The 141,106-nt window shown below is 39.0% G+C and overlaps 7 protein-coding genes across 15 annotated transcripts; 5 read left to right on the top strand and 2 right to left on the bottom strand.

Annotated features, from left to right (window-relative positions):
- Positions 1–27,591: 27,591 nt before the first annotated feature.
- LOC109208373 (developmental protein SEPALLATA 1-like) lies at positions 27,592–34,124 on the top strand. 3 transcript variants are annotated; one of them, XM_019371479.1, is made up of 8 exons: positions 27,592–28,039; positions 31,604–31,682; positions 32,010–32,074; positions 32,176–32,275; positions 32,472–32,513; positions 32,607–32,633; positions 32,874–33,010; positions 33,796–34,124. In XM_019371479.1, exons 1-8 carry the CDS (start codon positions 27,855–27,857, stop codon positions 33,881–33,883), a joined length of 723 nt encoding a protein of 240 aa, XP_019227024.1. In that variant the 5' UTR covers positions 27,592–27,854; the 3' UTR covers positions 33,884–34,124. The 3 variants fall into 3 exon arrangements, with proteins under 3 accessions (XP_019227024.1, XP_019227025.1, XP_019227023.1); XM_019371478.1 differs by having other exon boundaries at positions 27,595–28,039; positions 32,607–32,648; XM_019371480.1 differs by lacking the exon at positions 32,607–32,633.
- Positions 34,125–68,940: 34,816 nt separating this feature from the next.
- LOC109208376 lies at positions 68,941–72,238 on the top strand. Its single transcript, XM_019371484.1, has 5 exons — positions 68,941–71,195; positions 71,286–71,386; positions 71,488–71,593; positions 71,673–71,740; positions 71,856–72,238. Exons 1-5 carry the CDS (start codon positions 68,941–68,943, stop codon positions 72,236–72,238), a joined length of 2,913 nt encoding a protein of 970 aa, XP_019227029.1.
- Positions 72,239–84,631: 12,393 nt separating this feature from the next.
- Positions 84,632–91,535, top strand: LOC109208375. The gene is made up of 9 exons (XM_019371483.1): positions 84,632–84,953; positions 87,965–88,690; positions 88,789–89,006; positions 89,358–89,438; positions 89,564–89,650; positions 89,738–89,870; positions 89,972–90,043; positions 90,193–90,321; positions 91,220–91,535. Exons 1-9 carry the CDS (start codon positions 84,632–84,634, stop codon positions 91,339–91,341), a joined length of 1,890 nt encoding a protein of 629 aa, XP_019227028.1. The 3' UTR covers positions 91,342–91,535.
- Positions 91,536–92,609: 1,074 nt separating this feature from the next.
- LOC109208374 lies at positions 92,610–93,572 on the bottom strand. The gene has a single exon (XM_019371482.1). It carries the CDS (start codon positions 93,570–93,572, stop codon positions 92,610–92,612), a length of 963 nt encoding a protein of 320 aa, XP_019227027.1.
- Positions 93,573–117,219: 23,647 nt separating this feature from the next.
- On the top strand, positions 117,220–122,954 carry LOC109208371 (probable serine/threonine-protein kinase WNK3). 2 transcript variants are annotated; one of them, XM_019371477.1, is made up of 9 exons: positions 117,221–117,742; positions 117,991–118,028; positions 118,145–118,372; positions 118,465–118,688; positions 118,794–118,951; positions 120,798–120,981; positions 121,054–121,191; positions 121,272–122,190; positions 122,324–122,954. In XM_019371477.1, exons 1-9 carry the CDS (start codon positions 117,650–117,652, stop codon positions 122,496–122,498), a joined length of 2,157 nt encoding a protein of 718 aa, XP_019227022.1. In that variant the 5' UTR covers positions 117,221–117,649; the 3' UTR covers positions 122,499–122,954. The 2 variants fall into 2 exon arrangements, with proteins under 2 accessions (XP_019227021.1, XP_019227022.1); XM_019371476.1 differs by having other exon boundaries at positions 117,220–117,742; positions 118,465–118,951.
- A 1,481-nt stretch (positions 122,955–124,435) lies between these two features.
- LOC109208370 (elongation factor TuA, chloroplastic) lies at positions 124,436–126,356 on the top strand. The gene has a single exon (XM_019371475.1). The coding sequence runs from the start codon at positions 124,595–124,597 to the stop codon at positions 126,029–126,031; it is 1,437 nt and encodes a 478-aa protein (XP_019227020.1). The 5' UTR covers positions 124,436–124,594; the 3' UTR covers positions 126,032–126,356.
- A 2,901-nt stretch (positions 126,357–129,257) lies between these two features.
- On the bottom strand, positions 129,258–132,599 carry LOC109208369 (protein DEHYDRATION-INDUCED 19 homolog 5-like). 6 transcript variants are annotated; one of them, XR_002065157.1, is made up of 6 exons: positions 132,263–132,599; positions 130,870–131,012; positions 130,655–130,732; positions 130,321–130,562; positions 129,912–130,069; positions 129,544–129,630 (listed from the first exon to the last, which is right to left on the bottom strand). XR_002065157.1 is itself a non-coding variant. In XM_019371473.1 (5 exons), exons 1-5 carry the CDS (start codon positions 132,342–132,344, stop codon positions 129,528–129,530), a joined length of 645 nt encoding a protein of 214 aa, XP_019227018.1. In that variant the 5' UTR covers positions 132,345–132,599; the 3' UTR covers positions 129,258–129,527. The 6 variants fall into 6 exon arrangements, 3 of the variants coding, with proteins under 3 accessions (XP_019227018.1, XP_019227017.1, XP_019227019.1); XR_002065159.1 differs by having other exon boundaries at positions 129,547–129,627; XR_002065158.1 differs by lacking the exon at positions 129,544–129,630 and adding an exon at positions 129,637–129,775.
- Between the last annotated feature and the right edge of the window lie 8,507 nt (positions 132,600–141,106).

Genomic DNA, 141,106 nt, shown 5'->3' with positions numbered 1-141,106 from the left:
TAGTGGTCGCGTACTTATAAACTAAAATACGGTCCGACCCTACCCCCTACCCCCCTCCCCCCCCCCCCCAACGCCCATCTCTCTCACCCCACCCTCATCAGAAACAATCCCCGCCGGCTTCGCCCTAGACCGCCGCCGGAAATCGCCCCACGGCGGAGGCAATCACCCAATCCCGTCCAAAATTACACCCCTGGACCTCCTTCCTCTCCTCATCCCGAATCCATGCCCCAATTCCTTCAAATATTAACCAAACCCTTTGAATATTGAAAACCCTAAATGCCGTCTCCGCCGCCCACGGCGGCGCCGCCTCCAAATAACCCCAAAAATACACCCTGAACCCCTCTCGTTCTCGTCTTTCCAAAACTCCAAACCCCGTCCCTCAAATCTTAGCCAAGCTCTTCGAATCTCAAATCAAAGATTCCGGACAAAATCCTAAGTCCTCCAAATCCAACCGAAATCATAGCCTATGGCCTCCTTGTCCTCCTCATCCCGAATCTCAAACCAAAATCCTTCAAATCCAAGTGGAATCCCACGAATTTTAGATCTAGGGTTTGAAGAATTTCATCCTGTTTTGGATTTTCAAGTGTTCGAGTGATTTTCAATTAATGTTATGTGTTTATTTTTGGCAAAATAGACAAATAACATTAGTTGAGAATCAATTTCGAGGGTCAGTCCAAGCTAGGGCTAAATCAGTAAGTTTTTCCTTCTTATTTGATTATATTTTTCATTTCGTTTGCTGATTCTGTTCTTGTGTTATTTTTGATTTTTAGTTTAGTTTTTGTTTTGTTGATTTTGTTGGATTTTTCTGTTGGTTAATCCAGTGTTTAGTTCCTGTGTTCCCTAGTTCTTTAGAAATTTTTTGTTCTGTTTCAATTTTCAGTGAGTCTTATTAATTCAATGTTTAGTTCTTTAATTTTCACTTTTTACTGATTAGTTTAGTTAGATTTGATTTTTTCTGTTTATCTTTTCAGTGTTCTTAGAATTAATGTCTATTCAGTTTGATTCATATTTTTGTGTATTTGATTTCGATTCATGATTTTTGCTGTTGATCATATGACATGAATTCTACTTTAGTTTCAATTTTTACTTGTTAGTTAATTGTTAATTCACTATTTTTAACCTTAGAAGTTTAGTGTTAGCTAAGTCCATTTTTGATTAGTTGGTTTGATTAGTTCAATTGTTAGGTTTTCTTTTGTAATTAGGATGGTTTGGATATAGCTGAATACCCCAGCCCTTGATTGACTAACCATGGTTAGTTTGGAATAAGATTAACAGGACTGGGGGTTAGTAAGTATAGGTTAGTAATTTCAGAATAAATAAAATGGTAGTTTAGGTACTTTAGTCAAGGAATCTTATAGTAAATGAAATTGAAAACCCCTAGAACTTTTTAGATGGGGTTCCAATTAGAAATTCAGGAACTTAGTAGTGTAACTTGGGCAACAAGCCAATAAATAAGGGACTAATTAGCTAAAAATTTTAAAATAAAAGAGGAACTTAGGTGTAAATGAAAATCTGAAGACTGCCCTAAGTTTTGCCTATAAAAAGGCATGCCCATTGCCTTGTTAAACAAGTTTTGAAATCTGAAAAAAAAATCCACACAAGTTTTGAGGGCTGAAATTTGAAATTCAATAATTCAAAAACAAAAAGTTCAAAAATTCTGCAGAGTTTAAGAGTCCATTTTAGATCTTAGATATTCTGAAAATCAAATAAAATAGCAGAAAATCCCACAAAAAAATACTGTTCTATTAGGTCTTCTAAGTTTTTCATCTTCAAAATAATTTCTGAGCATTCAAAGGTGTAAAAGTGAGTTGAATTTGGATTTGAAATCAAGTTTGAGGTCAATTTTCCTGCTGATAGTCAACTGGATTCAATACTGAGATTTGAATCTCATTTTACTGGTCTTCAAAACCATTTCTGTTCCATTCCTTTGCTGCTGGTTGTCGTTTGCTGCTGCTAACTTCTCCTCCTTCTTGTTGTGATTCAAATCCCAGGTACAAGTTCTGAATCCACGACAATGTATGCTTGATTTGAGATGTGAAATAGAAGCTTCAAATTGATCCCTTGTTGGCTGCTCTTGTTATTTCTTTCCTGAATATGCTCATAGATTAGTTTAATTAAAATTCGAGTAACTGAATGTTGTAATTAATCTGTACTGTTTGGACTGTAATGCTCTATTGTGGACTATTGAATTCATGAGATGCTTTCCTTCACATTCTCACTGCTCAACCTCTATTTAGAATCCTTGAAGAACAATAGTTTAGTATAATAGTACTTAGTTTGACATAGTTTGTTTCAGCATAATGATAATATGTGGGCATTGATGGACCTGTTAAAAAAAATTGGGGTATTCATAGCATTAAGTAAACACTGACAGATTGAGTATATGGATTCTTATGTAGAAATGTCTAGCCTTAAGTTTTGTTTTTCAGTATTTCGCCATCAAGAGCCTTCATAGCTACTTGCTTCGTTTCAGTACATGAATCGACTCCAAAACATGTATAAAATGAAACTGGATTTTATTTTATTTTAAAGGGTAGAATCTCAGAAGTAAATATATTGATGCATCATTACACATGTAACCTGAGTATAAGCATAAGGTCAGGATTGATTTTATTTTATTTCATTTCATTATGTTCATGTTACTGCCTGGATTGGCTGGGTTCGTGATGACTGGGCCTAACGTTAGCCCAGCTGCAATAATACATAGGCCAAATACCTTCAGCCTGGTAATTAATTTTACCCAATGAGGTCCATGGGATTTGATCTTGATTCCCATGACCTGCTGGATATCGATTTGGGCCTGCCCTAAGGCCCAGGCTTTAGACAACTTTCAAACAGCTTTAAATATGAAATCGGACAGTCTCATGGGATGGCCTTTGAGGCCCAGCACGCCAAAAAGCCCCATCTTGCTTGTTGAAGCTATTAGATTAAGGATTTTGTAAATTTGAATTATAATTTGGGCCTTCCAAGCTAAGTAGCACATTTGAATTAAGAGGTTTTCCTTTTGTTTAAGTGTGGACTTGAACTTGAGGCCCAAATTCCTTGAATGCTTTTAATAATAGTAGTTAATAATGCTAATTAATTAAAGCCCTTTTAGAGACAATATTCAATAGAAAATCATAGTTTCTTCAGGTTGGCCTTTAAAATAATTTGAGGTGCGTCGCGCCAAATAAAATTCATAACTGCATGGTCCTCTTTTAATTACTTCATTAAAAAATATTTAGAACTCGGGACGTGCCATTTAGCGAATTTTCATGGCCTCCCGCAAAGTTAATAACACGTTAGCCGCTTTAGGCGCATTCTTTTATAATTTTACCTTCATGTGACCCAAATCCAAATCCCAAAACGTTGAATAAAATGTGTCGAGGGTCCGGGTGCATTTCATGTGACGTGATCCGAAAACATGTTTAAAATGACGTTCAATTTCTTAAAAATTTAATTAAAAGCGGTAAATAATTTCAAAATTGCACTATAGGATGACATGTATAAAAATCAGATTTTTAGCCAATTATAATAGTTTAAGCGACCATGCTAGAACCACGGGATCCAGGGGTGCCTAACACCTTCCCTCGGGTGAACAGAATTCCTTACTTAGAATTTCTGGTTCGCGGACTCCATTCGGGAAGTCGAAATTTTCCTCGATTTGGGATTCAAGATAAATCTGTAACTTGGGACACCAAAAGCCAAACCTATCCCAAGTGGCGACTCTGAAATAAATAAATAATCCTATTTCGAATAATGTCACTTTAATTGGAAAAACTCCCTTATACATTACCCTTCGGGGTGGTGTGTAAAAAAGGAAGTGTGACAAATGAAATCAAAGCTAAGGCATGAAAATAAAAAACACCCAAAAATTCTCCCCAGGCTCACGTTTCGGAATCGGGTAAAATTCACAAATGATAAACGCCCATTCACTCATGAGTTCACTTGTACCAAAATTATCCAAATCCGATGCCTAAATCCCACTCAAAACTCAGAAATTCGATTGGGGAGCTTTTCCCCCATTTTTCCAACTTCCTCACTCGAATTTCTCTGTTAAATAAAGAAAACAACAATAGATTAACGAAATGTGACCGAAATAGGATTAGGTATCGTTACCAATGATTCCCACTGAAAAACTCTCGAAAAATAGCCTTCCACCGATCTCCAAATTGAATTTTGTGATATGAATTTCAAACCCTCGAAAATGCCTTTTTTTGCGCAGTGATTTTCGCTTATGCGATCCCAGGACCGCATTTGCGATCCCAGGACCGCATTTGCGGTCCCGCACCTGCGGAATTTCCAGTGCAGGTGCGGCTTTTCACTTAATGCACCTCGTCCGCTTCTGCGATCAAGAGTTCGCACCTCCGTGTGTGCACCTGCGGTTGTTCGTCCGCTTCTGCGGTCCCAGACCGCTGCTACGTTCCTTCACTCGCACCTGCGGGCATCACAGATACGGAACTCCCCTCGCACCTGTGACCCCAGACCTTCTCCCAAAATCCACTTCTGCACTTGGTCTTTTGCATATACGGCCCCGCACCTGGGTTCCCTACCGCAGGTGTGAAAACAGCAGAATCAGCACACCAGAAAATCCTCTAAGTCCATGTTTTCACCCGTTGAGCATCCGAAACACATCCGAGGCCCCCGGAATCTCAACCGAACATACCAACCAATCCTAAAACACCACACGAACTATGTCGAGCCCTTAAATCACATCAAACAACGTTAAAAATACAATTCATCCTCCAATCCAAACCTAATGAACTTGAAACTTCAAATTTCTACAACGGATGCTGAAACCAACCAACCCACGTCCGATTGACCCCAAATTTTGCACACAAGTCATATTCAACACTACGGACCTACTCCAACTTCCAGAATCGGATTCCAACCCCGATATCAAAAATTGCACTATCGGTCCGAAACTCTAAAAATTCTACTTTCGCCATTTGAAGCCTAAATGAGCTACGGAATTCCAAAATACAATCAGAACACGCCCCTAAGCTCAAAATCACCCAACGGAGCTTAAGAAATCAATGGAACTCCATTTCGGAGCCGTCTTCACAGTGTTCCGACTATGGTCCATATTCTAAGACGTACGCTCTCATTTAGGGACTAAGTGTCCCAGAACACTCCAGAACACCAAACGAATCATCCCGACAAGTAACATTAGCAGAAAAAGATACGGGGGAAGCAGTTAATAGGGGATCGGGGCGTTAATTCTCAAAACGACCGTCCGGGTCGTTACATCCTCCCCCTCTTAAAACATTCATTCGTCCTCGAACGAGTATAGAGACATACCTGAAGTGGTGAAAAAATGAGGATAACAGCTGCGCATATACTGCTCGGTCTCCCAAGTCACCTCTTCGACTGGCTGATCCCGCCACTGAACCTTTACTGATGCAATATTCTTTGACCTCTGCTTTTGAACCTACCTGTCTAATATACCCATTGGTCCTCAACATAAGATAGATCCTTGTCCAAATGGACTGAGCTGAAATCCAACACGTGAGACGGATCATCGTGATACCTCCGGAGCATTGAAACGTGAAATACCAGATGAACTCATGCTAAGCTGGGAGGTAAGGCAAGCTCATAAGCAACCTCCCCAACACGCCGCAACACCTCAAAGGGACCAATAAACCTTGGGCTCAACTTGCCCCTCTTTCCGAATCTGATAACGCCCTTCATAGGCGAAACCCGAAGCAAGACCCGCTCTCCAACCATAAATTAAACATCGTGAACTTTTTGGCATGCGTAACTCTTCTGTCTGGACTGGGCTGTGCGAAATCTATCCTGAATCACCTTAACCTTCTCCAAAGCATCTTGAACCAAGTCTGTACCCAATAATCTAGCCTCACCCGGCTCGAACCAACCCACTGGGGACCAACACAGCCTACCATACAGAGCCTCATACGGTGCCATCTGAATGCTGGACTGATAACTGTTATTGTAGGCAAACTCCGCAGGTGGCAAGAACTGATCCCAAGAAACTCCAAACTCCATCGCACACGCATAGAGCATATCCTCAAGAATCTGGATAGTGCACTCGGATTGTCCGTCCGTCTGAGGGTGAAATGTCGTGCTCAACTCCACTCGAGTACCCAACTCATGCTGTACGGCTCTCCAGAACCGTGATGTAAACTGCGTGCCTCGGTCAAAGATGATAGATACCGGCACACCATAAAGTCTGACAATCTCACGGATATAAACTCGAGCCAGCTGGTCAGAAGAATAAGTAGTCATCACAGGAAGGAAATGAGCTAACTTGGTCAGCCTATCTACAATCACTGAAACTGCATCAAACTTCCGCTGAGTCCATGGGAGTCCAACAACGAAATCCATAGTGATCCTCTCCCATTTCCACTCTGAAATCTCTAACTTCTGAAGCAATCCACCCGGTTGCTGATGCTCATACTTCACCTGCTGGAAAATTAGACACCGAGCAATATATTCCACTATGTCCTTCTTCATTCTACGCAACCAATAATGCTGCCTCAAGTCCTGATACATCTTTGCGACACCCGGATGAATAGAGTACCGCGAGATATGATCCTCCTGAAGAATCAACTCACGCAGACCATCTACATTGGGCACACATAGCCTACCCTGCATCCTCAAAGCACCATCATCCCCAATAGTAACCTCCTTAGCATCACCGTGCTAAACCGTGTCCTTAAGGACAAGCAGATGGGGGTCATCATACTGACGCTCCCTGATACGATCATAAAGAGAAGACCGAGAAACCACACAATCCAATACTCGACTAGGCTCGGAAATATCCAATCTCACAAACTGGCTGACTAAGGCCTGAACATCCATCGTCATAGGCCTCTGTACTGCTGGAAGATAAGCCAAACACCCCAAACTCTCTGCCCGGCGACTCCAAGCATCGGCCACCACATTGGCCTTCCCCGAGTGGTACAAACTAGTGATATCATAATCCTTAAGCAGCTCTAACCACCTCCTCTGACGCAAATTAAGATCCTTCTGCCTTAACAGATGCTAAAACTCCGGTGATCAATGTAGATCTCACAAGGGACACCGTAAAAGTAGTGCCTCCAAATCTTCAAGGCATGAACAATAGCAGCTAGCTAAAGGTCGTGGATAGGATAGATCTTTTCATACACCTTCAGTTGTCTGGACGTGTAGGCGATCACCCTACGGTCCTGCATCAACACCGTGCCGAAGCCACCTTGCGACGCATCACAATAGACTGTATAAGACCCCGAACCTGTAGGCAATATCAATATTGGGGCTGTACTCAAAGCTGTCTTGAGCTTCTGAAAGCTCTCCTCACACTCTTCCGTCCACCTGAATGGAGCACCCTTCTGGATCAGCCTGGTCATAGGTTCTGCAATAGATGAGAATCCCTCAACAAATCGACGGTAATAAATTGTCAAACTAAGAAAACTTCAGATCTCTGTAGCTGAGGATGGTCTGGGCCAACTCTGCACTGCCTCCACCTTCTTCGTATCCGCCTTGATCCCTTCACTCGACACTACGTGACCCAAAAATGCCACGGAATCCAACCAGAACTCACATTTTTAGAACTCTGCATATAGTTTCTTTTCTCTCAAGGTCTGAAGCACTGTCCTCAAGTGTTGCTTATGATCATCCCGACTCTGGGAATACACCAGAATGTCATCAATAAAGACAATGAAGAACAAGTCAAGATATGGCCGAAATACACTGTGCATCAAATGCATAAATGTTGCTGGGCGTTGGTCAGCCTAAATGACATAACAAGGAACTCGTAATGAGCGTACCGAGTCCTGAAAGCAGACTTTGGGATATCTGGCTCCCGAATCTTCAACTGATGATCACGTGAACGTAAATCAATGTTGGAAAACACTCGAGCACCCATTAACTGATCAAATAGGTCATCAATACGAGGCAAAGGATACCGGTTCTTCACTCTAACTTTGTTCAACTGGCGATAATCAATGCACATACGCATAGAACCATCCTTTTTCTTCACAAACAAGACAGGAGCACCCCAATGTGACACACTGGGCCGAATAAAGCCCTTATCAAGCAATTCCTGTAGTTGATCCTTCAACTCCTTCAACTCAGGAGGGGCCATATGATAAGGACAAATAGAGATGGGCTGAGTGCCCGGCAACAAATCAATACCAAAATCAATATCTCTGTCGGGCGGCATGCCCGGAAGATCAGCTGGAAACACATCAGGGAAATCCCTCACTACTGGGACTCAATCAACTGTAGCGGTATCAATATTGACATCTCTCACATAAGCTAGATACGCATCACTCCCCTTCTCAACCATTCGTTGAGCTTTAAGAAATGAAATAACTCTACGGGGAGTGTAATCCAAAGTACCCCTCCACTCTAATCACGATAAGCCTAGCATAGCCAGCGTCACGATCTTGGCGTGACAATCAAGAATAGCATAATGGGGCGACAACCAGTCTATACCCAAGATAACATCAAAATTTACCATGCGGAGCAATAATAATTCGGCTCTAGTCTCAAAACCACTCAGAGCAATCAAGCATAACCGATAAATGCGGTCCACAATAAGAGAATCTTCCATAGGAGTAGACACACAAATAGGGGAACTCAAAGAATCCCGAGATACGCCCAAATGTGGGGCAAAATAAGAGAACACATAGGAATAAGTAGAGCCTGGATCGAAGAGAACCGATGCATCTCTATGGCAGACCGGAACAATACCTATAATGGTAGAATCAGAAGTAACAACCTCTGTACGAGCAGAAAGGGCATAGTGTCCTGGCCTCCCCCTCTAGGGCGACCTCTACCATCCCGACCTCCACCTCTAGCTGGCTGAGCAGGTGGAGTGACGGCTATGCTGTAATCATAGCCTGGGAACCCTGTGGAGCACGCTATGGCTGAGAAGTCTATGGAGGCGCACCCCTCCTAATCTTGGGATAATCTCTCACCATATGGCAAGTGTCGCCACACTCAAAACAAACTCTGGGAGGGCGTGGTGGCTGTGACTGGCTCAGGCCAGGTCTGGTGGACTGACCACTGAAAGCACCCCGTGCAGGGGGCACACTAGATACTGGAGGTGCATAATAAGGCTCCTGAGGTCTAGGAGTAGCTGGAATACCACTAGCTGCTGGAAGAGCTTAATGAACGGGGTGACTCGCATAGCCCCTACCATGACAAACTGCAACTGGGGCACGGGTACCAGAATAATGGCCCGACTCTCAAGACCTTTTGGCCTCTCTCTCTCCTCCGTATCTCGAGCAAGCATACCCTCTACCCTCCTAGCAATACTCACCACTTACTGATAGGCGATATCTATCTCTAACTCCCGGGCCATGCTAGACCTGATGCTGGGAATGAGCCCCTCAATAAACCGGCGAACCCTCTCTCGAATTGTAGAAACCAAGGCCGGTACATGTCTAGCCAAGTTAGTGAAACGGACAGCATACTCTGAAACAGTCAAAGTACCCTGGCGCAACTGCTCAAACTCCGCATGCCATGCGTCCCTAAAGCTCTGAAGGACATACTCTCTCAAAAACATGTCCGAGAACTGAGTCCATGTAAGAGAAGCTGCCTCAGCAGGACTGTCCAAATCAAAAGTATGCCACCACTCATAGGCTGCCCTAGAAGCTGGAAGGCAGTGAAAGCAACCCCACTCAACTCTGCTATGCCCATAGTGCGGAGGATACGGCGGTACTCCTCCAGAAATCTCCGATCATCCTCTGATGCCAGACCACTGAATGTAGGAGTGTCGTACTTCTTATACCTCTCAAGCCTCCGCTGCTCCTCCTCTGAAATTGTTACCCTACCCTCAGGCTGAGCTGGGGCTACAGGCGATATCGGTATAACCTCCCGAATCTGATCAACCTGAACCCACTGCTCTGGGGTGCGGGCATCGGGAGTCTGTGCTCTTCCCCCAGCCTGAGATGTGGCTGCAGCAAGGGAAATCAACCCTGACTGAGCTAGAGTGATGTACATGCCCATGAACTGTGCAAGGGTCTCCTGAAGAGCTGGAGTAGTAGTAGTAGTAGGCGTATCAGGTGCCTGTGCTCCGGCTGGAGCTACTGGTGGCTCCTCTGTAGTAGCTCGCCCGGGTGCTCTGGCTGCACCACATGCGCGTCCTTGGCCTCTACCCCGGCCCCGCCTCTAGCAGCTTTAGTAGGGGGCGCGGGTGCCTGGTCATCTCCGGTAGCACGTTCCTCACCATCCGTGAGAGAATAGAAGACAGAAGTTTAGAATTTCGAAGTCAATAATCTCGTACGACAAAGAATCAAATGAAGTGGAATTTTCCTAACAGTTCCATAGCCTTCCGAAGATAAGTACAGACGTCTCTGTACCGATCCGCGAGACTCTAATAAACCGGCTTGTGACTCACAACTTCTATGAACCTAGAGCTCTGATACCAACTTGTCACAATCCTAGTTCTCCCTCCGTGAACCTGTCGTGATGGCACCTAGTCTTTATGACTAGGTAAGCCTAACGTTTGCGGATAAAGGAACAAAGCATGAAAGCTATCAACTAAAAGTAAATTTTAAACAAGGAAAAGCAATGCCGCTCGGCATATACAATAATCACTTCCGAACAGTATTTATAACCCTCCTAAAACCCGGAATGTCATAAGTCACAAGCTAAAGAAGAACACAGTACTCCCATACTCCAGAGTCTAATACAAGAAGTCTTTAACCTGAGGAAGAGTAGATAGAGATACCTAGGTCTGCGGACGCGGCAGATATACCTCGAAGTCTCTACAGTCGTGTCGCCTAACTGGTAATGTGGCTGGAAAAAAGTACCTGGATCTGCACACGAAAAACATTGCAGGAAAGAGCATGAGTACACCACAGTGATACCCAGTAAGTGTCAAGGCAAACCTCGGTCGAGTAGTGACGAGATCAGGTCACGGCCCTACTGGATATATATAACAAAATTATACAGACTGAAATATCGCAGTAAAGATAGTTACTAAAGTTGAAATCACAGAAAAATAACATCTCAGTACACAGAGATAACAACAGGGGATCTCCCAGGATACCGTCCCGTAGTCCCAAACGTAAAGGTGCAGAGGGATCTACTGGGATGCCGTCCCGTAGTCCCCAAGTAAATATGCGGAGGGATCTACCGGAATACCGTTCTGTAGTCCCAAAGTAAATATGCAGCTCAACCAACAGAAATAACAGTTACAACAAGAAAACCACAATTCAGGCTAAGTCCAAGTCAAGGAAGAACTGGAAAATTTCACTAAACATGCTACACAAAATTCAGATAGGCAGTTAAGACACGTAGGCATGCTTTTATAAACTAAACACGATAATTACATAGGCTAGTGTAGCTCAATTTAAGGAAAACGGATATTTTACTTAATAAAAATAGAATTTTTCAGCAAATAGCTCGTGTATGCACTCGTCACCTCACGTACACGGCGCTCATATATCAAACAGTACCAAATCCTAAGGGGAGTCCCTCCACACAAGGTTAGGCAAGTCACTTACCTCGAACCAAGCTCAAATCAATCCGAAATTACGCTCTTGCCAGAGTATCCAACTCCGAATGGCCCAAATCTAATCAAATCAATTGCATAATGGAAATATAGCTACAAGAAACTAATTTAGCTAATGAAATCAAAGCTAAGGCAAGAAATAGAAAAAACGCGCAAAAAGCCTCCCCGATCCCATATCTTGGAATCGGGTAAAAGTCACAAATTATGAACACCCATTCACTCACGAGTTCACTCGTACCAAAATTATACAAATCCGATGCCTAAATCCCATTGAAAACTCAAAAAATTCAATTGGGGAACTTTTTCCCCATTTTCCCAACTTTCTCACTCAAATTCCTTGATTAAATGAAGAAAACAACAATAGATTAATGAAGTGTGGTCAAAAGGAATAGGAATCATTACCCAATGATTCCATCTGAAAAAATCTCGAAAAATCACCTTCCATCGAGCTCCAAATTGATTTTTGTGATATGAATTTCAAGCCCTCGAAGATGCCCTTTTCTACCCAGCGATTTCCGCTTTTGCGATTCCAGGACCGCATCCGCGGTCCTGGACATGCGGAATTTCAATTACAGGTGCGGCTTTTCACTTAATGAACCTCGTCCGCTTCTGCAATCAAGAGGTCGCACCTGCGTGTGCGCATCTGCGGTACTTCGTCCGCTTCTGCGGTCCCAGACCGCTCATGCGTTCCTTCACTTGCAATTGCGGGCATCGCAGATGCAGAACTCCCCTCGCACCTGTGACCCCAGGACTTCTCCCAAAATCCTCTTCTGCACTTGGTCGTTCGCATTTGCGGCCCCGCACCTGCGGTTCCCTACCGCAGGTGCGAAAACACCAAAACCAGCACACTAGAAAATCCTCTAAGTCTAAGTTTTCACCCGTTGAGCATACGAAACACCCCCGAGGCCCCCGGGACTTCAACAAAACATACCAACCAATCCTAAAACACCATACAAACTTAGTCGAGCCCTCAAATCACATTAAACAACGTTAAAAATACAATTCATCCTCCAATCCAAACCCAATGAACTTGAAACTTCAAAATTTTACAACCGATGCCGAAACCAACCAAACCACGTCTGATTGACCCCAAATTTTACACACAAGTCATATTCAACACTACATACCTACTCCAACTTCCGGAATCAGATTTCGACTCTGATATCTAAAATTCCACTATCGGCCCGAAACTCCAAAAATTTGACTTTTGCCATTTCAAGCCTAAATGAGCTACGGACCTCCAAAACATAATCCGAACACGCCCCTAAGCCTAAAATCACCCAACGATGCTTACAGAATTGACGGAACTCCATTCCGTAGCCTTCTTTACACTGTTCCAACTACGGTCCACATTCTAAGACTTACGCTCTCATTTAGGGACTAATGTCCCAGAACACTCCGAAACTCCAAACGAATCATCCGACAAGTCGCATTAGCAGAAAAGATATGAAGGAAGAAGTTAATAGGGGATCGGAGCGTTAATTCTCAAAACGACCGGCCGGGTCGTTACAGATCTCTTAACCGAATTTGATTGTTTAGAATGCACTTCTCTTACCAGTCCCATAGATGTTAATCAGAAGCTCAAGGTTGTTGATGTGAAGCCTTTATCTGGTCCTACTTTGTATAGAAAATTGATCCGCAAATTGAATTTTCTTACAAATACAAGACTTGATATTGCCTACTCAGTTCAATGTTTGAGTCAAGTTTATGCATGCCTTGTGATTCACATTTATCTATTGCCTACCATGTTCTTTGATACATCAAGGGTACTTTGGGTCAAGGACTGTTTATGGGTGCAGATGATGATTTTTCCTTGCGTGCTTTTTGTGACTCTAACTGTGCAGCCTGCCAAATTCACGCAGATCGATAAGTGGTTACCTGGTTATTCTTGGGAATTCTCTTCTTATTTGAAAATCCAAGAAGCAACACACTGTGTCTCTGTGTTCAGCCGAGGTAGAGTATCGATCCATGCGACGCGTCATTGCTGAGTTAGCTTGGCTTACCAGATTATTGGCTAAACTCTCTGTCACCTCCATTGTGCTTGTTCCTTCATATTGTGAAAATCAGTCAGCTATATACATTGCAAAGAATCCGGTATTTCACGAGCACACCAAACACATCGAACTAGATTGTCATTTTGTACGTGAAAAGTTACAGGATGGGCTGATTTCTTTATCTTTTGTCCCCAGCAGGCCGTAGCTTGCTGATATGCTTACGAAGCCACTCTCTGGTGTCACTCATCGTTTTAGCTTGAGCAAGTTGGGTGTGGCTAACCACCCTCCAACTTGAGGGGGATGTTAAAATAGCTGGGTGGTTATTAGTTGGGCTGCTATTTTTGTATCTGAGCCACTAGTTTGCTGAGTTTTGATTAAAGCTATAATTTAGAAGAACACGGGTTACTGATAATCGCAAGAATGTATAAAAGAAAGTAATTTGGATAGCCTAAATATAATTGAATAAAACAAGTAAACCAAAGTATATTTAGATGATTTTTTTGTGTCCCTACAACTGTTCAGTCCTATCCTTTTATAGCTATTTCGGATGTAAGTGCCTTGCTTTGGTCATAGTAAGGTTATTATGGGCAATAAATGACATTGAATTCTACGTTACATAATCATTACATTTAAGACAGATTCTCTAACATTTTCAGCATTTAATGCTTATCAAATATTGTACTTGGACCCTCGTATGCTGTCAGATTCATTCCCTTGACTCTTCTTGATTATTGAACTTAAATTTCTTGAATAGGTACGGGCGTTGAATCCTTTAAATAACCACACGTGCCTCTTCCTTTGCTTTTGCTCGCATCTATTACTACTCGTGCATCTTGGCTAACTGTAACTCTTTGACTATTTGACCAGCCTACGTGTCATGACACGTCATCTTCACACTTTTTAAATATGTAAACTCAATTTTTCCCAATATAGATAGTCCCCCCACTTGCCATTTATTCATCAATTGAATATTTGGGAAGTGGATTTCATTAAAACGGGAATTTTTGTCACCATTAATGTTGTGACATAATTGACACTTCAATTGTCACTTCCATTTAATGTGTTTCACATGTGTCACCTTCCTATTGGTTCTGCAATTTTACAGCACTTTTCTAGGCTTTCTTTTCGGCTTTCCTGTTCACGAAGTGTCAGTTATCATTATTATGGCCCTTCATCATTGCACTTTTTCCTTTGACGGTTGATCATCAATATAAATATAACTTCTTTCTTTGTCTCTGTCTCATAAAGTTTACTGAACACTTTATTTTTCAAATCTCTGTTTGTTTCCTCCTCGTATCATCTTTTTTCATTATGTCTTCGTCGAACCCTAACCCTAGAAGGGCTTCCATTGTTGATACCTTCCCTAGTGCTCCTAGCAGGGGCAGAAAAGGAGGTAGGCACCATAGTTCGGGATCTGCACAAGGCCCTTCTGTTTTACCTCCTGGTTCTGGCCCTTCTTCCAGAACCAGAGGTTCCCTTTCTCAAAATTCTTCCTCTAGGGGTAAAGAACCCTCTGAACCATAATGTGAAACTTTAGTAGAAGAGATAGTCCCTACGAAATTGTCTTTTTATCATGACAGAGAATCTCTTAGGAATCAGGTTTCTACTTTAGATCGTGCTGATGTTTTTCCCACTCAGATTACAGAAATTTTGGCTCCTGTAGTTTGCAAAGATTGCCATTGGAGTGATGACTTTCCTATCATTATTCCTAACCCAAATCAGAGAATTACTTCTTACTTGATGGGGTTTTCTTTTGTTTATACATACCCTTTCACCTTAGGGTTCAAACCAGCTATTGACCCAGTCATTCTTGATTTTTGTCATTTCTTCGATGTTTGTTTGGGTCAAATTGGCCCAATCATATGGAGGGTTGTTGCCTGTTTAAGGCATTTAACCAATTCTGCTGGTGTTCCCTTCACTTTCCCTCACTTAATTCATCTTTACTCCCCTAGGCTTTTTCACAATGGTGTTTTCACACTAGTAGCCAGGAGTAAGAGGGTTTTGGTGAGCCCTGAGGATGACAAGGACCGTGGCTGGTATGCCCGGTTTGTTGCTGCCCCCACTGCTGGTTTAGTGGGCGAAGATAACGTTCCCTTCCCTGAGAAGTGGAACTTTGCACGTAAGTCTTTTATCCTGTTCGTGACTTTTTCCTTCAAGTTTATCAACTTTTCTAATTTTGCTTCTCTTTTTTCTTTTTTTTTTAGCAACCATGGGAGTTGTGGGAGATGTTCCCAATTTCCGTGGCTGGGTAGACAGATTACTGAAGACCGGACCAATGGATGGGAGGTCTTGGAAGACACTTTCTAATCATTTTGGTTGGAAAGTAAAGACTCATGGTAAGAGCTTCTTATTTTGTTTCATCTTTCAAACATATATTTCTCTTTATGGCTCTAATTTCAATCCATCTTTTTATCAGGATTTGCTATTTGAGGAGTTACTGCCGAGGCAGTTGCGGCTTCTCGTGCTTCTTCTGGAACCCGTATCTCTTTGGAAAGTGCTCAAGAAATAGTCTTGGGTTCTTCGAAGAGAAAAGCCGTTGAAGAAGAAGATTCCGAAGAAGAGGAGGATGACGGGGGCTCTTTAGTGAGACGGCCTAGAGCTCGAAGACGCATCATTTCTGATGACGAGGCTGAAACATCCCCCCGCCAATCTGTGTCTCTCACCGAGCCTACTGAAGCTCCGGTGGTAATTCCCGTATCTGATGATGACGTAGCTCCCCTAGATACTCGTGAATCCATTGAACAAATTTTCATCGGTGGCTTCGGTAGTGGAAGTTTAGGGCCCGTTTTAGATGAAACTCCCCTAGCCTCTTTTTCAACTCCTGTGCCTATGATTTCTTCCTTACCAACCCCAGCTGTTTCTGTTCCTTCTTCTACTATTTTTACTTCTTCTACCGCTCCTCCTTTGACAATTCCCCCTCCTATCGTTCATCATACGGAAGTGGGCTCTTCAAGTAGAAGTGCCGCCATGAGGAGGGTAACTATTGAAGTTCCTGCTGATAGCAGCCTTTTGAGAAAGTCAGGTCAGGCAGATGTATGGCTAGAGCCCTTAATTGGCCCAATTAAAAAAGCAAAGCTGGAGAGCCATAGTTCCCTGACCCTAATGAATGATATCGTGCACGCCACTTTGAAGGTATTTTCCTTCTCTCCTTTCTTACTTTGTAAAAAATTTTATCTTTGGGATTCTTGTTCCTCTTCCTTTTTCTTTAGGCCAATCTTATCGGCACAGAAATGATGAAAAGAATCCCCCTCTTGGAGAAGGTAGCACGTGATTCTCAGTTGGAGGCGATCAATTGGAAGGAACAATTTGAGAGTGCACAAATTGACATGGAAGATTTACTAGAGAGCAGGAATACCTTAGAGCAGCAGGTGCGAGCTTTAACCTCGGAATTAGCAGTGGCAAAAGCTTCCTTAAGCCAAACAGAAAAAGAAAAAGAGCATCTCGAGTCTTCCTTCTCAGAACAACTATCCAAGGCTAGTGAAGAGAACAGAGAGTTGAAGGTTCTCTTGAGTCAAAAAGAGACTTACTCTGGGGAGCTCGTGCAAAGCTTAACTCAAGCACAAGAAGACCTTCGAGTCTCTTCTGATAAGGTGCGTGCTTTGAAAAGCTCCCATGCCTCTCTTCAAATTTCTTACAACTCTGCCCTGGCTGAAAATGAAGAGCTAAAGAATGAGATTGCTGATTGGGAAAGGGATTATGAGACCCTTGAAGAGAAATCTGCTATTGAGGCAAGTTGGGCGTTTTTGAATTCACGCCGTGATACCCTGATTGAAGCTGGCCAAGAAAATTTCAACTTAGAGTCTGAATTGGCTAAGGTTAATGAAACCATTGAGAAGGCTCAACAAACTCAAGATTTTCCTTCTCCTGCGGCCGAAGCTTCCGTGAATGTTGAAGTTGATACGCGTATCGCAGCTCTTCCAAGCCCTGTCGAGCCTGTTGCTGCGAGTCAAGATCAACCCGCAACTGTTGATGCACCTGCCCCAGTTGAGCCCGTTGCCGTTGATGCACCTTCTTCAGTTCCCTCATCTTCCTAGTGATAAATTTGAACTTTTTGAATTCTTTTTTGCAGGTACCTTTTTGGAAGGTTATGTTTAAAACCCTTGGTTTCATTTGAGGGTTTATTTTGGAAACGCAAGTCCCCAAGTCTTTTTATGGGGCAATCTGTATAAACAATTCGTAGTTTTTCGACTAAGTTCTTACTTAGTCTTAAGCTTTTTAATATTTTAGAAGTTTTCTCATTACTATCTTGAACTTCTATTTAGTTTATTCTTGCCTTTATTTCTAAGGACTTATAGAATAATCTGCATTTTTATTCTTTAGAAAATGCTTTTGTTAACTTCATGAATAACTAAAGTAAACATGGGTTTTATAAAAGAGGGCCCTTTTATATTTCGACACTTAATGAAGAAGACGTCTCAACTTCATAATGGTGTTAACATACGGTAAAAGAAATAGGAACACACATATTTCTTTTGAAATAACATTGACAAGTTTTTTATTTGAACTTTGTCTAGTTTTGAATAATGCTTTACATGTGTTTGAATTACATCTATAACTTTCTCGTAACTGTTTTTCTTGTAACAGATTTTTAAGAAAAAATAATAAACAAATAATAAACACGAGGTTTTTCTTTATAACCCGTTTTAGAACAATAAACACAAGGTTTTTCTTTATAACCTGTTTTAGTACAATAAACACAAGGTTTTTCTCTATAACCTATTTTAGTACATAGCTTTTACCCTAACTACAGTAAGGTTTTCTTTAGCCTTGGCTCGTGACTTCGTGACTTTTACTCTGCACTTGACTTTTTCAGGCTTGATTTTTCTTCAATCTTTCTTGCCTTCTTTATATACATACTCATGTATATTATGTAGTCCCCCAAGTGTTTGAGTGTTGAAGTATGAAGCCCCGAGCACTTGATTGTTTCTCTCATTTGGTCCTTTTCCTGAAAAGGAAAAACATACGGGACTCGGAGGTGCGATTTTAGATGAAGACTGCTTAACCCGTTTGTATTTCTATCAGAATAATTGTAACCCTAGGCCAGTAATTTTAGTTTATTCCGTGTGCCTTACAGGTCGTGACTCATCATTTAGTACGGGTTAGCTTTTTGCCTATCATCTAAAATCGTTAGTAAAATTTTAACAATTCAAAAATAAACTTTAAAAGATGGGTACCTGACCGTGGGTATTCCTTAGAAATAGTATCTCTTCAGGTGAACAGCGTTCCAATGCGAAGGTAATATTTTGCCATCCATTGTTTCCAACTCATATGCTCCTTTGCCTGCAACGCCACAGATCCTATAGGATCCTTCCCATGTTGGACTTAATTTTCCCGTATTAGCTGTCTTTGTAGATTGAAAAACCTTTTTGAGCACAAAGTCCCCAATTTTGAAAAATATGAGGCGTGCTTTCCGGTTGTAGTACTGTTCTATAACTTGTTTTTGTGCTGCCATTCTTACTAATGCAGCTTCCCTTCTTCCTTCAAGTAAATTGAGGCTTACACGCATTTCTTCGTTATTAGACTCTTCTGTTGCATGTGCAAACCTCGTACTTGGCTCTCCTATCTCAACTGGAATTAAAGCTTCTGCTCCATAAACCAATGAAAATGGTGTTTCTCCCGTAGTTGTTTTTGTTGTTGTGCGATATGCCCATAAAACACCAGGTAGCACTTCTGGCCAATTTCCTTTTGACTCTTCTAAGCGCTTCTTTAAGTTATTGATAATAACCTTGTTCGTTGATTCTGCTTGCCCATTACCCACCGGATGATAAGGTGTAGATGTAATCCTTTTAATCTGCCAACTTTGAAAAAATTCTGTGATTTGAGTTCCTATAAATTGAGGGCCATTATCACATACGATCTCCTTTGGTACACCGAATCGGCATATGATATTTCGCCAAATAAAATCTTTGACTTCCTTTTCTCGTACCTGTTTGAGTGCTCCTGCTTCTACCCATTTAGTAAAATAATCAGTGAGTACGAGCAAAAATTTTACCTGCCCTTTTGCTTGTGGTAATGGACCCACGATATTCATTCCCCATTTCATAAACGGCCACGGTGCAATGACTGGATGTAATAACTCCACAGGTCTATGCATATTATTACCCTACCTTTGACATTTATCATATTTGGCCACGAAACTTTCTGCTTCTTCTTCCATTTTAGGCCAGTAATAACCTGCCCTAATTAAGGTTCTCACCAGTGATCTTCCTCCGGCGTGATTCCCACAATGCCCCTCGTGTATTTCCCTCATTATGTACTCCGTTTGAGAAGGTTTGAGGCATCTAGCTAAGGGACCACCGAACATTTTACGATATAGGTTGCCCTGGTTTAAGCAGTATCGAGCAGCCTTTTTTCGAAGCGCAGGAGCTTTTTTCCTAGACAAGGGATTGCAGTTCTAGGTTGGTACGTGATTTCATATTCACTTAACTCTATAGCCCACTTAGCCAACCTACCTGATAACTCATGCTTATGTAATATATTACGTAAACGGTAGGCGGTTACTACAGCAATAGGATGACATTGAAAGTAAGGTCTTAATTTCCTAGAGGCCATGATTAATGCAAGTGCAAGCTTTTCTAATTGAGGATACCTCGTCTCCGCATCTAACAAAGATTTACTAACATAATAGATAGGGGATTTCTTACCTTATTCTTCTCGAACCAAAACAGCACTTACCGCTACTTCTGAAACAGCAAAGTAAATGAGTAGTCTTTCCCCAACCTTTGGTTTTGCTAGCAAAGGTGGATTTGATAAGTATGTTTTCAAATTCCTGAGTGCCTGTTGATATTCCTCATTCCATTCAAAATGATCCTGCTTCTTAAGGGCTGAGAAGAATTTAAAGCACTTTTCTGATGATTTAGAAATGATTCTTCCTAAGGCTGCAATCCTCCCTGTTAATCTTTGGACTTCTTTCTTGCTTGAAAGTACATCAGGGATTTCTTCAATGGCCTTAATCTGTGCAGGATTCACTTCAATACCACGATTAGAAACAAGAAAACCTAAGAACTTACCTGATGCAACACCAAATGCACACTTTTCGGGATTTAACTTCATATTAAATTTCCGCAAAATTTTAAACGTTTCAGACAGATGCGATATATGGTCTCCTGAATGCTTAGTTTTAACAAGCATATCGTCTATATAGACCTCCATAGTTTTTCCCAAATGCTCTTGAAACATTTTGGTAACCAACCTCTGATACGTTGCTCCTGCATTCTTTAGACCAAAAGGCATTACTTTATAACAGTAAGTCCCCCTGTCTGTTATGAATGAAGTTTTTTCTTCATCTTCCGAATCCATTTTAATCTGATTATAACTTGAATATGCATCTAAAAAACTTAACAACTCATGCCCTGCAGTAGCATCAATTAGTTGATCTATATGAGGTAATGGAAAAGAATCTTTATGACAAGCTTTGTTAAGATCTGTATAGTCTACACAGACTCGCCATTTACCGTTCTTTTTAGGTACCACAACAGTGTTGGCTAGCCACTCAGGATACTTTACATCGCGAATGGACCCATTTCCTAACAGTTTGTGCACTTCATCCTGAATCACCTGATTTTTGAAAGTGCCCTGCTTTCTCTTCTTTTGTTTGATAAGTGGATGAGATGGGTCTTCATTCAACTTATGAGTCATTACCTCCGGTGGTATACCTGTCATATCGGAGTGGGACCAAGCAAAACAATCTGCGTTAGCTTTTAAAAATTCAATCAACTTACGTTTCATATCCAGGCTGAGATTGGCTCCTATATACACTTTTCTTTCTGGCCAATGTATAAACAAAACCACTGCCTCCAGCTCTTCTATCGTCGTTTTGATGTTTTCATTTTCTTCTGGTTCTTGAATGGTATCTGGCCTTGAATCCACATCTGTTTGCCCTTGTTCAGTTGAGGTTGATGTTATGTTGTCCTCGACTGAATTCTGTAATTGTCATTTCTCTTCACCCTTCGCACTTAAATTCGCCATGGAGTTGATGCTCCTGGATGTCTGTTGGTCTCCTCTGATTTGACATATTCCCCATGGTGCTGGAAATTTGATGACTTGATGCAAGGTTGATGGAACAGCGTCCATGTCATGGATCCATGGCCTCCCAAGAATTATGTTGTAAGCCATTTCCATTTCCACTACCTGAAATTTTGCGTCTTTGACAACGCCTTCTGCGAATGTAGTAAGCATCACCTCCTCTTTCGTTACAATACCGGAATTGTCAAATCCCGACAAAGTATGCGCTTTTGGTACCAATTTATCTTCTGCTTGCATCTCGCGTAGTACTCGTACCAAAATAATGTTCACGGAACTACCTAGATCAATTAAAACTCGTTTCACGTTAGTGTCATGTACAAGTAAAGATATTACCAGTGCGTCGTTATGTGGAGTTAATAGACCCTCGGCATCTGCATCATCGAACGTAATATTTTCTTCCTCCAAGACATGTCGTAGCCGCTTCCCGTGGGTAATTGTTACTTTGGAAATCTTTTTAGCTGCAGTATATGATACACCATTGATATCTTCACCCCCACTTATAACGTTGACAATTCTTTTGGGCGAAGGTGGTTTTGGAGGCTCCTGCCTGTTGTTCATGTAAGCTTGCTTTCCCTTCTCACTGAACAACTCAGTAAGATAACCTTGTTTTAACAAATGATCAACTTCACCCTGCAAGAACCTGCAATCTGTCGTTTTATGCCCGTGATCGTTATGAAATTCGCACCAATGATCAGGGTTTCGTTCGTTTGGATTTGATCTCATCTCCTTCGGCCATCGTACCTTATCTCATATGCTTCTTAAAACAGCCACGAGTTCAGAAGTGCTCACATTGAAATTATAACTGCCAAACCTTGCCTTTAGACCTCTATCATCATCTCGTGATTCACGTGTGCTTCGGTCATTCCCAAATCTAGATGATGAGCCTGACTCTCTATTCCTTGATCTGTGATCGTACCTTTGATTGTTTGGTTTTGACCGTGAGTCTTTTCCCGTAGGTCCCATGTATGGCTCATACCTGTTTTTACCGGACCTATTTTTGTTTTCCGCCCGTCTTGAGTTTACCTTTTCTTCTTTTTGATGTCGTGAAATAATATCTTCTTCAATCCTCAACTTTGTGCTATATCTGTTGTAAACGTCATTCCATGTTGTAGCTGGAAATTTACGAAGGCTTTCCTTGAGTCGCCTCGTAGCTTCTGAGCTTTTCTCATTCAAATTGCTTGTGAAAGCTATCGCTGCCCAGTTATCTGGTACACGTGGCAATGTCATTCTTTCACGCTGGAATCTGTCTACAAATTCCCTAAGCAATTCTGAGTCCCCTTGTTTAATTTTAAAAATATCTTCCATTCTTTTTTTGACTTTTTGAGCTCCCGAGTGTGCTTTGATGAAAGAATCTGCAAGCTCAGCAAAAGAATTTATAGAATTTTCGGGTAAAAGAGAATACCATGTTAGTGCACCTTTAGTGAGTGTTTCACCAAATTTCTTGACTAATACTGATTCAATCTCCTGCTTAGTCAAATCGTTGCCTTTTACGCCTGTTGTAAATGCAGTCACATGGTCTCGTGGGTCTGTTGTTCCATCGTATTTTGGCATATCAGGCATTTTGAATTTCTTTGGGATTGGAAGGGGAGCAGTACTTGGCTTCCAGGGTTGTTGTGAATATTTATCCATATCTACCCCTTTGATCACATGTGGCACCCCGGGTATTTGTTCTATGCGATCACTTTGCTCCTTGAGCTATTTCTGCAATGTTAGTACTAAATTTTGTAAATCAGAATTGACTAAGTTACCTGGTTCTCCCTCCTGTGACTCGCTGGGGGTTCCACCAATACCTGAATTAACGAGCCCGGAACGAGGGTTCTCTAGAGTGTTGTTATTTGGAGTGGGTGTGGGTGGTGCAGCAGGTAATTGGCTAACAAAAGCCTGAAGAGCTTTATTTACTTGTGAGGCAATAAGTTTTTGCAAAGCCTCATCCATAGTTTCAACATTTTCGAATTGAGCTTGTCCATCTGTATGAGACCCATCAGGAGTGCCTTCACGAGACCGCCGTGGAGAGCCTCGTGGAGAAGGAATCAGTACGTTATTGTTCTGTGGATCTCCCTGAAGTTGTTGGGTTGTTTGATTTTCTTGGTTTCCTTGAATGTTGTCATTGTTGTTCGACATGGTTGATGCAACAAGGAAAGTTAGGCTAAGATAAAATGGATTATCAGATTCCCGGTAACGGAACCAATTTGTTTAACCAAAAAATGGAATTTTGATTAAAGCTATAATTTAGAAGAACACAGGTTACTGATAATCGCAAGAATGTATAAAAGAAAGTAATTTGAATAGCCTAAATATAATTGAATAAAACAAGTAAACCAAAGTATATTCAGATGATTTTTTTTGTGTCCCTACAACTATTCAATCCTCTCCTTTTATAGCTATTTCGGATGTAAGTGCCTTGTTTTGGTCATAATAAGGTTATTATGGGCAATAAATGACATTGAATGCTACGTTACATAATCATTACATTTAAGACAGATTCTCTAACGTTTTCAGCATTTAATGCTTATCAAATACTGTATTTGGACCCTCGTATGCTGTCAGATTCATTCCCTTGACTCTTCTTGATTATTGAACTTAAATTTCTTGAACAGGTACGGGCGCTGAATCCTTTAAATAACCGCCCGTGCCTCTTCCTTTGCTTTTGCTCGCATCTATTACTACTCGTGCCTCTTGGCTAACTGTAACTCTTTGACTATTTGACCAGCCTACGTGTCATGACACGTCATCTTCACACTTTTTTAATATGTAAACTCAATTTTTCCCAATAAAATATATATGTGGTTACTTGCCTTAATCTTTTTTTAGGCTAAAAAATCCATAAAAAGCAGCCACAACGCTTTGTTTGATGTACACTAGATCTACAATGTTTAACATAATTTCCCAAAGAGGCACTTGAAGTTTAGACACCGAAAGTCATTGACCAAAAAGCCTATTAATCAAGTCGATTGTACTCCTAGTCTCATTATATTGTCACTTCCTTTTTTCCAAGTGCTCTGAGATGTTGTTATTTTACTAAAAGTGGTTACGTTTTATTCGTGTTAATTTAGTGCCACTTAACTGAAAATTTCAAAATAAACGAGTTTTTTTTTTTTCCAGTTTACAAAAAGCAGAAATGTCATGTCTTTTGTTCAAAAGGTGCCACGATGACATAATTACCGCTATAGAATCCAATTGGTCCACTTTTAACTTCTCATATTCTTGCTATTTATATATCATGTCCTTTTACAATTTATAACTTTTAAAAAAAGATCTTTTTAGATCTCTTATTTGTAAAAGATAGATCTTTTACGTGTAAAAGTAAAACTCTCATGCGTAAAAAAAAAATGTAGGGTTATAAAACTAAAAACAAGTTTGTAAAAAGCTACAAAACTAATTGACTCGACATCTCATTATCCCAAAAAAAAGGAGAAGAAAGAAATACTCTTTGTGTTGCAAAATCAGTAAATCTATCATCCCTTTTCTAATCCGCAAAGAAAAAAAATATCTTTGACTAAATTATGTCGTCACATTTTTTATTTAGTAAAATTCTAAGATTTATTCTGAAAAGGTAATTGAACTACATCCAATTCAATATTAAGGAAATCAACAAAATTAACTTTTGACAAATGAGTGCAGGTTAAATTTTTGGATGAAAATGTTTAGCTAAATTATCAAATAATATAGCATTTCACCTTTATCACATAGTCATATATTAGCTTATCTTTATTTAAAGTGTCAACAACAAACTCAGGGGCGGATGTAGGGTACTATTTATGGGTTTGGCCGAACCCAACAGCTTTTGGTATAGATCTTGTATTTGTATTAGAAAAATCTATTAAATTTGTATTAGTATATAATTGCGAACCCAGTAACTAAGACATGTTATGGATTCGACGTCAAGTATAGAATCCATAAACTTCAAATCTTAGCTCCGCCTCTGAACAAACTCAACCATGCATCCTGAAAATCAATATTATTGGATTTATATTTGTATTTGGGCCGTTATTCTGGGCCTTGTACTTCTCGACTTTGTAATTATTTTTAGATAGGTTAGTCTAGTTGTTTAGTGGTAGATATGTACATTTTTTTGGTCTTTTGGTTTTGACTGGTTTTGATCCAATTAGAATTGGGCTTGTATATAAACACTATTGGTTCCGGGTTTGAGACCAACGGGTCATTATGGAAGAATATTTGAAGAGCTCTTCTCTCTCGAACCTTCTTTGTCCCTGTTTAGGTTTCTGATCTCTTCTCCATTTTTGTTTGATTTCATACAATCTAACATGGTATCAGAGCATAATCATCAAAGATCCGGTGTAATCTCCGATTTTTAGTACCTCAATTTCCTTGTTTTTCATATTTCCAGAAAATTGGAAAACCTAGTTTCTTCTTTTTCATTTTTTCGAAGATTCTAGCCAAATATTCCAAATTTTATGATGAATCCAGTATTTTTCGAAGTCTATTGTGGATGAAATTTGTGATTTAGCTGCCGTCTTTCTTCAGTTTGTGGATTAAAGTTGTGGTTGCTCAGTGATACCTGATGGCGACAAGCTTGCTTTTGCCGATTTATCAGTTTTCCTTTTGATTCTGTTTTCTCGAAGGATTCTCCCGCTATTTTTGTAATTTTTCTCACTTCGGCTCATTCATTTCACTGGTTTCATTGTGCTTTTATCGTCTGAGCCCTAGTTTTTCTCTTTCTCTTGCATATTGTATCTCTTTACTCTTGGAAAATAAAAATGTTGCAACCGCCTCTGAAACCGATCCTAACTCTCCTACTTTTACTCAAACTGATTTTGTTTACCTCCTTCTCACCCATTCTATCATCATCCCTCTGACAATCCTGGTACTATTCTCGTGACCAAACAATTCAATGGGGACTGTTTTGGAGCCTGGCGAAGAGGCATTATCATTGCTTTGGGAGCAAAGAAGAAATTAGTATTCATTAATGGGAGCTATGTCCAGCCTACTCCCGATTCCCCTTTGTTTGAACACAGCGGAACAGTGCAATAACATGATCATTAGCTGGATTCTTAACACCTTAGAGTCTATGGGATGAATTGAACCAAAGGTATGGGCAAGCAAATGGTGTTAAAATGTATGAAGTCCAAAAGGACCTAAGTACTATATCTCAAGGTTCTTCTGATGTGGGAAGTTATTTCACTAGGGTAAAGAGACCCTGGGATGAAATGGAGTCACTTGATGCTGATTCCTTTTGTGGTTGTGAATGCAAATGTGGAGGTAAACACAAAATGATCAAAAAGATGGAAAATCAGAAAGTGATGCAATTTTTGATGGGTTTGAATGAGGTATTCAACAATGCTAGAGGAAATATTCTGATGATGCAGCCACTTCCTGAAGTTAGCAAATTACAACTAGCCGATATGCTGACTAAACCACTCCCAAGTGTCACTCACAGGTCTATCTTGAGCAAGTTGGGTGTGGCCAACCACCCTCCAACTTGAGAGCGCGGTGTTGGATTTATATTTGTATTTGGGCTGTTATTCTGGGCCTTGTACTTGTGGACTTTGTAATTATTTTTAGATTGGTTAGTTTAGTTGTTTAGTGGCAGATATGTAATTTTTGGTCTTTTGGTTTTGACCGGTTTGACCCAATTAGAATTGGGCTTGTATATAAACACTATTGATTCCGGGTTTGAGACCAACGGGTCATTATGGAAGAATATTTGAAGAGCTCTTCTCTCTCGAACCTTCTTTGTCCCTGTTTAGGTTTCTGATCTCTTCTCCATTTTTGTTTGATTTCATACAATCTAACAAATATTTCATGGGTTTTATATTGGTAAGTTTGGAAATTTAATTTAAAAGCGAGGAAGAGTATATCTTTTTCGAAAATTTGTAATTGAAAATTGGTGCATGATATATATGTAACAACCACTAGTCAATAGACGCGTGTTCAACTAATTCAATACACGACTTTGTTTTTTTTCTGATGGACCGCAAATGGAAAACCCAAAGCATTAACACTTAACTAGACGCGTGTCGCTCAAAGTTCGAATACTCATCCGGCGTGCTCACCACGCTTCAGAAATCGCGTGCAAGACATCCCTTTAATGCATTGGCTAAATTCATGAAACTTCAGTGGAAACAAGACCAACCCTAAAGCTTTGAGGTATCTAAATTTGGAGTGCCTAAGCAAATCCTAAGGTTAAAACAAAGAATCCTAAAACAAGAAGAAGATAAAGTGAACAACAACAACCCATGTTCACTTTTTCTTTTGTTTCTCTCTCTGCATTGAACATATAGACTTAAGAAAGATAAAGGCTCTAGCTAGGGTTTGCAGTTCCTTTTGTTCATTTCTTTCACAAATTTGGTTGACCAGTAGAACTGAAAAGAGGATCAGTTGTTACCCAAGAGAAGAAAGTGGAAAATAAAAAAATATATAAGAAGGGGATGGGTAGAGGAAGAGTGGAGCTGAAGAGGATAGAGAACAAGATAAATAGGCAGGTTACTTTTGCAAAGAGGAGAAATGGATTGCTTAAGAAAGCTTATGAACTCTCTGTGCTTTGTGAGGCTGAGGTTGCTCTCATCATTTTCTCTAATCGTGGCAAGCTTTATGAATTCTGCAGCTCCAACAAGTACTTATTATATTTCCATCTCTTAATTTCTCTTATTTGTAAGATCTGTCCTTGCTTTTGTTTTGGCTGTCATTTGCTTCTTGTTTCACCCTTATTTTGGTTTTTGTAGCTCTATATTAGCTAGCGTTTGGCCATGGATTCCAAATTTATTTTGAAAAATCTGATTTGGGTTAAGTTTGGTTTGAAGATGAAAATGTGTTTGGACATACGTTATCAAAACATATTTTCCAACTTTATTTTGGAAAAACATATATATAATTCCCAAGTTTTGAGATTTTGGCCCAAAATCAGCTATTGCCCAAAATCAGCTCAATAGCTGATTTTGAGATTTGAGATTTGGGATTTGGCCAAAATATGGGCAAAATTTATGGCCAAACACGAATTTTGAAAATAAATCCCAAATTTATTTTGGCAAAATGCCAAACGGGGCCTTAGTATGTGTTTCTCTTGGATCTTGTCCAATGCAAAATTAGGTTTTTAGTTGTACATCTAATATAGTTCCCACCAATTTTACCCTATGTTATGCAAGATCTGTTTCCTTTGATGGATTATCAGCGATCAGTACTACTTGAAGATGAGTTTTCTTTCATTCATTTTTAGGTTTAAAATAAAATAACATGAAAATCCTAGTGTGTGTATATATATATACCAAAAATCTCTTGTTTGAAGTTAAGAGAAAAGGGTAAGATGGCAGAGTAGCCGTCCCTATGGTTGTTCATTATTCGGTTTGGATCGATTTTTTCCTAAAAAGAAACCAAAATAAGTAAGTCGGTTCTTAAAAATGTTGGAAACAAACCAAACCAATTAAGTATTTTTTATCGATTCAGCGTTTGTCAGTTTTTATCGATTTTTCGATTTTTTCAGTTATTTATCGGTTTTTTTCTTAAATATGAGACATACACTACCAAACACATATTCCAGCGACTATATTTTCAACATAACACTATCAAACCAATTGCTCTTTGAGAAATCTATCATTTACCAAGATATATTAATGATAATTGAATCAAATAGTGATGAATAATTTGAGTACTCAATTTATAAAAATCAATTATTTTTAACATGAGATAAGTTCTTGTACTTAACAAAAGAAAACTACAGATCAAAACTAGAATGTAAAGGCAAAACATTAGATTATTGTAATAGCAAAGAGCTAGACTAAAAAGACAAAGAACTAATATGTACCATAACATTTAGAAACTTTATACAAAAATATACATATATATATATAGGTGTGATAATAAATTCAAATAGCTACTTCTATTGTCGGTTTGATATTGTTTGGTTTGGTTATTTTTTTATTAAAACCAAAACCAAACCAAATTTGATTGGTTTTAAAAATTCAAAACCAAAACCAAACCAAACTTAAAAAATATTGGGTTTTTTTTATTGGTTTGGTTCAGTTTTTGGTTTGGTTCGACTTTTCGGATTTTTATGAACATTCCTAGCCGTACCGGCAGATCTGGAGGAGTGTTTTATTAGTATGTAATTAATTACTACGTTGTGTACATTTTAAAAAACCTTGGAGTAACCAGATAAAACACTGTCCAGTCCTGCACCTGTTAGGTTACATGATAAATTCTTTTATCTTTTTATGATGCAAGGCAAAACTCTACCAAAGGCTTCACCTTTTAGCAAATTAGTCTAAAAGATCCATCTTTTTATCCCTTTTTTCTGTGTGATCGTACGCATTTATAATAGGTAATGCAATTGACCATCGTATATTGCTTTTTAATTAAAAGAGAAAAAGATTTAAGATGTTTATTGGGTAATTGGCTGTAGCATATGTAGTACCACGATGTAGCTGATGTAATGTAACTTGGCTCGGGAGCTAATTAAAGAAGTCTACTTGTAGTTTACATTTTGTATTGAGGCGTCAATTGTCCTCAATTAGAGTTCCAGAAGTGATTCTGGGATATGCTCAGCTTAAAGTTTGGCAACCCCTTAACCAACCCTCTTGAAGCTTATTTGGGGGCAAGTGTATATAGATAGTCATTCTCAGAAATGCTATTTAGAAATTATGCAGTATTTATTTTATCCATCTTTTTAAATTATAAATCTTAACTTCAGGACAATTCATGATATTTTTGTCCTGAAAATTGAAATTCAGGAGGTACTGGCTAATTCATAAATAGCAACCCTTTAGAGTAGCTATCTAGTGTCATTTCTATGCTTATTTGGCATGTCTAGTGCTACACTGCTACTTCTTAAAAAAGTTGTATCTAATCCAACTCGTACGAACCTCGATTAATTCATCAAATATATGTTATTTTGGCACCTCATAATCATAAGTGGAACAAATTTCCATTTAGGTGTCATTTGAAGTGCTAAGTCAAGTAAAGAGAAGTAGTGACTCCTTTAGTGAAGGCAAATACATCGAGTAGTGACGGCAAAAGTAACATTAGAGTAAAAACTTTAGTTTGTTTAGTATAATTTGTAGAAATCACATAAATACATAGCGTCATCGCGGCAAGGCAAGAGTGGAAGGAGAAAAGAAAGAAGGATCAAATCGAGTGTTGAGCGAAAATTAAACAAGGAACTACCTTCAGCCATTATCGTTCAAGTGTTGTAGAGAATCGCCCTTGGAAAACTTTGACGGAAAACCTAACAGCCTTCTAGCATGTGCCTACCGTAGGATACCAGACTGATGGAGTCATAGACGTATTTATAGGTAGGCTAGAGACTCTTAGGCAAATACTTTAGCCCTAGGGACTTCTCCATAAATTACAGTTGCCCTAGGGACTCCTAGTAAAATTGGTTTCTTACCATCAAAGAAACTATCATATATGCATAACTACAAAATATTATCTAATATATTATTTACTTGGGAGACAAGGTAAATAATTTATTTTCTAATATGTGGGCCACACTGGAAGTACGGTAAATTTCTAATATAATTATCTAAAATCATGAAAATGATTGAGTGAAATTATGTTCCTAATCGAATCTTATGACATATATATGCCATCCACTAAATGCTTGTATTGCAATTCCCAATATTTGGGTTCATAGAAGCATTTTTTATTACCTATTATTGCAAGCTAAGGGGGAAAGTTGACATCATTGTTCTTGATTAATTAACTTCTGTATGATGTCTGTGACAAAGTAAAGCAAAACAGTCCTTAAGTAACGTATCTGAAATACAAATTTTGGGTAGAATACATCTGCCAAAAGAAATAACACAGACTATCGTTCATATCTCCCAATTTTTCCAGATTTCCAGTAATAATAACCTATGATAGACAGTGACGAGGCCAAAAATTTTATCTAGTGTGTTCAAACTTGAAAGAAGTAAAAAAAAATCTTCAATAAAGGATGTTTAATATATATTATATAACTCTAATATCTAATATTTTATCTATATATACACTGTAATTTTTGGACGAAGGGTGGTCAATTGACCACCATCCATTAGGGCTATGTAGCTTCGCCCCTGATGATAGATGGGACATATTAAGGATGATTATTAGACAAATATTCCCTAAGGTTTGGACTCGTAACACATACATCTCTTGTGGTACACTAACAATTAACTTTTCCTTTTATTTTTCCTATGCATATCAGTATGCTCAAAACCCTTGATAGGTACCAAAAGTGCAGCTATGGTACATTGGAAGTCAACCGATCAATCAAAGATAATGAGGTAACAAAAGCTATTTGACTTCATTCCGCCATCCCTTAGAACAAAGGAATAAAAAATATCTATGATTTTGCCACAGTATATAACTAGTGTCATTTGATTGGTTTCTGACATGAATGCTGCTAATTTGATCAGAATTTTTCCTTCTAGTTTTTTTTGCGAAAAGAGTAAGAAAGATTTAAACTTTTTAGGAGTCGAACCCTCACCTTTTATGTGAGAAAGAAATAAAGAATGCTTGCTTGCACAATATATTTCCTTTTTTTTTTTTTTTTTTTTGTATTAAAAATAATGGTTCATCTTTGAAGTTCTTGATCATCTCGTTCATTGCAGCAAAGCAGCTATAGGGAATACTTGAAACTCAAAGCCAAATATGAGTCACTGCAGCGATATCAAAGGTAAACCATCTAGCTAACCTTAATCATGCAACCTAAATTATGTGACATATTACAGGGATGTACATCTCTTGGCAACTTATACTTGACATTTTCTTTGACAGACACCTTCTTGGAGAAGACTTGGGGCCTCTGAATATCGATGATCTTGATCATCTTGAAGTCCAACTAGATACTTCCCTCAAACACATTAGGTCCACCAGGGTAAGCTTAGTAATATAAACATATTAAAATTTCACCATTAAGAAAAATTGCGACGGCTGATCTGCCAGAATTTTAAAATATTTTTTCATTTTTTCAAGTTCAATAGCTGGGCATAGTAACATTTACAAATCATCTTATTTCACTGAATAGACTCAAGTATATATGTTTCTTATTGTACCTTCTGGATGTTTTGTAGACACAACTGATGCTTGACCAGCTTACTGATCTTCAATCTAAGGTAATTCTCATTAATTGGTTGGGAAATGTTTTCTCACCTCAACATCTCATGTATTCAATAGTAATTCACGTAAGCGTTTTATTATATGTACAGGAGAAATTGTGGGTTGAGGCTAATAAGGTACTTGAAAGAAAGGTAGGGTGGGTAGCCCATACATGTGATTGTAACTCTCTTTTGCTAGATTATCCTAGGACTTATGTTGTATTCCCAGTATCCCATATATTGATTCTTGTTTGGTGTTGTTAGAAATATATCATTCCTGATTTTATCATCAATTTTATTCACCTATGTGAATATGTGCCTTACCTTATTATTTGTCTTATGGATGTTCCAAATTGTGTTAAATTGCCTATGTTTTAGCTGGAAGAAATATATGCTGAAAACAATCTGCAGCAACCATGGGGAGGTGGTGAGCAAAGTGTCACTTATGGTCAGCAACATGCTCAATCTCAGGGTTTCTTTCAACCTCTAGACTGCAACTCTACTTTGCAAATTGGGTAAACTCTACCTACTTCTAAATTGTCATGTCATTATGTTACTTTTATTTCCATTTGCAACTGATGGTTAAATGACGAGTAAGGCTTGCTCTAGTGTGAAACACCTCAACAAACAACCGACCAGAGACGGATTTAGGATTTTAACTCGTGGGTTCAACCTTTAATGTTCTTAGTATTGAACTTATTATATTCTTAAAGTTATGGATTCTATCTGCTATTTATTACTCCCTCTGTTCCAATTTATGTGAACATGTTTGACTGAGCACGTAGTTTAAGAAAAAATGAAGACTTTTGAAATTTGTGGTCTGAAACAAGTTAAAATGGGCCCAAGAGTATTTGTGTGTGTTATAAAAGCTTCTCATTAAGGGTAGAATCGGAAGTTTAAGCTTAATTATTTTCAAATTTAGAAAGAGGTCATTCTTTTCGAAACGGATCAAAAAAGAAATAAGTTCACATAAACTGGAACGGAGGGAGTATGATTTAATAATTTTTTGCACGCATTGCTATAGGGCTACATCCGCCCCTGCAGACGGTCTGGAGGAACGAAACGTATGGGAGCAAGTGGTAGTAAAACTATTGATCCCAGTGTAATGAGGGTGATTAAAATTGAGCAATTTATTACTTATAATCTAGTAGTATTTGGTGGAAGTCCTTTCACACAATTGGTGTGGTTCAAATATTCCCACTGTCCCTTTTTCCTTCCCCTTCTCTAATTCCCCCATGTAATAGAAAAAAATTAAAAGTGCTGGGCTAAAACTAAAATTCTATATTTTCATTTATTACAGGTACGATCCAATAACTACTTCAAGCCAAATAACAGCAGTAACAAATGCTCAAAACGTCAATGGTATGGTGCCTGGTTGGATGCTGTGAATGTCCCTCAAAAGTCCAACTTTCACTTATCTTTAGCATTGAATAATAGCTTATACTATTAAGTAATAAAGGAAAACCGCAGTTATCTATCTGAGGAGTACTGTAAATTCACCTTTTTCATTTCTTTCTGATTTTTTAGCTAAACTTTATGGACAATATTAAGGTGAATGTTTTGAAATATTCTCGAGCTATGTTGCTTTGAAATGTTCTATTAATATCATAAGGTGGATGTTACTGACTATTTTGCATTAATTTATTCACATTGTTTGTGTTATGATAGTTTTCGGATGATTATCTTTTTCTGTGAAATTTTATTAATCCATAAAAGACGGTTTTATATATATAGGCAAAATGGCATCTGGACTAGCTAATTGTACTTGTTTGTCAACCCGGTAAAGTAACTTAGAACTTTCCAATATGAACACTTTAACTCAATGAAATGAACATCAATAAACACCGCTGGCCATATTGACTATGCTTATGTGGCATAGGTGCATGCAAATCAGGCTTAAAAGGCGTTGGTAAGGAAATTTTGATTAAAAAATTGCTCAAAAGAATTAATAACTAAAAGAATTTAAAAAAGCAAATATAATAAGTCAAACTCGTCTCCCCACTCCCTCTTTCTCCACAACCCCCCCCCCCCCAATTCCCTCTGCCCCCTTCCCTTTCTGCTATTCATTTCTCACCCCCCGCCCCCCCTCCTTCTTCCTGTCCCCAATCTCTTCATTTTTTTTCTCCCCTTTCTTCTTGTCGAAAAGGTGCTTTTTTTAGTTTTTAGTTTTTTAAAAGAGAATGTTGAAGGTAGAAGGGATAACAGGAGGAAATTATATGGAGGAGAGGGAGATGGGATCGACGCCGATGAAAATTTTTACTGCTCCGTTACCAAGAGACGTTTTATTTTGAATGAGACTCAAACAGACTCCTTTAGAACTTTGCCAAGTGGATTTTTGGGCCCCACTTCTTAGCAAAAGTTGGCCAACTCCAACCGTTGCTCCGTTAATTTTTCTCTTCCAAATTTCTCCAACTCCCTTGACTCAATGTGTTCATTTACCAGAATTCAATACTTCTAATTCGTTCTCTAATTTCTTCTCTCAAGCAATTAGCCATTTTTAAAAGACAGTCAAACTTCAAGCCCATAAATATTTAAAAAAAGAAGAAAGAATCATAAAGAAAAAAAAAGCACCATTAACATTGACATATAATTAAGACTGTTCAAGAAACCCAGTAAAAAGCAGATACAACCTCTATAATCTTTAGTTTTTTTTCTTTCTCCCTCTCTTTTTTTGTCCGAATTCCTCTATCCTCTTTTTCCCTATGAAAATGATAAAAAGGCATAAAAGAATACTTTCGTAAAATTTTCAATTAAGATTGGCAGAGTATCTATGGAGCAATAATTTGTTGATTTCAATTTTATGAAAAGCTAAAGTAAAAAATCAGATTTTTTTCTCAGCAAATATCTTCTTCTTTAGTACTCTCTTTCTCACTTTTGAATGTCATGGAGATTTATCTGGGTTAAGCTTTCTCAAAACTTCAAGGAGTGAGTGCGAGATACTCATAGTATCCCAATTTTAAAAAGAACACAAGTAGTCCATTGAATCTAAAGCTCAGAATCGCACACCCATCGAATAGGTCTGTTACTTAGGAGGAAGTTGAAGTGTTAAGAAAAAAGAAAAGAACTAACAGGATGTTTGTTAAGCTTATAAGTTGGTCAAGCTAGCTTATAAGTACTTTTCGGCTTATCTACACATTTGGTAAAGTTAAAAGTGCTTATAAACCAAGTGCTTATAAGTCAAAAATAAGCTAAAAGTCATAAGCTGGTCACCCCCAGCTTATGAATTTTTAGCTTATAAGCACTTTAAGTTTGACCAAAATTTTTACTATTTTATTCTTAAAATATTTCTTTTTAGAACAAAATTCATACATCAATACCCACTGCCTCAAGTATTCAACCTAAACCCCCCTCCCCTCACCCCTCACCCTTCCTCACCTCTTCAAGTCTGCAATTCTCATTGACTATTTAAGATAAGCAAATTCTCTCTTCCTTACCAAAATTATATCTGTGTGATTGTGTATTAATATTTATATCTTTGAACAGTATGTAATAAATGAGGACATATCAAAAATTTGGTGTATTGCTTTCTAAGTATTGCGGTGATGAAGACAATGTTTGTTTCTCTTCAAATAATTTGTCCTATTTAGGTTTATTTTTTACTGAGAAACTTTTGTCAATTTACTCCCTCTATTCCAATTTATGTGAACCTATTTCTTTTTTGGTCTGTTCCAAAAAGAATGACCCCTTTCTAAATTTGGTAATAATTTAGCTTAAACTTACAATTCTACTCTTAATGAGAAGATTTTATAACCACACAAATACTCTGAGCCCCTTTTTGACTTGTTTAGGACCACAAATTCCAAAAGTCTTCATTTTTTCTTAAGCTCCGTGTACAGTCAAACTGGTTCAGTACATAAATTGGGTCGGAGGGAGTATAACTTATGATTATATGCTTATCATAAAATAAATTATAGTTATCATAAAAATTATCTTATCTAAGCACAGTTGTATCTAAAATAAAATAAAAAATAGAATATTTTGTATTTGAATCGATCTGAAATCTAAAATTTTGAAGAAATTAAGCCCTTATAAGTGTAAACAGTTTTAAGGTTATTTAAGTCATTTTAATAGAAAAAGAGCTTATCAGCACTTTTTTTTTTATCAAATACTGCAGCAACTTATTATCAATTTCAGCACTTGTACCCAAACACGTAACTGCTTATTTATTAAAACAGTTTCAGCACTTAAAAGTGCTTTTCAGCAACTAATGCTTATCAGCTACTTCAAATCAGCTAATCCAAACGGGCTCTAAAACAAAAGAGAAAGAAAAGAATTGAAGAAACGAATTGAAGGAGAAAAGGTTGAACAGATGGGACCACAAATTACAGATGTCATTAAATAAGAGTCTCATGCAAGTATTACATGGCATATGACACACAAAGTAAAATTTCTCGTTACCAGGCCAAATTGCTTAGCGGCTGAAAATGATGGAGTTGGAGGGTGAAATGATGGCTTTTGTCGAGAAATCAAAGTGGATAGGTAAAATTGGTGATGATGAAGAAGGCGTAGAAGGAGTAGTTTCGGTTACATTTGGGTTTGGCCATTTAGGCTTGACTTGACGGTGTGTGATGGTGCTGGTGGTGAAGTTATGGTGGAGTAACAGTTGCGACCTGACAGTGAAGAAGAGAAAGAAAAATGATACATTAGAAATTTAGTAAATTGATAATTAAAAAGTGGAACCCACAAATTACACGTGTCGAGAAATAAAAAGCATAGAATGTGAATTGTCATTCTTGTTAGGCAATTGAAGCTTACGCTCTCATGGAGGTGTTCATTGATATTTATTTCATTCAATTCAGGTGTTCAAATGGGAAAGTTCTAATTCGTTTAACGAATTGACAAACGAGTTCAAATTTAGGTGGTCAGGAGGCTATTTTGCCATATATATATATATATATATATATATATATATACTTTCAAATTTCATACAAGCAAATCTGAACTAAAAATGTACAAATTAAATATATGTTGTTCCAGTAGTAAAAGTCACTATTTATAGAGGACACGTATATATTCCAGAATACATCGTGTCATATTGAAAACAGTGTGCCTTTGCCACGTTGTGCACCATATAAAAATGCACCACAACGGAACTGGATTTCTTGACTGGTTAGTTATCTAGCCATGTTCACCAACTGCTCTATTACATTGAACAAGTTCGTTGAAAAATTCAACAACACATATAAACGGTTAGTGGCGAAGCCAGAATTTTCGTTAAGAGGTATCAAAATATATAAAAGTAAACATACCACGAAATTAAGGAGAGTCAATACATAGTATATATACATATAAAAAAATTTACCTACCTACACAGTATATTTTTTTCGCGAAGGGGTCTTATTAGACACCCCTTCCTATAAGGTGGCTCTGTTGACAATACTGGGCCACTTGACAGCAGCTAAAAGAATTAACTATTGGGCCTCATTGTTTCATACTTAGTTTGGGCTTTTATGTATACCCGACCCATTTTCATTTAGTGATTTATTTTGTATATACACGAACATTCTGGACATAACACAATAATAAGAAATTCATTTTCTCTTCTCAAATATTTTGCTCTTCTCTTTCTCTTTCTCTTTTTCTTCTCATTATTAGGGTTTTCAATTTCAAATCAAATCTTTCGATTACACTAAGATAGATAAATTAATATGGTATCAAAGCCTATAGTCAATCGTTGATGGCTCCACATGTCCACTGACGGTGTTTGTTTCTCAAGTTCCTTTCTTATTGAAGTTTTTCATTGCCGGAAAATCTCTAGATTTTTCTTTGATTTTGATCGATTTGGTCATAACTGATGAATGTTACAGGATTTCAGAGATTGTGAGCTATTTTTCTAGTAAATTTGTGGCTCGATTCTTCAGAGTATGTTCATCCCCAATTTCTGATTCTACCGGTGATATCAAAAGTCGCGGTGTTTTTTTTTTGTGGTAAATGGAAGGCCTTTCTTCTTTAGGTTGCAAAGAAGGACGGTAATATCCTTTCATTACTCAATTTTGGGTTGAAGTGTCGGTAGATACCAATTTTATATTTTTCGGCACAAAATTGACCTAACTAGGGTTTAGAAATGAGTAGTCCTGAAGTGAGTTCGTCAACTACAGCTGATGGTTTTGATGATTTTACTATACCTCCCTCACATCTTTTCTACATACATCCCTCGGATAGTCCAGGTGCTCGCCTGGTTTCCCCCCCCCCTCCCCCTCCCCCCTCCCCCCTTTGATGATAATGGTTTTGTCATTTGGCGCAAAAATATGCTTACTGCCCTCTCTACTAAAAACAAGTTAGGTCTCATCACTGGTAGGATATCTAAACCACAATTTAACTCTCATTATTATCATTTTTGGAAAATGTGCAATGACATGATCATTGCATGGATAACAAACTCTTTCTCTAGGGATATAGCCAACAACGTAATGTGTTTTGGCACTGCTAAGGATATATGGACTGACATTAATGAGAGATTTGGTACTTCCAATGGTTCTAAGTACATTCAACTTCAAAGGGAAATTAGTCAGGTCATTTAGATATTGCTACCTATTTTACCAAGCTAAGAGGTCTTTGGGATGAGCTTAGTACCGCTTATGTTGGTCATGTTTTTTCCTGTGGTGCTCTCTCCAAATTCATTTAAGAGCAGAAAATCTATCAATTCCTCAGTGGTCTGAATGAGTCTTATTCTACCTGCAAAAGCAACATCCTTATGATGCCTTCCCTTCCTTCCCTGAGTAAGGCATATTCCATACTACAACATGATGAGAAACATAAAGAGACTTCTGCTCCTATCCCTGGTTTCTCCCATGATTCTGCTTCCTTCATTGCTTCAGCTGGTCATATGAATACTTCTAGGGGTTTTCATCAGAGGGTCCAATTTGATGCAAAGAGAGGTTCTAGTTCATCTTCCAACCTTTCATGTAGATATTGTAAGAAGCTTGGGCACACCATTGATAAGTGCTATAAGTTACATGGTTTCCCCTCAGATTTTATAATTTACCAAGAATAGGAGGTCTGCTGCTTGTGTTCAGTCTGATGGATATCTTTTGGACTCTGCCTTTACCAAACCAAGCTCCTATGATGACAATGGACATGGATTCAGTAAAGAACAATATCAACATCTCATGACATCGCTTCAACAAGTCCAAACATCTCCTACTCCTCATTCTGAAAATGTTGTCACTGAAAATGCATGATTTGCCAAACTTGCAGGTGTGTACAATCACCCTGCGGTGCATTCAGCTTCTTTTCATGCATGTGCAGTTTCACACTTAGGTTTATACCCTTGGATCATAGATTCTGATGCCACCAACCACATGACACCATATAAACACTTACTTCACAATCTTAAGCCTTTAGTAACACCTTTTCTAATTACTCTACCTAATGGATATAAAGTAAAGGTCATATCTACTGGTTCTTTGACCCTTAGGGCATATATGATTTTACATAATGTCTTATTAGTTCCCTCATTCCATTCAATTTGGTCTCTGTACATAAGTTACTTCTTCAGTTCAAACGTTTTGCAATCTTCACCATTTATAACTGTATTTTACAGGGCCTTTCTCTGAGGAGGCCTCTGGAAATTGGTAAGGCTACAAATGGACTATACTTCTTGCATTCAGCTGATTCTCATTTTCCTTTGTTTGTTGCTAGTTCTGTTTCCTCTTCTGCCCAGTCTAATGTTTCTGTTTCTGTTCCTAACACTAATGTTGTTTCAAATTCTGTTGCTTATTCTGTATCTCATAGTTCATCTTGTAATCCATCTGTTACTGGTAATAAAGATGATTTGTTTTGGCATCAAAGATTAGGTCACATTTCATTTGCCAGGATGAGTTCTATTTCATTTCTGTCAAATAAAGTGTCATCTAAACAACCATTTTATGTAATGTATGTCCAATGGCTAGACAACATAGACTTCCATTTCCTGATAGTACTATACATTTTTCTCTTCCTTTTCAACTTGTTCACTGATCTCGCCCAACTATGCCTTATAAAAAGGACAAAGCGGTCCCTGCAAATATAATCCGAGTATTTAGCCCAGAGTCGAATCCACAGGGAATTAACCTACCAATTACTCTTGTTAAATTCACTAAATTTTTCGTAATAAACTTTCCAGATATTTTGAATAACAATTGGAGATGTTTTTACTAACTATAACTAAATGAAAGCAAGTAACTAAAAGTTAACTATGACTAGGTTGTATGCAAGTAAGAGAAGGATATAAGGTTATGATTTCCCCTATTGATGGAATCCCTTCCTGTTATGTTTCATATAGATTTGCTTAATCGTCTCTATCAATCATGAGCACTCTTACTACCGTAAATCTCTCCCGAGTAATTACGACAATTTACTAGACGCACTCTCCCGAGTTACGCTAGCTGGCTTTTATTACAGCTCACTTTAGATCACACCCAAGGCTTTGTTACCCATAATCCCGCCTTTAAACCCTCGGTTATTGATCCCTCATATACTTTGGGAGTGGTGTTGTTCAACAATCATCTAAATATGCACTCTCTCCCGAGTAATACATACTAAATAGGCACAGCTAAATGAGGATCCTATCAATTAACTACAACAAGAACGTAGCTGAACAAATAGAGATTAAACCGGGCAAACTATATTAACATAACACGAAGTTCATCCTTCAATAGGTTCCATCAAAAACCCTAGACAAAGTATTTAGCTACTCATAGCAAAGCAAGATGAAACTACAAATGTATTCATAATGTGCAATTGAAATAACAAAGAGAAGATCGAAAAACTCTAATGGTTGATTGCTCTTCTCACACTTGTTCTTGCCTCCAATTCAGTCTAAAAACAAGCCTAAACTTCGCTTGGGCGAGTTTGTTGAGTTTATAAAGGGTTAGGATAAGTTTTCCCCGATTTACACTTTAGTCCCGAAAAATTCTGGGCAGTTACACAGTCGACCGCGGCCGCGGCAGAACGCGGCGCGACCGCAGCGAAACGCAACTATTCTGCCCCACTTGCTTGGCCTACCGCGGTCCAGCCGCGGTCGACCGCGGTCGTGGTGGCTTCTTGCCCAGTCCTCCTTTGCCTCTTTCTTGCTTATTTTCGTTTGGGTTCTTCTTGATTGGCCTTATATCAATATTATTGACTCCAAAATACTCCATAGTCTCTTCCTAACTTGGATTAGTCCCTGCAAAGCAAAAGAATACCAATTAGAGTATTTTGTTATCATTTTGCCTTTAAAACAACAATAAAGTATGGTACATTTGGAGTGTAAATAGCGTCTATATAGCCTATTATCAACACCCCACACTTAAACCGTTGCTAGTCTTCTAGCAACAAACCACACTCTATAGGCCTAATCGTCATTGGGTCACTTCCCTACTCCCTATACCAAGAATAGTTCACATGGATAGACTACTTCAGTGCAACCTCCTCGTCTCAAGAGTGGACTCCTTTCTAGCCACGCAATACCCCTAAACAACTCTCCTACAGAGGTCCAGACATACCTTCCCTTCATGAACCATGTGCCTACTCACTACAAAAGAGAATTATATCGTTTACAAACCACAGACTGAGGAATTCGAATACAATCTTTCACTCACCCTCAGAACAAATTCTTATGCCACAAACAACAAACCATAGGCTTGCCCATAGTGTAATACTCAACTAATCGAGCTCATTCGGTCTAGAATCAAATAGGACTTTATTTGGTTGTAATGTTGGCTGCGGGACGGGTAGGATACATCTGGGCATAGTGACTACACCTCCCTAAGTACTTCACTACATTGTGTACTTTTAAGCTCTTAACCTTGTCACACCTTCCTGCTACCATTACATTATTGTGTTAACCCCTTCTTCTTCTTCTTTTTTTCTTTAAGCACACTTTTTCTTTTAATAGCTCCCACCACTTTGAGGCTTCTTTTTTTTTTCTTTTTTTTCTTTTGTCCCCTTAATTCCACTTAACAGCCCAACCAATCACCCCACACTTATATTTTTCCATATCCGTTACACTTTGAGTGCTTCTAAGAGGTGATTGGCAACAAGATAGGCTATTTAAACTCGGGTTAGGCTTGTAATGTAGTTGCCAAGAAAACATGCTTACAGGCTCAACGGGGTTGACTAGGGTATACACAGTTAGGTGGGAACAAGCATACATAGAAGGGTTCAGCAAAGAAATGCCTATATCACTTTCCAGACCACACAAGGCTACCATTTCGCTTTGCACACACACAGGGCAAGTTATTGGCATCGAATGTTAACACAAAATACAGAAAGCCACACTCACACACGGCACATGACTCAATCCAGTTAGGATCGACACTCTGTTCTAAGTACTTGAGCCATTCAAGAACACACAATTTAAGGCCTTCTTTGAGTCAACTAAAGAGCCTAAGTGTCACACTAAAGCAGTCTTATTCAAGGTACCATAGAGTTAAGGGTCCCTATTTCCTTTTTTTGTTTCTCGCCCAAGACTTTCTAAACTAAAAAGAAAAACTAACTACACCCGGTTAAAATAGAAACCCTTGGAAAAGAACTGTGGTTTAAAGAAAAACCAAGGGGGAGTTGATACACTACCTAATCAAACAAATTTCTTTTAATAAGGAAGTTACAAAAGAAAAGAAAAATAACAACATTCATGGGTTGCCTCCCACGCAGCGCCTGATTTAGCGTCGCGGCACGACGCAGATAAGCGCATTTAAGGCTCACTCGACCTCTAAGGTTCAGTCAGGTGGATCTCTAAACACTTCCTTTGGTTCATTCATGCCCACATATAGTTTCAATCTCTGCCCATTGACTCTAAATGTATGAGAGTCTTTCTCTGAGGCAATCTCTACAGCCCTTGAAGGGAATACTTCGACCACTCGAAATAGTCCAGACTATCGTGACTTGAGCTTACCCGGAAATAGCCTTAATCTTGAGTTATAGAGCAATACCATGTCCCCGGGGTTGAAATTTCGCTCCACAATGTTCTTGTCGTGCAACCTCTTCATTCTTTCTGTGACGACCCGACCCGTCATCTCATGTGTCACTGCTCCGTTCCCCCCCCCCCCATTGCATGCTTCTTCATGTTTCGTTATCGGTATGTGGTGTGTTAGAGTTGATTTGGATTGGTTTGGATAAGAAATGAGACACTTAGTCTCTTTAAGGAAGGCTTAAGTTGGAAAAGTCAACCGGACGTTGACTTATGAGTTATAGGGCTCGGATGTGATTTTCGGTGATTCGGTTAGCTTCGGGGGATGATTTGTGACTTAGGAGTGCGATCGGAATTGATTTTGGAGGTCCGGTGTAGAATTAGGCTTGAATTGGCGAAATTAGTATTTTGGCGAATTCCGGTTGATAGGTGAGATTTTTGATCCGAGGGTCGGAATGGAATTCCGAGAGTTGCTGTAGCTTCGATATGTGATTTGTGATGTGTGTGTAAAATTTCAGGTCATTCGGACGTCGTTTGGTTGGGTTTTTAAACGAATGCGTGTTTCGGAAGTTTTGAAGAAAATTAGGCTTGAATCCGATGTGATTTAATGGTTTTAGCGTTGTTTGATGTGTTTTGACGATTGGAGCAAGTTTGGATAACGTTTTAGGATGGGTTGGTGCTTTTGGTTGAGGTCCCGAGGGCCTCCGGGTGTGTTCGGATGGTTAATCGGGGAGTTTTGGGAGTTTGCATACTGCTGTAGGTTGCTGCATCTGGTATTCTCGCTTCTGCGGATTTTGGACCGCAGAAGCGGAGGTGCTTAAGCGGAGTAATTCATCGCAGAAGCGGTCCAGGGGTTGGTAATGTAGATTCGCAGAAGCGGACCTTTCTTCGCATCAGCGGGTCCGCAGAAGCGTAAAGTTAGCCGCAGAAGCGGTTTTGGCAATTTAAGTGAATATCCGCAAAAGCGGGATTTTGGCCGCAGAAGCGGTCCCGCATAAGCGGAAGCGGGACCGCAGAAGCGAAAACTGGACTGTTTAGAAGGGGTTTTATTTAGTATTTCATCCGCGAGCTTGGGATATTTTTCACCATTGTTGGGCGACCTTGAGAGCCTTTGGCGAGAATTTAAGGGAGTTTTGACTGGGAATTGATTGGAGGTAAGTCCCCTGGCTTAAATACATGAGATTATGATAGATTTAACATGGGGATTGGTTGAAATTCACCAAAAAGGGGTGAAGCTAGGGCTTGTGTTTTTGATATTTCAAATTGGAATTTGATAGGTCATTTGAGCTCGGATTTGGGAGTTCTTGGTATGTATGGACTCGTGGCGAGATGAGGAATCTGGTAAAGTAAGTTTTGTGATTTTTTGAGAAGTGGGCCCGGGGCTCGGGTTTTGCTAGTTTCGAGATTTTTGCTATTTCTCGATTGTTTTCGATTGGGCATTGTTCCCTTAGCATATTGTGATGTATTCGCTCTGATTTTAGTTAGATACGACGCGCGTGGAGGCCGATTTGAGGGGCAAAGGCGTCGCGAGCTAGAGATTTCGCCGGTTCGAGGTGAGTAGTATTTGTAAATGATATCCTGAGGGTTTGAAACCCCGGATTTGCACATCATAGTGTTGTATTGAGGTGACTTGCACGCCTGATATGAGCGTGGGGTAGAGCATCGTTGGGGATTGTGACTTGGTCCGTCCCGGTTGTTGATTTTTACAGCGTATTTGACTGAAACTACTTGTTATCATCATAATTTGGGCTGATTGCCATGTTTGGGCTTCGTGCCAACTATGTGAATCCTTCAGGGATTGATATCACTATTTTCGCATTATTTTGCCAGGGTTTTAATACTGATTTGCAAACTCAGCCATTTTTCTAAGATTTGAAAACTTAAACAACATTTTATTGACGTTTTGAGCTGAGAACTGTTATATTAATATTGCCTAAGTGGCTTATGTGCATTTCTGGACTGAGCATGGATCGGGCTGCGCGCCGCAGCGGTGTTATAGTGATTTCTGGACATATTGTTGGCTCGGGCTGCACGCCGCAGCGGTACTGTAGTGATATTGAGGCCGAGGGCCTGGTTGATGCCACGAGATGGCTTGATTATTGCGCTTGGGCTGTAGGAGCCCCTCCGGAGTCTGTGCACACCCCCAGTGAGCGCCGTCGACGTTAAATACATGGTTGGCTCGTACAGCACGCCGCAGTGGGTACTACGTGTCATGACATTCAGCACTCTCATTTCATTGGCATCCATACTACTTCTTGCACTGTTTACCAGATACCCTGGTGTTAATTGTTAATGAAGTGCTGTGCCCGAGGGGCTGACTTACGTGCTGACTTGCACTATCCGTTTCGCATTCATTTGCTTAACTATTGAAAAAGATATTTTCAAAAGAGGTTTTAACTGAGCCCAGATATTTTGTAAGGGATTTTCCTGGTTTTACTGTTTTCTCAACGGGTTGTACTGTTCTATATAGCATAATGGAGTGCTTTACGTGATTTCTTGCTGCTCAGTTATTATTTACTTTTATTACTCACTGAGTTGGAGTACTTACTTTACTCCCTGCACCTCGCGTGCAGTTGGTATTTGTTACCCGGTAGCGGGTTTGAGCTGATTGAGGATTTTGTTATCGTAGCTGAGCAAGGTGACCGCCAGCGTTCGCGGCACCGGACTTCGTCTTTTGACTCTAAATTTTATTTTGTATATTATCGGCCTTGTAGTTGTGTTCAAATTTTTTTAGATGCTCGTGACTTGTGACACCCCGGTCGGGCTGTGTAGGGTTGTAAATTATCTGTTATAAATGCCATTTAGTCGTATTTATCCATTCATTTATGTTTGATAATTTTTAAAGAGACGAATTTGGTTAGTTGGCTGGCCTTGTCTTCATGAGAGGCGCCATCACGACCGTGTTTGGAAATTGGGTCGTGACAAGTTGGTATCAGAGCCTAGGTTACTAGGTCTCACGAGTCATGAGTAGGTTTAGTAGAGTCTCGCGGATCGGTACGGAGACGTCTGTATTTATCCTCGAGAGGCTGCAGAACCTTTAGGAAAACTTCCCATTCTTGGAATTCTTATCGTGCGTACTTGATTCAGCTTGGAATATAACTCTTGAAATTCCTTCCACACGTCTGTATGCGCACATGAGCGCTCAGTATTGTATGTGCCTTGATGGCTTGTGATTCCCCGATCGAAGGGCGAGATGTAATCTTCGTGAGTATGTTGGGCTAGTCTGGAGGACTTGAGGCCGGATCTTTGCCTATGGCTCGAGCACCGAGGTGCTGATTGTGCGAGCAAGTGTTCTTAACTTATATGTTCGGTATTGTCCCTATTAGCCGGAATGACAGTTGGATATCCATGTGATGAGTATGTTAGTGATGCGAGGTGTGTTTATAAGACTTGGTAGTGACGAAGAAGTCTGCTGGGTAATAAATGAACTGTTAAGTGTTCGATTCCTATTGTGACTTGATGTGTAGCCCAAATTATGGGCGGGTGAAGAATATTATCGTGTCTCCTAGTTGGAAAGTAAAGTGCAATACACGAGGCGGTATGATTTCAGACTCAAGAAGACTAAATTGACTGTGTGACGTATATGATGGTGGAAGGTGTGCTGAAATACTAAATTGCGGCGAATCAGGTGGGTTATCTCCTGCGGAGTGTTCTTAAGTGGTATGCTCCTTATTTGTACGTTAGAAGATCTCATGTGTAATTGAAAGGTACGTGTTATAATTTAAAAATCTGGGTCGCTTAAGAGAGTGGACTCGGCTGATGTGGGGATGAATGCGAGGTTTGTAGAGGATTTCAGTACTAGATGATCTGTGTTTTCATAGACTTGTAAGTGATTTGAGTTTAATCTCACTATGGTATTGTGGCATCATTAGAGTAAAAAAGTTATGAGTTGTTGAGTGTGTCTTGATACATGGCTTCGAGCCAAGTTGGGGAGGTTGCTGTGATTAGCTGATTGCACGGTTATGTGCTACGTTGGTTCCGTTTCGAGGTATGCTGGCGGATCAGTTCGGGTTGCAGAAAATTGAGCCGAGGATGGCACGAGTGAAGCAAAATTTTGACAAAGGTTATATGGTGCTTCGTAGATGTGTGAAAATAATAGGATGTCTTGAGCTATTGTTGATAAAGAATGCTCAGTGTATAGAGAAGGAAAATGTTTGTTTGTATTGGAATTAGATCATACCCTGCGGTGTCAGAGTGCTAATAAGGCACGAGTGGTTCTGTTCGTTAAGTCAGGTAATTTGCAGTTTGAATAAGAGTAAATGACTCTCGAGAATGGTTTTATTGTGTTCACGATTCTACATGTAATAATCAGGTGTCTTAAGGTTGTGTATGTGGCTAGAGACTGTGTTTTCATTAGAAAAGGTCAAGACTTGTGGTATTTTTTTAATGTTGATTATGGGAATCCTATGTATCGGTATCTGGAAGGTAATGGTAACGAATTCAGATTCGCAGGAAGTTCTGCAAGTAAAGTATTCTGGAATGTGGTATTTCTGGGAACATTTGAGAGGGTATTCAGCGGCTTATGGGTCTTAGGCAGGGTGGTCTTGTGCTTGGGTCTTGGGTAGTGAGCCTGGGTTGAGGAACTGTGGTGCTACGGCAAGAGGAAATATCAAGTTGATGATGAATCAGAAGGGAAATTAAATAGATGGAATAGCTTGATAGCAGACCAAATCGGTATGGTAAGGATATGATTAATTCATCGTATGTGTTCGAGGTAATGAGCCCTTACAGGTATTGTGCAGCAAAGCTCTTGAGTTTTGACAGCTTGCTCAGCTGGGTTTGGATAGAAGTATTCTGTCCTGGCAGTTTAGCTTGTGCGAATGGAATTGGCAGAGATGTTCTTGTTGGGTTTTACCGTGGTTTGGAGATGTATATATCTTTCTACGGGCATGCGAAACGTGGGATGTGTGATTATTTTCTTCTAAATGGGATTAGCGGGAGTTCTTGATTAGATGAGTTACAGTTCAGTTCTGAAAAGGAGTTCATAAGATTCTTAGGCAACGAGTAGCCTCAGGTAATCAAGGAAATGGTACTGCTAATCGGAAGTAGTTCGATGAGAGTAGATGTCTCGGAAAAAGGGTGATGTGATCAGACTGATGATACTACGTTAGTATTGTGGTGTTTTCTTGCTAGATCGACTGCTGATATCTGAATTTGTTTGATGGCACATGGGAATTTTAGAATATCCTTCGTGGAATGATTGGGTACTTGAGGTGTAATACGTATTCATGCTGCGGAATTTGGGACCAGGTACAGTGATTCGTGTGCTATATGGAGTTGGAGACTGGGAGTTCTCAGGTACAGACTATGTAGTGGTTGTGGATCGTGTGTATTGGTACCGTTAACGGCTATTGGGATTTGGAGGCCCGAGTGGATCTTTCTTTGCTTGGTATATTAGACTTTGGATATGACATTGGGGTGTAGGGTGGTTGTCTCAGTGTTGGGTTATTCTAGGCTATTGTGTTATGGGCTATATCGGAAAATGCCACAGGTGGCGTGGCGAGGTGCATCGGATTATGTTCTAGCAGAGTGGTTTGTATTCCAAAGACCAGCGGACGTCTAGGAAGTATTGCTTAATTGGGCCTTCGTGGCGGATGTCAGTGCAGAGGTTTCTACCATTGATTCAGTTCCGGTATTGAGGGACTTTTCGGATGCGTTTCTTGTGGCCGGGCATGTCACCGGGTGAGATTGCTGATTTCGACATTTATTTGGTGCTGGGCACTATATCGTACGGCTCTGGCATGAGTTATAGTAGTGGAAGGAGCAGCTTCAGGCTTCTTGGTATTGAGTTCGTTGGCAGGCCAATGTGGCTACGTATTTAGCTTGAGTTAGCTTGGTTAGTCCCGAGTTGTATTGCTGAGGGATAGGTTGATTCGATCGTTCTTGAACTTGTTAGTGATCTGGGGAGATCTATGAGTTGCTTTTTCTGTGCTGTGAGACGTTATGATTTGTTGGATATGGGCACATGTGGTGCGGTTCTATTGGGGATTCATAGAGGAAGTCGAGCAGGAAGAGTAATTGAGAGTTGCTTGGTAAATGGAGTATTGGTTGTTACCTATCGGTTGCGTGTCGTATGTTATTTGTTTCACCACGAGTGCAATGAATTGCTTTGGTTTTAGACATCACATTGAGTGTGGTTGTCGATTTTGAGCATAGCAACTTGAGGTGCTTCATGTGTAACAGTGTTTAGGATCGTGCATTGTAGCGAGGCTACGTGGAGTTATGACCCTTCGGGGTAGATTCAAGTATTCTATTTCTATGATGTGAGACGGGGTCCCAGCCTTGTGTTGTGATGGTACTGAGGAATTTGAGTTACAACTCTTTCGTTTGAGTCATTTGTCATGATTTGAATATGTCCAGACCGTTTCTCATTGTTGTGTGTATTATGCAAGTTGTGGCTTAGGCCTATGTTGAGGTGTCATATCACCAGAGTGGTGTGTTGGATTCGAGGTGATCGTTGGAGTCATTAATGAATACGAACAGATTTGGTCTCAGCTTGTTAGAAGGATAATATCGAGGTTTGGCCCGTAAATCTGTTGTGATATTAGTCAAAGGAAGTGGCTTCATGAATGGTTGATCTGAGAAATTGTTACGGTTTATTGCGTGTTTCATTTATCGTTGGCTATGGAAGTGTTGGAATAAGACCTTAGATGACAAGGGGTTTCTATCGGTATTTGGTTATTGTGGGCAACTGCTGTGAATAGAGGCTACCGTTTCGAGTGTTTGGGTTATGCGGTATATCATATGATTTCACCTGAGGTTGCAGGTATGGGTTATTACAGCCGGTTCGGGCTTATTCTGAGTATAGATGTGAGGATCTGATCTTGTGTATGATTTTGGAAAGTGCAATGTGGTTCTACGGTTTATGGTTTAGATAGACTGTGAAATTTCAGCTATATTGTGTTATCGGACCTATGCGAGGTAGGGTGACGAGGGATCCCCCGGGTATGTGCTTGGTAAGGTCATTCAGCTATTGGATTGCTTCTAGTACAACTCTGAGTACGCTCGAGGACGAGCGTTGGTTTAAGTTGGGGAGGATGTGACGACCCGACCCGTCGTCTCATGTGTCACTGCTCTGTTTCCCCCCATTGCATGCTTCTTCATGTTTCGTTATCGGTATGTGGTGTGTTAGAGTTGATTTGGATTGGTTTGGATAAGAAATGAGACACTTAGTCTCTTTAAGGAAGGCTTAAGTTGGAAAAGTCAACCGGACGTTGACTTATGAGTTATAGGGCTCGGATGTGATTTCCGGTGATTCGGTTAGCTTCGGGGGATGATTTGAGACTTAGGAGTGCGATCGGAATTGATTTTGGAGGCCCGGTGTAGAATTAGACTTGAATTGGCGAAATTAGTATTTTGGCGAATTCCGGTTGATAGGCGAGATTTTTGATCCGAGGGTCGGAATGGAATTCCGAGAGTTGTTGTAGCTTCGATATGTGATTTGTGATGTGTGTGCAAAATTTCAGGTCATTCGGACATCGTTTGGTTGGGTTTTTGAATGAATGCGTGTTTCAGAAGTTTTGAAGAAAATTAGGCTTGAATCCGATGTGATTTAATGGTTTTAGCGTTGTTTGATGTGTTTTGACGATTGGAGCAAGTTTGGATAACGTTTTAGGATGGGTTGGTGCTTTTGGTTGAGGTCCCAGGGGTCTCGGGGTGTGTTCGGATGGTTAATCGGGGAGTTTTGGGAGTTTGCATACTGCTGTAGGTTGCTGCATCTGGTATTCTCACTTCTGCGGGTTTTGGACCGCAGAAGCGGAGGCGCTTATGCGGAGTAATTCATCGCAGGAGCGGACCGGGGGTTGGTAATGTAGATCCGCAGAAGCGGGTCCGCAGAAGCGTAAAGTTAGCCGCAGAAGCAGTTTTGGCAATTTAAGTGAATATCCGCAAAAGCGGGATTTTGGCCTCGGAAGCGGTCCCGCATAAGCGGAAGCGGGACCGCAGAAGCGAAAACTGGACTGTTTAGAAGGGGTTTTATTTAATATTTCATCCGCGAGCTTGGGATATTTTCCACCATTGTTGGGCGACCTTGAGAGCCTTTGGCGAGAATTTAAGGGAGTTTTGACTGGGAATCGATTGGAGGTAAGTCCCCTGGCTTAAATACATGAGATTATGATAGATTTAACATGGGGATTGGTTGAAATTCACCAAAAAGGGGTGAAGCTAGGGCTTGAGTTTTTGATATTTCAAATTGGAATTTGATAGGTCATTTGAGCTCGGATTTGGGAGTTCTTGGTATGTATGGACTCGTGGCGAGACGAGGAATCCGGTAAAGTAAGTTTTGTGATTTTTCGAGAAGTGGGCCCGGGGCTCGGGTTTTGCTAGTTTCGAGATTTTTTCTATTTCTCGATTGTTTTCGATTGGGTATTGTTCCCTTAGCATATTGTGATGTATTCACTCTGATTTTGGTTAGATACGACGCGCGTGGAGGCCGATTTGAGGGGCAAAGGCGTCGCGAGCCAGAGATTTCGCCGGTTCGAGGTGAGTAATACCTGTAAATGATATCCTGAGGGTTTGAAACCCCGGATTTGCACATCATAGTGTTGTATTGAGGTGACTTGCACGCCGGATATGAGCGTGGGGTAGAGCACCGTTGGGGATTATGACTTGGTCCGTCCCGGTTGTTGATTTTTACCGCGTATTTGACTGAAACTACTTGTTATCATCATAATTTGGGCTGATTGCCATGTTTGGGCTTCGTGCCAACTATGTGAATCCTTCAGTGAATGATATCACTATTTTCGCATTATTTTGCATACTATTTGATCTCGATCCAGGGTTTTAATCTGATTTGCAAACTCAACCATTTTTCTAAGATTTGAAAACTTAAACAACATTTTATTGACGTTTTGAGCTGAGAACTGTTATTTTATTATTGCCCAAGTGGCTTATGTGCATTTCTGGACTGAGCATGGATCGGGCTGCGTGCCGCAGCGGTGTTATAGTGATTTCTGGACATATGGTTGGCTCGGGCTGCACGCCGCAGCGGTACTGTATTGATATTAAGGCCGAGGGCCTGGTTGATGCCACGAGATGGCTTGATTATTGCGCTTGGGATGTAGGAGCCCCTCCGGAGTCTGTACACACCCCCAGTGAGCGCCGTCGACGTTAAATACATGGTTGGCTCAGACTGCACGCCGCAGTGGGTACCTGAGTGTACCGATCATATGCATTGCATTGCACCCATGCATTGGTTCCTGTTTGTACTACGTGTCATGACATTCAACACTCTCATTTCATTGGCATCCATACTACTTCTTCCACTGTTTACCAGATACCCTGGTGTTAATTGTTAATGAAGTGCTGTGCCCGAGGGGCTGACTTACGTGCTGACTTGCACTATCCGTTTCGCATTCATTTGCTTAACTGTTGAAAAAGATATTTTCAAAAGAGGTTTTAACTGAGCCCAGATATTTTGTAAGGGATTTTCCTGGTTTTACTGTTTTCTCAACGGGTTGTACTGTTCTATATAGCATAATGGAGTGCTTTACGTGATTTCTTGCTGCTCAGTTATTATTTACTTTTATTACTCACTGAGTTGGAGTACTTACTTTACTCCCTGCACCTCGCGTGCAGTTGGTATTTGTTACCCGGTAGCGGGTTTGAGCTGATTGAGGATTTTGTTATCGTAGCTGAGCAAGGTGACCGCCGGCGTTCGCGGCACCGGACTTCGTCTTTTGACTCTAAATTTTATTTTGTATATTATCGGCCTTGTAGTTGTGTTCAGATTTCTTTAGATGCTCGTGACTTGTGACACCCTGGTCGGGCTGTGTAGGGTTGTAAATTATCTGTTATAAATGCCATTTAGTCGTATTTATCCATTCATTTATGTTTGATAATTGTTAAAGAGACGAATTGGGTTAGTTGGCTGGCCTTGTCTTCACGAGAGGCGCCATCACGACCGGGTTTGGAAATTGGGTCGTGACACTTTCCTTGTACAACCTTGTGCTCTCAAAAGCAAGATATCGGAACTCGTCGAGCCCATGCAATTCGGTGATTCTCGTTGTGCCTGCAGCCTCAATGTCTAGATTCAGCTGTTTCATTGCCCACCAAGCTCTATGTTCAAGTTCCACTGGCAAGTGCCAGGCCTTACCGAACACCAACTTATATGCTGACATACCAATTGGTGTTTTAAAAGCAGTTCTGTAGGCCCAGAGTGCATCATCTAGCTTTTTCGCCCAATCTGTTCTTGTGGCATTTACAGTCTTGGTCAATACACTCTTTATCTCTCTATTAGACACTTCGACATGCCCACTGGTCTGAGGATGATATGGTGTTGCCACCTTGTGGCGCACATCGTACTTTGCTAGCAACTTCTCGAAGGCTCGATTGCAGCAGTGAGTGCCTCCGTCACTGATAATAGCTCTCGGGATCCGAAAACGGGTGAATATATTCTTCTTCAAAAATCCCACCACCACTTTTGCATCATTGGTAGGAAGTGCTGCAGCTTCCACCCATTTGGATACGTAATCTACAGCAACAAGAATGTACTTATTGCCAAAAGAGCTGACGAAGGGGCCCATGAAGTCAATCCCCCAGACATCGAACACTTCAACCTCTTGAATTGGGTTTATGGGCATCTCATGGCGACGGGAAATGTTCTCGGTTCAGAGACATTCATTACAGCCCTGCACCCATTGATGTGCATCCTTAAACATTATTGGCCAGTAGAACCCGGCCTCTAGCACTTTCGCAGCCGTCCTGACTCCTCCAAAATGCCCTCCATATGCCGATGCGTGACATGCCTGCAAAACAGAAGATTGTTCTATCTCGGGGACACACCTTTGGATCATATTGTCAACACATATTCGAAACAGATAAGGTTCATCCCAATAATACATGCGGCAGTCACGATAAAAAATTTTCTTTTGCACAGAGGAAAGGTCATAGGGAACTATACCGCTTGCCAGGTAATTTGCAAAGTCTGCATACCATAGCACTTCCTTAAGGCTTGTAGCGAGTAGCTGCTCGTCTGGAAAGGTTTCCAGAATATCTTCAACCTCAATTGAGTTTTCAGCTCCTTCAAGTCGTGATAGATGATCAGCGACTAGATTTTCTGCCCTTACGGTCACGAATTTTGAGGTAGAACTCTTGCAGTAACAGCACCCAACGAATCAGGCGCGGTTTGGACTCCTTCTTCTCAATCAAGTACCTGAGAGCTGCATGATCAGTATATACAATTACCTTAGATCCAATCAGGTATGATCTGAACTTGTCGAATGCAAACACCACAGCCAGCATCTCCTTTTCAGTCACAGTGTAGTTCAGTTGGGCTCCACTCAGCGTTCTACTGGCATAGTAGATTGGGTGCATTAGCTTGTCTTTCCGCTGTCCCAGCACTGCCCCCACTGCATAGTCACTAGCGTCACACATGAGTTCGAATGGTTGCTCCAGTCAGGGGCGACAATGATGGGTGCTGTGACTAGCCTCTTTTTCAACTCCTCGAATGCTACCCTACAATCATCAGAAAACAAGAAAGGGTGATCTTTTTCTAACAACTTACAGAGAGGGTTGGCAATTTTTGAGAAGTCTCTTATGAATCTCTGGTAAAAACCGGCATACCCGAGGAAGCTCCTGATTGCCTTGACTGAAGTGGGGGGGTGTCAGCTTTTCTATCACGTCAACTTTAGCACAATCCACCTCGATTCCCTTGCTTGATACCCGGTGTCCCAAGACTATGCCCTATTGTACCATGAAATGGCACTTTTCCCAATTAAGAACCAGGTTAGTCTCAATACATCGTTTCAACACTCAGGTCAAATTTATAAGGCACTCGTCGAATGATTTTCCCACCACTGAGAAATCATCCATGAACACCTCCATTATGTCTTCGACCATGTCAGTGAATATGGCCATCATGCACCTTTGGAATGTGGCGGGTGCATTGCATAGGCAAAAGGGCATCCTCCGAAAAGCATAAATGCCATATGGGCAAGTGAAGGAGGTCTTCTCTCTGTCCTCTGGTGCAATGGAGATTTGATTTTACCCTGAGTACCCATCCAGAAAACAAAAGTGAGACCTCCCTGCCAATCTGTCAAGCATCTGATCAATGAAGGGAAGTGGGAAGTGGTCTTTCCGGGTGGCCAGATTTAACTTTCTGTAGTCCATGCAAATTCTCCAGCCTGTGACGGTTCTTGTAGAGATCAGCTCATTGTTATCATTTTTTACCACCGTCATGCCACCCTTCTTAGGAACACAGTGCACCGGGCTAACCCAGCTGCTGTCAGAGATTTGGAAAATGATTCCCGCATCCAACCACTTAATCACTTCTTTCTTTACCACTTCCTTCATGTTGGGGTTCAGCTTTCTTTGGTGCTCCCTGGAAGGTTTGTGTCCTTCTTCCAGCAGAATTTTATGCATACAGTATGCCGGACTGATCCCCTTAATGTCTGCCATGGTCCACCCAATGGCAGTCTTGCACTCCTTAAGTACCTGCAAAAGTTGTTGTGCCTGCACATCTAACAAACTAGATGAGATAATAACAGGTAATATGGAGTTAGGTCCTAGGAACTCACACCTGAGATGGGCGGGCAGTGGCTTCAATTCCAGCGTTGGTGGTTCTTCTATGGATGGCTTGGCTGGAGGAGTTTCTCTGTTTTCTAAGTGCAGGGGCTCGAATTCAAGAGTTCTATCCCAAAACCCTCTGCCCTCTAAAGCCAACACCCATTCTGCCAATTCTTCCCCATTCACCTCATCTAAATTTACCAGACATGCAGCAAGAGGGTCCTCAAATGTTAACGTCTCATCATCAGCTTCTACAATTACATCCACGGCATCAATAAGAGAATAATTGGCGAATTCACTTGATCGCCTCATAGATTTCTGCACATTGGATGTTATCTCCTCATCGTTCAACCTCATCTTGAGCTCCCCAGTATCACAATCAATGAGAGCTCTCCCTGTGGCCAAGAACTGCCTTCCCAGAGTTATGGAAATTTCTTCATCCACCTTGCAATCTAAAATCACAAAATCTGCAGGGAACACAAATTTCCCTACCTGAATCAGCACGTCATCCAAGATACCAGAAGGTCTTTTCACGGTCCTGTCAGCTAGCTGCAACAACATAGAAGTGGGCCTAGCTCTTCCGATCCCCAAGCTCTTATAAATAGCCAGGGGCATAAGATTTATGCTAGCCCCCAAATCACAAAGTGCCTTGGCAAAAGCAAAGTTACCAATGGTGCAGGGAATTGTGAAACTCCCTGGGTCAGACAGCTTCTCAACAACTGGTCTAGTCACCACAGCACTGTAGGTCTGAGTAAGAGTCACTCTGGCCAAGTCTTGGAAATCGAATTTTCGGGACATCAAGTCCTTCATCATTTTTTCATAACCAGGCATCTCCTTCAACGCATCAATCAATGGGATATTTACCTGGATTTGTTTCAGCATCTCCAAGAATTTCTTGTATTGTTCCTCTTTCTAGTACTTGGCCAGCCTCTGTGGGAATGGTGCTGAGGGTCTCTTCTTCCTAATGATTTTGGTATTTTCTTTGTCAGACACCACCTCAACTACCGGTTCCTTGGTAGTCTCAGCTTCTTTCTCAGCCTCAATCTGTGAGTTATGTTCTTCCTGGGCAGGCTGCACTGTCACCTCTGTCAGTTTCGTTGAATCATCTAGCTCAATGGGCACTGGTACAAGTATCTCAGCCTGTCTGCTTTCTCGGGCCCTCTCTTGCTCCAAGTCTAAGTCTCTGCCATTACGTAGACTCACTGTCATCAGCTGCTTCGGGCCTTGATCTTTTGGATTTACCTGCGTATCTGCAGGCAATGTCCCAAGCGGACGATTATTCAAAGACCTCGAAATCTGGCCCATATGCACTTCAATATTCTTAATAGCTGACTCATGTGCATCTACTCTTTCACTCATTTTTGCCTTTGACCCAATAACCTGCTGCATCATTGCCTCGAGTCTAGCAAACCCATCTTCATGTCTTCCACCATGCTGATGCTAAGGAGGATGATAACCCTGCTGCTGATTTTGATTATTATATCCCTGTGGCCTTTGGTAAGGCGCCATATTATTGTGAGGTCTCATACCTCCCATGTTTCCATTGTTGAGCTGTGGTTGAACTGGCCTGTATGGCTGATTTTGTTGGCCCCAATTCTGACCACCTTGTCTCTGGCCCCCATAATTAAATACATAATTCATGTCTTCAGGGTAATGATGATGATCACTTTCTGCATTCCATTGGTTACCAATTAGCTGGTTAATGCAAGATGTGCATAGGCCCCCATTGGTAGTATCAATAATGTGTACCTGCTGCTTCTGCCCTAACTCTTCCACCTTTTTGGTGAGTAGACTCATCTGTGTCATTAATGTGGCCATATTTTCAGCAAGAGTGTTGGATGGATCTAAGGGCACTGAGTGAACTACTGGAGTGATAGGTGCTTCCTGGTTGTCCACCCCGAATTTTGTGCCATCTTGTCAAGAAAACTCTGGCTTTCTCTCCATGTTTTTCTCAAAAATGCTCCACCAGCTGAAGCATCAACATTACCTTTCATGCTATCTGCCAAACCCATGTAAAACCGCTGCCCCAACATCTGATCTGGAATACCGTGGTGCGGTCATATAACCAACATCCCTTTGAATCGTTCCCATGTTTCTTGTAGTGTCTCCATTGATTTCTGTTTGAAACTCAAAATTTCATCAATTTGTTGAGCAGTCTTGTTGGGTGGATGAAACTTGTTCACAAATTTCTTGACTAACTCCTCCCAAGTCGTTATGGAATTAATGGGGAGTGAGTTTAGCCAAGTCTGGGCAGCTCCTGTCACCGAGAATGGAAACAACAATAGCTTTATTGCTTCCTGAGTTATGTTAGGCTGCCTTTGAGTTTTGCAGATTGACATGAAATTCTTCAAGTCCTGTTGAGGATCTTCGATTTGTGACCCCGAAAATAGTCCCTTGTTTTGCAACAAGTGCATCATGTTGTTTGTGATTTGAAATGATTCAGCTTGTATCTGCGGGACTAAAATTGCTGTGGCCAAATTCTCTGCTGTGGGTTGTGCCCAGTCATATAGAGCAGCCTCTGGCACAAGAGGTGCCACTGGCACCACTGGTGCTACTGGCGTAGCTAGGTCTACCACGTTGTCCCCCATGTCTGGTTCGAATTGTTCAGTTGTTTGTTGTTGTTTGTTTTTCCGGTTGGCCCGATTCAAGGCCTTCAAAACTTTCTCGGGATCTGATAATTCTTCAAATATTTCACCAGTTCTCGATGAGTTTCTAGACATGCACCTATACAACCAAGTCAACAAACGTTAAAATTTCAATGTATAGATTGGAAGTAAAGAAAACTGACTACACTAAGAATTTTTGTATTTCTTTTAATTGTAATTGATAACACCGTTAACTCCCCGGCAACGACACCAAAATTTGATCTCGCCCAACTATGCCTTATAAAAAGGACAAAGCGATCGCTGCAAATATAATCCGAGTATTTAGCCCAGAGTCGAATCCACAGGGAATTAACCTACCAATTACTCTTGTTAGATTCACTAAATTCTTCGTAATCAACTTTCCAGATATTTTGAATAACAATAGGAGATTTTTTTACTAACTATAACTGAATGAAAGCAAGTAACTAAAAGCTAACTATGACTAGGTTGTATGCAAGTAAGAGAAGGATCTAAGGTTATGATTTCTCCTATTTATGGAATCCCTTCCTGTTATGTTTCATATAGATTTGCTTAATCGTCTTTATCAATCATCAGCACTCTTACTACCGTAAATCTCTTCCGAGTAATTACAACAATTTACTAGACGCACTCTCCCGAGTTACGCTAGCTGGCTTTTATTACAGCTCACTTTAGATCACACCCAAGGCTTCGTTATCCCTAATCCCGCCTTTAAACCCTCGGTTATTAATCCCTCATATACTTTGGGAGTGGTGTCGTTCAACAATTATCTAAATATGCACTCTCTCCTGAGTAATACATACTAAATAGGCACAGCTAATTGAGGATCCTATCAATTAACTACAACAAGAACGTAGTTGAACAAATAGAGATTAAACCGGGCAAACTATATTAACATAACACGAAGTTCATCCTTCAATAGGTTCCATCAAAACCCTAGACAAAGTATTTAGCTACTCATAGCAAAGCAAGATGAAACTACAAAAGTATTCATAATGTGCTATTGAAATAATAAAGAGAAGATTGAAAAACTCTAATGGTTGATTGCTCTTCTCACACTTGTTCTTGCCTCATTTTCAGTCTAAAAACAAGCTTAACCTTCGCTTGGGCGAGTTTTTTGAGTTTATAAAGGGTTAGGATAAGTTTCCCCCGTTTTACACTTTAGTCCCCAAAATTTCTGGGCAGTTACACAGTCGACCGCGGTGAAACGCAACTATTCTGTCTCACTTGCTTGGCCTACCGCGGTCGACCGCGGTCGCGGTCGCGGTGGCTTCTTGCCCAATCCTCCTTTGCCTCTTTCTTGCTTATTTTCGGTTGGGTCTTCTTGATTGGCCTTATATCCACATTATTGACTCCAAAATACTCCATAATCTCTTCCTAACTTGGATTAGTCCCTGCAAAGCAAAAGAACACCAATTAGAGTATTTTGTTATCATTTAGCCTTTAAAACAACAATAAAGTATGGTACATTTGGAGTGTAAATAGCATCTATATAGCCTATTATCATTCACATTGATATTTGGGCCCTTACAACACTCGAACTTACAATGGTTTTAGGTATTTTCTCACTCTAGTTGATGACTTTACTAGAGTAACATGGACACATCTCCTCTCTTGCAAGAGCAATGCTATTTCAGTTCTTAAAGCTTTCATTCAACTGGTGAAAGTTCAATTTCATTCTTCTGTTAAAAATGATTTAGGTCTGATAATGCCTATGAACTGGGGGTAGTTCTCAACTCCAACAATTCTTTGCTAATAATGGCATACTTCACCAGACTATTATCCCTCACACTCCCCAACAAAATGGCATTGTTGAAAGAAAACATAAACATCTCTTAGAAGTCTCTAGGGCACTTTTATTCCAATCCAAACTCCCTCTCAAGTACTGGGGTGACTGTGTTCTCACTGCTACATATATCATTAATAGAATTCCCTCCATAGTCCTACACAACATCCCACCTTTTGAGAAACTACATGGTCATGCTCCCTCTTATGATTACTTGAAATCCTTTGGCTGTCTCTATCATGCAGCCAGTCCTAAGCCTGGCAGGGATAAGTTTCAACCTAGATCAATATCTGCTATCTTCTTGGGGTACCCTTGTGGGAAAAAGGGGTACAAATTACTTAACTTGTCATCTTTTTCTATTTTTTTCTCTAGAAATATTGTCTTTTATGAACACATTTTTCCTTATCACTCCCCTTCTCCTTCTCCTTCTCCTCCTCCTACTTTCCCTCCTCCTTCTGATTATGTTGAGGTTTCCCCTTCTGTTCCCGTTGAGGTTTCTCCTTCTGCTACACCTTCTACTTCCCCTGATTCTGTTTCCATCCCTCTTCCTCCTCCTGTTCTAGTTCCTGAACTTAGGAGGTCTGGCAGGCCTGTTCAGGTTCCTAAATACCTTAAAGATTTTATTTGTTCTTCAATTGTTCCTTCTTCTTTTTTCTGCTTTTGTGTCCCTTCAGGTTTCTAGTGGTGAACTACACATGCATTGGCCTCAATTTTACCAACAGGATGTCTCTAATCCTGCTTGGCAAGAGGCCATGCTAAAGGAATTTCAAGAAGTTGAAGCTAACCACACTTGGGACATTGTTCCCGTTCCTCCTCATAAGAAGGCTATTCCCCGCAATGGGTGTATAAGATCTAACAGAAATCTGATGGTTCTATTGAGAGTTATAAGGCCAGACTTGTCATAAGAGGCGACACACAAAGGGAAGGTGTTGATTACACTCACACTTTTTCCCCTGTTGTTAAACTCACTACCATCAGATGTCTTCTCACTCTAGCTTTGAAGAGAGGTTGGACTGTTTTCCAATTGGATGTCAACAATACTTTTTTGCATGGTGATCTCCATGAAGAGGTCTACATGAAGGTTCCTCCTGGTTTTGAAGTCTCCCTCTCTTCTTCTACCTCTCCTCCCTTGGTGTGCAAACTTCAGAAATCACTTTATAGCCTCAACCAAGCATCTCGACAGTGGTTTGCCAAGCTGTCTGAATCCTTGCAATCTAGGGGCTACATGTCCAGCAAAAATGACTACTCTTTGTTTATCAGGTCTTCTGGTTCTTCTTTGGTGGTTCTGGCCGTCTATGTAGATGACATTTTATTAGCTGGTGATTACCTTGATGAGTTGAATGCTTTGAAAGCTTTCTTGGATGCTCAATTCAAGATTAAGGACTTGGGGTATGTCCATTACTTCTTAGGTTTGGAAGTTACCCCTCATGACCATGGTTATCTTATGACTCAACACAAATATACTTCTGACTTACTTTCTGAATTTCATTGTGACCACTTCACACCTGTTACCACTCCTTTAGATCCTAGTGTGAAGCTGGTTCCTGACATGCATGATCCCATGCCTGATCCTACCACCTTCAGGAGGATAGTTGGCAAACTCAACTTCCTGCAGCACACCAAGCCTGATATATCTTTTTCAGTACAACACCTCAACTAGTTTTTACAAGACCCACATATTCCCCATATGCTGGCAGCTCTACATGTCCTTAGATACCTCATGAATGCCCCTGCTCAGGGTATTCTACTCTCAGCCAGCTCTGATCATTCACTTCTAGCATATTCAGATTCTGACTGGGCCGTATGTGTTGTTTCAAGGAGATCTGTGACTAGGTTTTACATCACTCTTGGGGGCAATCCAATTTCTTGCAAGAGTAAGAAGCGATCCATTGTCTCTCTTTCTTCAGCTGAGGCTGAATATAGAGCATTGAGAATGGTTGTGGCTGAGGTTTCTTGGCTGACTCGTTTACTTGGTGATTTGGGCCTTCATATTTCTGCCCCTGTTTCTATATTTTGTGACAGTCAGGCAGCTTTGCACATTGCCAAGAACCTAGTGTTTCATGAACGCACCAAACATATTGATTGCCACTATGTTCGAGACAACCTGCACTCTGGGTTGATATCCCTTCAGTTTGTTCCCAGCTCTACTCAGCTTGTTGGCATGTTGACCAAGCCTCTGCGTGGTCCTCTACATCATTAATGTTTGGTCAAGCTTGGAGTGTCTATACCCTGCAGCTTGGGGAGGGGGGGTGTTGACAATACTGGGCCACTTGACATTAGCTAAGAGAATTAACTATTTGGCCTCATTGTTTCATACTTAGTTTGGGCCTTTATGTATACCCGACCCAATTTAATTTAGTTATTCATTTTGTATATACACGAACATTCTGGACAGAACACAATAATAAGAAATTCATTTTTTCTTCTCAGATATTTTGCTCTTCTCTTTCTCTTCTCATTATTAGGGTTTTCAATTCCAAATCAAATCTTCCGATTACACTAAAAATCAATGAATTAACAGGCTTCGCCACTGTGAACGGCATAGTAGGAGGGGTGGTACAATATTGCCTTTTTTGCGCCATTCCTTTCCGGCTATAGTTGCAGGATCTCCGAGGAATAACTATTTGCATTTAAAAAATTATTAAATATGTACAAATTATTAATTTAGAACTCAATAACTTAAAAAATTTAGAATTCCAAACCCATGAGATTAAAATCCTGACTCCACATCTGAGACTGCGAGTTTTGGTATCCCATTCATGAACATAGGAATCATTTAGTAGCTCTGTTTAAGAAAAAAAGAATAACAGAAAGAAATATAATACTTATGGAAACAATAAGTAACATTAATACAAGCAATATAGACAGAAATGATGAAATAATTCATTGACGAGGTCATATTACTTCATAGTTTTATCATTCTTCATGATCTTTTTCCTATGTTTTAAATAGTTCGTTTGAATTCTGGATTTGTTGGAGTGGTCGAAGAATTTTCTCGCTTTTACCTGTACTGTACAATAGCTTCTTTCCTACTATAATATAANACGAGGTCTACTCACTCCTCTATACTCTCCCTCCTAACCCCGTCTGTCCTCTCTCTCCTGGACCCACCTGTCCCCTACTCGGCGAGAGGCCCTCACCACCCGCTGAACTGGGACCACAGGCTGTGTCGTCATGGCACTTGGAACCTGACCAATGGAAACTCGCTGCTCTGGAGTGGGGGCGGCGGGAGTCTGGGTCCCTCCCCCGATCTGTGAAGTAGTCGGTACAACCTGAATCAATCCCGCCTGAATCAACGTACCAAACATGCTCAGGAACTGTGCCAAGGTCTCCTGAAAGGCTGGAGTAGTAGTAGCTGTAGGCGTGTCAGGTGCCTGGACTCCGGCTGGATCTGCTGGTGGTACCTCGACGGCAGCTCGCGCAGGTGCTCTCGCTGCACCACGGGCGCATCATCGGCCTCTACCCCGTCCCCGACCTCTGACGGCTACAGTAGGGGGCGCGGTTTCCTGATCATCTCGAGTAGCACGTGTCCTCACCATCTGTGAGAGAATAGAAGGCAGAAGTTTAGAATTGTGACTGCCAAAAATCTCGCACGACAGGGATGTCAAATGAGGTGGAATTTTCCTAACATTTACATAGCCTCTCGTAGATAAGTACAGACGTCTCCGTACCGATCAGCGAAACTCTAATAAATCAGCCTGTGTTCCGTGACTCCTATGAACCTAGAGCTCTGACACCAACTTGTCACGACCCCAGTTCGCCCTCCGTGAACATGTCGTGATGGCACCTAGTCCCTATAACTAGGTAAGCCTAACAATGCCGAAATAATAACCTAACTTGTGGAATAATTAATTAGAACTGAACATATCAAAATAATAAGTGCATATAAGGCCGCTCGGCCTATACAACTCAAAGGAAATGCGGAAGTCTACAACACCATCCCAAAACCCAAAAACTCACGGGAACCATAGGCTAATAGAAATACTGTAAATGCTCTAATCTCCAGAATGTCTACATCAAAAGTATGATAGAATCTAAACACTACAGATAGAATAAAGAAGGAGACTCTTCGGTCTGCGGACACTGCAGATATACCTTGAAGTCTCCGTAGCTCTCCCCGCCTCAAGGATAGTGCGCCTGAGTGGAGGTACCTGGATCTGCACATGAAAAACATGCGCAGGAAGGGCATGAGTACACCACAGCGGTACTCAGTAAGTACCAAGCCTAACTTCGGTTGGGTAGTGACGAGGAAGGTCAGGGCCCTACTGAGGTTAAAAAATATAATATAAATCAACAGTATGAAAATAGGCAGTAACAGTGAGTACAGCAGTGGAATAAGACAGACTAAACAAAGCAATAACAAATACATAAAGAACGGAGCAAACACAGAATAAGTACAGCTCAATACCAATGGTAACAATGAGGATCTCCCAGGATACCGTCCTGTAGTCTTTTTCTCAACTGTCCAGTGGATCTCCCGGGATACCGTCCCGTAGTCCATCATATGTGTATATCCGAAGGATCTCCAGGGATACCGTCCCGTAGTCCAACTATCAATGTGCAGGGGGATCTATCGGGAATCTAACCCGCAGTCCCAAAGTAAATAGGCAGGGGGATCTATCGGGAATCTAACCCGCAGTCCCAAAGTAAACAAACAAGGGGGAGCTACCGAAATCCCACATCCATAGTCCCAATGTAAATGCGCAACCACAACCAGAAGATATTCAGAAATGAAGTACAAAAGACAAGCATCAGGTAATACTAGCCTAGCATGCTTCACGTAGTACAGTCAAGGCAACTTAAACAATTAAGCAAGTTAAATCAACTAAACATGCTTTTCTAATCTAACACAGGTTATAATTGCAAGTAAAACAAGGCAAATATGAAGGAAACTCAGTCTCAATATCTTAAGTAAAAACCGGATTTTTCAACAATTAGCTCAAGCACGTGCTCGTCACCTCACGTACAAGGCACTCAATTACCAAATATCATATCCTAAGGGGAAAGGTCCCCCACACAAGGTTAGACAAGCCAGTTACCTCGAACCGGCTCCAAAAATCAACTCGAAATCACACTTTTGCCACGAGTATCCGACTCCAAATGGCCCAAATCTATTCAATTCAATTACATATCATAAATAACATCTCAAGCAACTGATTCTACTATTAAATTCAAAGACAAGACGCGAAATTAGGTAAAATGACCAAAACGCCCCTCAGGCCAACGTCTCGGAATCGGATAATTTTCACATTTTCAGAACCCTCGTACTCTCACGAGTCTAACCATATAAAAATCTCCCAAATCGAAGGTCAAACACCCACTCAAAACTCAATAGTTTGTTCTATNCGTCCCGATTGATGAAATTACTACGTATTTGACTGAAACTACTTGTTATCATCATAATTTGGGCTGATTGCCATGATTGGGCTTCGTGCCAACTATGTGAATCCTTCGGGGATTGATATCACTGTTTTCGCATTATTTTGCATACTATTTGATCTCGGTCCAGGGTTTTAATACTGATTTGCAAACTCAACCATTTTTCTAAGATTTGAAACCTTAAACAACATTTTATTGACGTTTTGAGCTGAGAACTGTTATTTTAATATTGCCCAAGTGGCTTATGTGCATTTCTGGACTGAGCATGGATCGGGCTGCACGCCGCAGCAGTGTTATAGTGATTTCTGGACATATGGTTGGCTCGGGCTGCACGCCGCAGCGGTACTGTATTGATATTGAGGCCGAGGGCCTGGTTGATGCCACGAGATGGCTTGATTATTGCGCTTGGGCTCTAGGAGCCCCTCCGGAGTCTGTACACACCCCCAGTGAGCGCCGTCGACGTTAAATATGGTTGGCTCGGACTGCACGCCGCAGCGGTCATATGCATTGCATTGCACTCATGCATTGGTTCCTGTTTGTATTCCGTGTCATGACATTCAGCACTCTCATTTCATTGACATCCATGCTACTTCTTGTACTGATTACCAGAATACCCTAGTGTTATTTGTTAATGGAGTGCTGTGCCCGAGGGGCTAACTTACGTGCTGACTTGCACTATCTGTTTCGCATTCATTTGCTTAACTGTTGAAAAAGACATTTTCAAAAGAGGTTTGTAACTGAGCCCAGATAGATTTTCTAAAGGATTTTCACGGTTTTACTGTTTTCTCAAAGGGTTGCACTGTTCTATATAGCATGATGGAGTGCCTTTCGTGATTTCTTGCTGCTCAGTTATTATTTACCTTTATTACTCACTGAGTTGGAGTACTCACTTTACTCCCTGCACCTCGCGTGCAGTTGCAGGTATTTGTTACGCGGTAGCGGGTTTGAGCTGATTGAGGATTTTGTTATCGTAGCTGAGCAAGGTGACCGCCGGCGTTCGCGGCACCGGACTTCGTCTTTTGACTCCAAATTTTATTTCGTATATTATCGGCCTTGTAGTTGTGATCGGATTTCTTTAGATGCTCGTGACTTGTGACACCCCGGTCGGGCTGTGTCGGGCTGAAAATTATCTGTTATAAATGCCATTTAGTCGTATTTATCCATTCATTTATGTTTAATAATTGTTAAAGAGACGAATTGGGTTAGTTGGCTGGCCTTGTCTTCACGAGAGGCGCCATCACGACCGGGTTTGGAAATTGGGTCGTGACATACTTTCACTGTAGAATCCCTTGCCGGGATAGTATAGTTTATTGTTGATCCCTTGCCGGGACACTTGGTATGGTTGTTGCTAAAGGTATATAAATATTAAATATGGATCGGGTTGCACGCCGCAACAATATAAAATATGGATCAGGTTGCACGCCGCAACAATATTAAATATGGATCGGGTTGCACGCCGCAACAATATTAAATATGGATCGGGTTGCACGCCACAACAATACTAAATATGGATCGGATTGCATGCCGCAACAACGTTATATTGGATCGGGTTGCACGCCGCAATAATATTATATTGGATCGGGTTGCACGCCGCAACAGTGGTAAAAGATAAGGGATCGGGTTGCGCGCCGCAACAGTATTATTATTGTTTTGTTGTAGATTCTGAGTTGTTCTCTCATATTTCTTTTAAGTTCCTGCTGGATTTGACATTTTCCCCGTAGCATGTACCACCCTCCTATTTAAATTATTTATCCTGTTATTTTCCGCTGTATATTATATAATTGCACAGGTTTATCTGGAGTCTGGTCCTAGCCTCGTCACTACCTCGCCGGGGTTAGGCCAGGTACTTACCAGAACATGGGGTCGGTTGTGCTGATGCTACACTCTGCACTATGTGCGGATACCGGAGCAGCATTTGGGTACCAACACTTGGGGAGCCAGCCTTCAGTCCATCCAGAGATCCCGAGGTAGTCCTGCAGGCATCAGCAGGCCCGGCGTTCTCTCCTATCTATTATATGTTCTGTTTTCACTTGTTTCCGAGACAGACTGTATTTCCTTTTTTTTCAAACACTTGTATGTAGTACTCATAGACAGTTCGTGATATTGTGACACCGGTTTCTAGGTAGAGGCGTATGTTGGCGTTCTTGTACTTATATTGGTATTAAATTAGACTAAGTCTTCCGCTTGATTTCATCTTTCGCTATTATTTAAATGTTGATCACCTGTTAATTCAAGTTGTTAAAAAGGATTGAAATGAAAGAGTTAGAACTTCTATATTTTGTGGCTTGCCTAACTTCTACGAGTAGGCGCCATCATGACCCCCGAGAATGGAAAATTCGGATCGTGACAATTGGCTCCAACATATCATAAATTTTCTTTGATTTTGTGTTGAATACTGATTGTTATCGTTGTAGGAGCAAAAAAAAAATTTTGTTTATTGGGGTTGCTATGCCATATGGCCTCTTCCAGTATGAAAGATGTAATGTTTGTTTAATGTGATCTTGTTATATCTTTGTGTGTATTGTGGGAGGAGTCCTCAAAAGAATTTAAAATTAGATAAAGTAATGTATATTAATAACCATGATTAATAGAAGTTTATGAGTTAAGCGATAAAAATTTATGGGCAAATACTCTGGCTATCTTAGATTAATTATTACATACAGATTATAAGGTTAATTGCGATGCCGTGCAATCCCCGTGGAATGCCAAAATATCTGGTACCAAGGGAAACGATGAGCCCAAAAGCCATCAACAACCTTTGCGCTCCCCTGTTCTTCACACAAACAAAAACATGAGTCATAAATGCCAATAACAATCCAACAACCATGTAGAGGAATCCAACAGCAAAACCTTCAGTCCCTAACTGCATCCCAGATCCTTGGTATAAGAAAATCATCTTCCCTGCATCATTTCTATCAACCAAATACATAGGCACTTTTCTGATTTTACTATGCATTGTCCCTGCAACACCAAAAAAGTACACGAAAATCGACCCGATAATTCTAAGGTGATTTTAGTGGCAATTTCTATAGATTCTTTCATCCAGTGCATAATACCTTCTAGTTTTTCATCATCACAATCATCCTGTGTAAGAGTTGCTTCCTGTTTCAAGATATATAAGTGAGTAACTGATAAGTTCAGTTACATTTATCTTTCAAATTGCACATTGAGCTTTCTGAATGTAGCAAAATTGACCTCTAAATTGTATAACCATGGTTAATTGATCTTTTTTTTTTTAAGCATCTTGATATTATTTTATTTTTCTTTGTAGGAAATTTTGAAATGGACAAGTCTTGGATGCGCTGTAACGATAGATTGAGCGATGTGTATTTAAAAGGAGTTGAAGATTTTCTTCAATTTGCTTTTAAGCACACAGAACCAGAAGGTAAAATTCCTTGCCCTTGTAAAAAATGCAACAACATTTTTCACAAAACTAGAGACGAAGTAAAGGAACATTTAATAATTTTTGGGATAGTCAAGGGGTACACTCGCTGGCTTTTCCATGGAGAATTTGCAGCCAAAGAGAAAATCACTAACAATAATGAAGTAAGACAAGAGGAAGTAAGAAAAGGAAAAGGTGATGATATATTTGAAATGATTTATGATGCTACTGGCCCTGATATCACGAATTATTCTGGTGGGGTTGATCCTTCTGAACCAGTTTCGGAATTTTTCAAATTACTGGAGGATGTTGCACAACAACTTTATTCTGGTTGCGAGAAATTCTCCAAGTTGTCAATGATTGTGGAGTTGTTTCAAATTAAGTGCCTTTATGGATTTAGTGATAAAGCAACTGACTGCATAATGAAGTTAATTAAACGAGCACTTCCTTCTGGTGAAACTTTATCGGAATCATTCTATGGAGCAAAAAAAGTGATTCGAAGTTTAGGTCTTCGTTATGAAAAAATACATGCTTGCGAAAAATATTGTGTGCTGTTTTGGAAACATAATGCAAAAGCTGAATCTTGCTTGGTTTGTGGCGAGTCTAGGTGGAAATCAAGAGAAGGTCAAAAAGCTAATGGGGCTAATACAGAAAAGAGTGGGAGCAAAATTCCTCGAAAAGTTTTGCGTTACTTTCCTTTGAAACCAAAATTGCAAAGGTTGTTTACGTCATCAGAAATAACTTCAGACATGACATGGCATCATGATCAACGTTTGAAAGATGGGGTTCTTAGACATCCAACCGACTCAGATGTACGGAAATATTTTGATACATCTAACCCGGGCTTTGCCAGAGATCCTCGTAATGCTAGACTTGGATTAGCATCTGATGGAATAAATCCTTTCGGCAATTTAAGTGTTTCTCATAGCACTTGGCCAGTAATTATTACTGTGTATAACCTACCCCCTTGGATGTGCATGAAGCAACCATATTGCTTCTTATCTTTGTTGATACCTGGCCCTAAAGCTCCTGGAAATGATATTGATGTATACTTAGAACCTTTGGTGGATGAGTTGCAAGAATTGTGGTATAATGGAGTCAATACATATGATGCTTCGAGAAAGGAGAACTTTTGTATGCGAGCAGCACTCTTATGGACTATAAATAATTTTCCAGCTTATGCCTACTTGTCTGGATGGAGCACAAAGGGAGCTTTGGCTTGCCCTTCATGCAACAAAGAGACTCCGTCTACTCGATTAAAGTATGATTGTAAGTTTTCTTACATGGGTGCTCGTAGGTTTTTATCGCCTAATCATAAATGGCGGGAAAATAAACATGATTTTAATGGGGAAGTAGAAAGAAGACCTGCTCCAAAAATTCTTTCTGGAGATGATATTTTAAATCAGTTGGATAGCATGGAAGACACTAAATATGGAAAGACCCAAAAGAGAAAAAGATACGAAAAAAGTAAAGGCATTCATAATTGGAGGAAGAAAAGCATCTTTTTCAAACTTCCTTATTGGAAAAATAATCTAATACGCCACAATTTAGACGTCATGCATATTGAAAAAAATGTGTGTGACAATATTATTGGGACACTATTAGATATGGAAGGAAAAATGAAAGATAATTTGAATGCTCGTCGTAATTTGAAGGAAATGGGTATAAGAAAAGATTTGCATCCAACTCAAAGAGATGGAAAGTGGTATTATCCAGCAGCAAGCTATACTTTATCACCAAATGAGAAGTCTAAAGTATGCAAGTTCTTGAAAACTATTAAGGTTCCAGATGGATATTCTTCCAATTTATCACGGTGTGTAAAGTTAGAGGATCGTAAAATTTTTGGAATGAAGAGTCATGACTCTCATCTTCTTTTGGAACAATTGCTCCCTTTTGCAATCCGCGGAGTCCTACCAAACCATGTCTATGATGCTATTACCGAGCTAAGTATTTTCTTTAGAGAATTATGTTCAAAAACTGTAAGAGTTGATATGTTGGATCAACTTGCAACTCAAATTCCAATTACATTGAGAAAAATAGAAAAAATATTTTTGCCAACATTTTTTGATATTATGGTGCACTTGGTCATTTATCTTCCAAGAGAGGCTAAGCTTGCTGGACCTGTACAATACAGATGGATGTACACAATAGAGCGGTATGTTTTGTATTTTATAATTTCGGTTTAATTTTATGTGGCTTGTTAATTTTTCATGCTAAGCGTTTAACTGAATGCTATATTATGTAGATTCTTGCGCAAACTGAAATGTTATGTTCGCAATAGAAGTCAATCTGAAGGATCTATTGCAGAAGGTTATATTGTTGAAGAAGTCTTATATTTTGTTCAAGGTATTTACATGGAAGTGAAAAAGGGTATAATCGAGTGGGAAAAAATAATAAAGATGATCGTGTTGAGTCATACTGTGGATTGTCAATATTTGAACAAAAAGGTTGCCCTTTGTTAAAAGATACATCTAGAAATCTTAAAGAGTTTGAGCGAAAACAAACTCATCTTTATGTTTTGAGAAATTGTGAAGAAGTTCAACCATTTTTACGGTATATTTCTTTATAGTATTGTACATTGCAATTTGATTTTGTTAGCTTTTTCTCAATTATTATTTTTATTTTTAAACAGGGAGTACGAGCAGAGTAATAGTGACATGAACTTCGATAATTGGTTTTTTCATCGAGTAAGTTTTCACTGTATTTTTTATTCAATTTGTCATACTTATAGTTTAGTTTAGTTTATCTTTTGAGTGTTTATGGTTGTATGGTGGGTGCTGCTGTAGGAATTTTATTGTTCTTCCCGTCTTTGTAGTCCTAACTGTTTTATGTGATAACCTGAATAAAATTGGCAATGACTTTGTTAGCGTCAATACTAACCGAAAGTTAGCAACAAATGAACCATTCGTGCTTGCATCTCAAGCAGAACAAGTTTTTTATGTCAGGGATAATCTTCATCCCAATTGGTCAATTGTCTTGAATGGTCATTCTTCTTACTTTACTGATGGTACTGTCAATGAAGAAACTTTTCAACAAGATGCTCAAGATTTCTCTTGTACATTTAAGGAAGATGAAGACTTTATGTATTGGAGAAGAAATGATCTTGATGTTATCAGCACTAATGTTACCTTAGCTGATGATATTATTGAAGACATCGAATCAGAACCTGAAACCGATGACGAAGATTTGTTACTCTAAATATTTAGAAGTCTTATATGCATATTTGTTTATACTCATTTAATGTTAAAGCTTTTCTTTATTTGCTTGGGAGATGATGTTTAATTATTTATTCTTTTACTAAATTTATTATTTAATTTAATATATTGAATTATTTTGACTGAATATGAATTAGTATTTAATAGTGTTGTGTTGATAATTATACTTTAAATGAGTTCAAATGTTATTTTCTATAAGGTGTATGTTGATGGATTATCTAGTTACAACGTACAAGGTTGATGAAATTATGGTGATACGCCACTATTTGTGAAGTATTATTAGGAAGAGTGCTCTTAATAAGTGGAAAGATATATCATTCAACAATATTTTCTACATTATGTAGTCTCTTATCAGAAAATCTTTTAATAGGATTGGGGAGGTGAATAGAGATAAAAAGGAGAAAAAATTTAACCCAGAGTGTTCCCTTGCAACCAAATTGTCGCTCAGTTAATTCGGCCGTATACAACCATTATTTGATGCTTTAAATAATTCGACAACTGCACATTTTCCGCGTGAGAAATGGGAAGGAGTACGTCCTCTTGTCCTTACACTTTTTCTTCTTCATAGTCAACACAATTGGTTACCTTTCTTTTTCTACTTCTGAATCACCAGGAAATTTTATTTTCACTCTAAATATTAGGCTCCCATTTGGACATAGATTATAATTATTTTTTTAAAAAAGAAATTAAAAATATTTTTTGTTCATGAAATTTAATCAATTTGTGAAAAAAAAAAAAATTGAAGGAAAAGTTCCAAAAAAACTAGTTTTGACCTATTTTCATTGGAACTTTTCTCCAATTACAAAACTTTAATATTTTTTTTAAGTAAAATGCATGTCCAAATACAATTTCAGTTTCAACAAATTATTTTTCAATTGAACTTCAAAAACTCTTTTGTCAAGTTTCAGCCAAATCTATGGGAAACTTGCCAATTTTTTTGTTAGAACAATAGATTATCGAAATAAGTTCTGTATTGATTTGACGAATGTAGAAATCTACCGGGAAGCACATATACATGAATATTGCTATAATTATGCATCTAACTATGAAACTTTAGTTATGTTAGTACTATTTTTGAAATTACTGCAAGTGCATGATAAAGATTATATTTTGCATACCAGGTATTCAAGATGGTATATACAGAATGGGTGCATGCAATATGGATCGAAAGGAATCAACGTAGATTCGAAAAGAGATCAAGGAGGGCAGAACAATTGGTGAGGAAAATAGCATATGTGTGTAATGTCCGAGCTCCTACTAGAATTAAAGAAACGGTTCAACAGTTTTGTATTTAGTTAGTCTAGTAGAAAATGTTATTTTTTCAGTCCCATAGTTAGATAGCAGACTGGGTTGTAGTCGTGCTATGGTTCATTACTTGTAAATATTCTGGTGATTAATAAAAAATTTAATTACCAAAAAAAAAGATTATACTTTGCTACGAAAGTTTTTTGTCTCTAAGTTGGTAGCTATATCATTTTGAAGCAAGATCATTCTTTTAGCTATAAAATTATGTTCAAACACGTGTATCATGGCTAAAAGATTACAATTGCTACAGCGATTTTAAATTCATAGTAAAAGCTTAGAATTAGCTACACCACTTATTGTAGCTATTTGAATTCGTGGCTATATCATTTTGTCATGATAATTAGTTGTAGCTATTAAGCTAACTACTACCACAGAGTTTATAAATTGAAGCAAAGATGTTCATTTAGCTACATGATTTTGAATGACATAAATTATTGTGGCAAAAAATACTTTATTGCTATAACAACTCCAATCACGTGGCAAAATAATTAGCTATAAATCTTTAGAGTAGCAATAAATTTGTAGCTATTTTGGCAGCTATTGCCACGATAGTTAGAAACTATAGCAAAAATGAGAAATTAGCTTTGTCAGTTTAACTTGTGTAGCTAAGAAATTTTACGAAATTGTGAAAAGCTACCAAATTATAATTTTTGTGGCTAATATTCGGTAATAGCCACGTTTTTTACATTCGTAGCTAAGAATCTATAGATATAGATGCATATTGTTGTAGTGTTTACTGATTAGCCTTACTAAAATCTTCTCGTTGTATTAGACTTTCGTTCTATTTGATCTAGCATTTATTAAGCTCAACTAAGATTCACCCCATTAAGTTATTATTGATTGATTTAGCAATTATTTGCTCAAACAATGTATTCATTCTTTCACATTTTATTCGGTACAAAATATTATTGCAGAATTTAATTTCAGAAATCAAATGTTTCATACCAAGAACCAAATTCTGTACTCTGTTATTACAATGCGTAGTTAAAACTGCATCATAGAAAAGTCTAGATTGGGTGATGACAGAGATTCACACGACATGATATCATTTTTACATTTTATTGTTCTTTCTTCTCTCCAAGTTAAACAATTTTAAACTGGGAGTATATGAAGTCTTTAACTTTTTTCGTCTACGTCGTACTTTCAATCGTCATACACAATTGACAGTGTCAGATTTTAAATGAAAAAACCAAAAAAAAAAAAATTAGCTTTTTCCTATTTTTGTTTTACTTTTTTTCGGAATCAGTGTTTGGCCATGAACATTCCAAATCCAACTTAAAGTTGAATTCCGAATTTTTTCGGAATTCGTAAACCTCCAAAAAGTTATTTTCACAATTTTCATTCTAAACCGCTCACAAAAATTCAAAAACAACTCTAGTTTGTATTCATGTCCAAACGCAACTCCAATTTCTAAATACCATTTTTAACTTAAATTTTCTTTTTTCGCTTTTATTGAAATTCACAACTCTGATGTCCAAACGTCCACTTAGACTTTAGCTAAGTCCTCAACTATGCGATTCTTTTGAACAAAAGCTAGCTATTCAGTCACATATATATGCAACCAATCATGTCAAACTTACCATGAAAGGGTTATGGTGGGATCAATAATATACGTTAACTATAGGTGTTGGATTAGAGCCATGTAACTTGTAAGTGGAAATACTCGGCGATAGCTCTGCGTCACTCATCGCCTTAAGCGTTGTACTCTCGAAAGCAGCGCACATATGGGCAAACGCCGATGCTGCCTGCTCGGAATTCGCCAGCAAGTCATAATCCACGGGAATGACGATGTGTCGGTCAGGACCCTCCGTCCACACTTCTACGCGAGTATGTCGTTCCAAGAAAGCCCGCACATCTTCTGGGTCGACGTCCGAACCTGAAACGTCATCCTCGGCATGCACCACTCCACATCCTCCGACAGAAGACGACGCACCACCCTCAGCAGATCGTACAGATCCCCCGCCTTGATATGCCCCTTCGTCCCTAGGGGATCTCCCCGCCAAAATGGCATCCGCCATAAAAACGGCCCTTGTACCTGACCAAGGTAAGGAAGCCACTCCCTAAGTAACAACTCTTTTCTTTTCAAGATCGGTGGCGATGGCCTTCCAAGCTCCACCCTCCTCCTTTTCCTCGACGGTGATTCATCCCCGTTGGAAGGATCATCCACGAGGTGGTAGACAGGCCGAGAAGAGATCTCATCCCGTACAACGATTTCATAAGGGGAGTCCCTTGTTGGTACAATTTGAGTACGACCTCCTCGGACGGACTCATCTAAGGTAAATTGCATCCCCGTCGATGCGACGACCTGGCGAAATGCCGGGACCGGAGCCTTCTTCTTTGAAAACCTACGACCTATCACCACAAAGAGGTCGTATCAATAAATGACGACAAACAACCGAAGGTCAGAGCGAAAGGAACCCTTACCAAAAGAAACTTTCAGCCCAAAGCGTTTGAGGAAGGCAGGCCAATCTCGAGTACCCACCATGTAAGGTAACACGCGAGCTACCCAATCCTCAATGCCGACGGCGGGAAAGGGTGCACGTCTTTCAGCTACACAGAAAAGTCATAGGTAAATAAAAATTAGAAAGAACGAAAGTAAACAACATGCGTGCGCTGCCAACACCTACGGTTGTGATTCCACTGCTCTGGAAATCCAGCGGGGTCCGATACCAAATGCTCCATTTTGATGAAGAAATATTTGTGCCAAAACTTTCGGCTTGGCCTGTCGTCCATTCCAACCACCAACCCCCTGGTCCCACGATGTCGCAGGTATATCATGGTACCCCTGTGAAAACTCGGGGAAAATAAATGTAAAAGGTGGTGAATACCAACCTCACACCCAGCCAACTCCGCATACTTCGTCAGCACCAGAAAAATCTTATAAGTATACGGAAACAGCTGCGCCGGGCAGATTTCGTAGAATCAACAGAACTCATCCGCCAGCGGAAGGAGAGGGAGGGTGTGACCGATCACAATAGGATACACGTAAAAAGCACAATATCCCGGTCTGTGGACCTCCACGAGGTCCTCCCCAGCTGGAACCATCTCGACATAAGGAGGAATATTGTACGTAGACCAGAGTTCATTTATGTGAGTTGGACCGGTCTCTAAGATCGCCGGAACAGGGGAAGGAGCAGGCTCCTTGTGGAAATCGTTCCTGAACATAGGATTTCTTGGGAGTATCTCCTCCACGGTGGGGAAACTATCACCCTCCTCCACCGCTACATCCTCGCTACCGGAAGGAGTGGCCATGGACAACAGAGTGGCGATGGAAACCTCATCACGTGCACGGTGAGTTCGGCGCATCTTTATAATAGAAGATATGCTGGTCACGACCCCATTTCGCCCTCCGTGAACATGTCGTGATGGCACCTAGTCCCTATAACTAGGTAAGCCTAACAATGCGGAAATAACAACCTAACTTGTGGAATAATTAATTAGAACTGAATATATCAAAATAATAACTGCATATAAGGCCGCTCGGCCTATACAACTCAAAGGAAATGCGGAAGTCTACAACACCATCCCAAAACCCGGAAACTTACGGGAACAATAGGCTAATAGAAATACTGTAAATGCTCTAATCTCCAGAATGTCTACATCAAAAGTATGATAGAATCTAAACACTACAGATAGAATAAGGAAGGAGACTTTTTGGTCTGCAGACGCTACAGATATACCTCGAAGTCTCTGTAGCTCTCCCCGCCTCAAGGATAGTGCGCCTGAGTGGAGGTACCTGGATCTACACATGAAAAACATGCGCAAGAAGGGCATGAGTACACCACAACGGTACCCAGTAAGTGCCAAGCCTAACCTCGGTTGGGTAGTGACGAGGAAGGTCATGGCCCTACTAAAGTCAAACAATATAATATAAATCAATAGTATGAAAATAGGCAGTAACAGTGAGTACAGCAGTGGAATAAGACAGACTAAACAAAGCAATAACAAATACACAAAGAACAGAGCAAACACAGAATAAGTACAGCTCAATACCAATGGTAACAATGAGGATCTCCCAGGATACCGTCCTGTAGTCTTTTTCTCAACTGTCCAGTGGATCTCCCGGGATACCGTCCCGTAGTCCATCATATGTGTATATCCGAAGGATCTCCAGGGATACCGTCCCGTAGTCCAACTATCAATGTGCAGGGGGATCTATCGGGAATCTAACCCGCAGTCCCAAAGTAAATAGGCAGGGGGATCTATCGGGAATCTAACCCAAAGTCCCAAAGTAAATAGGCAAGGGGATCTATCGGGAATCTAACCCGCAGTCCCAAAGTAAATAGGCAGGGGGATCTATCGGTAATCTAACCCGCAGTCCCAAAGTAAACAAACAAGGGGGGAGAGCTACCGGAATCCCACATCCGTAGTCACAATGTAAATGCGCAACCTCAACCAGAAGATATTCAGAATTGAAGTACAAAAGACAAGCATCAGGTAATACTAGCCTAGCATGCTTCACGTAGTACAGTCAAGGAAACTTAAACAATTAGGAAAGTTAAATCAACTAAACATGTTTTTCTAATCTAACACAAGTTATAATTATAAGTAAAACAAGGCAAATATGAAGGAAACTCAGTCTCAATATCTTAAGTAAAAATCGGATTTTTCAACAATTAGCTCAAGTACACGCTCGTCACCTCACGTACAAGGCACTCAATTACCAAATATCATATCCGAAGGGGAAAGGTCCCCCACACAAGGTTAGACAAGCCACTTACCTCGAACCGGCTCCAAAAATCAACTCGAAATCACACTTTTGCCACGAGTATCCGACTCCAAATGGCCCAAATCTATTCAATTCAATTACATATCGTAAATAACATCTCAAGCAACTAATTCTACTATTAAATTCAAAGACAAGACGCGAAATTAGGTAAAATGACCAAAATGCCCCTCAGGCCAACGTCTCGGAATCGGATAATTTTCACATTTTCAGAACCCTCGTACTCTCACGAGTCTAACCATATAAAAATCTCCCAAATTGGAGGTCAAACACCCACTCAAAACTCAACAGTTTGGTCTATAAAGTTTTCCCCATTTTTCATTCAAAAATCCAAAATTAAGGAAGAATTCGTGATTAGATTAGTGGGTTTTAAGCATAAGAGGGTAGAGAATCGTTACCCAATCGTTACCCTCGAAAACCCCTCGAAATTGCTCCCAAATCCGAGCTCCCAAGCTTGTGTTTTGATAAAAATGGCTAACCCTCGGTTTTGAGTTATTTAATACTGCCTAGGTCCTTTATGCATTGCGAACGCGGAGGTATGCTCGCGTTCGCGAAGAAGAAAATATGAGCTGCCCAAAAAATGCCCTTAGCGATCCCGAGGGGCAGACCGCGAACGCGAAGGCCTGGGCTGACGAACCTGTGCGAACGCGACAAACGGAACGCGAATGCGATGGAGGAAAATATCGAGGTCCGGAATTCGCTCTACGCGAACACGTGGAAGCGTTCGCGAACGTGAAGAACGAACTGGCATAGATACGCGAAATCGTGAAAGTCTACGCGAACGCGATGAAGAAACAAGCTGGGCTTCGCGAACGCGGGAGGGGTTACGCGAACGCGAAGAGGAAATTTCCCAGGTGGACAATTAAGCCTTCGCGAACGCGAAGGGAAGCTCGCGAACGCGAAGAAGGGATACCAAAAGCAGCAACAGCAGTTCAAAAATAGGAGAAAATGACCCGTTGAGCATCCGAAATACACTCGAGGCCCCCGGGACCTCAACCAAACCTACTGACATATCCTATAACATCATTCAAACTTGCACCAATCCCTAAACCACCTAAAACAAAGCCGGAAACTCGAATTAATCAAGAATTTGAGTCTAAGAACTTCAAATTTCATCAAAACACGCTTTCGATCAAAAACCTAACCAAAATACGTCCGAATGACCTGAAATTTTGCACACACATCCCAAATGACATGACGGAGCTACTGCAACTTCCGGAATTCCAATCCGACCCTCGGATCAAAAACTCACTATCGGACCGAAAACTTCAAAAATTCAAACTTCGGCATTTCAAGCCTAAATGAGCTACGGACTTCCAAAATACATTCCGAACACGCTCCCAACCCCGAAATCACCTAGCGGAGCTAACGAAATCATCATATTTCCATTCCGAGGTCGTCTTCACACTGTTTCGACTACGGACCACTTTTCAACACTTAAGCTCTCATTTAGGGACTAAGTGTCCCAAAACTCTCGGAAACTCAACACCGAACGTCCCGGCAAACCAAAATAGAAGAAATGAACTTAGGGGAAGCATTTAATAGGGGATCGGGGCGTTAATTCTTAAGACGACCGGCCGGGTCGTCACAAGGGCCTTCCCGTATTCTAGAGATTTCGTCGGACATCAACCATTTGGGCGATACGGAGGACCTGGTGCCGCAGTTTGACCTCTTGTGCTCCGCCACCGAGAGTGCGGCTCTCCGAAACGTTCCTGATATTGATTTGATGCACGAAGTAGCCGCTATGGGCTTGAGGGTACGTTTCACTTTCCTTTTATGTTCCTTTCGTTTTCTTGCCGGCCTGGCCTTAGCCCCCCTTTTTCTCTCTCTCTCTTTTTTAAACGTACATGGTGGAGATTGAGAGTGCTCACAGAGCTGATACTCGAGCCAAGATTTTCCTGACGATGCTGAGGAAATATCGGCGCTATCGCAATAAGTGCCGTGAGATGCATGAGCGGCTGAGGGCGAACCCTGATGCTCGATCCCTTGGCAAGGAGTTGGAGAAGAGGGACCAGCAACTGATTTGAGGCTATCCGCAGGAGTAGTGTACTCGAGGAGCAACTTCGTGCCAAGGATGAAGAGCTTGAGCTGGGTAAAGGGGTTGCTGCAGAGTGCGAACATCTTCAGGAGAAGTTGAGGTCTATGCAATCAGAGATGGATCAGAACTTCATCGGGGTCGAGGCGATAAGCGTGGAGTGGATGGGAAAGTTGACTGAGTTGGAAAGAAAAGTTTCCGGTTTGGAAAGTATTGAGAGTGCTTGGTCATCGGCTTTGGCGAGGACTGCGGCTTTAGAGAACACCATCCGCGTCCTCTAATCCGAGCAGGAATCGGAGAGGGCGACGGCTACGTTGAGGGAGGCGAGGCTTGAGGAGCGCATTGGCTAGATCGACCGAGAGGCATCGACCCTAGCGGACCGGGTCGCTGCTCTTGAGGCCGAAAAGGAGAAACTGTTGGCTCAAGCCGAATCTTCCTCCGTCGCTGCTCCTCGTCATTTGCACGAGCTTTGGGTTCATGCCGAATCCCAACGGGACATCTACAAGAGTTTGTGGGAGGCGGGCAAAGTTACTGAGGCCGCATATGAAGGAGCACGGGCGAAGGCACGGGAGGCTCATGTAAACTATGGATATGACTCTGCAACGCCAGAAGCTGATGAGGGTGCGGGTAATGAGGAAGGATCTCCTAGAGAAGGTGCCGAATGAAAGAATTGCTATCTTTGTTTCTCTTCCTCTTTTTTGTCTTTTATTGTTGTTTATTGTTCTTTTCTTGGACTCCGTTGATTTAAGTTGTAGGTAATTTGTGGTTGTTTGCGCAGTAGCTTTGTATGGAGAGGATTTTTTTTATTGTTACACGCCTTCTATACTCCTTTTCCTGTTTTGCTTTTCGTAAATTTGATGCAAAGTAGATTTCTGCATGCTGACCTCCCGCTTCTTAGGGGATTTCAAGGTCGCTCGGTTTGAGTAGAGCCATGATGACGGCTTTAGTTGATGGGACGGTATTTTTCACCTCGTATTGAGGTGCTAATCTATCAACGTCCGAATGGTATCGAATTCTCTTTCTAATAGCGGCCTTAGCCATAGGGATTTTATTTTCGAGCTTATATCAAGGTATCATCCCGTTGCGAGTCCCGGTTATCTTCGGCGACGGCTTTCGGTCTTAGGGGTATTATTTCGGATTCTTATCAAAATGTGCGTCTGTCATTGTTCGATCGAGGTCGAACTCTTCTTTTTGGTGGAGGCACTTGGCCTTAAGGGTGTTATTTCGATCTTTCGTTGAAATATTAACCCGTCGTTGTTCGATCGAGGTCGAACTCTTCTTTTTGGCGGAGACCCTTGGCCTTAAGGGTGTTATTTCGATCTTTCGTCGAAATATTAACCCATCGTTGTTCGATCGTGGTTGAACTCTTCTTTTTGGGGGAGGCCCTTGGCCTTAAGGGTGTTATTTCGATCTTTCGTCGAAATATTAACCCGTCGTTGTTCGGTCGAGGTCGAACTTTTCTCTTAATCGATGGCCTTAGCCATTGGGATGTTACTTTCGAGCTGGCGTCGAAGTAGTATCCCGTCGTAAGGGTGGCGCTCTATTCTGTTCGTTGGAGTATCATGGATGCTAGTTTCATTCATACATTGAAGATTTGTTGGAGTATCGTGAATGCTAGTTTCATTCATACATTGGAGATTTTGATTATATTCTTGTAGGAAACACGTGCTGACTTTGTACGTACAATGGAGATTTGGCTATCTATACCCAGTCCCTTCATTACTCGGCCTGGAGATCGTGTCGATGGGCGGAGTGATGAACAACACTTTGGACTTCGAGGCGTCTCTCTTGCCGCCTCAGTAAAAACTTCACCGAGAAAATCCGATTGGGACAAAACCCGGATGAGGGAAAAAGAGTACGACTTGGGAGGCACCTCTTTTCAGAAGTGGGAGTATTTGAGAGGTGCAACATTTTTTTTTTAAAAAAAACTCGGTTGTTTTCTTTCCGACGAACTGAGGTCCGTTATCACAGCTAACCTCTTCGGGAATGCCGAAGCGGCAAATTATGTTTTTTCGTATGAACGCCATAACTTCTTGATCACGTATTTGAGTGTATGCACCTGCTTCCACCCACTTAGAAAGATAGTCAGTTAAAATCCAAAAGGGGGTGTACCTTACCTCGCCCTGCTGGGAGGGGTCCGACAATATCTATCCTTCGCTTTATGAATGGCCATGGCGAAGTGACGAAATGCAAGAGCTCCTGTTTGGTGTATCATAGGGGCGTATTTTTGGCACTGCTCACATTTCCTGATACAATCTGCGACTTCTTCTTTCATGGTAGGCCAGTAGTATCCTTCGCGAACGAGACATCTGACAAGAGCACGGTTTCCCGTATAGGCGCCATAGTGCCCCTCGTGTGCTTCTTCTGCAAAGGTGTTACGATACGGTTGTGCCAGTCCCGAGTTTAGGTTTATAGAATGTACCTCGACCTGGTCCATCGAGGAATGGAGAAGGGTTTTCCTTGATATTTCTGGTGGCTGCCGCTAGCTTGGCGAGACCATCCGCTGCGATATTCTGCGCCCTGGGTATCCGATCGAGGTGGCATTCGTAGCAGTTTGTGAATTTCTGACTGGTACTTCTGTAGTCTCTATTTTTTGATTTGGAAAGTCCCAGTGACTTGATTCGTTACGAGTTGGAAGTCGCAATGGAGGGCGAGTCGTCGAGTGCCATGTTTAAGGGCTAATTTCAACTCTGCAACCACAGCTTCATACTTGGCCTCGTCGTTAGTCATCTCGGGGTACTGTGTGGATTAGCGAGTCACTCCGCCCGTAGGGACTTCAGGGATGAGTCCCAATCTGTTTAATTTTGCTTGCGTCAGTGAGCGTGATACCGGAGGGCAGGAAACGCTGCTATTTAGCTCGCACTCGTTTCATACATATATTGGAGTTTTCCCGTCTAACATTTTCGTTCCCCGATTTTGAGATGTCATTGGCGGGTGGGACGATGAATTATGCTTTGACCTCGGGGGGGTTCCTCCCTGTCGGCCTGATGTTTAAGTCCTCAGGAAGGCTTTCTTGGGACATCTTTCGTTCGAAGTGTATTACTTCCAAGGCGTCGGGTTTGTCTGGTGGACGATATTTCAGTGGTTCTGTAATAATTTCCTATTCTTCAGTTGGGACGTTTCCTTGCTTGCTCGCCCGTGCTACGGTTACGTTCTTGTTTGGGCAATCAGCAGAAGGGGGGTTAGGATGATATCCTCCTTATCGCGATCTGATGAGTTGGTGAACGAAGGTGGATCGGTGGCTTTACTTGCTCTGCTTGACGCTCTGATAGTTGACGATGATGGTGTTTTCTGAGTTTGGTAACCGTATTCGGTTCTCTTTCCCTTCCTTTTTGTGCCTTGATTCAGTGCGGGCCAGGCTTGTTTTGACTGGTTCATGGGCTGCCCGTCGTGAGGGGGATGATGTTGGTTGCAACTCCTGTTTGTATATAGCACCATGATCTAGGCTGGTGTGTGAGATTCGCTTACCGTTCTTCTCGGTGAGTGATTGTGTTTTCTGTTTTCGATCTGGAGGAGACTAGGATGTTTTCACTAAGAAATCCCCACAGACGGCGCCAAATTGTTTGACTCAAAAAGATATTGAAACCTTTTTAAATAAATCAATCAAAGAGAATGAAGAGGTAAATCTTAGTCAAGGCTAATAACCTCCAGATCTATAAACGAATTGGAAAATAATGCATGAAATGAAACAGGGATAGATCAATCTCATTGATATTTTTCATTTCTTGATTCATTATTCGATGAAGATCACTGTTTTTCGTCTTCCATGGGAAGGCTCCTCTTTCTAAGAAGATTACAGAGGAGAAATCAGATAGAGAAGAAAAAAGCCCCTTTCCATGGGAAGGCTCCTCCCCTATATATAGTTATGGAATTCTCACTATGGGTCAATACAAATTCGCACGACGTTCGCCTTCGTCGTTCCCTGAGTGTCGTTCTTTGTCACGGCGGGCATTATGAGTATGGGATTTTGGAGCAAACCATGTCGTCCTTCACTATCTCGTCGCTTGGACGGGATCTTGGCCAGGCCGACTGCAGCGATCAGATTTTGACCAATACAAAGGTTTTTTAGTGATTACTAGTAACAACTAAGAAATTCACCCGGCAAACCACCAAGGAGGCGGATTTTCACAAGATTACACCTAAGTAACGACAACCTTTGTGCCGGCCAAATGTTACAACATTTAATTTGCTATTCATTTATTTTAGCAATGCTTCTACAACGTTGTCCTTCTCAACCCCTCTATGTTCAGCTAAGAATTTCCTGCATTGTCATTCGTATTGGAGATTGCTTTCACTAGTAGAAGCACACGATGGAGAAGAGATTCAACAGGAACCTGTCAAACGAAAGCAGGGGATCCTCAAAGAGCTTACAGAAGATAATTGCAGAGAGCAAGAGGCCTAGTACTCATGTCCCTGACTTAACTGATTTTATGAATGACATGTTTTTCGGGACACCAAGTCCTGATAAAAAAGCATATAATCTGAAGGGAATAAGCACGAATTTAATGGACGATGAAGACGATTTTGACTCGAGCACAAGGAGCGTTAGCAGCAGATTAACTCAGGAGTGGCTGCAGGAGGCTAAGCAAATGGTGGCTTCATCTCCTGGTCGTGGAAGTGAGTCGCCCCCAGGTCGGCTAGTGGTTTCCCCTAGGTTTGCAACATCTCATGCTAGAATTTCAGATTCTCCAACAGAAGGGAGAGATCCCCTCTCTAGGTCTGCTAGAAGGTAATTAAGAGCTCATCTTTTTTGTATAAGCAAACATTGTTGCGTTTTGAATAGATCCATGTTGTTTACAATCCATACCACCTTTTTTTGTTTGTTTAACCAAACACTTTATTTGCTACGACTGCAACGGAACTCTACAATTATGATCAAATTATACAATTAAAAAAAGGAAAAGCCAAACATCAACAGCAAATTTAAATAGTTTTCATGGAAAAGTAACTTAACATTTTTTTTCGCTAATAACCAATCTTGAGGTCATGATTTTCTTCTATTTATGTTCCCTAAGTATTTGAAGTGTAACTGCTTAGAACCTCAAAGCTACAGACTACAAGCTGGAAAGAGATCAAGAGTATCCTAATCTGTCCCAACCAGCTCTAGTTTTTGATTGACAAAATTACTCTCATTGTCAGTTGGCCCAACATTCTAACAAAATTGGGCCTATATTTTCCCTTCTTACCCGGTATGGCCCAGTTTCTATAATGTTGAAAATTTATTTTCACCGATTAGCCACATTGCCGCCCCCACTCTTTTTTTTTTATGCAGAGAAAACTTTTCCATTCCCAAATTCTCTTTCAGATTTTCTCCCCACCCCACTTTCTCTTTCATTTTCAATCTCTTGCCCTTTCTCTCTCTCTAGCAAATTAGTCGAGTTCTTCTTCAGATTTCCTTGCTCCGTTCATCTGTATCTTCCTCTTCCACAAAATAATATTGTTGAACAATCCACACCGGATCTATCTTTTGTAGTCTTTTTCTTTTCGATTCAGTGCTCACCGAAGCAGATTCCGACTTTCACATTAGAGGATCCTTTTATTCCCGTTTGAAGAAAAAGAAAATATTGAGTGGTTCTTTCTTTTAATTCTTGTCTCTTATTCTAAGTTATGAAATCTCCTTTTTCTTTGGTAATTTTTCCTCCTCCTCCTCCTTCTTCTTCTTCTTCTTCTTACTTTTAATGACTTCTGAAGGGAGGAAGAATGATGTATATGTTGTATATAACTATATATACTTTGTATAATCATGTATAACCATGTATATTTGTGTGTATTCTCATAGTTATATAGAATTATACATGATTATACACAAGTATACAAGATTATACATAATTATAACCATGTATATTTGTGTGTGTTCTCATAGCTATAAAGAATTATACATGATTATACACAAGTATACAAGATTATACATAATTATACAACATAGATAATTGTAAAAAAATTGCCTTCAGATAGTGTGTATTATTATATATTTATGTATAATTAACGTATGACTATGTATAACAATGTATATAAGGTGTTTAATAATGTAAATTTTAATTTTTTCCAGGGAAATTAGAATTTCCTTACAAAACTTTGAATTTTGCAAAAAAAAAAAAATAAAAAAATTTTAGACATTAAGGATGAATATATTTTTTACTTCAACTTCCTCATATTGTGAATTTTAGGAAATACTATACAGAGGGAAGTAAAAAATAAATAAGAATGAAAATGGAAAAGGGAAAAGATAAAAATGNTGACTATGTATAACAATGTATATAAGGTGTTTAATAATGTAAATTTTTATTTTTTCCAGTGAAATAAGAATTTCCCTTACAAAACTTTAAATTTTGCAAAAAAAATATATAAATAAAATTATAGACTCTAAGGATTAATATACTTTTATTTTTTACTTCAACTTCCTGATATTGTGAAGTTTAGGAAATACTATACAGAGGGAAGTAAAAAATAAATAAGAATGAAAATGGAAAAGGGGAAAAGATAAAAATGAAAGAAAAAAGCGAAATCTGATTTAGGCGTGATTTTGGGTGTAGTTGACGAAGTTGTGGGTTAGGCGGCTGAAAATTGTTTGTGGACTACCGGATGAAAATCGTATTCGTGGGTTAGGCGGCTGAAAAATACTTTATCCAAATGTATTTATGTGAAATTATCCCTTTTTGATTTACTTCACTAACTTTTTCTTATAAGCATTAATGCGGGCTCTAAAATTTACTGATTAAAATGTTAGTATTGTTTAAATATCTGGCAATAAGTTTTGACCCATAAATATGCAATGCATGTTAGTTTTAAAAAAGAATCTTACCCAAACTTGATGTTTACACTAACCAAATTAACTTATCATGATTAATAGTCCGTTTGGCCAAGCTGCAAAAATCAGCTTATTTTGAGAAGTGCTTTTTTTCAAAAGTGCTTTTCTCAAAAGTACTTTTGGTGAGAAGCAGTTTGTGTTTGGCTAATTAATTTGAAAAACACTTCTGAGCAGCAATTAGTGTTCGGCCAAGTTTTAAAAAACTGCTTCTAAGTGTATTTTTCTCAAAAGTGCTTCTCAAAAAAGTGCTTTTGGGGAGAAGCTTACTTTTTCTGCTTTTCCAAAACTGCTTCTGCTTCTCCTCAAAAGCACTTTTTTTCCTTCCAAAAGCTTGGCCAAACACCTCAATTTTTGACCAAAAATTCTTTTGGCCAAAAAAAAGCTTGGCCAAACAGGCTACAAGTTATAAACTAGTTTTATATACTTATTAATTCGTCATGATTAAGTATTTAAAAAGTGTGTGCAGAAGAGACGTGTCTTGTAATCAGTGATTTGGTGTAAACACCAAATTTGAATAAGCTATTTTTTTCCACTTAGGTTCCAAAATGTACTTCTTTCGAACCTATTTATTTGTCACTTTAGGCTTTCACACCCCTTACAATTTTTTTCATTCTTTCTAGAATTTATTAGAGTAATAACCGTGAAATTGAATAGAAACAATTAATCTCTTGTTAATTTTCTAAAAGAAAAAGTATTTTGGAACAACAAATTTTAGCAAAAAGTTGCAAGTAAATAGGGCTGAAGGGACCGCTGTTTAAGTATTAAATGAGTCTACCCTAATGTCTAAATGTAATTCAATATGCCTATTTGGCACCTCTAAATTCTAAACATAAAGTTCTGATTTTACAAAATTTTACTAACAGGAATAGATCAGTGGTGGGCTTCAGTGAAGAAATCCTCTCAAAAACAGCAAAACACAACCGCAACAAATCAGAGCCGCTAATTAATCCTCCTTTAGCCGGCACATCCCCTACATCAAACGTTCAAGATTGGTTCTCCAACATCTTCAAACCTCCAAATGATGGGCCCACCGCCGGCACAACAGAGCCCACTTCTCCCAAACCCAACAATGAGCAGCAGCAACCCCCACTCACCCTCCCACCCCGCCAATCAAACAGTCGCAGGACGCGGTTCCATACAAACTCCAATGCACCTCAACCACAGTCTATTCATTCTCCCAAACGAACTTTCAAAATTCCCGTCACCGGCTCAACGGACAGTGGATCACACTGTTTAGACGACAAGCCACTTTCTCCACCAAAAAATCTCATCGAGTCTTCTCACCGGAGATCGATTTCGTCGACGACATGCTCGGTCCTTTCGCCTCCAAGGAATTTGGTAGAGTCGGTTCATCGGAGGACCATCTCCGCGTCCACCTGTTCGTTCGACAAAGTTTTGGGAAAGAACATTAATAATGTGGACAGAGATGAAGTGAAGGAGGAAGATTTGAAGAGTCATGAGTTGAATCGATTCTTAAAGGATCAGAGAGACAAAATTAACAGCATTTTTAATGGAGTCTCGAAAGGGAAAGCCAAGATTGTGCTCTCTGGACCTTCCAACAGTTGAGTTCCACCAGATATTTTTCCAATTTGAAATAGATACGTCTTGTGTTATGCTTTAGGTTTGCGCTATTTCACTGAGTGAGTTGGAATATTGTAGGTACAAGCTCAATGGTGGCAGCAATTTGCTATGCTTGGTTATTAGAAAATAGGATGAGGGCTAATGAGCAAGGAGGAGGAGAAGCAGATGCAAATACAATAGAGGTGGTAGTTCCTGCAATGAATATGACAAGAAGAAAAATGTTGAAGGAGAGGCAAGCTGCATGGCTTTTTCACCTTGTTGGTGTTGATGCCAAATCTCTGCTCTTCTCTGATGAGGTAATATACTAGTAGCAAGACCTTGAGACTCTTGACATGAAGTTAATTTCCTTTGTTGTCAAGTTTGCATGCCTACTATGTGTTTTGATATTGTATGTGTAACTTATGAACTGTGAACAGAACCAAAAAACTAACTAGCTGAACTGTAACATTATACTCGGGGTTTCCATGTACATGCACGACACACAATTAGATAGCAATCACAGATCTAAGTATACATCATTTAGTAATTCATAGAATACTTAATCTCCCTAGAATGTCAGAAAAGATGTTGCAAGTTATACCACCAGTATCGGGACTGTGATCCTTTGACAAGCTAATGCTGATCTTTGTTATTTTGGTTTTGAAAAGGTTGATTTGGAAACACTACTGTTGGGTAAGCAGCTAAGCATCCTTGTAGTTGGGGAAGACATACTCCAAACTAACGGAGAGGTACTTATAATGTGTTTCATATCTCCAAAATGAATGATTTTAAGTTACAACACGGACAGAAAAAGGCTGTAGTATAATTGGTGAAGCTCTCTAATTTTTTCTCCTGTCATCTGTCATACTTGTAGGCTGTATCAGGGTGCACTGTTCTTACAGACAATTACTGCGAGGATGCTTATGACCTACTTCAGACGCCTATCTTGAAAAAGCTTCTGGTACTAAATGAGTTTTACTCCATTCCTCACATTAAAAATATAAGAAGAGGAGAAGCACATCTTGAAATCTGACAATCTACTTCTCAGCTTGCTGGCATACTTTTAGACACACAAAACTTAAGTGCATCTTCTAAGGTGTCGATGACAAGAGATGTAGAAGCAGTTCAGCTGCTTTCAGTTGGCTCCACCCCAAATTACAGAAATGCTTTTTTTGACCAATGTATGCTTTTTCTTTGCAGCTTTTGTAATGTGCATGAGATTATGAACAGAGATTCACAACATTTTTGTTATAAGAATTGAAGTTCATGATTTTCCTTGCAGTGATGCTAGAACAGAAGGACGATAGTTTCTTTGAAGCCATGAGGCAGAGTTATGGAAATTCACCCATAGAGAGTAAGTTCATTGACAAATCTTGGTGATTCTTTTGCCTACTTGTAATCCCAATATTGAATTTGTTTAGCTTTATTTCACTCAACATGATGTTGTCTACACTTGTTTTCGTGTTGCAAACCCCAAAACTGAATTACCAATCATGATTACAGATGGCCATAAGTATAGAACACAACAGATCTTGGAGAGGAATTCCATTCCTCAAGAAAATACACCAAGTTCAGGTAAAATTTCTAAGGATGTGAAGAACGGGAAGACAAATAGAGCGTCACCAAACTCAGGTACTTCACTTCATTTATCCATCTATGCACTTCATGTTAATTTTAGTTGAAGACTTGAAGTAATTGTTCATGCACAAAGATCATATCGAGCCTTCGCATTCCTGACTTCAGACTGTCTAATTATTATGATTGTAATTCAGAGAATCTCGAAAGCATCAGAACAATTTGTCACCTTGATCAAGTTGGAGCTGATTGGCTTTTGGTCAATGAACTTTTCATTAGGCTCATGCAGATTTTTGTCCTTAACATAATTCATAACTAGGAAAGTTTCTATAGTATCTGTATAACTTCTTTTCAATATTTAGTCTAATGTAGCACAACTATATTAATGATTCTGCAACAGTACCTTGCAAGGGAACACATCAATGCTCCCACACAATCACACAAGTTATTTCCAGTTCTCTGGTACGGAGAGTAATCCATGTGCTTATTCAAAGTTGCTCATTAATATATGAAACCATTTTAGCAACTGATCTCCCTGCAAAAGTTAAAAACAAAAAAAACAAAAAAAAAGGAAGACGAAAAAAGGGAATGATTCAGATTCAGGATGCAGGTCAATTTTTTCACTTCAGAAAGCTCAAGTAGAAGAATGCAAGAAAAAAGTGATTTTTCCTCTCGGTTCAGGATAAATCTGGGAGTTAGGTGAATTAGCAATTAATTTGACAGCTGTTTTTATTCTTAAGGAAGTTCTTTACTCACTCCACCCAATAGAATATCCTAAACTTTGGACACTTGTCAGAGCCTCAGTATAAGATTAGTAAAATATTAGTGTTATCTTTTCATTTTTCCATTCCTCTTCTGGACTACCTGATTGATCATTGAATATTAGTGCTAAGAATAATAAGCTGTCATTTGTCAATACGGGTCAATCGGCTAATTCTTTGTGTTTTCATACTAGGAGGTAAACCTACAATATCACCTGTACAGGCTCCTGCAGCGTCACCAGCAAAACCAGGCGATGCTTCTCGTGGCAAGAACAAGCCGTTCTTCTTAGCAAAGTGGTTTGGCTTTGGGAAGTGAGTTATAAGAACTGTAAAAATATGAGTAATTTCTATCATCCCATTTAGTCAGTAAACTGCTAGGCTCATGGAAAGTGAATTTTGGAATTTTTTGGAAAACCTACAAAATTTGTACTGAATTTTTTAAATATATGAAGAGCAGTATTTGGTAGTTGGTCTTATTTAATTAATTTTTTATGTGTAAACTGAACCCAGGCTGTTGCCAGAGCAGTTTCAGTATCAATGATAACTACAATGGTTTACATTTGTATTGTCTTGTTGATTGTTTTCGGGGAAATTTCTTCGCATCTTTTGTAAGACTCTACATTATTAATACTACTTTGCATTACTAATCTAGTATTTGATTTCCAGCATTAAATTTTCTATAACTAATAATTGCATTCTTATAGTAAGCTTTGTGCATAATATTTTATACGAGATATAACATGACAAACAATTTTTTTTTTTAATAAATGTCTACTTTTAATTAAAAATAAAATAAAATATCTTTTCTAACGAAAACAATATTATGATGACACTATCACGTAAGAATTCTTTATAAGAAGTCTCCAGCAACTCATTTCACTTGTTTTATTAGCCCGAGTCGATGCATTTCTGCTAAAGCTCCAGAATATAAAATCCCCCATCCCTCTATTATTTCTTTGTCTTATCTTGTGAGCTATCTCATTCTGAATTCGACCTCTGCCCACGCCTTTTTTAAACGATGATAAATAATGATTGTCAAATCATTGCACAATTAAAACAGTGAAGAAGAAAAAGACTATATTTTACTCCTCATCTGGAAAAAGTGTTTTGCCATTAGATAGCGTTTGCTAAATGAAGAAGTACAGTGAAGAAAATGCTGACAATATATTTTCTATATATAGAATTTATAAGACAAAAGTATCACAAAATAATTGCTCACTCATCAAAACGAGAGTTGAGAAAAAGAAAGAAAACTGTGGGAGAAACGAACATGAAGATGCCTCTTGATTGAGCAAATAATTGGGCATGTTATGTTATCCAATCTGTCTTTGTCCTCCAATTATATGCCCACTACTTTTTCACAAACAGCTGTAACTACCTTGCAGCCACAATGCACAAGGGTCCCAATTAATTCCCATGTGCTTTTGCTCTTTTCCTCTCTCAGCTGTCAACCCAATCCTCCTTCCTTTTCCCCACATTCCCTACTACCTAATTAGGCCATGACATGAATCTCATGTTTTCTCTTTCCCAATTATGTTTTTAATGATAGATATAATAACACAATATTCACCCAATGTAAGTTTCTCATTCTACCTTCCAAGCATAAAGAAACAGGCAAAAATCTGATGAGTTACTTGAATTTAACCCCTCTAGGGACCCAGAGCTCCCTGTTTGGGATGATAACGGAGTTGATGTCGATGAAGAGAATGGTGGTGATGATAATTCTGATACTGATGAAGGAGATGTGGATAATAAAACTGGCCTGAAAATAAACAAAGCATGTCTTAAACCAGGATTGAAAATCCAGTCATGAACATCCCAATAAACTTCTATCCTCACTTTGTTGAGATGAATGGATTCATTCCCTCTGAATTTCCACTGCAAATGCTTCACATGAATGAATAATTTCCCATCTATCCTTATCTCCATTTCTGGATCAACCCCATCAATAGAAATTCCACTACTGTTAATTCTGTTCTTGCACTCAATAGAAATCTCATGCATTCTGCCCTTATCATGGAATTTAACTCTTGTTGAGAACTTCTTCTTGCCAAAAATATGTTCTTTTCTTGATACTAAAGTTGGTTCAATCAGTGCTGGTCTGCAGCCTGTTTTTCTATAAGCATCTTTCTTCAAATCGCCGAGGAACAGAATAACTTCTTCATCACATACCACTGCTACATAGTATTCTGAGCTTGGCTCCGTCTCACCATTAAATTTAGCAGACTTAAGATCCCAGTAGATGTCAACTGGCTTATTGTCCAGAAGAAAATGCTTTGAACCTTGTTTCCTCCAAAAGTACCAGGGCTTTAGCTCCACCTTGCAAGTATACTGGCTATCACCACTGTTTGAGCCTTCTACTGACACTGACAAACCATGGAGCAACAAGTTTTTGCACCAAGTAACTGTGATTAACCGACATTGATCAGCAATTTTTGTCCGATAAACGGACATAAAAATGCTTTGCCCTGACCTGGTTACTACAGTATGATCATCTGCTGACTTATCCCCTGCTGAAAAGCAAGCAGGGATTGAATCTTGCATCATTTAGCTGTTGAATCTTGATTGGCTCTTAACTTGAAAGCCTTATCAGAAGCAAGAAAGAAGTATAGTTTGAGGAGGATAAGTTATTTTTTGCAATGAGTATTGGCATAGAGAAAGAATCCTAGATGTTAAATGTAGAGAGTCACAGATGCCGCCAGAGATGATCTTGGCAGCATTGATGAAATACAATAATAAAAAATATGTAATCTGAACTGGCAAATAGATGGCAGATGAATGAGAGTGAGTGAAAGAGCTAGCAACCCTTTTTATATTCAATTATCTGATGTTTATCTTTCCTGGCATTTTTTTTTCATTTTTCTATTTGGCCTTGTTTATTAGTTATTCTAGCTTTCTTGGTTACAACCCAACAACAACAACAACAACAACAACCCAGTAAAATCTCACAATGGGGTCTGGAGAGGGTAGAGTGTACGCAGACCTTATCCCTACCCAAGGGGTAGAGAGACTGTTCTCGATAGACCCTCGGCTCAAGCAGACGAAAAAAACAATATATCAGTACCAACAGCAGAAAGCATAAAAAATAATAACAGAATCAAAAGTACCAGAAAATTGATGAAAAACGATAAAAGTAGCACGTAAGAAAGGCTTGGTTATACCCCATTTTCCTTTTTAAAAGCTTTTCAAAAAGACAACTTTTTGAACGCATGGTAGACTTGATTCTGGTCACAGTTAAAATTACTCATTTCCATGCAATGTTGAAAAAGCAGAGAAGACTTCTTCACCAGATCTTAAGTTTGTACATTTTTATGCACACCGAGGGTAAAACTATGACCAGTCAAAACCAAAAATGGGATTTCCAACGAATGGTTCTTCACATTCTGTTACACTTATTACTTTAATATGTATAACATAATTGACAGTTTGAGTTGAAGATAGTTGTGAAGATAAAAGTGGGAATAGGAGAGGAATCTAACTTAGGGGACTGAAACAAAGCAGAATGAGTCAGTATAATTAGGTGAAGTGTTTTCAGATCTGGTCCAACTCAATCTTATTTTGTTCCTTAGCTTCAAGACAAATAGAAAATGGGAGCAAGATAACAAAGAGGACTGCTCATCATGTGTTGGATCTGTATTGCAAAGGTATCATGAATAAGTAGGCGTTTGGACTTTGGACGTAATTTTCATTTGGAGTTACGTTAAAAAATGATATTTGGAATTTGAAATTATGTTTGGACGTGTATTTTACTTGAAAAAATGTTGCAGTTTTGCAGTATTTGGAATAAAAATTGTAATTTTTTTGGTTCTTGAAGAATTCATTTTCGAAAAATTTCCAAAAACTTGCAAAATGTTAAGGGCAAACACATTTTTGAAAAAAAAAAATCGAAAAGAAATCTATGGACAGATGGGTCCTAAGATTTGAAGGGAGATTGATTTAGCTCAAGTTCCAAGATTTGTAGTAACAATACAACTAATACAGTAACACTTGCATACATTGGACTATGCATACTTAGATTAATTAAAATGAATGAAAAGATTAATGGCAGGGGAAACATCAGCTAATCATTATATTTCATCATAGAACGTGATTATTGTTCCAATAAATTACTATGCTCTGAACTGTCATGGTTTGCCTTTTATCAAACAGTAGGAGATACCTCCTATATTTAATGTGAAACATTAAGTGCAATTTAGAGGAGAAGTTTTATTGTGTGTCTCACACAACTTACATTCGTTGTGTGAGACTCTTTTTTGTCTCACAAATTTGTGGACCCCAATCTTACACTTTTGGGTCCACAAAAATCTGGGTCCACAAAACTGTAAGACAAAAAAGATGCCGCATACAACTAATATCAGTTGTATGAGACAAAAAAAAATTTCAATTTAGAGCTGCTTTTGGTTGGATTGCAAGTATTACTCCCTCTAGTCGTCAAAGAAAAAAAAAAGGCAAATTACCAGCTATGTCCATTTATAAGTAGTTCATTACAAAAATTGGCCAATTGATAAAATATTACTAATATTAGCTAAATTAGCCAAATTAGCTATTTGTAGGAAAAAAATATCAAATTTTTGCTTTGTTTTGAGGGTGTTATTAGAATAGATTGGGCACAACTTAAGGAGCTTGAATCTCAGTTTTGGGATGATTTGGTGAAGTTTTGAGGTGGTTTGAATTGAAAATTCGAAGTAAAAGCTGAACATGAAAAAAATGATATGTGTATCACACTGTGTATCATTTGTGTATCATATTTGTATCAATCGTGTATCACATGTATATCCATGTATAACTGTGTGTGTGATACATGCGTAATACATGTGTCGCAGAAGACTTTTTTGAACTCGATTTAATTACGAATTTTGATACAAAACCAGTCCAAATCACCTCCAATCTTCCTCAAATTTTGTATATTGACTTATCTATATATTTTCAATGAATTTCAACTATACCCATTGAAAAAGTTTCTTTTTTGTTTAGATTTTTGGAATATTGTATAGATTTTTGTATTTCATCACCTTATTTGCTACCCCGTCCATGAAATTTCCTTTCCGTCTTGTATCTAATGTTGCTAATCACGCTTAAAAATATGGAAGGTGATTTTTGCATGTGATTCTTTGAGAGAAAGAACCCTATTATTTGGTTTTTCAATTTTTGTTGGCTAGTTTTGGTAAGTCTATGACTAATGGCTAGAGGTTGGTAAGTTGAGATTTATTTGGGACATTTGTGTAAGTTTTCCAGAAAAATATTGGTCCAAAAATATTTGTAATTTTAGAAAAGTAATCTAAAATTAAGAAGACATTAATTGCTTCTTTTTTTTTTCAATTTCATCCTTACTATTCCAAGAAGGCATATACTCCCTCCGTGCACTTTCACTTGTCTGCTATATTAAAAATATATTTTTATTTTTACTTATCCAATTTAGCAAATTAAGAGAAAGACAATCTTTTTCATGTTTTACCCTTATCATTAACTACTCATTCCCTAAATTATTTCTCAAGACATTTTGAAATTCGATAATTATTATGGATATAATTGTAAAATACATACATAATTTATTTATTTTTAAAGGTAATCCAATATCAAAAGTAGACAACCAAAAATGAACGGAGGAAGTAATCATTAGCTCATCATTTATGGAAAAATTAAAGGTAATTTAGCCAAACCTTAAACTTATAAAACGAAACACTAAGGGAATATTAAAATATGAATCAGAGATTAAAATTATAATCTTTATTTTTCCCAATTGTTCCCTTAAGTAGCTTAATTTAACATTTGATTGAGCTATCATCCAACTGCTAAAATAGTTTTCCTTTTCTTTTCTTCTAATAATTAGGAAATGAACGTAATAAGTAAAATGAAAAACAATAGTGTACTAAGATTAACACTAAAAACACCAGTCAAGCTAAAAGACCACGACTAGAGAAGGTAGAAAAAACTATTCCGTGTGAAAAAATTATATAATGTTAAAACAACTCAAACCAAAGTAGTAAACAAAAAATTGGCCAAACAAAGAGGCCGTTACAGCCAACAGAACCTTCCAAGGCAGCACGTGAAAGCAATTTCATCAAATATAACATTTGCACTAGCGATGACTTTACTAGCGAGAAATACACTTTCTCGACTTTGGTTCCAAATTATCAATATTGACATGCGTGTATACCGTTGTGGTGAAGTCGGAAATTTCTTCAAGGGTGTTCAAACTTGAAATAAGTAAAAGGAAAAATCCGATAAAGGGTGTTCAATATATGTTATGTACCTCTAAAACCTAATATTTTACCTATATGTGCAATGTAATTTTCCGGCAAAGGGTGGTCAATTGTCGCCCATGATATACCGGAATCAGAAAGTTAAAAGAATTTCTGATTATACAAAAAGGATAATAAAAAATTTATATACTTTCTGAACCTTTCATTTTGCTCAAAAAAGATCTTTAGATCATGGTGTAAAAGATCCATCAGTCGCACGAGAAATAAAAAGAAGACCATTTACTAAATAACTTTTACAAAAAATAATTCACGCGCATGAAGCAGCACCTGAAAGTTAGGCCTAATAACAAGGTCCAACCCACCAAGGAGATCAGTGTGACCATGTAAGCCCATATCACCTACTATTATAATGTCAATAAAAGTTTCATGATTAAAGCCGTTGCCTCCAATTTCTGGGGGAAGTATACAAATAGCCATTTCTAGGACTGCTATTTAGGGTTTCAGTACCTATTTTCTCTTATAAATTTGAACTAAAAATTTTAATTTTAGGATAAAAATTAAATTGAAAAACTGAAACTCAAGACACACTGGCTAATTTCTAAATAGTAGCCCTCTAGAAGGATTACTTGGTGTCATTTCTACCAATTTCTTCAATCGGAATTCAGGTCTTATACAGTATCTCAAAATATGCTTTAACATGTCGAAAGTTATTTAACTTTTGAATAACATTGGCCCAATATCTCACTGAGTTTAGCCCATTAATGTTTGGGGAAGTGCACAGTTAGCCACTAATTAGAGATGTCTTTACTCTTTAATGTTTAAAATGTATTTACTCTTTAGCCAGTGCTTAATAATTTTTACCTGCCCCGACAAAAATACCCTTGTGCTAGACATGGGTGCTGTGTAAATATTAATGACAAATTATCCTGTATTTGCACCTTCTGTTGTTAAACTGTAGGACATCATGTCCTTAACTTCATATGTGCAGTGTAAATGTTAAGGACATGGCGTCCTTAACTTCATGTGTGCAATGTAAATGCTAAGGACATAATGTCCTTAACTTGTATTTGCATTCTGTTAAACTTTAGGATCTCATGTCCTTAACTTCATATGTGCAGTATAAATGTTAAGGACATAGTTGTCACGACCCATTTTCTGAACAAGCCGGGACCGGCACTCGATCACTAAACATGACCGAGCGAACCATCTCTGCTTACAAATCTATTATAACTCCAAACTTTATATGCAACAAGGCAGTACTCTAATCAAATACTTTTGATTAATTTAAATATTTAAATAAATCAACTTCAAAACTTTATTCGTAGTAACTACTGAATTACTGCTAAGTTATTATTAAAAATATTAGAATCTTAACCCAACGACTATGTCTATGAAACCTTTACTGATAAACTGAAGCACTGCTCAAGACATGAGATTTCCTGGCCAGTTCTCTAAGTAAACAAAGAAATAACTAAATAAAGATGACTCAAAGGATTACTCCACGAACAAAAGCGGAGCTCACCAATAACACTGGAAGAGAAGGAAGTCCTAACTCGTAGCCTGCTCGCCTGCAAAACCGGTTCCTACGTTGTACCGCATACCAACGTAGGTTCCCAAAAGAGAACGTCAGTACCATCCATTTTACTCAGTGAGTCTCAACAACAGGGGGCGAAACTTTAATAACATAAACATTACGAGCAAAGGTTCTAAATGCATGTAAAACATAAAGCTTATAAGAATAACTCTAAAATAATTGCATAATAGTAGTTTATGAATATTCTAAAAGAAATTCTTTTCTTTTTCTTTCTTATAAAAAAGATACTTCACTTTATATTTTGTGAGTTCCAACTATCCTGACTTAATTCTGTCTCACTCGCCGTGTGATCGGCACGATTTCGATCCCAACCTGATCGAATAGGCTCAATCCACGAGATGCCACTCGCTTCATGGTTCTCAGCGCTCATGTATCATACCTTAGCATGGCTAAGTAAATTCTCAGCAACGAGACCCTCGGCTCGTGTTCTCCCTACTTTGGCACAAGTAGTTTCAGGAAGTAACGCTTTGGTCAGGACCCTCGGCCCGGACGATGACACCTTCTCAGAATAAAGGATACTCCCAAAAATCTTTTCTTTCTAAAACTTCTTGTGACTTTTCAAGTCTAAATCTTTTCTTTATAGAACATCATGTACATGCTCATGCTGGTATCCTCAAATGTAAAGCATGACATAAGAATGAAATAAACATGTAAAAGTATTTCTAAAGATTCTCGCTTCTTCATAAATTTTCAATTAAGTAAATATAAACTCTTTTAAGCAATTCATCAAACACCTTGTATGCGTGCTTTTGTGAGTTAAACCACTTTAGTAAAGGGTTATATCAACTCACTTTAAAACTTCTCGAGCCAATACGTAGACCCCAGTCCAATTGACACCAGTCAAACAATCGATTCTACAACAATCAGTGTATTTTAATCAATTTTAAAGTTTCACACCTAAACATGAAATTTACTGTTGATATAGAGGAAGAAGGGAATTAACTATTCAATTCTTACCTATTACCACGGTAGGATAATTAACAATAGGGAATTATATATACCTGAGTTCAAGGATTAGTGATTTGTAAAGAACCCTAGGATTTTCCGTTGCCTGCGTGAATAAGCAACTGTGTTTCGTGGTTCTCTGTTTCGTAAGCGAACAAAATTGTTTTGTTTTTCGTGGCTTTGGCTTTCTGCTTTTACGTCGGCAGTGTTTTGCTTAAGGCTTGAAGCCTTTGTTTTCAACAGCCCATTTTATGGGCTTTTGGCCCTTTTTCTTTTTTTTTTTTTACTTAATTAATAATTAATGATACCCACCTTTAATTAATAATATTAAAATTATTAATATTTTTTTAATTGTATATCCAATTATTTAAGTGTGCGTATATATATATATATATATATATATATATATATATATATATATAGGCAAGAAAAAAAAATAATAATAATTTAATTCTATAATTAGCGTGTCTCGAAACTTTTATAAATTTGAGGAGTGTTACAATAATGTCTTTAACTTTATGAGTGTTGTGTAAATATTAAGGACATGGTGTCTTTAACTTCATGAATGTTGTATAAATATTAAGGACAAAGTGTCCTGTATTTGCACCTTTCTTTGTTAAACTTTAGAACATCATGTCCTTAACTTCATACGTGCAGTGTAAATGTTAAGGACATGACGTCCTTAACTTCATGTGTGCAGTCTAAATGCTAAGGACATCATGTCCTTAATATTTACACAGCACTCATGAAGAAAGGGTAAAACTGACTTTTCGTATTAATTTTAATAAAATAGTAACAAATACTGAATAAAAGCTAAATATCATATTAAAAAATGGCTATCACACGCCATTTCTACTTTGATGTTTAGTGTCCATACCCAATAAGATCATTTGATCATCTTGCGCAAGGAAACTGGAAAGAAAAGGAGAGCCGTGAGCTAACAGAGAAGTGCTTCCTTGTTCTGTTCTTATATTTCCATCCCTTTTTATTCAAATACACGGCATTTTAGGAGTTTCAGAATAGGGAAATACAGTATGGTGGTAGTCATTGGCAACTTTGTCATCGTTTGTTTCAGAATGATAAGGAGATATACATATCAACAAGTATATGCAAATTAGAACCGATAGTTATATGAATTCTCATTATTCATGTCACTTCATTCTCCATCAAATATAGGAAAAGATCATGTATAGAAGAATAATTCAGTCTTTTCAAGAAATATATTTAATGGGAATTATATAAGTTGCGGTCATTATCAGCAGATCCAAAACCAAACAGCCACATGTTGTGTTGCGTAATACAGGGGTTAGAACTTTGGAACAAGTTCCTCCTATTCCTAACAGCTACAAGAAATGGCCTACCTCATTTCTTTCCAAGGATATCACTTTGTGCGGCGAATTATTCCATTATGATAATGACGTCCATTTCATTTCTTCAAATATTCTAATCTCTTTAATTTGCCTTTTCCTTTTATCAAAATGCTCTCTCCCCACGCAAACCACCACCTGAATTACGTGAAAGACTATTGTATGGGTTAGAATCCGATCTCTAATCTATAATTAATAAGTGGTATGGCCACTTATTCATAACAGGATTCGACTCTTGTCCGATTTAATCTACGAGGGCACGGCCCAGTCATTCCCCCATGGGGACGGAACCTCAGCGTGGCCACGGCCATTTATTGCCAGCTCACGAAGCTCACATCTATAAATACTAAGAGTGGAAGCCCTAGAAGGGGGGCTGCTTCTTCACCACTATTGAGAAGAGAGAGAGAGAAGAGAAAAATATACCCATCTTATGGGAAGAGAAAACACCATTGTAAGGCTCTGAACCTCTTCATGGAGAGGCAGACCAAACCAATATTATCAATAAAAGCTGTTAAGATTTCTTCTCCTAACCTTGAGTACTTATTTTCATGTTCTTCGCTTGGTCCAATGGATTATTACGATTTGCTATGATTTTCCCGTAACTTATTTGTATTGTTTTACACTCATAAAGCACATGATAACTTTTGAGCAAACAGCTATGAAGCTCTTCAACAAAGTGAAGTAATAATACTAATAACAACAACAACAACAATAATAATAACAATAATAATAATAATAACACTAGTAAAAGAGGAGTTCGAGTGATTACTTAAAGTAAATTAATCGATCATTTTAAAGAAGTCGAATGTTTTTTCTTTTTTTTGGTGAAACGAACATTAAAGTTGGAGGTGAATGTACAGTATATATAGTCGGTGCACTCATGCCCAGGGGCGGATTTAGGGGGGCGGAAGGGGGTTCACCCGAACCCCCTTCGCCGAAAAATTACACTATATATATAAGACAAAATCTGTTTTTTACTTCTATATATTAAGTTTTGAACCCCTTAACACAGCACAAAAGTGTAGCTTAGCGGTCAAGGGGGTTCAAAGCCTTCCTAAGGTCATAAGTTCAATTTCCACTAGATATAATTTTTTTTTAACCCCTTTTGCCTCCGCCACTGCTCATGCCTAATTAATTATTCGGTATTTAAACCCACTGACCTGACTAATTACATTCGCTCCATATCAGTGCTTCAGTTCTAATTATATTTGTATGTACATATGAATAACTTTGTAAACATAGATGTTACACTAATTTACATTTTTTTTAAGAAAGAACAATGAATATAATATTATTCTACCCATTCACATATATATAAGATAGCATAGGCATGAAGTTGGCAATAATGCATATGCTGTCGGTGAATTAATTCCTGTATGAGAAAAGCCATGTGGTAAGAGGCTAACAGCTCTTATTAGTTGTTACAGCATTTATCTCCGTACCCAAATTCTTCTTTTTATATAAAAATTAGAAACTGTAATGAGGTGTTGAACCAACTTAATTCAAGGTGGAGCATTGAAAAGCCTCCTTGATCGTTTGTCAACCCACTGAGTGAAGAGAACGTTACACAAACCCACACCACATGCCAATGCTCCTGCAGTGCCTGGGCCACCATTGTTTTGTTACACTCGTACCTTGTGACACACTCATATTTACATTAAACCACATTAGTTTATTATGATTAAGTAAAAAGATTAAGATTAAAATATATACTAGTAGTTAATTATGATTAAGTGATAAAAGTCTGTATAAGTAATACATGCCATATATTTATCAATTTGATGTAAACACTAGGTGTAAAAAGATTTCTTTAAGTTAAATTTATATGAATTTCAAGTTTATCATAAATTTTTATGAAGAAAAGGAAGCTCGGGCCAAATAGGCTATTAATCGACCTAGTCAAATTTTTCTTCCTCTTCTTCTTCTTGAATTAGCTCAGTCAAAATATGTTGACAAGAAGAAAAAGTGCTAAATTAGATGGAATGATTAGATTATTTCGGAGCACGTTCTCATACCCCCTGATAGTTCTGAGAGCTATGTACAATATGATATTTGGTAGAGCCGTAGAGATGATTATACGCTTATCTCATATCTAAACCGTGCTCATATTCCGATTTTTCTGTATGCATGTAGATTCGTGGAAATTTTCATTATTTGTTTAGTTGTCTAATATTCTTTTCAAAGTTCTCATTCCAGTGAACTTGGTGCTCTGCACAAAAGGAATAAATTAACATTGATGCATTACACAATTAATGAATTAACATAGTTTAGCTGTTTATATTTTTTGTTAATCGTGATTAATTTACATGTATTTTTACGTCAATTTATTACGTAGTTAGTTATAATAAATTAACATAGTTTGATGGATGCATAAGTGTACTTGAACTCCAGCATATTATACTGGAGTTCCAGGATAGTATGCTGGAACTCCAGCATAATATGATGGAGTTCCAGCATAAATACACTAGAACTCCAGCATAATATACTGGAGTTCCAGCAAGTATAATGGTCTAGTATAATATACTGGAGTTTTGAGCACCAGTGCTCCAGTCTCCAGTATATTATACTGGAGCCAGCAAAGTATACCGCTCCAGCATAATATGCTGGAGTTCATACACAAGTGCACCGAACTCCAGTATATTATGCTGGACCGGTCTCTATTGCAGCAAAACGGTGGCTATTTTTCATTGACTTGGTAAACACTGGCTATTTTTGATTGACCAGTCCGAAAACTGGCTATACCGTGAAATTTTGGCAGCAAAAGCACTATACTATTTGGGCACTTAGAGCCCGTTTACCAAGCTGCCAAAAACTGCTTATTTTTAAAAGTATTTTTGTTCAAAAGTGCTTTTAAAAAAAAGTGCTTTTGTAAAGTAACAGTTTGTGTTTGGCCAATTCATTGAGTAGTACTTTTTGCAAGCTAATTGTGTTTGGTCAGTCATTTCAGAAAGTGCTTTTGATTATTAAATTACGAAAAAGGACCCTAAGGGTTTAGTTTGCACTTAGTATTATTTATGAGAGATAATAAATATAAAAATTTATTGTAATAAAAATATAATTCAAATATTTTAATCAATATAAAACATAGTTATTCGAAAGCGATAATATTGGGGAATCGATTCATCTTCAACACAGTAATAGAAAGAGAAAACCATTCTCTCTCCACTCTCTAACCAAATACCATCGACATGGCTACATCCCCACCCCTGACGGAGGACCCATCCTCCAAAATACCACCGGAACCTCCGGATCCCCCTACAAGTGCCTCCCAATTTGAGATGGAGGAAGACACCCCTAAAAAAAATTCTTTCAAAGAGATCCTACTGGAAAGGAATTTGATGTCCACCACTTCATATGATCTAACCCGCCCCTCCCCTGTTCGAACTAAATGCAAGGAATATCCCCATCCTTCTGTCAAAAGAAGATAAGAACAGACTATATCTTCTATGGAGATACTCCCTAATAGTAAAACTATTTGGGAAGAAAATCCTCCATCAGCTTCTGCGAGCAAAGCTCGCACATCTTTGGAGGCTATTGAACCCTTAACGCTAATCGACCTAGGTTATGATTTCTTCATCGTCAAATTCAACCTAGAGGCTAGCATGAACAAAGTCCTCACTGAGGGACCTTGGTTTGTCAGGGGGCACTTCCTATCTATACGAAAATGGGAACCAAACTTTGTCCCAGGTGAATCCAAACTCGCTATTACAGCAACTTGGATAAGACTCCCGCAGCTCCCAACAGAACTCTATGATAGAGTGATTCTCGAGAAAGTGGGTAATAGGGTGGGCAAACTGCTGAAGATAGATACATGTACCTCCTCCACCCTTAGAGGTAGATATGCTAGGATCTGTGTCCAAGTTCCATAAGACACTCCAGTCACCACCGCGGTCATCATCGGAACCCACAACCAACCTATCCTATATGAGGGGGAAGGGATTCTCTACAAAGGGTGTGGGATAATTGGCCACACACTTCGCCACTGTCCATTCACGCCCAAAATCAATGAAGCCAACAGCCCAACTAATCCAAATCCTACACCCGCAACTACAGGCACAGCTCATGCCGAAGACTCCCTGTGGCAAACGGTTCCATTCAGGCGTAACAAAAAAGGAGCCCACAGAGGAAACCACTTGCCAAAGCCAGTCAGAGCATCACCGGAGCAGCCCGCGATCCGGGTAAGGCGGTACAGTGAAGCTACAGGTACGTTTCTCAACCTTGAGGCCACCAATAGTGGTGGCGGAAACCCTAAAACTAACGAACATATGAATCCGGGGGAAAATTGGGGCTCTATGGGTTGGGCCACGGAGATCCAGCAAGACTCTATGCCTTTTAGGCCCAACTCCGATAAAGGCCCATCATCACAAGGGGGCCTTATCAAAATAAGTGAAGCCCCACATGCAAAGCGGACTACTGAAAAGGCATCTGCACAAGGCAGTCTTAAACTCAAAAGATGCCACTTTAGGGAATATCTCTATTCCCAATAATCCAAGTCCAGTATACGAATATGGGATCCCAAATGACAATATCCCTCCCAAATCGGGTGCTCTGACACATTTAAAGAGTATCTCTTCTTTGGAAAAGGATCCAGTATCAGCACAATCCCATCCTAATTTGGCTAACTCACTCACAAAAGGTCACTCTAATGCGCCTGCACCTGCTCAACGCACTATATGTTCTCTTCTCTCCCCCGACGTTGCCTCTTCCAGTGAAGGTAATCAATTACCTGTTACAAACCCAAGAACCAATACTAGCTTTGAGGTGAAACCCCCTGTCAATCCCTCACGATTATTTGCAGAAGGCAAATCGTCCCACATGAAACCCAAAGAGGATATGGACAATAATGCGTCTCCCCCTCCACTACTTCATTCACCCCTAGTCACACCACAAGCCTCAATCACTCTATTCTCTCTAATGGAAAACAACAACAACCCTCCTTCCCAAACATAGACCACAACCCCGTTAACTATCTCCATCGCCCCAATGCCTTCAGAGCTCATGCCGGAGTCATGGTTGGAGATGGCGCTCCAAGGACACACCCAGAACCTCCAAATGATAGTTGGGTCGGTCCCAATGGAGATAACCATCCAAAATCCTAGGTACCTAGCTTGACTATCCACACAGCTTCTCCACCAGGGTCTGGCAAACTTTGGACACCAGTTATGGATGTCCACTCTACTCCAAGCCCAGTACATGAGGCAGCAACAACCCCTCTCCATGGAGGAACTCAACACACTCATGGGCCAGCTTTGCCAGACAATGCCCTTCTTCCCACTCATGAATCTGGAGGCTCCACTCCCATTTCCATCATTCCTACTCTGGCCACCAATAGTCTAAGTCCCTCAACCACCACCACCACAACTACTCTCTCCCATCGACCTTCTGAGCAGGGGCACCACCATGGCATTGGACTATCTCCGAGAGTCCAACGTGGACCTGGAGAACATGCTAGAAAAATTAGGATTGCCAAAGACAAAGGCCTTCCTCATGCAGGAACCCTTGGAGATAGAGTTCAGAGAACAATCAGGAGAAATGCTTATTGCTCTGTGCCCAAAAAAAACCCCTAAGCTGCAAACTCGATCTCCGGGTACCCTCATTTCCAAACTCAAAAAACTCAGCTGTGTCTATGGTCCCTCTGGTGGGCACTATGAACCTAACCCCAGTGGGCAAGGGGAAGGGAATCAAAAGGAAAGCTCCAACCAAAAACCCCCTCTTAATGAACTTCATAATATGGAATGCTAGGGGGGCCAACAGTGCGGAGTTCCGTAGGCACTGCTCATCTATGGTGAAGCTCCATAACCCTACCATGCTGGTCTTACTGGAGACTAGAATGGCAGACCACAAACACCTAACTGCTGAGCTCAAGTTTGATGCCCAATTCCAATCCCCTACTATTGGGCAATCTGGGGGGATTGTTCTAATGTGGAAGGATGATCTGCTTAAGCTAGAGGAAGTAGCTACTAATCCACAGGGAGTGCATGTCATGGTCAAGGTAATCCCCTCCTCCACTAAATGTCTTTTTTCTACAATATATGCTAGTAACTGTGTCAATAATAGAAATATGCTCTGGAATACATTAGAGGATCTGGCTTCTCTGTATGGGGGTAGTTGGCTTGTTGGAGGAGATTTCAACGAACTCCTAAAAGCTAGGGATAAGTTTGGGGGGAATAGCTTGAACACTAATAGAAGCAATAGGTTCTAGGAATGCTTAAACAGTTGCAAATTAGTGGACCTAGTGTTTAAAGGCTCTAAATGTACTTGGTCTAATAAGAGATACTCCAATAAGCAAGACCTAATCCTAGAAAGACTCGATAAGTGCTTTGCAACTGATGCTTGGATTGAGGAATTCCCTGAATCTACTGTTACACACTTTCCTAGGACTCACTCAGATCATTGTCCTCTTCTTTTAAGCCTTTCCCACCAGAATCACAATAGGGCAAACAAACCATTCAAGTTTGAATCTATGTGGTGTAGTCACCCTGACTTCCTCCCTCTTGTGGAGGACAATTTTGATGCTAGGACTGATATTCTGGAAGCTACTTCTGTCTTTACCAACATAGTAACTGACTGGAATAAACATGTCTTTGGCAACATCTTCCATAGGAAAAGGCATATCCTTGCCAGAATTTCTGGTATTCAGAAGTCCAATGCCTACCCCTTTAGCACCTTCCTTTATGAGCTGGAATCCAAGCTCCAACATGGCTTCTCTACCATTCTAAAGAATGAGGAAGACTTCTGGAAGCTTAAATCCAGAATTAGTTGGTTGAGTGAGGGTGATGCTAGCACCAAATTCTTCCATATATCCACTCTTAACAGAAGAAGTAGGAACAAGATCATGTCCCTCAAGGATGAGGTAGGGAACAACATTCAGAATCCCCAGGACATTAAAGACATAATCCTCAACTACTTCACTAAAATCTATACCACTGAACATCACAGCTCAGTGCTGAACAAGATTCACATCACTGATAGTACTAATATTCTGAATACCAGGGAGCAAGACACCATTGACTCCACCCTTAGGCTCTCTGGGATCAAGAGTGCCCTGTTCTCCTTCAAGGCCATGAAGGAACCTAGGCCTGATGGCCTCCACCCCTTCTTCTATCGAAAGTACTGGCACATAGTCTCCAACAGTGTTATCCAATTCTGCAACATTGTCTTTGCCATAAGTTTGGTCCCTCCTGAAATAAACCAAACCAATCTCTGCCTTATCCCTAAATGCCCTAATGCCACCTTGTTGAAAAACTTCAGACCAATTGGTCTGTGCAACACTCTGTATAAGCTGATCACTGAGATCATTGTCAACAGAATCAAACCAATGCTCCAAAATATCATTGGCCCTACCCATGCCAGCTTTCTAGCCAATAGAAGAGCCGCTGACAATGCCATTGTGGTCCGGGTACATTGCCCACTTCCAAAACATGAAAGCCAAGAATGCCAACATGATCCTGAAAGTAGACTTATAGAAGACTTTCGATAGGTTAGAATGGTCTTTCATCAGAGAATCCCTTCTCTTATTCAACTTCCCCATTAAGCTTACCACCCTCATCATGTCCTGTCTCACTACAAGCTCCATCTCCATCCTAGTCAATAGTACTCAGACTGAGTACTTCAAACCCAATAGAGGCATTAGGCAGGGGGACCCTATGCCACCCTATCTGTTCATCATATGTACGAAAAGGCTCTCCAGGGATATTGATAATGATGTATCTGAGAAGGATTGGTGTCTTATGAGTATCAGCAGGGGAGGGCCTAGAATCTCCCAGCTATTCTTTGCTGATGACCTCACTATGTTTTCCAGAGCCAATAAAAGTAAATGTGAGTCAATCTTAGCCATTCTGGGAAGCTTCAATGCTGCATCTGGGCAGAAATTCAACCTCCAGAAATCCAAAGTGATCTTTTCCTCTAATTGCCAAGCAAAGTGTGCCACAACATGCAGTGTCATTCTAGGTATCAAAGGTGCAAAAGACTTTGGGAAATACCTTAGGTTCCCCATCTTCACTAAAAGGCCTAGGAACAGTGACTTCCAGTTCATCATAGATAACCTTAATAGTAGAATGACAGGATGCAAAACAAAATTCCTGAACATGTCTAGCCGAACTCTGGCTAAGGCATGCCTTAGTAGCATCCCAAACCATGTCATGCAATACATCTAGCTACACTCCCAAATAACCAACCAAATTGACAAAATCCAAAGAAATTTTATTTGGGGTACTACCCCTATGAAAAGAAAGTTACACATGGTCAAGTGGGCCACTGCCACCAAACCAAAGAACAAGGGCGGGATGGGTCTCCAGCAGTCCCACCTAAAAAACAAAACATGCCACACCAGTCTTGCTTGGAGACTCTAGAACAACACTACCTCCATCTGGGCTAGAGTGCTCATGGGCAAGCTGTCACGACCCAAAATCCGACTAGTCGTGATGGCACCTAACCAAACCCGCTAGGTAAGCCAATTAACAACTATCCAATTTCAATGAAACTAACAAAATAATTAAATAGAAGAAATTATCTTAATCTTATACATACCCCAAAGACTGGTAGTACAAATTATAAGCTTCTAAGAATAGAGTTTACAAAGCCGATATAAAATAAATACATCATCTGTTTGAAAAGTACATAAACAGAGTTTTATAAATCTAAGGCTACTATGAACATAGGCAGCTACAACAGGGACGCAGGTACATCTTCAAATCCAGCTCCCATCGAACACAACAACAACGACAGCCGACATCTGCACACAAACTGCAAAAGTGTAGTTTGAGTAAAATCGACCCCATGTACTCAATAAGTAACAAACCTAACCTTAGGTTGAAAGTAGTGGCGAGCTGGAACAAAGGTCGGATCTAACACCAATAGCCAACAACATTTCATAATAGCGTAAAGCAAGTAATAAAAGAAATAAATCAGAATTCAAAATGCTCAGCTTATTCATAATTCTCGAAAATAGTTCCGCTTTTCAAGTATATCAGTGAAAAACAAAAATCCTTTACCAAAATCGTAAAAAATATGAGTAAGTTTGAAAACTGTAATTTTTCCCAAAAATCATTCATCGGGTAAATGTTTCATTTTTAGATAGCATGAGGAAAGTACATCTCTATGCCTACATGTCAAGATACAGGTAAAATGTCATCAAAACTGGGCAGAAAACGGAAATGCATCTCTATGCATGTATCTCAAGTACGCATGTCAAATGAAATGCCTCTCAGTGATGAACTCATGTACTCACACTCTCAGAGGACTGCGCTCACTGGGGGTGTGTACAGACTCCGAGGGGCTCCTTCAGCCAAAGCGCTATATCGCTGTGGCGTGCAGCCCGATCCCATAGAATGTAATCAATATAACATGCTGCGGCGTGCAACCCGATCCCATAATATCACTCTCACTCAGGCCCTCGGCCTCACTCAGTCATCAAACTCTCCAATCTCACTCATGGGCTCAAAATGTCATGAAACTAGCCCGACAACAATAATATGATGTATCAATAAATAACAACTGAGACCGATATATGATATGAATGCATGAATATGACTGAGTACAAAATACCAATGAAATCAGTGAAGGATAACAGCAAGAAACGACCGCTATGGATCCCAACAATATCGGCATAAAGCCTAAACATGATATCTAGCATGATTGACAGCTCAATTACTTTATCACATGGTGAAAACACATATATCAACAAAATAGGACCACTATACAGTACCATGGAGACAATGAAGTCACAATTCACAGGGTGCACGCCCACACGCCCATCACCTAGCATGTGCTTCACCTCAATACCAATCACACAACACATAATTCGAAGTTTCATACCCTCAGCACTAAGTTTAGAAGAGTTACTTACCTCGAACATGCCAATTCCAATACCGAGCAAGCACAACAGGTATCATAGAATTACGTTAGGTACCATATGAATAGGCCCGAGAAAAGATCCCTAATAGCTCGCGGATGAGGAATTCTTCCGATGCCCCGAAAATTCCATCACGCGCATAGCAACCTCCAAACGGCTCAAAACTAGCCAAAATCAACTCAAGTATATCAAATAAAGCCCAAGGAAACAATTCCAAATGATAAAGATGAAATCCTAAATCAAATCCCAAATCCGACCAAAAACTACACCCAAGCCCGCACCTCGGAACCCGACAAAACTCACAAAATTCAAAAACCCATTCAATTACGAGTCCAACCATACTAGTTTCACTCAATTCCGACTCCAATTCGATGTTCAAAACTCAAAAATTCATATTATGAAACTTTAGGCCAAAACCCCCAATTTCCTCTTTAAAATTCCTCAACCAAAAGCTAAAAATCGAAGATAGATTCATGAAATATAACCAAAGCCGAGTAGAGAACACTTACCCCAATTCATATGGTGAAAATTGCTTCAAGAATCGCTTCAATCTGAGGTCCCTAGCTCCAAAAATGTAAAAATGGCTGAAACCCTCGAAATAGAGTACTTTATAATCTGCCCAGGCATTTCTCTATGATATCGCGGACAAACTAACGCGCTAGTGAAGCACAAAATTTTGCCAGCCCTTTTTTTCTCTATGCGATCGCGGCCATTCTCCCGCGATCGCGAAGAACTAATTTTTCCAACAACCTTCTCCAACTCTTCCGGACAGCCTCTAGTATAATAGCCACAAATTTTTGTATAGAACTCTAAATTACAATTTCTTTGACTTTCTGAAAACTAGACATCAAGGGCTACAACTTTTATTTTTGGATCATCTCTAAGTTCCTTATAGATTGTGAGATATAAGCTTCCAAAGTTGGGTCAGTGCAACAGAACATTTCCTCTACGTGATCGAGAAAGGTCTTCCGCGGTCGCGATGTACTGGCCATTTTTTTCCCATTTTTCTCTTCTCTATCGCGGACAGAACCGTGCTATCGCACTGTACACCCATGTAGCCAAAAACCAGCTACTAGAAATGGCCTAGAAATGGTCCGAAACCACCCCGAAACTCACTCGAGCCCCTCGGGACCCCGTCCGAACATACCAACAAGTCTCAAAACATATCACAGACTTAGTCGAGGCCTCAAATCACATCAAACAACGTTAAAAACACGAATCACACCTCAATTCAAAATCAATGAACTTTGAAACTTCAAACTTCCACAACCGATGCCGAAACCTATCAAATCACTTCCGGTTGACCTCAAATTTTACACACAAGTCACATTTGACATTATGGACCTGCTCCAACTTCCGGAATTGGAATCCGACCCCTATATCAAAAATCCACTCCTGGTCAAACTTTCCAAAATTCCAACTTGCGACATTTCAAGCCAAATTCTACCACGGACCTCCAAATCGCAATCCGGATGCGCTCCAGAGTCCAAAATCACCCAACGGAACCATCAAAAATTCAATTCGAGGTCAAATATGAAAAAGTCAAACTTGGTCAACTTTTCAAAATTTAAAGCTTCTAGTTGAGAATTATTTTACCAAATCAATTTCGAATAACCTAATAACCAAATCCGACGATTTACATAAGTCATAGTACATCATACGGAGCTACTCATGCCCTCAAATAACCGAGCAAAGTGCAAATTCTCAAAACGACCGACCGGGTCGTTACACAAATACTGCAATGGATGAGGGAGTAGGGTTAAGCCTAAAACTAGAACCTCGAAAAATATCCAGGAGGGATGGAAGATTTGCACTAATTGCACTAGATGGGTGGATCACAAAGGGGATAGGGTTAGATTTCTCACTGACCCATGGATGCCCAAAATGCAACCTTTGGATACAATCCTCAATGGTCCATGGCACCATAGAGACATGAACACCAGGATCAATGAGGTGTTGGGGTTTGGGATTTCAGCTGCATTCCCTACCCAATCCCACTTGATACCACCCTGATAATACAAAACACCTTCATCCCCACTTCCACCTCTGCTGAGGACAAACTAATTTAGAACCTTAACCCCAATGGCACGTTTAGTACCAAATCAGTCTACTCTTATCTTGATGCACTTATGCATGATGACAATTCTAATGAAGACCACTTCAGCTGGATTTGGAAACTAAAGACCCTAATAAGATCAAGTTTTTCATATGGCTCATGCAACAAAACAGGTTGCCTACAGGGAATCACTTACACCACGTTGGCCTGAGAATTACCCCTAATTGCTTCTTCTGTGATCATGCAATAGAAGACATAAACTACATCTTCTTTGAATGTGCCAATGCCAAACAATCCTGGCAGCATTTGCTGCGCAACTGTACTCAGCAGCCTAGCCTTAGTGCAAATCCTTTTGTATGCACAACTGGGAAGACACATGGCATAGGTTCCAAAATGTGGACTACAATGCTTGCATCAAATGGAAACAACTACTGCCCTTCTGCCTCTGGGCAATCTAGCTAACCAGGAACTCTAATCTATACTATATTAAAAGTGGGAAGCCCTTAAGATAAAAGTTAAATTACTTTTTTACCCTTTTAAAAATCTAATTACCCTACTTACCCTTAACTTAAAAGTTAAATTACATATTTGTTCTTCTAGAAAAAACTAACTGTCCTACTTATTAAAAAACCCTACGCTTAGTGTTAGTAGTATACAAAAGGATGTGTTGTTTCAGAAAAGTTTTGAAATTCATTGATATGAAAGGATGTGTTCCTTTAGAGAAATTTCAAATACTAGATTTATATCCCAACCGTCGTTCCCCCAAAATCTTATTTTTCACAACAATCCAGAAATTAAATGAATTATATATTTGTATCGTTGGAAAAGAAGTAACGCAAAGTGGATGACGAAGCCTGAGCAATCTCTAGGAGAAATAGGATCTTTCGCTGTTGGGGAACTTGTAAAAGTTTCCTGGTAGTTTACTATACTTGTAAATAGGATCTAATTGAAAGAGGCATTTTAACTAATATCCAATTATTCTTTGTTTGTTCAAATTACTGCAAATCAAAATCATACTTGCTGGGATTGGACAGCGTAACACTTTTTTACAAGATTCTCCCGTGCCATTGCATTTCTTATGGCTAGCACCTTACACTGACAGTATTAGTATTTAGTAATGTGCATAATGGATCCGACAAAATTTCCTGATGAAAGAATAGTGTGATAGATTACCAGAAAAATGGTAATTACACTCATATTGCTACAAAGGCTAGGATTGCATCATGCAGAATCTTGAAAGTGAGGAAGTGAAGGAGTTGAAGAGCGAGAGCATGAAATCGAGTGAGGAGATATGAATATCCCTTTTTCATTCTTCTCTGTTCTTTTTGATTTTCTTTTCTTGTTTTTCCTAAAACTATAGTCGTCAATTCTCCAATTTCACTAAATGAAAATCTAATAGTAGATATAAAGTATAAAGAACCTTGAGACTATACATGTGATTAGTCAATGCAGATTATAACAATCATCTTACTAGTTCAATAGGTGGTCAGCTAATTTTTCTTTACTGCGTACGTCCGCATGAGAGGAGTCATATCAACAACCTTTCCTCTTACCACTTATATTAGACTCCAATTATGGCATCATAATAAAGTTTTCTCTTGAAGAAAATCAGCAACTCCCTTTCGAGATCGTAAAGTCTATTTTGATTTGTTGATCCTTTGTATCCAACTTAAACATTATCTCATATAATAAGTAATTCTCTAAATCCGCCTCATTTTTCATTCTTTTGTTAGTTACCTTTACTTTACTTCAGCAGTAGTTAACAATATTTTAGGTACTACCATTGGATAAGGTCATGCACTAATCACTTACAGTTCAAGACACTTGGAATTTTTAATTGTCACACTATATTGAATGTTATAATGATGTTTCATGTAAGTTGGTAAAATAAAATTTGACTGGTTATATTTAATATCTCTACGCAGGTGTTAATAAATACTCCTTTTAGCTCCATTGGCATGCACAAATTTTTTCGATTAATATTGTTATGTTGAATGATTATGCTATTTTTTGAAGTGCATTTAATAGCAATATTTATGGAAGAACATCAATACTCAGGAAAAACGTTAGGAAGAAAATTGAGGATTTAGATAGATTCTTTTATTTTAAAGGAGAAATTATTTAGTCTTCTGTATTCTTTTTATTGATGGGAAATCTTATAATTAAAGAGACTTTAAACATACATATATAGGAAGCATTGGTGTATCTCTCCATCTTAAACTGTATTTGAAAATTAATATATTGAAAAAAAAAACTAGAGATGAAGGTATCAAGAAGAACATAGAATCACTAGATAAGATTCATTAATTTACATTTTTAAAAAAGGAATAGTGTTTTGCATGTGAAAAAATCTGTTTTCATTTGGGGTTCGAACATGAGGGACGTTTATGATGATCGAAAGAACTCATACCATAATTTTTGGTAGAAGATATATATATACAATCAAGGTTAATAGAGGACTTAAATATTGTTCTCATGTTTAGATGTGGGGTTGGATTGGAGGAATTTAGCTATACACTCCATTCCAACCAAAAATCCAAATCGCTGACGATCGATCCACATTGACCTCGGCAAAAAAGTTGTCATATGTCAATTCAGATTGATCATTCGCAGAAATTTATACGTTACTCTTTTATGTATAGTTGTTTACTCAAAGCTTCATTTTAATATATATAGATAGTGATTCAAAACTCAACATACTATAACACTCACATACACGTGCATCACACGTGCAGAGAAACTAGTGTCTTTGAAAAGAGGAAGAACCACATTAATGTTCACCAAACAATAGCTGAGGTTGTTGAATACCACCATGTAGCAGCCACTACAAGGACTGCTCCGGCAACAACCACCTTATACCTACAGTGGCGCCCACCAGATATAGGCTTTTACAAGCTGAACGCTGATGAGGTTGCATGCCTTAACACAGGGAAATAAGGTATAGGGGGAGGGGGGTGTTTAGAAACAATAGGGGTGACTGGATCTTAGGCTTCATGAAGGGTCTCCCAAATACTGATAGTCTTAGGGCAGAGCTCCAAGCCCTATGGTCGGGGCTAAAAATAGCCCTAGACCAAGGCTTGTCAGCTCCGATGATTGACACCGACTCTGAAATGGTGTTGGAAATGTCAAAAAATGGCAACTTAACTCACAATCCCATAATTTCTGAATGCAGGTATCTGATGGAGCAGTTGGGCAACCCAGTCATAGGACATAGCTACAGGGAGCAGAACCAAGTGGCGGACCTCCTTGCATAGGAATGAGCTAGGAATGAAGTTTTTGACAAGACCCAGTTTTTGTCAATTCCTCCGGTGTTTGCTAATCGAGCAGTGTGGGCAGAGACATCTCAGGAACTGTTTTTGAAAGAAACGTAAATGTTTGTAATATGGCAACTTTGGTAGACACTGAAAACAATCAGGGGACCTCATCCCCCTATATTGATGTAATTTTGTGAATGTTTTACATATATATATATATATATATATATATATATATATATATATATATATATATATATATATATATAAACCCAAAAAAAAAAAAGATAATATTGGGAAATCTTGTATTACTTATTGTTTATATGATGATTTAAATATATCAAAATACATCACTCGATATAAATTAAAAATTTACTCTTATAAATCACGATAAGAGATCTATTTATCGTTAAAGGAGAAAAATAAAATAGAAATACTAATTTAATGAGGAATAATTCGAAAAATATAAATTTAATGTAAGGATTCTGCTTCTGCTTCTTGGAAGAAGCTAAAATTTGTAACTTCTCCCTAAAAGCAGAAAACTGCTCTGCTACTGCTCAAAAGTACTTTTTATTTTATTTTAGCCTAACATCCTAAATTTTTCAAAAAGTACTTTTTGGCTTTCCAAAAGCTTGGCCAAACAGGCCCTTAGTCGGGGCCGAAGCTAGAATTCTATTTATGAGTTCAACAAAATACTTTATATTAAGAAATTCACTAAATATATAAATAATTTATTCAACATCTAAGAAGTTATTTATAAGAAAATAATCTTGACCTCATAAACTCAAAAGTTTAGATCCACAAAAAAGAAAGAAAAAAAAATTACTTGGCTGTATTTGCCAAATGTAACCTTAAAGTTCCACGAGGGTCTAGGGTTACTTAAAATAAAAAAAAGCAAAAGAAAGGATCCAAGTCCATTGACTTTCCCATAAACGTCCAGAGTACTCCTTTAACCTTCCGGTGTTGACTAATCCAAATCCGAATAATAAAGAAATTGAAAAAAATTGGGACTCTCGTCGGTCGCAATCAGTTAGCCGATTCCCTCCGTTTATATGCATTCAGAAATCACCACCCCTTTCACCCGCCACCTTTATTTTTCCTTTACACGCTTCGTCTCTTCAATTCTTTTCATTACTGATCCTCTGCACCAAACCTACGTACGTAAAGTACCTACATATAAACAACTTTACTAGGTGAAGGAAGAGTAATCAAAATTGTTACTTTTATTTTGCTGAATTGTGGGTGACAGTGTTGAATTGGGGATAGTTGTTTGCTATATTTGACTGATCTGAATCAATTAAAGAGCTAGGGTTCGGAATTTTGTTGAAGTTTTATTCCTTTTGAGGAAGAGAATGCACCAGGATTCGGCGTCCGAGCAGGAACTGGACGATTCTGAATCCGAGCCCGACTTCGTAGAGCTCGATCCTACTGGTCGCTACGGTCGGGTCAGTTCTCACCTTCTACAATTATTTTTTTACCTTTATTTGGTATTTTGACAGAATTTGGCTATTTGTGACACTGACCGATCTGCTTCCATTATTTGCTGAATTTATTAGTTTTTTCCCGCTTTTTTCTTCTTCTTACTGATTTGGTGATAATGTTGTTACATTTACTGATTGTATTGCTTGTACTGGTAAATTTTTGTTAACTGTCTGCATTTGAATTATTGAGTTGATTTTCCTGTTATGTGCAGTATAAGGAGGTTCTGGGAAAAGGAGCTTTTAAGAAAGTGTATCCTAACACCTTTACATGCATATTATTTGCTTACCATTCTACTATTTTTTTTCTATAATATTTGTTGTGAAGTACTATTCTGTCAATCCCTTGACTTGCTATCGGGAAAATAGATATAGAGCTTTTGATGAATTGGAGGGAATAGAAGTAGCTTGGAACCAGGTTAAAGTGGCTGATCTCTTGAGGAATGCTGTGGACTTGGAGCGTCTTTATTCAGAAGTTCATTTGCTTAAAACCCTCAAGCACAAGAATATCATCAAATATTTCAACTCCTGGGTTGACACAAAGACTGAGAATATCAACATCATTACTGAAATATTCACTTCTGGGACTTTAAGACAGTATGTATTTTTTTTTTGTGTTTTCTTGTTTGCTCACCCACTCCCCAACAAACGTTCCGAATCGCATACACTCATTGTGTACGCATGTGTAGATACCGTAAAAAACATAAGAAGGTTGATTTGCGAGCACTCAAGAATTGGTCTAGGCAGATATTGGAGGGACTGTCATATCTACATCGTCATGACCCTCCAGTTATTCATCGGGATCTCAAGTGCGACAACATTTTCGTCAATGGTAACCAAGGAGAGGTGAAAATCGGTGACTTGGGACTCGCAGCAATTCTTCGTAAGGCTCGTTCAGCTCACAGTGTCATTGGTGAGGTCTTGGTCCAATTTGCTAATTTCTGCATCTTTTCAAGGTTGCAATTGTTTGTGTTGTTTAGATGGTATCTTAAGAGAGCAATTCTATATTTAATCTCAGGCACTCCGGAATTCATGGCACCAGAACTTTATGAGGAGGAATATAATGAGCTAGTAGATATCTATGCTTTTGGCATGTGCTTACTGGAGCTGGTGACTTTTGAATATCCCTATGTTGAGTGTGCAAATGCTGCTCAGATATATAAGAAAGTGACAGCAGTAAGATCATATCTTTCTTGCCGTCTGTTATGTTCTCTTTTTCCTTGTTGTCCCTCAAACGTTATAACTGCATCCTTCATGTCTTGTGTGCTTGTGTATCAATAGAAATAGAACTGCACAAATGGCTGTTTTTGTTTCCAAAATTTGGTTCTGAAACTGCTGGGACCGAAGAGCCAATGCTGACCAATCATACAGCAGTTAGCTTTAATTCGATTCTGACTCATTTTGGTTCAGCTAAATTGGTTTGATAATTCAGTAAGTTCGGTCAATCGACTTCGCCTCAATGCCACACTAGTTGGGCTCAACGATATGAATCATCTTTATTTCAGCTCTATTCAGGTCCATGTTATCCCAACAGTATAAGCAACTTTCGTTTGAGGCACTTTAGAAATTTTCTATCTAAGTCTTGCACTTATCCATACCCAGAACTAGTGTTAGTGTAACAACAATAATTACACTTTAATTGCTACTAGTTGATATTGCCTATATGGATCTTTGCTTCCATCGTGTTATCTTCTTAACTAAGTATTGTGCTAAAATCACAAATCTTAGGTTCAACGCATAGATGTGGTAAAATTCAGCGGATGATTGCTGAAGATACAGAAGAATAAAAAATTTATCGTGTAGATTTTCACAAGTTTAAATTAGGTTTCATTTCAGGTACATAAGTGAAAATGATGGAGGGACCAATCAATGATGTAAAGATGAATTGAGATGGATGGTAGTGCTAGATGCCTTGCTAGGCAGTCACAAGGCACCGCAGCCTCGCTCACATGGTGGCTAAATCCAGAGGGAGGGAGGGAGGGAGGGAGGGATCAATTCGGCAAAGAAAATGATTGGAAAAAGAGAAGGAGAAAGAAATCGGTGAAAAATACAAAGGGAATCTTGGAAAGAAAACTAAGAGGAAAATAGAAAGAAAACTAAAAGAGAAGAAAGAAGTAATAGAAAGAAAAACAGAAGAATAAGGAAAAGATAATGAAAATAAAAATATTGGATTCTTGTAGAGATTCAATCGCCTGACCTTACCGAACATTACGCCAAGGCATCTAGATATTGCTTCTACAGTAGTGTTAGATGGTGACAAGGCATTGCTGAGACGAGAATGAGAAGCACGAAATAAAGCATGGTGGTTGAGGCGATGTCTAGCCGGGGAAGCAGACAACAGTCTAAAATTTTGATACTAGAGAGCCATCAAAAGCGGATATTTGGGCAGAGTGATAGATCTGAAAAAGGGAAAGAGAAAAGAAATCTGGGTTAAGGTACAAGAACATTGATAGGGAATCGTGGAAAAGATAAGTAAGAGGAAGAAATAGAGATAATTCTAAGGAGGAGAAAAAAGAAAGCGAGAGTAAAAAATACAAATATAGGAATCTGTAGAGATACTCAATCCACCTTGATCTTAACTACTCTATACCAAGACAATTGATATTGCTTCTGCTGTATTTTAATAATAGGAATCCTTTGAGAGACTCATCGGTGTTGTTAACGGCTCTCTTGAGATGCGCTTAGTCTAGGTGACTCTCGTTGGAACTTCGCCTTACTTTGGTGGAGCTAGAAATCTTACTGATGCTGTTTGGTAGCTAGGAAACATAAAAAGGTCATAATCAATCCACCCTTTGATATTTTTTTTTCTTCGGGGTTGCTACTGGGAGGGGTCCAACTTTGATGATTTGATCCTGAGTGTTGGTTAACAATATTAATTCTTCTATTGACTGTAGTTTTGATACTTTATGGATTGATCCAATGATGTATGTATGTTCTAAAGTTGGTTTAGTTAACACTTGATTTCTTGTATCATTAATTTGTATTTTACAATGCTAAGATCTTGGTTATACCACGTTTGAAGGGAGTTAAGCCCGCATCATTGGCAAAAGTGAAGGATCCTCGAGTTAAAGCATTTATAGAAAAATGTATTGCAAAAGTTTCTGAGCGGCTGCCTGCTAGTGAACTATTGATGGACCCCTTTCTTCAGTCAGATGAAGATTCTGGAAGCATATCTAAATCCTTGAGTTCCCACCCCATACATACAGGTAACTAGAAGATTTCAGCTACACCCTATGCTGATATGTCTGGAAAAAATTGACACTTTTGGGATCTTGCAGATAAGAGTGATGACCAATCTGACAGTGGAAGAAGTCCCAAGGATCCTGTGGCTGAAGGAAGCAGAGATTTCACAGTGCAGGGCCAAAGAAAGGACCTAAACACAATTTTTCTTAAACTGCGAATAACTGATTCAACAGGTTATGCCTCGGCCCTTGTTTCTTCATCAAACTAAGACGAATCACTTCATTAGTTGTTTGACATTTGCCCTGCATCTCAGGTCATATTAGGAATATTCACTTCCCCTTTGATATTGAAGTTGATACAGCAAATGCTGTTGCTAGTGAAATGGTTGAGGAGTTGGACCTGACAGATCAAGACGTCTCTGCTATTGCTGATATGATTGATTCTGAGATCCGGTCATATATCCCAGATTGGGAACCAAAAGAATGTTCTAGCAATCACATTACTGATGAAGTTACTCTTTCTGAGGGCAGTACCTCTGAAGCTCGTGAAGTTGCTCCTTCTGAGAGCAGTACCTCTGGAGCTCGTGAGGATGTTTCCCCCTCAACAATTGATTCTACTCGTTCTGGTGGTCTTGTGTTGGAAAGACTTCCTTCAGGTCGTAAGTACTGGTCTGATTCACCAAAAGCAACCAGTAGTGCGAGCTCTCCGCTCAGACCGGGGCCTTCAAATCTGTCACAGGCAGATTCACCAATTGCCGAGGGTAGCTGGACTGACGAAAACGAACAATCATCTATCAGCCAGAAAGAGGGAAGCAGTTCAGGTGATGATGCTTTTGAGCATGAAGAGAATGAAACTGAAAATGATATGGATGAAGAGGCTGGTGTATTTCCCAATTCAAACACAGGTGATAAGAACCAGTCTGCTGATTTAATTTCTGAGACCGAGTGTCATTCGTTAGAGGGAAGAAACAATCATCTCAGTAAGAACTGTTCGGCTGACATTGGAGAAATTGTGGAGAAACTTGAGAAGCTGCTAGAAAAGCAGCAGAAGGAGCTAGACGAGCTCAGAGAGAAACATGACTTGGCTATCTCAGATTTTATGAACAAACTTCCTCCTGAGTTACACAGCAGAGTGCGTGCTATTTGTGGTCACAAATTGTCTCCCCATAGGCTGCACTATGAAAGAGGCTGCTCGAATTCAAACTCTGCAGACCCAAGCCCCTCTTTTCAGATGTAAGTTATGCTGTCTTTTCTTTTGCTATTTAACTGTGGATATAACTGCCGATTGTTCTTTGAATGTGCCAATCATGTTACTTTTGATTGACTGTTACTGCCGATTATGTTACTTATCCTGAAAGGTTTCAAGATATTCCAGAATGCTGAAAAATATTAGAGCTTCTGGCAATGGTTACAAGCAAAATTCAGTAGCTGGAAGTGTTTTGAATGGACCTATATTTAGACGCTGTTTCAGCTCTGTCAAGGGCAACATCAGTTCAGGATTGGGAATTGCCGTAATTTTGAAAGAGGAGGCAGGAGAGTGATCTGTCAGTGAGTGGTGCTTCAATTTGCCTCCGGTGAGTTTATTGTTAGATGACATATTCAAACTTACGCTGTCCACGAAGAGTAGATTCCGTAGTCCTTCGGAAGGTTTTGTTGACCCGTTGAAACAGTTTGAAATCTCATATTCACGTATGGGATGCCTCAAGCTGCAGCTACAATAGGTTCTTGCATTTTCGTGATGTGTATACTTGTACATATTTACATTTGTATTTAGCAAAGGTCAATTGGTTTAAAATCATGCATATTGAGATTTACCTTCATAGGTTTCTTTAACATTATCAGATATGTCTTATAGACCCGTTAAAAGTTACTTTGGTTGTGAGATTATCATTAGTTTGTGAGATAATTTGATCTCTTAAGCGGATGGCTAATGTTTGTTGTTGTCCCTTCTATTTTTGTTTTTACATGATAATATGATGAACAAATAATTTGTTATTCATCGAATCAATGACAATTCATTGATATATATCGTTGCTTGGCTGATGATGAAGAACTCTGTGACTGACTAATTGTTGGATACGCAATTGAAGAGATGACAGTTTGTGTTCTGAGTTTTGGTTCTCTTCCATATGAAATTATTGCAAGTGGAGTTCGAGAGTTGTGCAAAGTTAAGCAATCTCTCCCTGTGTGTGTGTATGGCTGCAATTGTCGAATTGAACTCAAACCAACCTCCTGCAACCTTTATCGCATGCCAAATTGAATGACCATTTTGTTTCTTTCCCAAATTTGTGTATTATTTTAAATCACAGTTTCGGCACGGAGTTAAGAAAAAAAAGAATACTTTTAAAATTTGTTGACTTAAAAGTTTAGTGGGTAAAAGCTTTGTGAAGCCATGATATTTGTGTGGTTATAAAAGCTTCTCAATTAAGGATAAAATGATTAAAATGAAGAATTTAAAGTTAAATTATTTATAATTGTAGCAATGTATAATCTTTTTGAAACGGGTGAATAAGTAAAGTGTATCGTCTAAATTGTAACGGAAGTAGTAATAAATTGTAACAGAAGGAGTAATAAATTGGACAGTACTATATGTTGACACAAGTTTAAAGATATTCGGTTTGGAAAAGAAAAAAAGGGGGAAATTTTAAAGAAACGGGGTGATCAATAGGTGCAAGATCAAGAGTGGCTTGTAACACTCAAAACTAGAGTACCTGAAGTAGAAACGTGGCCCAAAGAGAGACTCTAATGAATGAATCACTTTCAATCATTTTCTTTCGTTTTAGCCACAGAAATGGAGCTCTCCTTCATAACATTACTCGTGCGAAAATCGCCATAAATTAATGTCATTTTGTACTACTATATTGTCTAATCGTCTGATCATAAAAATTTCAAATAGCGTCTGCACTTGTGATCAATGACAACCAAATGCAATAATCTTCTTTACCTCTTTACTTTAGCGTTTTCTTTGTACCAGACATATTCTCGAGTTAATTTGTTTTAACTTACTTATTTGATATAGATACACACATAGACATTATATATTTCAAATATGCTTTTTGCGCATATCACAATAGATTAACATTAAGCTATCACAAGCAAACCTATTTCAGTTAGTACTCATATTCGTGAAAATGATTAGTTCTAAATTATTAATTTCAAAACCAAACATATAAACATCAAATCAATGTATAACATTAACACCAAATAGGCACCAATAAACATTTTAAGATCTAATTAGTTAAACACGGAATAAAATTTGTTTCCTATGATAAAACTTACTCAAAACATATCGAATTCTTATAATTTATCGTACACCAAATAATTAAAAAATCTAGTATATACCTTGGATCTTCATATTGCAGAAAGAAGACATAAAACTTGGATTTTATATATGTCGTTTTAAAAAAAAAAAGAAAAAAATGTTTCCATGCCCCTAATTCCAAAGAGGAAAGTTGTTGCCGCAGCGTAGTGTTAAATGGATAGAAAAATCCCCAAAAAATGAGTATATGAGCGGCCCTATTTTTTCCTTCCAAGGGATATAACACTATTATCCCCTTTCTCCTCATTTCTTTCAAATCCCAATTCTCACTCACTCTATCCTTAACTCTCTTTTCTCTCCCAACTTCAATTTCCGGCCATGGCTTCAATTTCAGCAGCCACCGCCACCTCCTCTACTAAGCTTGTATCCTCCAACACCACCAATCCTCTTCTTCCTTCCTCCACTAAACCCTCTAAGCTTATCCTATCCTCTTCCTTTACCCCTAATTGTTCCACTCTTTTCCTCCACTCACCCGCCACCCCTTCTTCTACTTCCACCCACCGCCACCGCCGTTTTACTGTTCGCGCCGCCCGTGGCAAATTCGAGCGGAAAAAACCCCATGTCAATATCGGTACTATTGGCCATGTTGACCATGGAAAGACTACTCTAACCGCTGCTTTAACCATGGCTCTTGCTTCTATGGGAAACTCCGCCCCTAAGAAATATGACGAAATTGATGCTGCCCCAGAAGAGCGTGCTCGTGGTATTACTATTAACACTGCTACTGTTGAGTACGAGACTGAAAACCGTCATTACGCCCATGTGGATTGCCCCGGTCACGCTGATTATGTCAAGAATATGATTACTGGTGCTGCCCAAATGGACGGTGCTATCCTTGTTTGTTCAGGTGCTGATGGGCCCATGCCACAGACTAAGGAACACATTTTGCTTGCTAAGCAAGTGGGTGTCCCTAACATGGTTGTGTTCTTGAACAAACAAGATCAGGTTGATGATGAGGAGCTGCTTCAGCTTGTTGAGTTGGAGGTAAGAGAGTTATTGTCAAGTTATGAGTTCCCTGGTGATGATATTCCTATTATTTCTGGCTCTGCTCTTTTGGCTTTAGAGGCTTTGATGGCTAATCCTAGTATTAAGAGAGGTGAAAATCAATGGGTTGATAAGATATATGAGTTGATGGACGCTGTTGATAGTTATATTCCTATTCCAGTTAGGCAAACTGAATTGCCTTTCTTGATGGCTATTGAAGATGTGTTTTCAATTACTGGTAGAGGTACTGTGGCGACGGGGAGGGTAGAGAGAGGGACTGTTAGGATTGGAGACACTGTTGATATTGTAGGTTTGAAGGACACTAGGAGTACTACCGTGACAGGTGTTGAGATGTTTCAAAAGATTTTGGATGAAGCAATGGCTGGAGACAATGTGGGGTTGTTGTTGAGAGGTATTCAAAAGATTGATATTCAGAGAGGAATGGTGTTGGCAAAACCCGGAACAATTACCCCTCACACCAAGTTTGAAGCTATTGTGTATGTGTTGAAGAAGGAGGAGGGTGGTAGGCATTCCCCCTTCTTTTCGGGGTACAGGCCTCAGTTTTACATGAGGACTACCGATGTGACTGGAAAGGTTACTTCCATTACGACTGATAAAGGAGAGGAATCTAAGATGGTCATGCCTGGTGATCGTGTGAACTTGGTGGTTGAGCTCATTATGCCGGTGGCTTGTGAGCAAGGGATGAGATTTGCCATCAGGGAAGGAGGAAAGACTGTTGGAGCTGGTGTCATTCAAAAAATTATCGAGTGATCAACCAATAGCGGAGCAATTTCCCTTCAAATGGTCTGGCCCCTGTCACACAGTATTCTTAATCCATTGTCATATATGCAGCTTTTTAGTTACTTTTTTCTTATCTTTTAGAATCCTAGTTCAGTTGGAGAAATCTTGTTATAAGTCAATCCTAGTGGACCTTTGCGAGTTTACTTCAGTTTCATGCTTTGTTTTTTCATTTGTTTGCAAGGATGGAGAACATTTTGTCTCTTGTGTATCTTACTTTCTGCCAGAACAAATTCATACTTTGTGTTTGAAACTCGAGTTTAACATGCTAATGAAGTTAGGTGCATTTGATGTTTGTTTTGACGAATTGATGCTGTTAGGGAACACCCAAAAAAAAGATTACTGAGATGTTTTCTTTACCAGCATATGTTGTTCTAAAACTAAAATTGATGGCCATGAGCTGACCCTGTAAGGAAAATATTGTGACAGAACCTCATAAGACTTAAGTTTAGTGATGCTTAATTGTTATTCTCAATTCTGGCTTTAATCCCTGAGTAGAACTATCTGAGATGGTCAGTTGGTTCTGTCTTGGAATTCCTAGACAATGGTCTTTATTTATGTACGTGAGCTGCGTAGCAATTACACTATGAGAAATGTCATATACCTATTGCTTATTATCCTCGGAGTGAGATGGTTCGTTCATGCTTGTTGCTGTAAGCATGCTTGAAAGATATTCTAGCTGGCTGTTATACTAGGAAGCCTGTTTTACTAAGCTGAGCTAATGAATGAGACTATGTGTTTGATGCCTCTGGATTCAACCTCTGATGTTGAGTTGATTGTTTGTAGCATCTGGTGAAAATGAACGTGATAGCATGTAATTTGTTATATAATGTGATGTTTACTGTTTTTTAAGTGGTATAAGTCAAGCTGTTGAACCGAGCTTTTTCTTATAATCCCCTATCAACTGCAGCTTTGCAGTCCTTTAGCTCTGAATCAAACAAGCACAATCCTGTTGCCACGAATTGTAGAGCAACATATCTTCAGATATTTTTAGTTTGATGTCATTTGTGATGGCAAGTCTCGTTAAGTCCACATATTTCTTCCTCCTCCCTGCTGCACCCTTTGCATGTCACCCATGAGTTATGGTGTTGTTTCAGGGTTATTTGGCTAGTTATTATGCCTGTACTCTGGTGTATTGAAATTAGTGTCTCAAATCTAAACACAACTATTATCACTAAGGTGCAATCAGCTTCTTTTTGCCTTATCAAGCAGAGCTACTATTGCTGAATCATGATATAGAGGAATAGGATTACTTGCATGGCCTTTGGATTTGCGCATAAAATGTCACAAATAACTTGTTTGGATAAGTTTCAAAGATCTGCACTTTGCTCATCATCTTTCATTTCCCTACTTGGCATGGTATTCAGTTTATGATGCAATGGTGGCCGAAAGGAGCATTCTATCTGTATTCAGTCAAATGTATTGGCTGAATACACGTGGGCTATCAATATCATTAATCTTGTTACATTTCACGGTTCGGAACAGTGGTCTGTCAAAGAGCTAGTTAATTCGATGCTGTTGAATATGGCGAGTGATGCTGGAACATCTAGGCTTGAAAAGAGATTTAAAATAATGAGAATAGAGTTTACGTAGATGGAGCATGCCAGTAATATTGCGATGGACCATCCTTTTTTTCAAAAAATAACCGTGGTGTCCGGACCAGCTTGCGCGCACCTCGACTAATTCTACGGTATATCTGCCACCTCCCACCAGCGATAGGTACCAGGTAACTCTTTCCACAAAGGATTGGATAGAGGGAAGAAATCACCTAGTGTTTTTTGCCCTTGCTGGGACTTGAACCTGAGACCTCTTGGTTCTCACCCACTTGATTGACCACTAAGCCACACCCTTGGGTGAGCGATGGACCATCGTTGTCCAGTGTTTGATGCTTGTCAGTTTACTTACCATTGAGGCATCCATGGTGAGGGAGGGGATTGTATTTTTGGCTGAATATTCTGGTTGGTGTTTGTTAATCTTACTAGACTTGCAAGAGTTTGAAAACTAGTTTGGGATTGAGCTGTGTTTGATTGATTGATACCTTTAGTTACCTGTTGATGATCATGGTCATAGTGTGTACACATTTGTAGTTCTCTTAGTTCTTGTGCTACCTCATGATATGATCTTTTCTGAATTGGTGAATCAGTGGTTTTTCTCTTGACCAATTTTTTTCAAAATTCAGTTAACCAAGCTGGCTTTTGGTATCATTTTATGTAGTATCTATTTTTAAAACATCGGTCTCTTGGTAAACTGTTAGCCTTCACAGCTTCCTTTATGATTGCCAACATTAGTACAACCGGCAACTATGGGGTATCTTGATAGGTGCTGTTCGTTAAATGTAGTTGACTCATCAGTAACAGTGTAAAGATTCGCAGCTCTGAAGAAGTTTTATTCGATAAGATTAGAATGTAGATGTTTTAATGAGCTAATCAAAGCTGAAAGGGTTTTTCCTATTTGGTGTTTCTGCTTTTGGGTTGCAGCAAAGGTGACCAGTCTGCTTATGGAATCAGGTAAATGCTCTGGATAAAGTAAATAAGGTATAGGAAAACCGAAAGTGGATCAACAAGAGAATGGAGAACCAGTAGCTAATATAGGTGGTCTTTATCAAGCTTATTACTTAACTATGAGAGTAATACTTCATTCCGAAAATTAGAACCTCAGATTCTGATGGTATGTGAAATTTAAGCACCTCTGAACATTGAAAAAAGTGATGTTCATGCTTACTCTCTCTGTTAAAACAATTTGTCCAAACAACTTACAATCGCCCTTTTCATTGTTAGTCCTTTTACCAAAATGTTTATGTCTAAACAAGTTGATGACTACGTTAAAAGGAAAATTTCGTTTCAGTCTACTCCTTCATCTGCGGGTTAAGAACCAGTTTGCCCAATTACAACGTCGGCCCCTTCAACAAACGATTTACTTTTGAAATGGTTCAATTTGTATTCAGATATAGCCAGCCATATAGGAGATAATAACAAGCACATATTAAAGAAATGTTCAATGCGTATATGTTAAAAGCCAATTCGCCAACTTCTGTTAAGTTGTTAGGCAGCAAGAAAATTTATAACGTTTGGTTTAAAAAAAGCATTTTAAGAAAGGAATATATTACTCCGCAGTCCTTACTATACACTCTCCATAGAAATTTCTTATATCAGGAAAATGTCTGAAGAGGACGAGAAGGATATAAGTAGCAAAAGTGGTGTGTTATGCCCCTGAGGACAAATGAGAGACATTAGCATATTTCAGTTTGTACTTAAATTGATCCAAGACAGATAGCACGCAGTGCATGTGTTTTCGTGTGAATAGTTTCTAGCCACAAATAATGTAATTAGATATTCCGAGACTTTAGCTAGTAATGAGATACATATAGCACCTACATGTTTATTGTGAAGAATTAATTCTCATACATATGCTCTAAAACTAAAAGTTTTTCTCTTCGTTGGGTTGAATCCTCCGGCTGGTTATGCATGTCTTAGAATATAGTTGAAGCAATAAGCTCTTGAAGAAATACCGCTCTTTGCTTTTTCTCTTCATACTGTTCTTCCTTGGCTGGATCACATACTGGCAGCTTGCTGCTGCAAGGAAAATAGATTTCTGTCATCCTACTGCCAAAGCCATGATTAATTGCACTACTAGTTCCCTCTTGACAATTCTTTATCATCTATCTATATATTTATGCACCCACAACCTAGGCACATCAACAGTAGAGATATCTCCTGCCTGTTCAAATTAAGCAATTCACAGAGCAATAATTTGTCATAACAATGATAGCTCGGGAATGTCTATTTTGGTATCACTCAGCATTTAATTTTAAGGGCTGAGGGTAGAATTCATAGGACATTTCAAACAATGGTACCTTTTTTTTCATGTTTAAGGTGTCCATCACTGCCCGTTTCATCACCACAGTTGATCATCTTTTACTCACATAAGGATTCTTTGCTACTAGTAGCCTCGGGCTCTGGTTGTCTCTTGTATGCTGAACACGATAAGTCCTAACTTCAACCTGATGGGGCACTAAAGGAGATACAATACTTTGAATAGCATGCATTGGTTTCTCAAAAGTGGGAAAGAGCACCACCTACATAGATTCTCTGTTTATTCCAGTGACAACTAATACAGAAAGGTACATTTTTTTATATTAGGAATTGCAAGTTTGCTTCCATATTATTTCACGTTTAGCACTAGTGATTCCAATTTGTTTTTTGTTAGATTTGCAGGAAAGCTGAGAGAAAATGAATTAATATATATACGCAAGTTATAGGTACCTTTCTGCATCAGGAGTAGCAGCAACACTACCAGGGGACTCATCTTGTAGACCATCTTTAGAATCAGAATGAGCCGTACTGCAGAGAAATGGCAGCAGAAGGGGATCAGGAGCAGGTTCTTGTACATTGTAGCGGCCAACCATTAAATTTGTGCACAAGAATGAATTTATTTCATGGGGGTCCTTGCCACTTATTGCTGAAGTATTGTTCCAGAAGCCTGACTTCTGGTATTTTCTCCTCCTCTGCAAAACAAGGTGGGAAAAGGGAGGTTTGCTCATTCATAGGCTCTAATAATCAGATAATTTATGTACTATTCTTATTGAAATATGCTTACCTTTACTGATTGTGCATGCTGCACTGTAAAATGTCCCAGAGGATCTTTACCTAAATTTGCAGCACATATGGGACAAACCTGTTCAAGACAACAAGAAGAAATACTTTCCAAAGTCAGCAGATAGTAGTATTTTTCATTGTTCATTTCCCAATTGACCAACACACATGTTCTTCAAGAAAGTAACATAAGAAACAACTATCAGATGTCTGCATTACCGCGTTTCTAAAGTCAAAGCAATGCTCTTCTTGCAAATGGTTGCAAAGCATCTGGACTTCAATTTCAACATAACAGAAAGGGCAAGGGAACCAGGCCCGAACATCCTCTTCTCCTTCAACATTATCCACATTTGAGAGATTATCTGCTTGAGAAACCATCATTAGCATTGAACTATAGGAACTAAATTACAATAGCAAATAGTTCTGGCATAAATAAGTAGAATAGCTAGTCATCCGCCTCATGGTTATTTGTTGGAAGTCTGAATCTTTTCCAAGTCAAAAAGGTGAAATGCCAAATGTTGGAAGTATGACTCATTTTTTCATTTAAAATTAATCCCCTATTCATGAAATCTTACCAAAAGGGAGTTGGGAGAGAAGAGTAAAAGCAAAGAGTTAAGCATCTGCAAATAAGATAAAAGTCTCTAAAGAATCTTTCTGGTCCTAAAACCTCCTTCACCACACAATACCATCTTTAAAGAAGAAAGCAAAGATAACTAATAAATCCAAATATGTTGAGTCGCACATATTATGCTCTTCTACATCCTGTGTCTTCCCGTTTCATGATCTTCTTCATGAAAAGGTACCTCGAGAAGGGAATAACTAATTTAGAATGTTTTCTTCATTTTTTAACCTTACTCAGTCTCCACATTTGGCCAGAACAGGATTTTCAAGTAGTGTTTAAAGTTCTCATGACTCGAAGAGAACACGAAATGTATATGCATATTAGGAGAGAGCTTCTTCTATCGTGATTTTAAGTTTGTTAGTTTCTCCTTCAACAACAACAACGACAACAACAACAACAACAACAATCCAGTAAAATCCCATAGGTGAGGGCTCTGGGGAGGGTAGTGTGTACGCAGACCTTACCCCTACCCCGATGGAGTAGAGAGGCTGTTTCCGATGGACCGTCGGCTCAAGAAAAGAAAACGGAAAAGACAAAAAGAGACTTAGTTTCTCCTTTCTTTTCTAGCTACTCATGTCATTCATCATTTTCAAATACTATAATTCCTAGCACAATCCAATCAAGCTTCGATTGAATTTCTTTTCCAACTGACAAACCAACTCCAATTAAATATGTAACTGCATAATAACAGATCAAGAAAAGAAGATGCATACTGCTTACATTTCCCCCGGGGGAAAAGTTGAAATATTTAAAAACGAATATCTTAAGAAAAGGAAAAGAAAAAAGTATAATACTCCTAAATCTGGCAAGTGAAGGAATGGAAGTATAGTATGTTTACCGATTAATGAACAAGCCAACATAAAAAAAAACATCTACTTTAATCCAAAAATACTCAAAGATCATTAGACTCTGTACTTAAAAACTCCTGTGAGTCTGTGACTGACTGAACAGTTCCTAAGATAAAAACGTGAGATGCAATTTGATAAATACCAGAATTTCTGAGACGGTTTGTTTGGACAGCAGAGAGGTGTTTAGCTGAATTTATTCTTGCTGCCCAAAAGTCCAAATCCATTTTCCACAAATTTCTCTCTTTTTTCTGGGATTACGATAGTATAAGTCACCTTCTTATTCTTCTAATCCAAGCAAAGAATAAAGGGATTTCAGATTGTTCAATAAATAGCTAAAGCCAAACCAAGAAAAGTTTTGGACAGAGATGGTTCTAAAGATTTAAGAAGAAAGGAAAAGGAGTGTAGCTGCTGCTTTTCCTAAGCTTCTACTAATATGTGTTAGATGATGGAAAGTTGTGTTGTACTCATTTGTATTTTAGCGGTGGAAAGTTTATATACAAAGAGAGAGGTGGGTTGGGTCAGAGATTTTGGAAACCTTTTCTGACTACACACAAATGCTATACTGTTATATATTTCTGACACGTGTCTCTATCTCAGTGGTAACAAAATTCCCACTGTTAACTGAACTGGTAATTATTTGAGTTAGATCTGGACATCTGGTTAACACATTTTCTTTCATGCCTTCAAAATGGTCACTTAGGAAGAAATTTTGTATAGCTAGTGAATCACAATGTACTTAATAGTGAAGTACTTGGTATTTGGCATATTTGCAAATTTGCCTCTGGCAAACTTTTCAATAAAGGGCCAGCACTTCCTTTTTTTTTTTTTTTTTTTTTTTTTTTTTGGCTAAAGAAAAGATACCTTGCATTTAAAAGTACTTTGAGAAAGTTCAAAAAAGAGGTTAGGTAAAGTCCAAAATTTGAATACCCTTTATTAGTGGGATATGCAAGGATGTTAAAAGTCTATTTTTTTATTAATAACAAATACTAATACGTATTCTTGACCACCTTTCGCCCCTTGATACAGTAATTAACTACATTCTTTTAAAATATAAAGCTTAAGCAATTATGGAATAAAGAATGTAGCATACCTAAAAGATTGATGATGAAAGTAATGGTTAGGTTAATATGGTGGCAAAAGGGGGAAGTAATTAATAACACCTGGCCTAAAAGTTACTTTATTGTCAAGGATAGCGACTAAGTGATTATTGTTCCATAAATAATAGACATTAGGACGGTGTAGAGTGCCCACATGACCAAACAAACCGCATACAAGTTCATTAAATAAATCCTTTCTTTTCATTCTTTTCTGCTTCTTTTTGTGGGGTTAGGTGCGCATACAAAAAAAAGAAAGAAAGAAAGAAAGCGGTTCGCAATATTTACTTATTTTGATTAAATGTTAGATAATATCAAATTCTCCTTCCAAAAAGTAAAACGTATTAGTTGGAATAGAGTTAATCAAATAAAATTTCAAAATTTACATTCTCAGTATTTATATAGTATAATGTTTGGTTCTCCTTTTTTTCCTCCAAAGAAAAAAAATAGTTCAACAAACAGTTCCAGAGAGATAGTAAAATTTGTGCAACTTACTATGTTAGAGCTCCAAATTGACCAGATAATTATTGATCATGTACTATAGTAAGCAAGGTCATTCCATATTTTGGTCGTCTAAATCCTTCGAAGTATCAATTATTGTTAATTATCATGTTGGTACCCCCTATTAGTTCATATTTATGGCAGCCAAAAATAGAAGAAGAGAGAACTGTAAAATTAGGTCATGGGCTTTGTCTCTAGCCAGAATATGTGGTCTTGTGCGCTATTGACAAATTTGGGCCAAAATGGTAACTGTTCAAATAAAAGCCTACCACACAAGTTGGAACTTGGAATATGGAACATGAGATAATGTTCTTCGGGTTCTTTACGGAAATAGCCGATCGTATTCATTGTTTACTTTTTCTAGCCATATACATAGACTATACACAATTATGCACATATAATACATAAATTATGCATATATTATACCTCCACCGGCTATTTTTAGTTTAAGTAGTTGGATGAGCGGCTATTTGAGTTAATTCTTCATGTTCCTAACTTGAATTACCTTAGTTCCAGCATGTTTGGTTAAGCTTCTAGAATCAGCTTATTTTAAAAAGTATTTTTCATAAGAAATAGTTTGTATTTGGCTAATCAATTTTTTTTTAAAAAAAGCTTTTGATCAGCAACTAGTATTTGACCAAACTTTTAAAAAGCGCTTCTAAGTATATTTTCTCAAAAATACTTTTCAAACAGTGTTACTTATACTCAAAAGTACCTTTTTGTTTTTCTTTAAAATATGTCCAACCACCATAACTTTGAAAATAGTACTTTTGGCCCAATAAAAGAATTCGGGCAAACAGGCTATTAGTCGCTCAATATGGGGAAAAATTTAAAAATAGTCAGATTTACAACTGGTCATTCAAAAATAGCCCAGTTTCAAAAGTAATCGAAATTTAGCCACTTTTCATGTAAAGATAAATCTGAGCGAAAACACTGTTCAAAATCCGGAAAATACGCCCGCATATTATACGGGAGTTCCAGCATAATTATACTTGAACTCCGTATATTATGCTGGAGTTCCAGCATAATTATACTGGAGTTTGGAGCACCGGTGCTCCCGTCTCCCGTATATTATACAGGAGTCAGCAAAGTATACCGGCGCAGCATAATATGCTGGAGTTCGTACACAAATGCACCGAACTCCCGTATATTATGCGGGCCGGTCTCTGTTGCAGCAAAATAGTGGCTATTTTTCATTGACTTGGTAAACACTAGCTATTTTGTCCAGTGCGAAAACTGGCTATACCGTGCTATTTTGACCTCAATATGCTCTATAAGTGAAATTATATTAATTTCGAATCTTACTCAAGCAGTAGCAAAATTGAAACGGAGTTTAATTCTTGTGCACCGACAATGTATAACCTTTTACAGTATTTATGTGATGACTTGCAACAAATTGTAATTCTCTATTATAAACCTCATTTGGTAATATAGAAAATAAAGTGACCATGTACTTTAATACGTTATAACAAAATAAGAAGAGAAACTTTCAGAAACCACTATGTTTTAGTGGTTATTAGCTAGTTGTAGCTACCATTTACTATATTACTTCCTATAGCTATATTTTCAGGTTTTTTAGAGTGTATTCGATGTATTTAATGAATACAGTAGCATTTCTAGGCGTGAAATAGGGGATTACAGCTAGACAAATTTTTGTATTCGAGTGTATTCAACTGTATTCATGGCGTGAAACATGGGATTACAGCTGGACAGATTATTGTATTCGACTATATTCGACTGTATTCACGGCGTGAAACGGGGGATTACACTGTTTTTAAACGGAAAGTGAATCAATTAACATAATAGACTCCTAATATAACTCAATAAACTCAATTATAACACACAAATTTTGTATTTCCAGTTATAAAAAAGATTCTCAACCGAAAAACACCCCAAAAATATAGCGATCTTCAGAGAAATTATATAATACATCTGAATACATAAATTATATTAATTAAAAAAAAATATATGAATACATTCATGGCAATATAGCGAGATAGTGAATACAATGAAATACATAGAATACAGCGGGATACATAGAAATACAATGAAAAAAAAGACAGTGAAAAGAAATACCTGGAATGCAGCGAGATACACTGAAATACAATGAAAAAAAAGACAATGAATACAATGAAATACATGAAAATACAACGTGATACATTGAAATATATTAACAGAAAACTCAAGTTGCTCAGCCCCAAACTCCGTCGTCTTTGTTCAAGAACAAACTCTAATTTCCGGCGAATCCGCCGTCGAGCGTCAGAAGTCGCCGTCGAGCATGATAATCTTTATAGAGCTTCGCCTAAACCAGCTAGATTGAGGATTCAAAATAAGAGAAGGATAGGTATGTTGATGCGTTGAATTCCAACCTTTGATAATTCCGACCCGATTCATGCGTCTCCGCTGGCGGGAGTTGTTGCGTCGCCGGCTGGAATCAAGGATTTTCTGTTTGGTTCCGAGAAGGGAATGGTAGAAAGAGAGGCAGCGTATTTTATGAGAGAGAGGGCAGCGTATTTTATGGCTTAAGGGTAGGAGGTGACTATAAATAGATATTTGGCTATAAAAATCAAAAGGTAGTTATGGAATATAATTTTTTAAAATGGTATTTATTTAAAATAAATAACGTACCAATCTTTTCTATAGGAGGTAACTAATCCAAATAAGAACAATGATGTAAAATTCAATTCCACAATCGACGTATATAAATTAAATCCAAATGTAAAATGCCACAAACAGGACCAATTTTCATTTGCCCATAAAGCTTAAATTTCCTTAATTGCTCCACTTGTAAATAGTTTTGATGACTATCGTCAACGCTAGCTGTAGGTTAAATCTTGGTCTATGTATATACTAATTGATCTGTTCCTATGGATAAGAAATATGTACTGTTTAAGCAGAGTGTTAATAGGTGAATTAGACTATAATTGGACCCTAGAGAACCACATTTTTGTATAGCTTTGTGGTAAAAAGTGATAACCAAATGCTCTGATTAGTGTTTTTCATGCTTTGCGGGCTATATCCAATGAAAGAAGTCGATGGAGCACGTTTGGGATCAACTACGAAGAAAAGGAGGCCAATCAAACAATGCCCACGAAGTGCACCAAGCGAAGAGACAAAACCAGAGCTGAACTTGGCCTGCCGCGGTCAGACCGTAACCGCGGTAGGACCGCGGCAGAACATTATTAAAGATTCAGAGGACCTCTTTGGCTGCGGTCCCGGCGTAACCGCGGTGGGACCGCGGCAGAACGCGGAAAAGCCAGGGACTAAAGTGTCAAGTCGGAAAAACTTGGTGTAAAACCCTTATAAGATGTAGAAATTCGGCCACATTAGGGTAGATTTGTTTTGGAGATTACTTTTGCAAGAAACACAAGTGTGAGAGATCACCCAAAAACATCATAGTTCTTTATTTCTTCTTTTTCTTGCACTTTTCCATGATGAATATTTTCGCAGTTTATCTTTACGTTGTTATGAGTAGCTAAATACTTTAGTCTAAGGTTTTGATGGAACCTATTGAAGGATGAACTTCTTGATTATGTTCATATAGTTTGCCGGTTAATCTCTATTTGTTCAACTACGTGTTTATTGTAGTTAATTGATAGGATCCTCAATTAGCTGTGAACTCGGGAGAGAGTGCATATTCAGATAATTGTTGAACAACACCACTCCCAAAGTATAAGAGGGATCTATAACGACGGGTTTAAAGGCGGGATTAGGGATAACGGAGCCTTGGGTGTAATCTAAAGTGAGCTGTAATAAACAAAGTCAGCCAGCGTATCTCGGGAGAGTGCGTCTAGTAAATTATCGCGATTACTCGGGAGAGATTTACGGTAAAAAGAGTGCTCATGATTGATAGAGATATTTTGGTGAATCTATATGAAACATAACCGGAAGGGATTCCATCAATAGGGGAAATCACTATCTTAGAACCTTCTCATTATCGTTTACAACCCAAGCATATTTAGTTTACAGTTGTTTATTTACTTTCAATCTTAGTTATTAGAAATACCATCAACTATTGTTTACAACGTTTGGGGAAGTTGATTATAAAGAATTTAGTGATTCGAACAAAGGTAATTGATAGGTTAATTCTCTGTGAGATTCGACTCCGGACTTGTAAACCGGATTATATTTGCAACGACCGCATTGTTCTTTTTATAAGGCATAGTTGGGCGTGATCACGGAGCTATTTAGAGTTGGACATTGTATTTTTGTGCCGTAAAAACCATTGTCGCGGAATAAACCTCGAGACTATTTCATCCAGTAAATGATTACGTTACTTTCTTTTTTCTTTTATCTTTTTTGAAAGAGAAGAAAAATTATTGACAAAGAAAAACAAAGTAGTCAAACATATACTTTCATCAAGTGAGATCATTACTCATTAAGTGCGAAGCGATTTATGATTGCGAATGAGGAAAAATAAAAAGGCTTGTTTATGTTTTGTAGCATGACGTTTCGAATAGCTATAGGTGAAGGCTGTCTAAGGTTTCCTAGGCAAAGTACTATTTTTCCAGCTAACTAATAATTTCCGTATATCAATTAACCAAAAAGATAAGATCAAGCAGTAACAAAACCAATCATGAAAGCTGTAGTCAATTTGAACAAAATGTTCAATCAATGCGTGTAAAAGTAACTAGATTGCGGTCAATACAGTTAAATTGGTCGGATGATCTTTTTTATTTTATTACTCTCTCCGTGTCATATTCAACGAGCTATTTACTTTTTAGTATGTTCCAAAACAAATGACACATTTTTAAATTTGAAAATAATTCAACTTTAAACTCTTCATTTTACCCATTTATCCTTAATTAGAAGTTTTTATAGCCACACAAATATCATGGCCCCACAAACCTTTTACCCCTTAAGCTTTTAAGACCATAAATTTCAAAAGTCTTCTTCTTTTTCCTTAAACTCCGCGCCGAGTCAAACTACCTCATCTAATATGAAACGAAAAGAGTATTATATATATAGGAGTAGGATAGGAGAATTGACAAACAAAATAAAAGTGAAGATAGAAAATCAAATCCTCGCCAACAAAATGAAAGTTTAGATAGTCAACCAATTGAACAACTACGATTCGCCCTATGCATATCTTAATTCACTTTATAATAGGTTTCTTTTTTCGATTTAAGTTATATAACCTAGAGTAAAAGAAAAATTATATTAGTTGTTGCATGTCGATGTAGTTTAACTGGTTGTGACAAACAACTTATTTTTCTTATTCAATTAACAAATATACATTCACTATAAAAAAGTTATATATAACTTATGACGACGCTAACAAAACTCTTTAAATTATATGTAAGCTTAAACTTTCTCTGCAATCGCACGAAGAAAGGGCAAAGATTTACCCTCCTGCGAAAATGAAAACAAAAGAAGGAATTTCCTTTCCTGTTATTGCCATGAACACACTATCCATAAGGCAGCCGTTGGCTTTTCTAGGAATTTCTTTTAGTAACCCTTTCTAGATGGAAGAAGATGAACCATGAATTTAATTAGTCAAAATAATTTTACCAGAAATAGGGGGACACTGTCACACCTGAACATAGTGTAAACGAGGCATAATAAGCATGCTGGTCCTGGAAAAACAAGATGCTTTCACTGAGAAAAAGCCTGATCAGATTATCCTCTACCAATATTAGTGCCGAGATTTTATTTTCTACTTTCGTTTTTTCGCAAATAAGACAATGTGAAGCTCAGTTCAGAAAATGTCACAAGATCTTTTAATATGATACTTCTTTGCCCCTTTTGCCAACGTCTACTGTTAGTCTGTTACGTTAAAGCTACTTTAATTTAAGCTAGCTTGTCTATGATTCTTTTTATCTTTCTTTTAGCTATATTTACCATCATAAAATGCATTTGCACGATATAATAAATTAAGCATGCTCATATAAATATTACTACAGTCTTGAGATTTTGCAAATTGCAATCCTGATTTATGCGAATATTAATTAACATCGTAAGATACTTTAGAGGAGAAAGAACTCCAAGAACCCTTGCGTAAACACCTCAAGTGGCTGATAGCACAAGTCCTTAATTATTTGGATCGATCGGACAAATAAAGTGGCAAGAACTACAGAATAGGTTTGACTTTGCTTCGTTTCGTTCCACTCGAATCCTAATTAGGATAGAAAGAATAACGAGGGGAAAAAAGGAACACCGAAAGAGATTTGGAAATTGTGAAGATGACAAGAACATGATAAACTACATGAAGGCATAGTGAACAAAAACTATTCGATACCTCCTAATTACTTCACCAAAACCACAAATGTAAAACCATTATATCTGGAATCAATACCTAGAAAAAGGAAAATGATAGAAGGGAAAGTAAATGGGCAATATATATATATTCCTCATCAAGATCCATGCATTAGAACCACACTCACTCAAATATAGTAAAAATTTATAAAAATTAAAATAAAGAAGCAATTATAACAGCAAGTAAAAGAACAGGTTATCGGACCAGGAGTGCTTAATTCCCCTTTGCATGAACGACTATCGTCATTCTGATTTCTTCTGTCGCTCAAAGTTTTAACTTTGGACTTAAAACCTTTGGATCTCTCACCTCACCTGGGGATCTTCCAAAATCATCCAAATTGCCAAGCAGTATTTTCTGTTGATTGTCAGCTGACCTCAAACTATTTCGATCACATGGCACAACATGTTTATTCTCGGCAGCAATTTCCGTCCATATACCACAATATTTAGCCCTAATCTCCTGCCCATCTTGGAAGAGCATGGTACTGTTGATAAGTTGAGCAACCATAGTGATGAATAGGGACAAATTCCTACAATTAGGGTTCCCTTTAAGCGAAAGAGTAGTATATATAAGAAATTAAGAAAGAAGAAGATGTATATTTATAAATAGGGTAGCAGTAGCTACGGTTTCTCTACCTTCCTAAGGTAGGGGCAAGGTAATGTGTACACACTATTCTTTTCAGATTCTACTTGTCGGACTAGTTGTTGTTGTAGTAGCTAAGGTTGGGTAAAACTTATAGAAGACGCATATATAGTACTTGTGTTAGGTTATATATCCTAATCTTGAAGAAGGTTTCAAAAATACGCATGCAAGGTTTGTTTCTTTAGTGTAGCAGTGGGGAAGGGCACGTTTACAAAGGAGACAAATGAAAAGGGAAGGAGGGGAAAAGAATGGAAAGTGGAGACTTTTCTCTTGAGGTGGATATTTTTGGGGAAGAAAGTTGGGCGCATGGAAATGTATATGTGCCCTAAAGTTAGGGGGCTTTTGTTTAAAGTGTGCTAGAAAAGAGTCTTTTTTAAACGGTGTTTGAATTCTGGCTCTTCTTATGTTTTCTTTTTTCGGTTGGTTGTTGGAAAAGGGATTGGTAACATCTACAGCTTTTTCCTTCTTGGCCCCAATTAATTTTAGTGGTTCC

This window comes from Nicotiana attenuata, unplaced genomic scaffold, assembly GCF_001879085.1.
Source record: "Nicotiana attenuata strain UT unplaced genomic scaffold, NIATTr2, whole genome shotgun sequence".
NCBI lineage: Eukaryota > Viridiplantae > Streptophyta > Magnoliopsida > Solanales > Solanaceae > Nicotiana > Nicotiana attenuata.
Note: the sequence above shows the minus strand (reverse complement) of the source record. Positions and strands in the feature narration are given on the sequence as shown.

Coding starts and splice junctions, on each gene's coding strand:
- LOC109208373 (XM_019371478.1), top strand. CDS start 27,855: ATGGGTAGAGGAAGAGTGGAGCTGAAGAGGATAGAGAACAAGATAAAT. Junction 32,514..32,606: donor TTACTGATCTTCAATCTAAG/GTAATTCTCATT, acceptor TTATATGTACAG/GAGAAATTGTGGGTTGAGGC. Junction 33,011..33,795: donor AACTCTACTTTGCAAATTGG/GTAAACTCTACC, acceptor CATTTATTACAG/GTACGATCCAATAACTACTT.
- LOC109208376 (XM_019371484.1), top strand. CDS start 68,941: ATGGACAAGTCTTGGATGCGCTGTAACGATAGATTGAGCGATGTGTAT. Junction 71,387..71,487: donor AGTCTTATATTTTGTTCAAG/GTATTTACATGG, acceptor TTGAACAAAAAG/GTTGCCCTTTGTTAAAAGAT. Junction 71,594..71,672: donor GAAGTTCAACCATTTTTACG/GTATATTTCTTT, acceptor ATTTTTAAACAG/GGAGTACGAGCAGAGTAATA.
- LOC109208375 (XM_019371483.1), top strand. CDS start 84,632: ATGGAGAAGAGATTCAACAGGAACCTGTCAAACGAAAGCAGGGGATCC. Junction 84,954..87,964: donor TGGAAGTGAGTCGCCCCCAG/GTCGGCTAGTGG, acceptor CTAAACATAAAG/TTCTGATTTTACAAAATTTT. Junction 89,871..89,971: donor AAATGCTTTTTTTGACCAAT/GTATGCTTTTTC, acceptor TTTTCCTTGCAG/TGATGCTAGAACAGAAGGAC.
- LOC109208374 (XM_019371482.1), bottom strand. CDS start 93,572: ATGATGCAAGATTCAATCCCTGCTTGCTTTTCAGCAGGGGATAAGTCA.
- LOC109208371 (XM_019371476.1), top strand. CDS start 117,650: ATGCACCAGGATTCGGCGTCCGAGCAGGAACTGGACGATTCTGAATCC. Junction 118,373..118,464: donor ACTTCTGGGACTTTAAGACA/GTATGTATTTTT, acceptor ACGCATGTGTAG/ATACCGTAAAAAACATAAGA. Junction 120,982..121,053: donor TTCCCACCCCATACATACAG/GTAACTAGAAGA, acceptor GGGATCTTGCAG/ATAAGAGTGATGACCAATCT.
- LOC109208370 (XM_019371475.1), top strand. CDS start 124,595: ATGGCTTCAATTTCAGCAGCCACCGCCACCTCCTCTACTAAGCTTGTA.
- LOC109208369 (XM_019371472.1), bottom strand. CDS start 132,344: ATGGATTTGGACTTTTGGGCAGCAAGAATAAATTCAGCTAAACACCTC. Junction 131,013..132,262: donor AAACCGTCTCAGAAATTCTG/GTATTTATCAAA, acceptor TTTCTCAAGCAG/ATAATCTCTCAAATGTGGAT. Junction 129,631..130,320: donor GCTACTCCTGATGCAGAAAG/GTACCTATAACT, acceptor TTTTCCTTGCAG/CAGCAAGCTGCCAGTATGTG.